Here is a 138,783-nt window from a genome sequence, read left to right on the forward strand (position 1 = left end):
TGGTATACAGAAGTACGACGTCATATTTAGCCGAAGTAAATAAATGCCTTCACGCCACGCCAAGGAGTGTCGCAGAAAGGTCGGAATTAACGATATTCTGCGATCAGTAAAATATGTGTGTACACACAAGCGACGCCAGCTGGAAATATTTTGCTACACGCCTACGCGTGGCTATGCAGGCCGTACGAGAAAGTGCGTTAATGAAGAAATACATGTAGGGCCGAACTACACGTACACGTTACGGCGCGCGATAGCGCGCGCCCACGCGCCTCACGCATGCCAAGATGGTGCAGCACAGATCGCACGCGTCCTAGCACGACGAGAGCACGGATATTTTCTCCAGAGAAATATTGGCGCTATGGCTGCCCCACAACAATTACGAAACGGTGTCTACCAAGACGAAAACAGTGAGCCACTTGACTCGTATACGTTCAAATCGCGTCTTGTAGGTTCAAACCACCATTACTCGCGAGGCGCGGCAAACGGAATGCGCGCAGGCGAGAGCTTTCGCGCGTAGCAAGCGTACGCGTAGTTTGGCCTTAACGCATTACACATGAGACCAGCTCAACATATTACACAATTTTGACACGACCTTCGGTTTCAGCGTATCGCAGGCGCCCCGAAAAAAGATGTGAACCACAGCTCTTGAATATATATATGTATGCATGCATTACGAGATAGTGTAAGAGCCAATTAGTTCGTGGGACAAATTTTGCGAAGATTGCGAAGAGTCTGACTCTGTATACCGGACGCAGAGTGCAACGAAATAAGGACCGAGTCAGCGTAGTCCGTGCGAGTTGTAAAGGTGACATGCATACGTCACGGCCCACTGGGCTCTAAGTTAGGAGACGCGTATTCGCAGGAGACCTACCCTGAAGATCGACGCTTCGCCACGGGCAGTCATCCTATGGCGTGCTACAGACAATTCATTTCAGACAATACTACAGACAATAACAGACTCCATAGTGCACTATGGTTCGCGCTACTTCCGACTGCATACAGCGCTTACTGACCCGCCAAAACATTCCACCCTCGTGAGGCGTTTAGCGCAATCCATGGTGGTTCTGAATAATCATCCTCCGGTCATACCCCTACATTTGCCAAGTATAGCGGACCTGCCCGATACCTCAGTCATAAAACATAGGAAGGACAGAATGGGAGTGAGGACGGGGCAATCGTGCATCTACGTCGTTCGACCACCGCACCACACCCCTTTTCAACGGCGGCCCTCACTTTGACAGCCTCCGCAGAACGAGGCGTGCGCGCGCGGCGTATCGGCTGGCGCGCACGTCTATACCGTGACAAGGCCAGGGATGAGCGACGCGCTCGAAACAAAGGCTGTATAGTACGCCGCTGTATAGGACGCCGAGGAACGAGGTCCGCGTAGCTGCGCAGCACACGCGTATGCGCGTGGGCCTGCACCCGTGTGCCACACTGCATAAGTATACTATAAGGCCGGGCCTCGCAAATCTCGCTCGAAACTGCTATTTCGACTCCGGATGTATACCGGGACATTTCTAGTATAGGAGTGATCAAGAAAGGTCGAACAGGCAACGTCTTCGTGCTGGAGCCAACATTTCGACGAGCTCCAGTCTGAAACCCTTCGTTCGACCGCCGTCAAACACTGCCAAGTATTCGTCTTCTGACAGGGCGTGTATACGAACAAGACCGGTCGGCGCGGTGGCGACGGAGCTCCGCTGCTGGAAATGAAGTCGCGGGTTCGATCGCAGACTACGGAGGCGTCCCTCGCCGCAATAACGCACTATTACGCGCCGCAAGACTCGCACTGTTTTCACGCAGTTCGCAAATATTCACGAAACTGCCGTGTAGTATAGTACAATTTGCTATCTCAATTTGAGGTTTCGTACTCACTATATAGGGCGTTGGCCCTCGACATAAGTTAATGACTACAGAAATGAAGTTTCACTAGGAATTATAGGCGTTCTGTGGTGGGACTGTGGGCTTTTTGCTTCATTACACATGTTATCTTACTTCTTATATACCACGACAGCTCCACGCACTGATCAAATTAAAAGGTATATCAACGCTACTATTGGTTAAAGAAACCATGGCTATTAACATGCTATCCATGGAAATACCATGGCAAAATGTGTGAGTGTATTCTGCCAACAGTCGTTTATGGGGCCAGGACTCTGAGATAGCAAGGAAAGTTGGAAAAATTCTGAGCTTTTACGTACCAAAACCACGATACCATTATGACGCAACGCCGCAGCGGGGGACTCCGGATTGATTCTGACCTGTTGGTGCTCTTAAACGTGCACCCAATGCACGGTACACGGAAGTTTTTTGCACTCTAGTGCTCCGAGTGCTCTTAACTGTTACGATTGTTGCGACTTTTTACTTCCTCTAAACGATCGAGTTCGGTCATACTTCCAACGGACCGGCGCAACCGAGAGGCCGCACCGGATATCGGTCCCAAGGCCTCCCTAATTCATTCAATCTGTAGTGCCATGACCACGGGTGGTGTGTTCGAAGGGCAGGGTCGCAATCAGCGCGAGCTCGTGACTCGCGCTTACTGGGAATCCCTCGTTCAAGGCGAACAATGGCAAGCCCCTATCCCAACCAAGAAAGAAGTTCCACGGTTTACCCAGTCTTTTCAGACAGGGATAAAAGACACGCTGCTTCCTTCAGTATAGTGCGCGTGCGGCCACAGACATCTAAGGGCATCGCATACATGTTGTTGCACCGAATCAACAAAGAGCTCTCAATCTGCCAATCATCTCATTGTCCGGGCCACCAGGGGCTTCAGCCCCCCCCCCCCGAAATTTTTTCGTGCTGTCCATGCGCCGCCGGCCAAAACAACCCCCGGCGCCGGAAATCATGCTCGATTTTGTCAAGAATGTCCTTTTCACACTCGAAAAAACGTTTTAGCGCGAACATTGCGAAGTCGGGCTGGATTTCGCGGCAACGCCCGTGCGCCGGGAGTCACATATCGTAACGCAAGGAGCTCCATCCGAGCACAAAGTTCCAAAGGCGTGGCGGCGGGCTTGTCGCGGCATCTCGCTGAGGCCGCGGAATCGGGAGCGCTTGGATTTCAATTCTGACACTTTATGGGTATAAAGTACTAATAAACTTTTGATGCGAAAGGTGCATTGACTTAGATCGGAACATACAGAACATACGGAACATAAGTCTTAGATCGGAACATACAATGAGACAAGCGAAATCAACACACTATCAGATAAGTTGACAAAACGCGCAGCGAGACACGATGAGACGAAGCGTTGTGGTGGTTCATTTGTGCGGTCATGTCGCATAAACAAATATCAACATTTTTTTTTTCACCTACGCCAAAGCATCCATATAAAGACACTAAAGCCAGCCAGGGTTAACTACGTTCTTATTTATTTTTTTTCTACTTTGACTGTTATTCGTGAGAACACATTGAGCCTCTTAAATATTTTTTATTCTCGCTACCCTACCCGCGGGCTGCCAGAGCCAGCCAGAGCGCATGCGTTTTTCTTGTGTCGCCCCGAAACCACCACGCGGCGTACTTCGGTGCACGTGTGTTTTTTTCTGGCCGAGTGAATTTTTGCCTGGCAGAGTTTTGGACGCTTTCTGGATAGCAGACGAGAAAAAGAAACAATGGTTGCTCACCGCCATCACTGTGAAGACTTGACGGATTACACCGTGTTCGCTTGAGCGCAACCTCTCTGGAAAGTCTTCTCTCGCCGGTGTAGGATACCTAGCACTACGCGTATGGTTCTCGGTGAACCAAGCGTCTCACGTTTTCTTCCGATATTCATTCGGTAGCCACATTAGGTGCCCAAAGTAGGCATTGGATTGTGGCCAACATACTCTCATTTGCGCTTATTTTTTTTCACTTCGGTACATGCCCCCGTCCCACAAAAGAAAAAAAAAAGATACATTGTTGCGGCACATCGAATTGTCGCATGGTGACAGTTTGTTACTTCTTTTGCGGAAAGTAATCGGCCACGGTTGCCGAATACTATTATCATATTATTGTGATAGCAATTATATGATGACTCCAGGCGCATTCCTGCTGTCGCCGTCGCCGTCATGTTTCGTATGAAGTCTCAGGGCAATAACGTCGTGACCGCGCGCCGCATGCTGTATGTGCGAGTGAAAGAGTAGTGGGGTGGGGGTGGGGGGTGGAATAGGTGAGCCGACGATTGTGGCTCAGTCTTGCGCGCGCATAGGAGAAAAGCAGGGAGCAAGCGCGCCGCCTTCCGTCGCACGCGATACATCGGATGGAGTGGATGGAATGGGAGCGGGATCTAGGATTCTGTGAATCTGTGATTGCGCTACATGTTGTTTGACGCATACTATACAGTCACTTTTTCTTAGATACGTAGATTTATTGGAGACTTATACGTATATTTAAATATCTTGTTGCGAGGTTTTGTGTATACGTGCAGTGAACTTACTTTTCCAGTGACACTTTTTTGCCCTTTATCAAGCTTTTGTACATTCCATTATATTTTCACATTTCTAATGAACGAGGGCGAGTTGAATGAAAGTGAGCCCCACCCCGCGCAATAATGGTTCGGTTCATTGTCTGCGAGGCATGCGCGTAGCACACAGGCATCTTTCATTTACAAAAGTGACACGCAGATGTGAGGGTAAATGTTCTTTAATGCTCTCATACGCTGGATTGAACATGGTTGCGTGACGTAATGGACACTTCAGAAGTTGAGCAGCGGGGTGCCGTGAATGTTTTGACAGCTGAAGGCGTTTCCCAAAAGGAAATTATTCGCCGTATGGCTGCCGTGTACGTTGAACATTGCATTTCATTGGCCACGGTGAAGCATTGGAGCAAACGGTTGAAAAAGGACATGAAAGTTGCAGAGACGATCCAAGACCGGGCCAAAGCCATCGTGCAATCACCCCCAACACAAGTGCAAAAGTTGATGCGCTGATGAGACAGAACGGAGGATAAATATCAATGAACTTGCAGAGCGTGTGAACACCAGTCGCGGTTCGGTCCACACCATAATTCATGAACATCTCGGTCATCGGCTCTTGCGTGCGCAATGGATGCCCAAGATTTTGAACCACCGCCAGAAGAAGGTTCTGCGCTGCCTTGACTCATCTGATCCCGTATCACAATGAGGGTGACGACTTCTTGTCTGCAATTGTGATCGGGGACGAACCATGGTGCCACTACTACGAGCCTGAAACACGACGGCAAAGCTTACAGTGGAAACATTCGAATTCACCGCCCCCAAAGAAAGCAAAGGCCGTCATTTCCGCCGGAAAGGTGTTTACTATTTTTTACTATCTTTAGCTCGGGCCCAACTCCGACGCGGCCTATTCAAATAAATGTAAAACGCAGAAACGGTTTTCTGAGATAACCCCTGGGTCACTTTTAATGGAATTTGTTGAATTTGAGAAAGTTAGCTTCTAGTATCTGTTGGAAGCGGACGTTCGATATAGGGCCTGAATTCTGTTGAAAATATTTTGAAAAATTTGAAAGTGCGAAAAAAATAGAAGCACGACGTTTGCAAACTCAAAGCTCTTCATAAAAACAGATATCCCGGTTCTTCAAATGGCATCTATTATAAGCGTCAAAGCGGACAAATTCGGTATGTCAAGTTGTATATTAAGTGAATTAGTTACGTGGTGCACAAGGGTTCTGCAAAAGCCTTATTTCGATAATGCTAAATTGTTTGAGATTCATTTGTAACATATCAATTTTGTCCGCTGTAGATGTACTATTAGATGCGATTCACAGAATTGTGATATTTTTCATTGTTGAGTTACAGTCTTAAACGTGATAGTTTCGTTTTCTGAAAATTTGAGATTTGTGCCAATTTTTAATAACAAATTGACAACCTAAATGAAAAATTCGAAAACAGAAGACAGTAGAATTTAAGTTTTTCTTTTAAACGCAACAAACCTCATCAAATTTTGTGCAGTGGTTGCCGAGAAAAACTAATTCACCTTCTACAAGTATTTAGATGGGAGCATCCGAGATAAAGCTTCCTCTTAAGAGGAAGCTTTAACTTTTGTAAAACCGTTGTAACCAACGTAACAAATTCATGTAAGATGTAAAATGACATATTGAATTTGTCCGCTTTGAATGATCTAATGGATGCCGTTTACAGAACCGCGATATCAGTTCTTGATGCATAGCTATCAATTTGTAAACTTCGTGCTTCTATTTTTTTCAAACGGTCAAATATTTGAAAATCGTTTTAGGAAAATTCAAGCCCTAAATCGAAATTCCGCTTCCAACAGTCACTAGAATTTAACTTTGTCTTTCAAATGCAACAAATTTCATCAAAATCGGTGCAGGGGTTACTCATAAAAACGTTTTTGCGTTTTACATGTATTTGAATAGGCCGCGTCGGAGTTGGGCCCGAGCTAAAGCTTCCTCTTAAGGAGGAGGCCAAGCTGCAACGTGAGCCCCCCCCCCCCCCCCCCGAACGAAATTTCTGGCTACGCCACTGCGGGCCACGTAAGACCACCCCCTCCTCCCCCCTTACCTAACACCGCACTCTTTCTCGATAATGTAGCAGAACGCCAAGCTCTCGCTGTGTCACTAAAACGTCGAAACGACAGCCAACACATATATGTAACCATAGAGTGATGACCACTTTTGAGCAGCGAGTGATGGTGCTAAGGCATTACGCATTGCGCTCTCGAAGCCAAGGCTGCGCTATCTAGCGTGTACAGAGCATGTGCGATCGCCGACCAAGCGCTGTGAACCATCACGCCGTGAACTGCCGACTGTTACGTTACCCGCTTCGTCTTCGCAGCTACATAGCCGGGCGCTCCGTATACAGGAGTACTGTGTACACGCACGCCGGTTTCCCGCATGCGTGTACACCCACGGCCGAGGCAAGAGGAAGCGGGCGCGGAAACATCCGCGGCAATGCGCGCAAGAGGAGGTGCGGACGCTCGCGTTGACTCAGACGCGCACTGCGCGGACGGAAGTGGAATCCATCCACACCCCCCCCCCCCCCCCCCGGGGGTGGGGTGGGCGGCAGGCTACTTCGCAGTCCCGCTCGCGCACGAGAAGGGTCCTGGAATCCTGATGCTATATAACTGGCGAGACTCATGCGGTCGCATTAACGTAAGGGGAAAAGAAGAAGCTTAAAGGAACGCTGCGCGTATAGTGACACTTCTGTAACAGTGACGGCGTTCAAAAAAAAGATCTGGAACGTACATAAAAACATTCCTCCATTCGTGTGTTGTCAGAGCATGGCGAAAAAGACGACCAAACGGTTTTGAAGTATATAGTCCCAGTGCGGTCCCAGTATTGCGCGGAGTGCATTTGACACATGTCCATAGCTGCAAATACGACCGTCACTCAAGGATTATGTTAAAATCTTTCCGGTACGGTTTTCTCCCTCTCTCTCTCTTTTCTTTCTTTTTTTGGAACCACGATTTGAAACGAACCATTTTTCAACAGAAATAACCCAGGACCCTGTCCGTGTGCACAAGGACAAAATGCTGTGACTCGGCAGCACCTCTCGTCGCCTAAAACATATACAACATTCCTAAAAAAATAAATTATGGGGTTTTACTTGCCAAAACCACTTTCTGATTATGAGGCACGCCGTAGTAGAGGACTCCGGAAATTTCGACCACCTGGGATTCCTTAACGTGCACCTAAATCTAAGTACACCGGTGTTTTCGCATTTCGCCATACAACATTCCTATTTGCAGCAGTAGAATCTTTATTTGTTAATACCTCCAGGGTCTCATCAAAGGTCCATTCTGGCAAGGCGGACATGGCAAGAGAGATAGAGAGAGAGGCGTGCAGGCCATAAAGTGCGTGCAGGCCATAAAGTGACGTCTATTTTACAATTCTGGACAGCCCACCACTCCAGACTGTGCGGACAACGAACGGAGCCACATTCGTCGGACGTGGCATGAATACAAAATGTTCGCGCACACGTAAATGTATATTTGGACAAGCTGAAAACCTATCAATAATCACACACACGTCATATCACAATGTTGAAGTCGTAACGCATAGTAATGCCAGAATTATTTGCTAATTGGATAACAGTATTGAAGGACTCTGGTAATGAGTTTGCTAACACTAACCATGTTAGTGATCAGTCAGGCCTACAGAAAGCATTGTCGCATGCAACCCGTTTCGGATGATTATATATATATATATATATATATATATATATATATATATATATATATAAATCACGAAAACATAAAGCCAACGGGTAATGAAGGCAAGCGGGTAATTAGCTTTGGTTGAATTTTGAAGATGGAGAAAATGATTCAGAAAGGAGACACGGAATTGATGGCCGTCACTGTAGCACAATTGGTAGTGCATTGCACACGTACTGCTAAGGTTGTCTGTGCTGTCCCCACGGACGAGAAGTTATCTTTTTCATCCACATTTATTTCTCTTAATTATCTTCTACATTTTCGAGTACAGCCAATTACCGCTATGCTTTGCTTGGCTCCATTGCCTGTTGGCTTTATATGGTCGTGATTTCAAATATGTACTAGCAATTAGGATTTTAGCGAGCTGTAGCTTTACAAATTTCCGTGCATAGCAGCGTTCCTCCTCAATACGCGTGTCCGCCGTGTTCACGGTGGTATCTGGTCTTTCCACACACTTGCCTGGTTGACGTCTCTGAATTGATTTAAATCGGTAGATTTAACGTCCTCAAATTGCCCGGTAGGTTATAAGCGACGCCATATTTAATGGTGGGCTGCAGATGAATTTTGACCACCCAGGTATTTCAAACGTGCACCTAATGCACGGTACACCAGCATTTCTTTATAGGGGAAGGGGGGGGGGGGGGGCATTGTGACCCCATATAGCAATGCGCCCGGCGCGGCTAGGAATGGAACCCGCGACCTCATGATCACGCGAGCAACGCCATAGTTACTGAACTACCTCCTGACGTTTTTAGCTCTCTCACCAAAAAAGAAAGAAAGAAAGGGGGGGGGGGGGTCTTACGAACCAAAACCACGATCTGCTTACGAGGCGCGCCGTAGTGGAGGACTTCGGAAATTTGGACCATCTGGGGTTCCTTAACGTGCACCTAAATCTAAGTACACGGGTGTTTTCGCATTTCGCCCCCATCGAAATGCGGCCGCCGTGACCGGGTTTTCATCACGCCAGCTCCTGCTTAGCAGTCCAACACAATAGCTCTCAAACACACGCACTAGCCCACACGAAACGGCCGAGACATTTCACCTAACTGCACAGTAGTTATGTACTATTAGAGAGCCGAAAAGGACCTTTTTCACCCTTATCTTCCCTTGGAGAGTAGCATGTAGGGGAACACGTCTACTCCGGCAAACCTCTGCATTCCAAAAAATATTTCTCTCTCTTTGTGTCTCTCTCTACAGAGTGAAAACAAAAGAGATTTCTTTTTTAAGCGCTTCGAGAACTACCCGTAGACGCCACTGCCAACCGCTGAAACGACTTGTCACGCCTCAAGTGCGACGCACTAGTGCAGCAACGAAGTGCGCGACCTCAGCGCGGTGAGCGAATGACGGCATAACTGACGTCACTTACCGCCTGGATAAGCAAGTATGTGCCAGGTCGAAGTGCAACTTCGGCTCGGTCTCACATAGCGAACCATGTCGCATTCAGGGACACATTCTTACGGCATGTAATCGCGTTCAGTATATTAACTCCGGTCTGCCTCGATCACCAGAGACAGGCGCGGCGGTGTCTATATATGGCGTGTGTGTACTGCTGCTGAGCACGAGGTCAAGGGTTCGATTCGATGCCGCATTCTGATGTAGGACTGAATGAGAAAAAGAAAAAAGAATGTTCGTGCGGCGTGTTTTGGCTACGTTATAGAACCCCGGATGACACAAAAAATAAGAAATCCCCGAACCTCCAATACGGCGAGCTTACTGCAAAGAAACTTCAGAACTGCTCCATACTGCTACTTATAGGCAAAAAATAAAAATAACTAGCAACTCGGACACGTATTACATAGAAGTTATCTCTCTCTCTCCCTCCCTCCCTCCCTCCCTCCCTCCCTCCCTCCCTCCCTCTCTCTCTCTCTCTGTTTAAATATATATAGGGGGTTTATTCAAAGTTCAGCACGCAGTAGCTGACGTACTGCGTGCCTTCGTCAGAGTACAGTACTCTGACGAAGGCTGGTCCACCAGCCGAAAACGCTCAGTATAAACACGACTTCCAAAAGGTTCGTCGTGTCTTTCTTGCACACATATATACATATATAAACGAGAAAAGGGGCGATCCAGGGGCTCGATTTTGTTAATCATCACCATACAAAGCCAACAATTAGGCCAATATATATATATATATCATCATCAGCCTGGCTACACCCACTGTAGGGCAAAGGCCTCTCCCATACTTCAACTACTCCGGTCATGTACTAATTGTGGCCATGCTGTCCCTGCAAACTTCTTAATCTCATCCGCCCACCTAACTTTCTGCCGTCCCCTGCTACGCTTCCATTCCCTTGGAATCCAGTCCGTAACCCTCAATGACCATCGGTTATCTTCTCTCCTCATTACATGTCCTGGCCATGCACCCCCCCCCCCATTTCTTTTTCTTGATTTCAACTAAGATGTCATTAACTCGCGTTTGTTCCCTCACCCAGTCTGCTCTTTTATCCCTTAACGTTACACCTATCATTCTTCTTTCCATAGCTCGTTGCGTCGTCCTCAATTTAAGTAGAACCCTTTTCGTAGGCCTCCAGATTTCTGCCCCATAGGTTAGTACCGGTAAGACACAGCTGTTATACACTTTTCTCTTGAGGGATAATGGCAACCTGCTGTTCATGATCTGAGAATGCCTGCCAAACGCACACCAGCCCATTCTTATTCTGATTATTTCATTCTCATGATCCGGATCTGTGGTCGCTACTTGTCCTAAGTAGATGTATTCCCTTACCACTTCCAGTGCCTCGCTACATATCGTAAACTGCCACTCTCTTCCGAGACTGTTAAATATGACTTTAGTTTTCTGCAGATTAATTTTTAGACCTACCCTTCTGTTTTGCCTCTCCAGGTCAGTGAGCATGCATTGCAATTGGTCCCCTGAGTTACTAAGTAAGGCTATATCATCAGCGAATCGCAAGTTACTAAGGTATTCTCCATTAACTTTTATCCCCAATTCTTCCCAATCCAGGTCTCTGAATACCTCCTGTAAACACGCAGTGAATAGCATTGTAGAGATCACATCTCCCTGCCTGACGCATTTCTTTATTGGGATTTTGTTGGTTTCTTTATGGAGGACTACGGTGGCTGTGGAGCCGCTATATATATCCTTCAGTATTTTTACATACGGCTCGTCTACACCCTGATTCCATAATGTCTCCATGACTGCTGAGGTTTCGACTGAATCAAACGATTTCTCGTAATCAATGAAAGCTATATATAAGGGTTGGTTATATTCCGCACATTTCTCTATCACCTGAATGATAGTGTGAATATGGTCTATTGTTGAGTAGCCTTTACGGAATCCTGCCTGGTCCTTTGGTTGACAGGAGTCTAAGGTGTTCCGGATTCTATTTGCGATTACCTTAGTAAATACTTTGTAGGCAACGGACAGTAGGCTGATCGGTCTATAATTATTCAAGTCTTTGGCGTCCCCTTTCTTATTGATTAGGATTACGTTCGCGTTCTTCCAAGATGCCGGTAAGCTCGAAGTCATGAGGCATTCCGTATAGAGGGCGGCCAGTTTTTGTATAACAATCTGCCCACCATCCTTCAACAAATCTGCTGTTACCTGATCCTCCCCAGCTGCCTTCCGCCTTTGCATAGCTCCCAAGGCTTTCTTTACTTCTTCCGGCGTTACTTGTGGGAGTTAAAATTCCTCTACACTATTCTCTCTTCCATTATCGTCGTGGGTGCCACTGATACTGTACAAATATCTAGAGAACTCCTGAGCCACTTGAACTATCTCATCCATATTAGTAATGATATTGCCGGCTTTGTCTCTTAACGCATACATCTGATTCTTGCCTATTCCTAGTTTCTTCTTCACTGCTTTTAGGCTCCTCCGTTCCTGAGAGCATGTTAAATTCTATCCATATTATACTTCCTTATGTCAGCTGTCTTACGCTTGTTGATTAACTTCGAAAGTTCTGCGAGTTCTATTCTAGCTGTAGGGTTACAGGCTTTCATACATTAGCATTTCTTGATCAGATCTTTCGTTTCCTGCGATAGCTTACTAGCTCCTGTCTAACGAAGTTACCACCGACTTCTATTGCACACTCCTTAATGATGCCCACAAGATTGTCGTTCATTGCTTCAACACTAAGGTCCTCTTCCTGAGTTAAGGCCGAATACCTGCTCTGTAGCTTGATCTGGAATTCCTCTATTTTCCCTCTTACCGCTAACTCATTGATCGGCTTCTGATGTGCCAGTTTCTTCCGTTCCTTCCTCAAGTCCAGGCTAATTCGAGTTCTTAGCATCCAATAGTCACTGCAGCGCACTTTGCCGAGCACGTCCACATCTTGTGTGATGCCAGGGTTAGCGCAGAGTATAAAGTCTATTTCATTTCTAGTCTCGCCATTCGGGCTCCTCCGCGTCCAGTTTCGGCTATCCCGCTTGCGGAAGAAGGTATTCATCATCCGCATATTATTTTGTTCTGCAAGCTCTACTAATAACTCTTCCCTGCTATGCCTATGCCATGTTCCCCCACTGACTTGTCTTCAGCCTGCTTCTTGCCTACCTTGGCACTGAAGTGGCCCATCAGTGTAGTGTATTTTGTTTTGACTTTACCCATCGCCAATTCCACGTCTTCATAGAAGCTTTCGACTTCCTGGTTATCACGACTGGATGTAGGGGCGTAGACCTGTACGATCTTCAATTTGTACCTCTTATTAAGTTTTACAACAAGACCTGCCACCTTCTCGTTAATGCTATAGAGTTCCTGTGTGTTACCAGCTATATCCTTATTGATCAGGAATCCGACTCCTATAGTTCTCGTCTCTCCGCTAAGCCCCGGTAGCACAAGACGTGCACGGTTTATAGCACTGTATATGCTTCACTTGTCCTCCTAACTTCAATAAGCCCTGTTATATCCCATTTACTGCCCTCTAATTCCTCCCTTAGCACTGCTAGACTCGCCTCACTAGATTACGTTCTAGCGTTAAACGTTGCCAGGTTCAGATTCCAATGGCGGCCTGTCCGGAGCCAGGTATTCTTAGCACCCTCTGCTGCTTCGCAGGTCTGACCGCCGCCGTGGTCAGTTGCTTCGCAGCTGCTGGGGACTGAGGGCCGGGGTTTGATTGTTGTATTCATATAGGAGGTTGTGGCCAAGTGCTGCACCAGGGTGGCCCATCCTGCTCTGGTGAGGGAGTGTGTTACCGGTTCTGGTCACCGGGATCAGGCCGCACTCCAGGCCTGTTTATGCAATTTTGTCAACATGGGGATTTCTTTGTTTTTTTAATCCTGCGGAAAATTGCGCGGCACCGGGATTCTAACCACGGTCCTCCTCTTGCACGCGAGGCGGATGTTCTAACTCTACACCACCGCTGCATATATATATATATATATATATATATATATATATAAATTTTTCAGGTAGTTCTCTCAATGGTTCACCCCATTGATATTTGTAAGCTCTGCTTCGTATATGAAATCGCATTTTGTCAAGTTCTGCGTTCAACAGCGTGCAAACAATGACACAACAGTCGCGCTCACGTGCTATGATTGACCGACACAGCTCACACTTATGTTACGCTATTTGGAAGCTCCTCTTATGAACATTTAACGTCGTACGTACATGGCATATGCCCGTTATTAAAACTTAACACACCCGTCAGAGCAATTTCGAGAGAGCCGCCCGACCACATTATTATAGTTGCCTCAGCGGCAAATCTGGAAGCGCCTTTAAGCAGACGACACGGCGTGCCTCCTCTTCGGTGCGTTGACCCCGTTTCAGCCCACAGCTGGCGAGCGCCGGAGCGCGAGCCGCGCGTCAGCACTGAAATCGTTTTCTTCTTTTTTTTTTTTTTTTTTTTTTTGTGGGAGGTGGTGCCCCTTGCAGAGGCAGGTGGAAAACAATGCCACGTGGGTTCACCGCAATGGCACTGCACCAAACGGACGCAACAACTGCAACAAACTTTTGGACTACGTAGGAACCTGATTCAAATGGGGCAGAATATAGAGCTGCCGGCTCCGCACGAAATGTTTACGATTAGCGCACGAGCGAATGCGTTATTACGAGAGACAAACGAAACTAGACGTAGAAGGCGCCGTCGTTGCCGCTCACCGGAAGTGACGCACGACTCGGAACGCGCGGCTCCTCGGCATGCATAACCTCTGAGATACGGGGCTGCCTGCAGCCAACCCCCGGCGCGTGCTGAAAGAATTTCAAAGGCGACGAGCAGGGCCTCGAAAGCCATGCCCGCTAACCATCAGGTGTACGCGTAGTGTACTTAGGTGCTGCTAATGCGACGACTATACAGTCACTGCAGCCCCGCAGCTTTGCCACGTTTGCTTCAATAGTTCAGACTATAGACTATAACTCATTTATAACCAATCTAGCCAAAGTGAACTTCCGTCTAGACGTGCTCTACTTGGGCACACTAACCTGGTAATGTGTCATCGTATGAACACTGAATTTCACTAAGTTCACAGCCAGTTCCCTACCCCGCTGTCTTTCTCGGGGAGAGAAGGTCTCCGGAGACCTTCCATCACCTGGAGATAGAGCCAACCCTTGAAGCCCCCTTGAGCTGACCAAAGCGTTCCGCTCCAGCATCCACAGCGGACATTGACCACCCGTTGTGGCTACGCCTATAGGAATGAGGGCTATAGAGGCGAAGGAATTGCAAGAGATGCGATAAAGCTACGAACTTCATCGGAGAGAAAGTTACACGCGTTGGCTAATGCACGCACAGCAACCTTTCTAAGCCACTGTGATTTCTACGCGAGAACGGCCTGCGCAGCCTTCATAAATAAACCCACATACGGCACAGGACAGGATCTTCGAGCTAAAGAGGGAAAAAAAAAATACAAAACAAACAAGAAAGCTCTAACGAGGAAAAACTGCAACCCGCGATTACGACAGTTGCAGCACGCTCATCATTCTCGAACGTAGCACGAATACGTGACTCTTCAACGCCGCCGGTACGCTGCGAAGCGGCCGACTCGAAAATGCCATCGATCGAGGTGTTGCTTAATAACCAGAGCAAGCCTCTGTTCGTTACACGCGCGAACAGAGAAAGCGAAGCTATAGGCCCTATATATATATATATATATATATATATATATATATATATATATATATATATATATATACGGACATCGTTCTCAAAGGCGCTCCAAAGTGGTGCGTGTGTATATACTTGGTCCAGCCGGCGCATAGCAACTGGAAAGCAGCAGCGCTGTCGTCGAAACGACAGTACCGACGCACTTGTTATGCTCCCCCACTTCGGCTCGAAGCGACAGTCCTGACCTGCTTGCCATGTCCCCGCCCGTTTCAGCGCACGTCGTGTTTTAAATCGCTTCCAGCCATATATAGCCTGTAGAGGAGTCAGCTATGCATATACGCTCGCACTGGAAAAAATCGTACGCAATGCGCACGAACTCGCATAGCGATAGATGATCACGTGTTGCTTAAATGCATAAGTGTATATGTTCGGCCACCATTACATTACGCTACCCGACATCACTTTATACGGGGCGCAGCCATAGACTGAAAGCGCCGATGACCGCAGCATTGCTAAGGAAGGCCCACGAATATTATATATATATATATATATATATATATATATATATATATATAACCACTTTCCCGATGCCTCCGCACAGCACCTATAGACTCACCAGTCGAGAAGCCAGGTCATTACAGTAGCATAAGAACCCGCTAGGTAACTTCATGAAGAACAGCACGCTGCGCCATCAGCGTTTTAGTCTTGACAATAAGGCAGTAAGGCAAAGAAAAATTATTTTAAATTTGAGTGAAAAAAAAAAAACCATCAGCCCGGAAGACCAATATGGGCACCAACACGGGGCAAAGATGGCGAAGAAAGCCCTCTAGCTGTGCCAGAAAGGTGGCTAACTAAAGGAAGTAGGTCGAGCGATACCAATACGTAGAGCCTTGCTTCCACAAATGGAACCATGAGCTATACACATGTATAGTAAATAAGACTAACCATAAACATACGTCACAACCTTCCCTCTGCCGCAAACCTACACGCCACGCTCGAACGTAAATCAAACTACCGCTATAAAAATGTCAACGACAGAAACTGTATAGGTAAGTGTAGTAGCCTACATCGCTCTTCTATGGTCGATTGACCTTGCGGTTCGCGAATTGCCATTCCGACGGGCAGGTGCTAAATTTAGTTAAGATTTATTGCGAGCACCTGGTCACGTTTCAGACGATCGTTCTCTCGAGAAACCGTCGTTCTTCCGCATGTGCTTGCGTACTCCGGAAAGCACGACTCTGACGCCAATGTGTATGTACGTACATATACACTTCTTTTTTTCGTGCTCGCTTTCTTCAAAGGTGAGGTCAACGCCGCGACATCTCAGAGGCACGCGCAAGGGCATCTCGTGTATACGTTTGCAATGTGGCGCATTCTTCTATCTATATCCCGATATTCTAAGTGCACAGATCTTTTGCGGTAATGTACAATACAAACACGAAGGTTTCCTCCACGACAAGTCGGATATTTATAGACCAACCTGTATAACAGCGATAACCATCCAGGCCATATAAGAAGACAACTACAGAAAGAATTACTTGAAGAACTTTGGCTCGCGAAATAACCCCCGAGACTCGATTCAGATACTTCCGCACTAGCACACGCTAGAGTGGAAGACACCCCCCGCAGTTACGTCGTATAGAAAACCGACAGACTGAGGTCACATGACGTGAAATTGGAGGGGTGTTTCAGGAGCCATTTGCGATGAAGTGTGGCGGTCGCAGTTTGCACCGTGTACGGTGGCACACGAGCAGCAGGCGCTTGGGAGTGTAACCATATTCCAGCGAAGTCCAAAAACAAGAAAGGGGCTGACAGATGGAATAGCACACTGTGGTATAAAGTTTGTAAACAGGGATGAAGCCTGTCTGAGGCACTTCATCCCTGTTTACAAACTTTATACCACATATTCCAGCGAAGTAAGCTAACATACGGAAATTCGAATCGGCTGAAACGAAGATGCCGAGACGCGAAGGTGACAAAGAAAGATAACAGCGCTTGGGCGTAACCGGCAGATCCATCTTACATCTGAAAGACTGCGGTCGAATTCGCGGACACAGGACCCAATGTTATAGACGCCGAATCACAGAAGACATGGTTACGTGAGGGGGCGATGTGAAGGAAGTTCATTAAGAAAAGTGACGTCATGGATTCGACAGCACCGACACTCGAGTTTATTTTTTATCGGTTAACATGGACTACGTGGATTACAGTGCACTCTAGAGAAGCCGAAGACTCAATTTTGAGAGTTTCAAAAACATTTACTCAGCCAGCACGGCCGAAATACTAAATATACATAATATACAGCTCGAAAATTTTCGCTTTGACGTTTGTTTTCTCTTCAAATAATCAAGCTATTACTGCGAAATTAATTAAAGTAAAACTTTTAAGAGCTTGCTTGGTCGGTCTAAACTAATTTACTGCTTATTTTTAGTGTCACTTCAACAGTCATTTTCGTTAGGCGGCTACCGTTTCAGTGAAATCTCGACCATCCGAGTTGCGGTGTATAAGGGATGTCTATAACGACCTGTTGAGAAACGAGGCGGAAGTGACGCACTGCACGACTGCTTTTTCACACGCCCGATTTTCCCGACTACGGGCGACGCAACCACCTCCACGCGTGGGGAAAGCTATCGGAAAGTGCGGTGTCGGCGACATTCGCCTCTCAAACGACACGACACGACCGCGTGCCATGGAGCGTGCATGCAAGCGTGAACGCGCGCACGGTCGCTTAAACATGCGACGGTCGTGTCTGCTCGAATCCCTTCCGAAAAGCAAAACGTTTCATACAGTGCGCGGCACTAAAGAACGATTACGAATAGTTAAACTATATAAGTAAATTACGTTTCTGCAAGAGCAAAACGGGCATTCTTACTGCGTCTCATCTGCCTGGTAAGCCAGATGAGACGGGGGGCGCCGCTGCATTTAAGTTAACGCACTATGCCGCTGTGACGTCACGGATTTTGACGGAGTCCATCTACTCCGGTCTAGCCAAGTTCTTGGCGGTAGGAAGGACTACATCGCGTTCTAAAGGAACCAATAAGATGAGATCTAGCAAGTTTCGAAAACTTTTCTTGCACAAGAATGGTGCACACGTGTGAAAACAAATGAAATCCGTGACGTCACACTGCACCTTTTGCGCGAAATTGAAGAAAACGGGTACTTTGGTCTTCACTTCGTTTTAGTAACTATAAATCTACCGCCAAATGAATTAAAATGGAGTTCTGAAATTACACTTTACCAGTCTAAGACTATTTAGCGAGATTATGAACTCAAGTGTTTTTTTTTTTTTTTATGCGTACGCATTTCTATGCCTACCCAACGAGAAATTTGCCCGTCAAGTAAGACAATGAATGGCTCATATACCCGCAAGCAAGAAAGGCAATGGCTCATACCCACGTCAGGCAGAGGCTACAAATGCTCAGCAAAGTAAAGCGAATTGTGCATACATTCATTGAAATCACCTGTACGACACACAGAACAGCATACGTTTCAATAAAGAACAAGCTCAGAACAAGCATCCAAACCATTAATAAAGCATTGCAAACCCCCCTCAGCAAATGTAGTGGCGATTTTGCAACAGCTTCGATTAATTGACCTTAATTAACACCAAAGATCGTGGGTTCGACTCCCACCAAAGGTCGAGGGTTTAAGTTCATTAATTAACTATATCTTAATTGTGGCTAATTAATTTCACCTTTACAACAATTGCCGTGGGTTCGAGTGCCGTAATCAACTCTTAATTGAGCTTTTAATTAAACCTGCCTTATCATGTTCGCTATCGAACGTAAGCGAACGTTCGATAAGGTTGATAACGACCGATGAGGGATGATAAAGGTTTATACTTGTCGGATCACGTTCCATAACGGTCGATAACACCGGGCCGCGTGGATATGAGCAACTGGCACAATGCTTGCACATACTTATGCAACTACCAAAGGAGTTTCTGCTTGAATTTTTTTCTCTGCTAACAATATCTTCTCATTACAGCCGCTGGCCTTCAACGATGTTATTATAATTATTGTTGTTATTATTATTATTATTCTGCAGCAGGCATGACCATCGCGGAGTGACGAGCGCTAGAAACACACGGCTGGTCCGTATCACGTTCGTAAAAACAACGGGTCGCGGTCACCGACCAAACGACAGGTAAACTGACATTTGACACACCGTAGGTAAAGGGGAAAGTGTGTTGTCGACTTGTTACACGTTAAACAAGAACTGTGTATTGAAAAAGAAACCTATCAGCGGTATTCGATGGGCAGAATAACGCGATGCTTACTTCCACACTTGATCATACTGAACTACTGAGGAATGCGACTTGATCGAACTTCTCGTTGAAGGAATAGTTGCAAAATCCCCACGCCGATAGCAAGCCCCTGTACGCTGTATGTTTCGCTTGAGCGTACAGTTTCTTGAGATTCATTTAAGGTTCAAGGGTCGTATTGTGACTATTCTAGACGTGTTTTCTTCACGACCCAGCCATAATGGAAATAATCTGTTTACAGCTTTCAAACGACTACAGGCCTTTAGAAACGGGAAGGACGCACGGAACCGAGGGCACAAATTACTTCTCGTCCTGAAGAAAAAAAGAAAGAAAGGAAAATTTAAAAATGCAGCAGCTTATAAACACGTCTCGTAACGAAGAACAAACACTACCTTCGAAGCATTCGCTATAAGTGTTTTTTTTTTTTTTTCTCTGTCAACATCCTGCTTCTGCGGATAAAAGTCAGCGCCAAACCGTTGAACGCAGCACCCCAAAGCCTAAACATACAAGCAAAACCACACAGCTTCCGCAGAAATGCTTCCGCTGCCCGGTTGTTTACGGGGGCAACAGCCCTTCAGGTGTAAATTCAAATCTTCGCATTTCAATGCACACAGGCGGCGCGCGCTTCAACTGCCCTAGAAACCAATTCCTGTCTTGCAAACGCTTCTTTCTTTTTTTCCCCTACAGTAGTTCAACGCACACAAAAGAGCAGTGGGCACCAGGAGAGCTGCTTTTTAGTCGCACTAAAGTGATTTCTTGTATGTCACTTTCACCAACTAGATTGCTAGGGCGTGCGGGCGATCGTACGAGCGAGCAATACACTACTTGTAAGAGCCGTGAAACTTACCGCTACAGACGACTGCATGAAACAGTAGAACCACGGACACAGTGTTCCGAGTGTATCATATCAACAAAGGAGCGGGTCATGTTGCTTTCTTCGCAGATATTCGCGAGCGGCGTTCTAGGCACAGCGATGACTAATACGCTGCCATGTTATGATAGCGTGCTCAAGGCGAGCAAGAACTCCGGTCGACACACACAAGGAAAGATGAGGAGTCATTGCGCGATAAGCGCTTAACCTCTTCCACACATTTTTTTTTTCTTTCGTTAACAACACATGTGTAGCAAACCGAAGTTCATCACACGACAAGAGAGCCCAAAACGCCAAACTGAGGCAAGCGATAAAAACTTCGAAACACGATAGTGTCGGAACTTGCTGGGCCACTGGGTCAGTGTAACCAGCGGTCCGCGTTACGTCGCCTCCAGTTACAAACGATCCAACGAGTTTCGGCAGAGACATCGGGTCTCTCCAGCCCCTTCAAAGCGGCCTCCGACGAAGCACTGCACCGACCAGGGGACACGCTATGCCGAGTGGAGGGGGCAGGATGCAGTTCTGCCCCTTATCGACGTCGAGGTCAGACGCAGCGTGCTCTCACGACAACTCGGTCCCCGCGTCCGCCTTACCTGCTCGCGACATCAGCGTCACGCACGCGCGCTCCACTTCACAGTTGCTTCAGGGTATACGTTTTTTCCGAGGTTATGAACAGCGGCGGTGCGACTGCCAGTCCCTTTCGCAAGGTCCCTGAACACGGGCACCGTGACGGCATACCGCATCAAACGTGAACCGCAATTCGTTGCATGCACCTTCGGCGGCGATGATGCCATATTTTTCTATGGAACACAAGGCAAAGCCGAGTTTCTACGCTTATCCCAACGCACGTTTGCCAACCGAAGTTGTGGGACGCTAACCGTTGCCGGCAGCGCGAGGAAAACAAGGCAATGAATGGGGCTTACCCTGGTTTAGGCGCGGTCCGTCGGTGTACGATTTCCTATAAGAAGACGCCGAACGGCACCGAGTCACTTATTTCCATATCGGGCATGGCGCCGGCGGGGGGTGCACCGGGTTTCTTCCAAACCTAGCAGACAAACCTACCCGGGCTTCGTGACAGACAGACCTATCTCGAAGCCCGCAAGTTCGCGCACACACGCACAATGTCCGGCCGCGTGGGCAACTGCTGTCGCGGAATGAATTAAACAGTCGTCACGAACGGTTTGCGGTTACATCCACCCCCAACATAGCTCGCTTCGAGCAGCGCTTCCCTCCTGCCGTTTGCCTGTCCGTGCGTTCCGTACCTGCTGCTGCTGCTCTCGCAGCAAACGTTACGTGCAAAAGCGGAACACAAATGGCGTCCTAGCGGAAATGACGAAACCAAATGAGAAGCTAAATGTCACAATGCAGCGCTACACCTCTACTATTCACATATAAATGATTTAACAGTGATAAAAATGCACGTTTTTTTCGCCAGTTTGCTGAATAATAATAATCAAAGTATGTTGAAACGCGTGTTTTTGCCGCTAGGTGGACTGCGCTTGCTGCTACCATCTTTCAACTTTACTGGAATGCTACAACAGCTCTAGAGAAGCTTGCACTTGCGAGGGTTCATTTTTGAAATATGGCGGGAAACCAGCTAACCGAGAAATCGCTACAACGGTTGGAAATGGTGAAGCGATATCCATATACATCCGTGCATTAGTCAGCGTCATAAGCCGTAACCATAATTATCAGTCCTCTTTTCAGCTACACGTCAACACATCCTTCCCCTCCGAAGTCTCCGAATGTTTGCGCCACCTTTTTTAAATATTTAAACTTAAATTCACTTACCTCAAGCCACTTTGTGTTTCTTTATTTCCCACCTCACTTTGTTGTGCGTTTTCGTAGTTTCTGTAGCCAAACCCACCAAACTGGAGTCCAGTCATGGAGGTCGTATTTGGAAGTGTGAAGCCTAGTGCCTGGAAAATCATCTAGATTGGCACAAAATCAATGTTCATGATTTATTGGCTGTTACAAGTGGACGTTTTTAACAAAATTAAGATAACAATTACAAGCCCATTTGTCTAATTCTATAGTGTGTTGTACACATACGTATGCATACATGTACTCGATCCCGACTTCATATATCTTATATATGCATTTACTCACTACGACAAACACGTGCTTGCCCTATAAATAATCATCTCTCAAAAAATTAGCCCCACTCATTGGAAATTCAAACTTGCTCGTAGCCATGTACCTAGGTTCTCTATTGAATGCACAGCATTTCAATGTTGTCAAAGCTGCAGAACTACAGAATATACAGCGCGCGGAAATCGTGATCATTCCCAAACCCGACCAGAAGCCCGCGATCGACGCCCTGCGCCCCATATCTCGCTGACTTCGTGCCTCGGCAAGCTGTACAAGAGGGTCATCGAAACCCGCCTCCAACATTACATAGCGGACGGATGACCGCTTCCCGCACACCATGCTTGGCTTCAGGCAGGGACTTTCTCCGCAAGATGGATTTCCTAATCCTAAGGGAAGAAGTTCTCAAGGGCATCCCGAATGGAGGAGAACACCACCTGCTCGCACTCGACCTGAAAGGGGCCTTCGATAACATCTCTCACGAGGCCATGCTCAAGGGACTGAACGACATCAGCTGCAGGGAGCGCATCTTTAATTACGCCAAATCGTTCCTAACGGGCCGGACGGCAACCATCGGAATACGTCAGACTCGATCGGATACGATCGACATGCCGAACAATGGAACGCCGCAAGGGGCGATAGTCTCCCCGATTCTCTTCAACGTCGCGATGCTAGCGCTGACCAGAGAGCTGCGGAAGATGCCGCACTAGGTTACGCCCTGTACGCAGACATCACGCTCTCAATTGGCCACCAAGGGCTCCCTCGCGCGAATAGAGACGACCCTTTAGGAGGCCGCAACGGCCGCGGAGAGATTTGCGGCAGCGAGCGGGATGCGTTGCGCGCCCGAAAAGTCTGTGGTGGTCCAGGTGCACGGAAGAAGAATCTACAAGTCCCCCGGTCCTATCGACCTCTGTCTAGAGGGCCACAAGATCACGGAAAGCAATAAGACTAGGATTCTGGGTTTCTGGATCCTGAGCAACCTGAAAGCCTCCCACACCATCCAAACCCTAAGGTCTGCCACCAACCAGATCTCGCGGATTATCGAACGAATAACAAGAAGCCGCAAGGGCACGCGAGAAAAGGACACACTTCACCTCATCCAGGCGCTGGTGATCAGCAGAGTAATGTATAGCACGCTGTATCACTACCACTTGCTAAACAAACGTGACCAAGAAGAAGTCGATGCCATCATCAGAGGTGCGTACAAAACGGCCCTGGGTCTTCCTGTCACCACCTAAAACGAGAAGTTAGTGGCCCTCGGGATCCATAACACCTTCGCTGAGCTGTCCGACGCAGTTATGGCTTTGCAAAAAGCCAGACTACAGAACATGGCGGTGGGCAGAGCCATCCTCCACCGGACCAGAATGGCAACGAAGCGCCATGCCCGCAATGGGCAACGGTCACTCCTGCCCGAGGTCAGAGGCAAGATCAAGACAAACCCCATACCGAAGCACACGAGTCATGAACTCCATGAAGGACGACGCAAAGCTTGCATCGTTAGACAGCGCCGACAATTCAAGGGTGACCCGTATGTAACGTACATAGACATGGCGGCGTACCCTGTAGGGTGCCTCTTCGCAGTAGCCGCCGTGAACGGGAGAGACAACTCCTTGACCCTCGCGGCCTCAGTCAGGGCAGCGACTTCAGCTGCGGCTGAGACCATACCCGCGGCGTTGGTGGTAAAACAACAAGACAGGGTAGGCAGGGAAGTTCATGTTGCTACCGACTTGCAACAGGCCTGTCGTAACTTTACCAACGGATGAACACCACTGCTGGCGGCTCAGATTCTAGGCCCGAGGCTTCAAGAATCCCATCAAATCACATGGACGCCGGGCCACGCGGGACTGGAGGGGAACGAAATGGCGAACGCCTTAGTTCGAGCGCTAATCAACCGAGCGGGGCAAAACCAATCGTCTCATCAATCCCCACCCTTTACCTTTGTGCCCCTGCCATCCAATTACTGCGACCGACTCGAGATCCGGTGACTCAACAGCAGGATTTATCCTCCCCCTCATGGAAAGCTCAGCACTGAAGAGGCAGTAGCTCTCAGACTTATTCAGACTAACACATCCCCAAACTACACAGATACAGCAAAATGTACCCACATACATATCGTGGCATCTGCCTCTGGTGCGGCGACACACGCATCACATATGTGGGGGTGCGAAGGCAAACCAACACTTAAAGACGCCTAGCACGTCATTTGGGCGTTGGGAGGTACAGCTGACCGGCGAAACGCTGGCGGGACAAGAAGCTCTTGTCCAACAAGTACGTTGAGCAGCCATGGCCAGTGGAGTCCTGGAATGAGGACACCACCCACTCGACTTCAAGAGCAACGACCTCGATGGTCCAAATAAATGTTTTCTCTCTCTCTTCACTTAGCGTGTTCGAAAAAAGATTTTGCGCTTGCCACTGCACTGTTCTTGCTGAAATTTTGCAGGAGGATCACATTTCGGAGTCCATGCCATTCAGTGTAATACTTGCGACAGAAAAAAGTACAAATTTGCCTTCGCTTATGGGAATGCAAGCTGCTGCCGCGATGGCAAAAGCATAAACTTGTGTCGCCGCCTGCCAGCAGCTGCAGGAAGTAGCATTTCAGGAAGAAGAGCAGATATCCAGGAACTTAAGAAAATGTAAATTGCACAAACCTTCTGTGTTTAGCTTTTTTTTTTTTTTCAGATATGAAAAAGAAGAAGACTGACGCATCACACTCAAACAGGCTTGCAAAATGTTTATTGTTCAGGCTTCTCATCTGTATCCAAAAAGGTTATGTACACCACACACGTGCATGCTCTAAAATTGAGTGCAGCATGTGTAATATAGCCACGAAATATTTTTGCTTCCTTTCAAGGCACTTTCTCAAAGAATGGTTTGTATGGAGGCCAGGAGACAGTTTAGCAGGTGGTGGATTGCCTGTCTACCTGCAGCAGCTCCTCAGTGGTGGAACAGACGCAGACCACTGTGTACCAAAGTGATTCCGTACTCATCACATGCCTCCACAACTCCCTGGTCATTGGTGGATCCTCCAGGGCTGACAATGTACTGCACACCGCTCTGCAAACATCCATGCACACAGACAGTGAGCCATTGCTCTTCTATTGTGCCTAAATTGTTAAGCATCCCCAAAAAATGCAGAACATACATGCTTTAAAAAGCATCACATCAACAAACTAGAAGCCAACTTGAAGCATAAATAGCAATTCACCAGTGTGTATAACCTTGCTGACAACTTTTGATGGCGATGAAGGGAAAGTTACAGGAGTGGAACACCTATACATGTGCTGCTGCGTGAAGTAGTCCGTCGGATTTTGACAGCGATTTCAGTTGTTTTATATAGATACTGAATAAGACTAGCTTCATTGAGACATTTTTGCACTTGCTCATTTGCGAAAGAGAAAAGCAACAAAGAAATGTTAAATTTAACATTCAATAATGCAGTTTGTCTTGTTTCCTTACAGTAAATCAGATGCATATGTCTTCTTTTCCCTGGCTTAAACTAACACAAATGAAAATGAGACACTTTTTTTTCAGAAGCGCTCATGCTTGTGCATGCTTTGTTTGCCTTTGTAGCTTCACCTTCGTTGTCACAGAAAGTTGTCCGTTAGTATATTAAAGGTGGGGTACCCATTTAACATCTATCTAAACTTAGTTTCACACCTAGCTTTCTGCAAATGGGAATCGTGAATGCACAATTTCAGCTTGTGCATTGAAGTATAGAACACATACTGTACTGACTCGTTTAACGCCATCCTTTCTTTTCTTTCTTGTTTTTTTTTTTTTACACGATGCAGGCCATACACGAGGCAGGCCTATGGCAACTCACTGAAACCTTAAACTGCACTTTGTCTGACATACAGAACAATGCAGAGCACTGCAGGCGGCTGACTATGTGCACTTTTAATCAATTGTCCTCATAGCTTTCACTGCGTGCCCTCATGGTTTGACAAGCTTGCTTCATCGGTGGCCTCTCAAATCTGGCCGTTCTTTGTGCCATCCATACGGTTTGAAATTCCTGCAACCTTGAAGCTCTTTAGGATGGTCCTGAACAAAACCGCATGCTATGTGCTCAATGTTCACGCACACACGTTTTGCAGCAATGCCCTCTTTATGCACCTGAAAGCGCAATGAAGCTAAACAACAAGCCATGGCACAGCTATAGTGCCTATTGTTGAAGCATGCTGAATCTAAGTTGCATGATCTGATCCAGCACGCTTCACCTATAGAGGGACTATGGCTGTGCTATGGCTCGTTCTTTAGCTTCACTGCACTGTGATGATGACGATGATGTCATCCTTGCCACCTAGTAGTGGCTAGCAGAAATTAACTAGCATGCAAGTAGACATACAGTGCTGCTTGGCTAAGTTTTAAAGTGAACCTTTCTTTGCCTCTTCTCCACCACATTGTGAGTGCTGGTTGCTGCTCTCCTGCCAATCACACAAGCTGAGTGAACCACCAATCGACATCCAGGTAAGATCTGTTTGTCCACTTCTTGACATAACATCCAAAGGGTGTCCCACTAACATGCTTTTGCAAATATCAAGTAGCTGATGTCTTACTGACATTCATTCTACTTTAGAATTACTCTTTATGGACATTACAAGGTAACATGTATGCATTACATCATATGGTTTGGTTGCATTTTAAGTTTTCTTGGAAGACTTACTTAATGATGCCATATTAATTGGGGGCTGTAATTAATGCTTTGTAGTTAAATGTCTATGTCTAAGTCTTTTTATAACGCAGAATTTCCCTGAGCTTTATTACACACGAGATGCAATTCACATTGAATGTGGCACTTAAATTTTGGAGAAGTAAAAGGTGGAACCATAGGCACAGGCTTGACAGTGAACACTTGTCGAAACTTTTCAGAGAACTTTTGTTCCGAAATTCGGTAGCCCCTGGCTATGGCATTGCACTGCTGATCATGTGATGTCTAATGTATGTTGTAACAACATGACAAAAATAATTATTTCAGACCACGCATGAAAAGTGATGAGTATTAAGCTACAAAGCAGTGAAGTTGGCAACATAAGCAGTCGAGTGTGAAATAAGATGTAACAAAATGAAACTGGAGCATTCAGTGACAGAAAAGCGTTCAGTTACATAGAAGAGAAAAAGTATAAGTGAAGTGAAGACATTTCAGTAAACATGCAAGAAAGTTTTGCTTATGATTGATTGCCACATTTGCATGGGATGTGCTGTTCTTTTCTTTTTTTCAAAATTGTCGCACTCCAAAGTTGGGGCTCAGGCCTTCCATGAGGGAGTGTCTTACACAAGTAAAAACATCACAGTTTCACCCGAAAGGCGAATCGTCGATTGCGATAACATATTAGTAGACAGCTATACGCAGTAAGGATAGTAGTTTTATCGGCCATATAAACTTGTCAACGTTAGCTTACTAACTAAATTAACAAGCACACGCTATTGCCAAATCAATCAGCGGTGTGTTTTTTCTGCCTCTAGTTTAATTTTTCCAATTACCTCAGTCCCATCAGGGTTGAAATAGCGGACATCGACAGTATCTGCTAGTCATGTGAATGTTTTGCTGGCTTACTTTAAGTGTCATTGCTTTTATTTGTTGTTACCTTATCAAACGTGTTTCGTATTTCCTTCTTGACATGAAACTAAACATTCTGTGCTTTCTTGAAAAAGCTTTCCATTGAAATTTGGCACCTGTGTCTGACGTTTTTTCATGCTAAAAATGTCACTGTACCAACTCACCTGACTGTTCATGTTATTCGTAGCTTGGTGAAAACAAGGAAAAAAACAAATTACCTGACGCGCCCTGTCAATGTTGTCTCTGAACGGGAAGAAAGCATCCGAGCTGAGGGCAACACCGGACAACTGGGAAATCCAGGCCTTCTTTTCCTCCTGCCGTTAAAAAAAAAGACATGAAAAGCCTCTGTTACTTCCCGCATCAACATCCAATGCGTTTAATTTTAAACACTTCATGACTGAGAAAGAGAAAAATAATATACATAGGTGATTATGTTTACATTCGACCTGTATGAAATTAAATTTCAATCATTTACACCACTCTGTAAGAAAAAAAAAAGCTCTGTAAAGTCACAGGCCTGCGCAGCACAGTCACAGTGTAAGCTGGAGGAGCGGCTCCACAGGAGCTCCATTTTCGGCACTGCTAACTACAGGGTCTTCGCGGCAAAGTCTCTTCGCATTGTTTTCGTGAGAACGACATAACTGTCCACCCTGCATTGACAGCGAGCTGTGGCTTGTCCTGCTCCCTGCATGGCAGTCTGCCGAGACTGATGTTGCCTTGTTGCAGCCGCGTGCATAGCTGTACGATTCGCTTCAGCAGCGGTTAGTACCTTGAGAGGAGGTGCCATAACGTGCACCAAAGAGTAACCACAGGTATGCAGACTACGTGGCACACATGTCGCATCCCTTGACACAGTACGACGCTGTTGATTGTTGACGATGGTTTATTGGCATCCCCTTCGAAATGGGCTGGTGAAAAATAGTCACCTAGCCTGCTTGTGCTAATCAGGTCCAAACTACATGCTGCATGCAACTGCTATACATGCAACTGCTGCATGTCGGGACACCTGGTGGAACATAATGGAACTGCGATGCAAAGTTTATACGTATCGACACTATGTGGCATGCATGTCACATTGGGTGTCAAATGGCACGATATGATGCTAATGATGATGGTTTAATGGCATTCCCTTCTAAATGGGACAGTGACAAACAGTCATCTAGCCTGCTTAATTTAATCAGGTATGCCACACGTGGTTTTCATTACATCAATATTTATACATCACCATAATCTTCTTTTTCTCCTTCAAGACTTCTCTATCTACCTCGTACCACTACCTATGCAGCTACTACATGGTGTGCCACCTGGTGTAATATGCAACTGCAATGCAAAGGGACACGTATAGAGGCTACATGGCGTGCATTTCACATCGCAAGGCAAGTGGCACAATATGATGCTAATGATGATGATGACTTATTGGCATCCCCTTTGAAACTCTGCGGTCACATAGTCATTAGTCAGCTTGACTTGACAGCGGCACGACATTATGCTAATGATGATGATGATGATTTATTGGCATCCTCTATGAAACATGACAGTGGCATATAGTCACCCAGCCAGCTTTATTTAATCAGGTACACAATATATATTTTTCCAGTATTCTTGTATACATCTCCTTAAACTTCGTTTTTTCGTCCTCAAATCTACTTTAACTGCCTCGTACCGCTACATGTGAATCTGCTACATGGTATTCTACCTGGTGTAATAATATGCAACTGCAATGCAAAATGTGCACACATCGACACTACACCGCGCACGTGTCACATTGCAAGTCTCCTCAGGCGCTAGGATGAGTTTATAAGCATTTTTTTTGCTGCATGCTAGCAAGCGCTGGTGTGGCTCAGTGGTATAGAAGTTGACCCCCATGCAGTGGACCCTGGTTTGATCTCGGCAGGAACTCTGCATTCTTTATTTCTCATTCCCGGCAATAGCTGCTACTGACACCACCGTCGGCGGACACCATCACCGAAACGTCTACTGGAATGAGCTCATAGTAATACCATCAACAGTGATACTGATGGGTCTCCAACAACTAAGCAAGATGCATCATTTTCAACTGCCATACTGAAGTAATTTGCATATTGATTGATTGATGCCACAGTGCTCTAGGTTAACTCTAGTTACCTGGTGTCCTTTAATGTCACCTATGTCTAGGAACATGGGGCGTTTTGCATTAACTTTCTGTCAAAAGACAGCCACTGCACTCAGGAATTGAGAATAGAATGTCAGAGACACTGAGTAACTGCTGTTTAAAAAACTCTTTACATCATTAGAACCCCAAGCTGCAAGAAGTACAGTAGAAACTTGCTATAATGCAACCAGACATAATGAAATACAAGATATTACAAAGTAAATCTGAAATGTATCTCGACAATATCAGCATGTAACGAACATACACTCAAAAGAATATAGGATATAACGAAGCTACTATATTCATGTCGGATGTCAGTCATTTATAACATGAATTGACTGTATTGTGATGGCAAGGTCCATTTCCGAGACCAGAAGACATACCTCAGTTAGCTGAGGCACTGGGTTCTCCACGGAATTTTTGTACTGCTCCAGAGGCATGTCCTGCAAGAGGAAAACAAAAAGCATCGCACCATAAGACGCTTCTGCACACACTACAGGTAAGAATATTCCATAAGAACAAATTAAGAAGATAAATGAAGACACGTGCCTGTCCAAAGACCCCACCAACATAGACATCAATGATGTTGGAGATCTCTGCACGCTTGACACCCTTCTTGAAGGCCATGCTCTTAATGTTGGGGTGCTGCCTCAGCCACCTGTTCATAACAAGAATTTTGCTTTATGTGACAGTATTTACCAAACCAGAACAGGTGAAAAAAAGGACACAGACACAGCAGCCCCGAGTCAATTAGTGCACCAAACTGCTCCACTGCAATGTGCCTCTTCGAATGACTTTGCAACCTCAGTTTTGCAACTGAATGAATGTTTACATATGCGATCACCAAAATTGGCTTTTACAGTGAAACGTCGTTAAACCGTAGTTGGCCGGAGCTCGGAAAAGTATGTACTAAACAGTAGTACTGCTTAACCGAAATAGCATGAGATCGCCCACTTATCTGTCAAAAATGGAACTCAGGGAGAGTGCGATGGAAGGGGAAAAACACATGCAGTATTTATTCACTTTGCGCTATTTTTGTTTGATGCCGCAGTGGCCTGGCAGCGACGACAGCAGCCTCAAACTTACTGAAGCTGCGAGCCAGCTTTTCAGCCAGCCCCTTCTCTGCAAACACTCGCATGGCAGATTCCTCGTTGGCATTGCATGTTCTACATGCATGCGGGCGATAGCGCTGCAGAAGTCGCAGGGTGCACTTTTCGTTGCGGGGCGCTGTTGTCATTGCGACCATTGCATTCATGAGGCTGACGTTACGTACAGCTTCTGCCACTGCCAAGCATGAATCGCCCATGCTGTCGCTTTCCGTGTCGGCCTCATTACTGTTGCTAGGCGACACTTTGGCAACAACAGAGGCAACGATGGCAAAAAGTCGAATATCGTAGCCGACATCTCTTCGCGGTCGCAGCAGCGCTGCCGTGGAACTGCTTCGCATTCCAAATGCCACACACCGTGGTCAACAGTAGAACCCTGTCGTGTGCCAGTGCCAACTTCTTCGTGTCACGTTTGATAGCCCAAATGATGTCCAACTTTTCTTCTATGCTGAGCACTCGGCGTCTTTTTTTTATCCGCTTCTGCACGACGCGAGTTCTTGCTTGCACGAGGCCACAAAGCTGTTGATGCTGCTTCACGGGCAAACGCACAGGGTGCTTGGAGGCCGTTGTTCTGATCTCTGAGGCTTGTTGTTCTGCCGGGCCACACAATGGAGACGACACGCCGCCATGTTTGCGCGACAAAAAGTAGAAACATTATGTGTTAACCGATACGTACACAATAAGCTGGTACGGTTTATGCGGATACAAAACACATGTTCTTTGGCCGCTGAGTCGGGGATTTGACTTTACTACTTTTAAAATGAAACTACTGTTTAAGCGGGCACGGTTTAACGAGGTTTTACATTATTTGGTATATTAGGCTAAACACTCGGGGTGGTCGATGCCTTGAAACGTGCAGTGTTCCCACGGCCACAGACGAAAGCTAAGAAGCAAAACTTTCAAAGCAATAGAAGATTGTCATATTATGCACAGTATGGCCAACTATAGAACTGAAAACCTCATTTGTATTCAAAACAACATAACTTTTTTTTTTCAGCTTCAGAGGGAGAAGTAGCACTTGACTCAATTGAACAGGCATTATGTCAATAAAATGTATTGTTCAGACTTTCATATACAAACTGAGTTGTTATCAGTGCTGGCATACTAATCTGGTGCTCCCTTTAATAACGGTACACCACACTATACACCTTGATTCCTAGGTACTGAAGTTACTGATAGCTAGCATCATTCTTGTTAACTATGTTAGTAGACTCCCGAGTACCGTATAGTGTGGAATATAGGTCGATATTTTTTCCAGAAAATATTACTAAAAGGTCACCCCTTGACTTATATACTGGCCCTTGGCACAACATGAATAGTCGTCTGGCAACATGTAGGAGCGCAGACCTTTCGGCGTCTGCATCGTTATCGCCCCCTTGGTGTCCGACAGCGAAAGTGGCTTTCCCGCGGGATGTTGTCGTTCGCGTGAATGAAAAGGGCTATATGGACGAGGCCCTCATGCTCAGTTGGATTAAGACCATCTATAATCGGCGACCCGGCGCACTCCTGTGGTGTCCAAGCATGCTAGTCTTAGATGCCTTTCGCGGGCACTTGACCGCAGGTGTGAAGCAGGCACTCCGCGACGGGAGGACGGAACTTGCCGTCATTCCGGGAGGCATGACCTCAACACTTCAGCCACTGGACGTCGTGCTCAACAAGCCCTTTAAAGACCGTGTCCGTGAACACCATAATCAGTGGCCGGCGACAACCCTACGACCCCAACCGGCCGGCTGCGCAGGCCGCCTCTCGCCACCGTGGCCACATGGGTGTCGCAGGCTTGGCGCTCGCTGCCCGACGATATGGTGGTGCGGGCATTCAACAAGTGTTGCATCAGCAACTCCTTGGACGGCACCGGGGATGACATGTGGGACGCAGTCAGCGAAAAGCAGTCGTCTTTGGACGAGAGTTCAGACAGCTCAGACGAATGAGTAGGTGACGAGTCTGGCGGCACCACTAAGTACAACAAAGTTTTGTGCCTTATAATTTTTATGTTGACTTCTTTGCTTCAATATAAGAGAGTCGACCTATATTCCGCATTATACGGTATGTGCAGCACTCTTTTTCTTTTTTGCAGAAAATTTGTAAACATAAAGCTTAGTGTTTAATTTTCTGATATTTGATTTGATATCCAGCTTCTTTTTTTTCCCCATGATTCGGTTAGATAATCGATTCAAAATCTGCTATTTAGTGTTTGCGCACCTCTAGTTGTCACTTTGTGCCCCTGCAAGCAGTCAATTCATCCTAAGTGCTAATTCTGGTTGCCAGTGACATGACCAAGCTTGTAGTACACTACGGCTTGTCAGGCACACGAGTCTAGAACAACTTACCCAAACATGTACACTTCAACAAACAAACAAAGGCAGCAGCTCTAAAAGTGAGCCAGGCGTATAATAAATTTTCCTCCTGTGCCTGTAATGCGCGACTAGCTGTGCCACGCACCATCTGGAGTATGTGGCATGCTCCTTGCCAGCATACACCAACTGTCATTTTTGTAAACGAAAGACAATGTCCAGTGTACCACCGAGCTCCCTTGCATTGTATGGTACAGCTAATCATTTATAAACATTTTCATGAAAGGCTGCTGCTGCATAAAAAAGATGTACCATATTTTCCAGACTATAAGTCGCATTTTCTCCCCGAAATTTTTCTCTGTGCATCTTATGCAGCGGTGTGACTTATGAATAAATCCATGCAGGCTCGCAAGACCTATATGAACATTCTTTTTTTCCTGAGCATGCTACACCAAGAAGCAATACAAGTGACATGCCTACAACGTCTTTAAAAGTTACTCAAAGGCCAACAACAGTCACCCAGTGATGACACCGGCTGAAATACGTGGAATTCTGACTGTGTCAGAGCTTGAGGTCTTTCAATAGATTTGAGTGAAATGAGATAAATGTTGCTTTTTCGCACCTGAGAGGAGTGTTAGATGAAGTATTTTTTTGCGCTAGAAGTTGTAGTTTGTAAAAGTTTTGTTTACAGAAATTTAGTGCCCTGAAATGGGTACCATAAGCACGTCATTTTGCCACGAGTATAAAGCATGCATAATCACATTTCATCGTGCCAACGGAGTTAAAATAGGCACATGTTATACACCAATGCAGCTTACATAGCAACATTTTCTTCCAAGCTTGCGGTAAGTGGGGGGTGCGACTTATACAAAGATGTGAGTTATGGCTGGAAAAATACAGTAGGTTCAGCAATGGTGTCAGGTGGGCACAGACGTGCAGGATAAAAGTACATACTTTTTCAACAGCGTTACTTTGCTTGTACTGGTTTAGTTGCAGTTAGGACAGAAGTTCACGAGAAGATGGATGTTGAAATTAACAAGCAGAGGTCACTGGAGCCAATGTTTTGACAAGGGGTCTTGTCTATTCCACTCCTGTTCATTTACTAACAGTTAATCATAGTACTATAGCAGTTGCCAGAGCAAGCATTAATATTATTTTATTAAGTTTCGCACACACAGGGTTTCACTACCAATCAAGATGCTGTTGGCTGCAGCCAACAGATATGTTAGTTAGCCAGGAAAATTCAGTTCCAAGCTAAGGCCCAACCCTAATTTTATAAATGCGACTAAGCTGATTTTACCCAAGCACCAGAGCAATGTTGCACTCACCAGTTGTTGGCCTTGTCACCTGCTAGTCGTGTGCAGTGAATACGAGACTGCTGGCCGGCTCCGATGCCAATCACCTGCAAAAGTGGAATGCACACAACACTGCACGCTTTTTTGGGATGATGCACTGTTGGAGGGAGATCAGAGAGCTAAATGCATAGCATGAGAGTAAAATTCAGATTTACCAGTTCACTGCATGGTTTCAAAGTTCTATAACCCAACATATATATTTCAGCTCAGCTACATTGTATTCATGTCAAGGCAGAAAACTATAGCCCAAAGATGAAAGCGAGGCAAGTATAACTGATAATTGGGCAAATTGTTTGACGTACATCATGGAAAATGTGGCATAGCAAAATGCACAGGACAGGACAACCCAGTGATAATCCCATGTGCTTCCTGTAGTCCTGTGTGTTTCATTGCACTTGAAGGGAAACAACTTTTATTTTTTAATATATAAAAACTTATATATTCTGGTTAATTTTACGAATGGATATTTGCTGAGCAGATACATTTTGTATACTGTAGGTTGCTTAAGCATTTGAAGACAACAGAGAAGAGTGGAGCACCTCAGATTACTATATGTTGTCACGTGGGACATTGGACAGCTCAGCTACTGAAACAATTTGAGAAAATCATGGAAATTCCAACAATCATGTCAATACTGAAGACAGCCACTGAACTTTTATGAAAAGTAAGTAAAATTACAGTTGACCACTGAATAAGAAATAAGTTTTTCTTTTCATTCCTTGTGCATGTGCATGTGTACATGTGTAGGTGCATGAATCTCATGCACCATGCCAACTCAGCCCTTGCAAGATACCTAGTTTCATGTTGCTGTTGGGCACAAAACAGAATGGCTCATACATTTGGTTACCATATAGGTCAACTTAGTATAGCAAGTGTACTGCAACAATAGCAGCAGCTTTCACAATTCACAAGGCAAAAACGTTTATTATGCAATGAGCGAGTGGACTATATGTACAAGTATAGTTGGCTGCTTTCCTTACAAATGCAAAATACCACGCTGACGAACATTTGCAATACCTATTAAATGGCCCCATTGCAAAGCACCTACCTGTCCGTCCTTTGCATAGCAGACAGAGTTGGACTGGGTGTACTTGAGGGCTATTGTAGCCACAATCAGATCACGTATGGCAGCCTCTGGCAGCTGGGTATAAGGGCGCAAATATACAGTCAAACTACAGCACCACATCCAGTTGATCTCTAGCCATGTCTGCTTTCATTCAAAAGTCCCCACACGCACCGGCCGCCCCACAGATGACAAAATTGACAAAACACTTTTTGACCACATAACAAACTTGCTTCTGGTAGACCTCACATTACTCAGTTCTCCGACCTCCCAACTTTTTATACTGCCTTTCCTTTTACAATTACACAAATGGACAGGCCAAGGATGTGGCAGCAACTGTACCTCAAAAGGAATGAGTATAAATGTGCGAACAAATCTATTCATCCTCTCATAGGATGTGCATCAGTCAGCTTCTCACGTGCCAGACAATCATTGCCACTCATTTGGCACCTCCTAGCATGTGCATGCATGCAATGGCATTCTTCCATCACTAAACTGCCTTGTTGACCTTTCTTTCTGCAGGAAGAGAGAACTCCGTACTATGCTTACAAGCACATCACCCCACACAGCCAAAGTTTACCAGTGCCGGCCTATGCAAGTAGAACGTTCTGGCATGTATTACTTTTTCCAACTCTAACTTTCCACTTCAATGCTTCCCCATGCTTTGTGTGCACGTGTACACATGTGTTCAGAGAGTTTTCTAATTATTGACGCTACCTGTTTACTGCCAAGGCACACAGAAGCACTCTCCATGCCTGTGAGGGACAAATAGAACTCCTTTCCAGGTGTGGATAGATGAAGAGTTGGTGCAGCAAAGTTCTCTTACATTTTTTTCTGGTCACTAAATAAAGTTTACCGTGTAGGCAACCATAGACCCACCAGGCAAAATGCGCAAAGCATGCAGCTAGCTCCATCTGTTGACTGCACTTCTGTATTTGGAGTTGTCTCTACATTTGCCCTATCACCTGAAAGGCACCTCAAAGCCTTAAACACAAGCATTCAAAACTACAAAACAGACTAACACTCACACTTTTGTTCTTTGACACAATGTTGGAGAAGAGAGCACGATCGATCTTGGCGTCGTTGCGGCGTTGTTCAAGTGTCAGGCCAAACAACGTGCGGGATTCCATGGCAGTTGGCTCGTAGCTTGCATCAATCTAGCAGAAAAGCAGAAAATTTTTTTTACAGCAAAGCTGTTAGCCTCTCGGTGGTTGGCATTTTTCGTGTCATCTGTGGGCAAAAATGTGGGCCAATCCCAGAGGTAGTGCAATACCGGGCCAACCCCGGGTGTAGGTGAAGCAAGCTTCAAGCACTGAAGCAAAGCAAAGCGAAAAGTGCATACATTCTTTGGAATCACGCAAACAACATACAGAACAGCCTTCGTTGAAATAAAGAACAAAGCACGAAACAAGCATGTGAACCACATATTTGATGATAAGGCACTCCTTGTAACAATATAAAGCATATAGCACTCCCCGTACATGTTTGCTGGTAAAGATTACTGGTAAAGATGATGGCGGCTTGCAACATAGGGTGTGATTTCACCAGCCTTTCGTACATAAAAGAACCAGCCTACCAACTGATTTCATTGCTGTTGCAGCACCAATATGCATAGGCAACGCATACTTAGGATTCCCGAGGAGCGGCTTGAATACGAGAAGCAGCAAAGGAAAATACAACCAGCGGCGAGATGCTGTCAGAAGTACCATTACTTCCATTACTCTAAGTTGCCATTATACTACCGTTACTCTAAAGCAATAAAGCATTGCATATTCCCCTCAGCAGTTGCAGTAGTGGTTGTCAACAGCTTTGCTGGACATCCACTATAGCAGGGCCAGGATGGCGAGTCAATTTTTTTGCATGGAGGAATGTTCATCAGGCATGAAGTTCATTGTCTCGGAGTTACAGTGCTTCAATGTTTCCACAGTATGGCCAATACTGAACTGGTTAGTACTATACATTTCATAAAGATGAAAGTGGCAAGTGACAGCTGTGCATGGCAAGTGCCTTTGACTAGTGTTTCATAGCTAGACAGCCAAGCCAGAGCACATTGTCAGAAAGTATGGACAAGGGTCTCAAACAGAGACATTGTTTAATTTCTATCTTTTATGCTTGCTCTAAAATGCCAATCTGAGTGTTGAAAAATCAAATTAGGCTTGTTCTTAAACTCTTCAGGAAATAGAAAAAAAAATGGTAGGGACAAGAACAACAAAAAAGGGCACAAAACACTGACACCCAAACTGAAGATAGCTCCAATCCTGAAGAAACTGGTCTATGATCACAAGATGGGACAGTGCAGGTGATTACCAATTTATGCCGAGAAGCTTCTACATAGTTCTCTTAATGCTCCACATACGCATGTTATGCAGTCTAAATGGTTGAAAAATCAATTTAGGTGTGACCTGTGCTATGGTATGCTTACCGCTGTCACACACAGCCAGAAGTTATATAGAACAAGCATTTCAGTTCAATAAAGCACTGTAAATCTTTGTAACACCCTACAGAAAACTACAGTCGACTTCTGTTATTTTGACGTTGACGAGACTGACGAAATTATCAAATTATTGGGTGGGTTGAATTAAGCAAGATGCAGAAATAATGTCAAAACATACTGCTGATTCATTTGGCAGTATTTGACCGATTATAAGATGTCCCAGAGTCAAACGCACCCCCGCTTTCTATGCGTCCAAAGTAGAAAATTAACATAGAGAGAGCATTAAAGCCCTTAAAGCAGAAATCTATCGTGCACCAGATTTTTTAGCAAAAAAAGAAAAAGAAAAAAAGTAATCAAGAGTCTAACATGCATTGCAGTGGCGGTCGGTTTTCTAGTCAGCTTCAGCCTCGGTTTTTTAGTCAATTTCGCCGCAATGCAGCTGTGTTATGCGGCAAAGCAAACGAATGTCGCGAATGTGGTTTTAGATTCAACTTTCTTGGAAAAAAGAAAAGGCGCGCGTAATAATCGGGCAAATACCATAATCAGACATTGTGAGCTACCATTACTACTGGAAAATTTTGCTAGGGCAGGTCGAAAATAAGCATTTTCGATGGGATATAACATGTCCTCAATGCATTCACTGTCCCCTAAGCTCTGCTGAGACAGACGCTGCCAGTAAAGGTGTCGCTACTGGGGTCACCATAGGGGTCAGGAGCATGCATGCGGACTGGCCAAGTTCGAATTATTCGGTGAAGGTAAATTTTATGGTCGAAATAGCGAAATTTGAGCCCACATAAATGCATGGGTGCCGGCTGGGACCTTTGTTCTTGATCAAATTAACCAAAGCTGAATTGATAGAAGTCTACTTTATCGCAAGTGGAACAGATTTGCACAGCCCCCTTGTCCACTGCGCACTATTGTTGGCACAATTCGATGTATTGCACAATGCTGGGTTTCTCACGGCTTGTGAGAAATGGAACACACTGCACACCAACATCCACCCACTACAAAGCCTGAATTTGTCCCCCTACGTCAGATTTTACCATCAGAGTAGTGGCTTGGCAAGAGCACACTTCAAAACATGCTTTCACACTAGCTTACAAAAGTGTGCAATTACCCACCTGAAATGCTCATGAGCAAATATCAGTGACAATATGCATGCACATCCACCTATGAAACAGATGTCATCAACACACAGCAGCTGGCCACTTGCTTCACTTGCTGGTGTGTTTGAAATAACATGTTTTCTTGGGCATCGAAACATGCATAACGGGAATTCTCACCTTGAGCACGCAGTAGTTGCCACCCTTCTTCTTGGCCAAAATTGCCAGAGCTTCATCCGAGTAACTAGGTGCAATGACACCATCAGACACCTGTAGGAAACACCAGCAAGCCACGAAAGGAATAAGTTGGAACTGCACAATGAACGACATTACAGCAGATGCAGTGACTGCACGTCTATGCCTGCTGGAGAAAGCAATCACGCAAGGACACTGTACACTCCAAATTGTATTCCTGCGTTCTGCGTAGGTTTGCCTTGCAGTGGGTAAAATCTTTCTGGGAGATCTTCAAGTGCATGAATAGGCCAAGAAGGGAGAGACGGGAGGGGGAGAGCAAAGGGACTTATGATATAGTATTTGCCTGCTGAAGAGGCTGCGAATTTGCCTTGCAACATTTAATCTCCTGTAACATTCTGAGACAACTATGAAAGACAGCTATAATTCTAACAGGCTGAGCACACTGATAAAGGTAGAATATAATGACTGCCCAGGTTTCTAGTTCACTTATGTTGAAACACTTTCGAATGACTCCGCTTAAGACATATGCCAACTTTACAGCTAGCTAGCACGAAAGGCATTGAAGGGTGAAGCTGAGTGCCATTGCAAGAAATGGATATTTTAGAGGCTGGACACCTGCACACACCTCACGCGACACAATTCTGGCTGTTGCCACATCACACTCATCTGACAGGGCCAGGAAGTCACCAAAGGAGGACATGCGATCCGCACCTGCGAACATTGATCAATGCCAGAAATGAATTAAGACTTTATTCCATCTGATCTCAGTGGCAATATTTAGAAATTGCTAAAGAACACAGTCTTGTAAAAAGTGAAGGGCTATAAATCTTGCAGTTATTTACTTTATGAAGTGATGACTTGAGTGGATAATTACTAACCACTCAAATGTTTGTTTTTCTGCTTCCATATCTTCTAAAGCTTTCTTGAAATTGTCATGCAGATAGCCAAATGCACAGAAGATAAAATCTGTGAATAATGCACAGCATACAAGATTGCATAGTCAAAAAGAAGCTGGTGGTAGATGGAAAAAAAAATAAAGAAGAAAATTCTGCATGATATACCCATGCGATGGTAAGCTTTTCAGCACAAACATGACGTTTTTCACTGATTTATTCGCTGATGTGTTTATCCTCCTAAGATGCCTTGCACAATATATTGCACACTGCCTTCAATTCTTTTTTCAAAGTTAAATTGGCAGCGATTACTCAACATATTCATTGTGGATAAGAATCTAGGTTAATGTGGAACTGTATAGAAATGGCTTACTCATATACTTGCCATCCGCTTTTGAGAAATTTCACACCAAATTGATTTCGATGTCTGCATTGTCACAGACGGTGGAAAGCAACCTTGAAGTATGTTTAAAATTCTTTGAGATTGCGTGAAAATCCAGGATGCAGCAGCAACATTGCAATGTAAAGCACATAGAATAATGTTCACCAATACATTTAGGCAATGAAATGCAATTTTTACCATAACAAACATGAGCAGAGGGTTACTTCTGCCACATATGTGGACATACCTTAATAACTACCTTAGTACATTAGCAACTTGCGATTCGCTGATGATATTGCCTTGCTTAGTAACTCAGGGGACCAATTGCAATGCATGCTCACTGACCTGGTGAGGCAAGATAGAAGGGTAGGTCTAAAAATTAATCTGCAGAAAACTAAAGTAATGTTTAACAGTCTCGGAAGAGAACACCAGTTTACGATAGGTAGCAAGGCACTGGAAGTGGTAAAGGAATACATCTACTAAGGACAGGTAGTGACCGCAGATCCAGATCATGAGACTGAAATAATCAGAATAAGAATGGGCTGGGGTGCATTTGGCAGGCATTCTCAGATCATGAACAGCAGGTTGCCATTATCCCTCAAGAGAAAAGTGTATAACCAGCTGTGTCTTACCAGTACTCACATACGGGGCAGAAACTTGGAGGCTTACGAAAAGGGTTCTACTTAAATTGAGGACGACGGAATGAGCTATGGAAAGAAGAATGATAGGTGTAACGTTAAGGGATAAAAAAGGAGCAAGATTGGGTGAGGGAACAAACGCGAGTTAATGACATCTTAGTTGAAATCAAGAAAAATAAATGGGCATGGGCAGGACATGTAATGAGGAGGGAAGATAACCGATGGTCATTAAGGGTTGCAGAATGGATTCCAAGGGAAGGGAAGCGAAGCAGGGGATGGCAGAAAGTTAGGTGGGCAGATGAGATTAAGAAGTTTGCAGGGACAACATGGCCACAATTAGTACATGACCAGGGTGGTTGGAGAAGTATGGGAGAGGCCTTTGCCCTGCAGTGGGCGTAATCAGGCTGATGATACTGATGATGATACATGGACATGCAACTTTTGGCATCTAACCACGATATTTAAATTTCCAAATATGCCTTTGACGTTCATAACATACCAATACACAATAAAAACGAGCTTGAAAAGCGATTTTGTCCCATAGCTGCATTCAGATTTCTGGAGGTTATGACACGTTCTCACTGATGCGCTTTATGTTGCGACCAGTATGTTGCTTGGGAATGTTTGCACAGCACTCACCTCGGGCTCTGGCATAAGCGGTGGCAATTGGGGTCAGCTCATCAAAGAGGTCGTCCACCATGCAAAGCTTGGCCTCATCTCGTGACAGCGGCACACCCACAGCCGCACCTGTGCAGGGGGGCATCTTGAAGTTGGTGCAGCTTGATATATTGCATGCGAGAGGTGCATTACAAGCAACTCTGGCCAAGATTTACTCTTCCCAAGTTTCAGGAAGAGTTGCACGACAGTCAGCATGATCTCATCTGACTTCTTCTTCAACGATTCACAAGTTCATCAATAATTTCGTTGCTCAGCCTGCTCAAATGGCTAGGTCCATCCCGCAAAGCAGAAATGTATTACTACTACTATTCTGTAGGTCCATTCACAGATCAAGATGACTGACGGGTTGGAAATTATGCTTCTGCCATTACTGCTGCTTGATAAATTCACAAAGCACAACAGAGACTGTTACTAATCCTACCATGCAAAATTATGCATGATCTATACTCTACAGCTAGGCTATGTATCTGAAAACAAGGAAAGTACAGGCAAAAAGGGCAGGGAAATATACATTTACTCTCCAGTCCTGTACTATCCGCTTACTTGATATAGTATAATATTCAGCAGAAGATTTCTGTAACTTTGCTCCCAGTTATTAATGCTGCCTTCTAGGACAACTCACACTGTAAGTTCATTGTAATTGCACTTAGTTCACTCACAAGCTTCACTCACAAGCACACATGATACATAGTATTCTACTGGTATAGGCACTCACTTTGCTTACACCAAACTGACAGCAACCCTCCCACATTTTCGTGATTTCACGTATTGCACTGAATATATTCTTGCACGGACACTGAAACAGTCAAAAAGAAAGGCTTGCAAATTACAGTTCCCTTTATTTGCTAACACTGCAGCACCTGAATCACCATGTGAATGACGAGTACAGGACACAGGCTGGCATACGCTAACTCTCATGCCGCGACCCAGATGCAGACTTCCTGTTCTGCTAGCTCACTCCAAATTTTCTTATAGTTTAGCAGTTTTCCACCACTGTCGCGAAATTGCAGAAAATTTTACGTGTGCTACAGTCTTGTACACTTTCAAGCAACAATTCCACACACGCCTGAAAGCACTGCCATTGGTTACGAGCTTTATTGAGAAAGCAGACAATCGGCATTAGAAAAAAAAAAATGCTACCTTGCACCTCCATGATGGTTTCCACCGTGTACAGCATTTCTAGCGACAAATTTTGTACAGAAAGTATGATATAGATATGTTTTAGTTATGCGCAGTAGTATGCTCTTGCTGGCAAAAGTGTTCATTTACACAGCCAATGTTAGATGTAACGATGAGCCATCAGCTAAAACAAGCTGATACGTTGGGCAGCTCACCATTCTCATGCTGCTTAAATTACATCGCTCAAGAAACATGCACACCCCCTTCAGGTGCCAGTGAATTACACTTTCACCACACTTCTAACATAATTTGAATCGTGAAAAGCACACAGATGCGAAAGGGATTCACAATTTTCATTTCTTTAGAGAGTTTTGTCGTACTTACAGAATGTACCTCACACGAGAACTGTCCACAGGAACACCAGGTATGAGAACACCAACCACTATTTCATGTCTAGCGTACTTAGAGAGAACCTAACCAGCCACTCGAAAAATGTGCCTGGCGTAAGACACTGACATACAGTGGAAGAAGTGAACCAGCTACATGAAAGCGTTACAACACCGAGAGTAAACACCCAACCATCTTCTTTTCAACTAGTTTCCCTAGTAGACTTTATACATATTCGAACTTTCAACACATTTAAAATATCATTATTTGTCGACAATACTTATACAATTAAAGCACCTTTTTCGCATGCACAATCGTGCTCGCTCACACTGCTTGAAGGGATAGACACTATTGCCACATTTCTCTCCAAGCCATTGGGAAGTTCTTAGAAAACTATGACACAGAAAGCCGAAGGCTCTCAACAAGGACTCACCTGCAGGGCTGACGTGCTTGAATGAGGTTGCTGCAGGAATTCCCAGGGCAGCCTTGAGCTCCTTGACCAGCTGCCAAGCGTTGAGAGCGTCGCAGAGGTTGATGAAGCCCGGGGAGCCGTTGAGCACTGCACGTACCCCACAAAGTGCCCCAGCGTCACGAAAAAGCAGGATTCTGCTCCAGGAAGCGAGCACAACTGACCTTCAAACCTCATCGACACTCGCATGTTTGCTCAACAAGCCGAAGCAACAGCTACAGAAAATGCCATGCCTCAATACTGCGAGTTGCAACTCTACAACTACAGCAACTCCCTCTATGCTGTAGCACAGCACCTGAGCACTATCCTAGAGAATCTTAGGGCTAGTCAAAATACTAAAAGTGTTCAGAACGCATTAGGTGTGTAGTAATGTTTGAGATTTTGTACATGGACAGATTTTTTTTTTTTAAGCAGAATGGCAAGTTGGGCAAGTTGGTACGTGTTTATTGTGGATGTGATACTCAACATGACAGGGTTAAATATTGAAAGAGAAAGAAGACAAATCCTGTCATGCGGAGTATTACTACCACTGCATTTTTTTTCTTTAAGATTGTGTAAACAGTTAATTTCTTGCACAAGTCTTTAATACATGGCACAGTAAATATGAAAATTCCGTACATAATTGGCCAGAAGCAAGCACTGCAATACCAAATAGATTTCACAGTCCAAATATTTTGTGGTGAAGATGCGTGTTTCCGGCTACCATAATGTTATGCCTTTTCTGTTTTGGGGTGTCATTTTTTGTTCAAAAGTGTTCACTAGTCTTTACAAGCATGAAGTTTCTGAATCACGAAATTCTCCAAAATTAAGCAGCTGTAAATAAGGGTGTTTCACAATATTTGAAAGCATTATCAAATTGCTGAAAAGAATACAAGTTGAATTTTTTTACATTTTCCAGTTACTGCCAGTTTCAGCAGAGACCTTAGGCAGGAGTGGGGAATACACTGCATTCGAAAGGTACACATTATACAAGTACTCTTATCAACGATTTAAAGTATTGATGCAACTTCAATATTTTATGTTCAGCTTGAGGTTATAGTAGGCATAACTTTAGAACAGTGGTTTAAGTCTTGTTACAGTCTTGTTAGGATTACTAAAGTATGCACAGGGAAAGATCCGAGTGAGCAGGAAGCTTTTGTATTGTTAAAAAAAGGAAAATGGGAATTAAAGCGGAAGAAAATACAAAAATGCTACCAACAGCTGCTGAATGCACAACCCTCCTACATGTTCATAAATACATGTACATAAATATCCAAGAAAGTGAACGGAGATACAGTCATTGCCAGAATTTCATTCAGGTAATGTCACACACACACACACACACACACACACACACACACACACACACACACACACACACACACACACACACACACACACACACACACACACACACACACACACACACACACACACACACACACACACACACACACACACACACACACACACACACACACACAGAGAGAGAGAGACAGACAGACGTGGTTTCAGCTCCCAATGACAGCCGGTTGTCTTCCACTTTTATGCCCCTTTTCTTTCATTAAGAATGTGGGGAGCATCACAAATTTGTCCCCCAGCGTAATTCAACAGCAACTTTATTTCTTTAATAGCTCAGGTCTAGCTCGTACTGGAACCGGGTTGTGCAAAGCACTTGCCATCGTGTTTCTGTGCCACGATGTGCTCTCAAACCACACCCGTGCCATCAAACCCCACCTATGCATACACCTTACTTTCTCAGTGCACCATTTCTGCATCTCCTTCTCAGCAGCACTAAGTTCTCACCTCATGGAGGAAGCTCGTCTGCGCACGGAGCCGCTCACTTTCATAAGCAAATTGTTGCTAGGCAATGCCACATGCATGTTAACTCAGTTTCTTTGCATGCATACCAGTGAGTGGCAGCTTCGGCAGGTTAGTGCAGAGCTGGGCGGGAACCTGGTGTGGATTGGTGCCGTAGCGCAGGGGCAGGCAGGCCACGCCAGTCAGGTACTGCTTCCTGAAGTAGTCCGAGATTGCCGCATCATACTGGGCCGTGTGGAGGAATGCCTGCGCACATCACAGGAAGCACAGAGACAAATTATGGAGACCTACATACCAAGGCAACAATCTGGCTTTGCAAAATGACACAATGCCACCTACCGACTATCTGCTTTTTTATTCTTTCTTTATTTAAAGAGAACGTGACACAAGGCACCTACAGTTACTACAGTTACTGCTTAGAGGTGGACCTCAGTACTGTGACGAAGCCATGTTTATTTCTCTACACAGCACAGTTTTTTTGCTGATACAGCAAAAGCTCGTTATAACGACAGCACATCCGACACAAAAGTACCTTCACTATGTGCATATCCTATATGCATTAGTTGCAACGTACGTGCCCAACAGAAAAGTTTATCAGTTCTAGCAGAAAACGGAAATAATTTATGCTTGTCGTAAAGATATAATGCTGTGCTACTGTTTCCTGCCAAGTATTCTGATTAATTCCAAAACAGTACAAAGCATGACGGTGTTTCAATGTTCAGCAAAAAGTTCTGAAAAGTTTCACAAAGAGTTGTATCGTCCTTTTATGTGGTCCTTATGACAAAGAAACACAATTTTATGAGGAGACAGGATTGAGATGCTCTGCTGATTATGTTTCTATGACTCATGTCATCTTTGACTGACATTTCATGTCATATAATGACTTGGCTAAGCCAAGTAAAACAAAGCATGATGTTATTGACTGGATTCAGAAAATAGTGCTGAAAAATTCATTAAGATCAAAGCTGTTCAGTTGTTATATATAGTCTTTATAAGAGACAAACTTTGACAAGAAGACAGGTTAATATGCCTGCTGATGTTTAATACTCTATCCTATTTTATCTAATCCTATTCCTATTTCTATAAACTATTCCTATAAACTAATCCTATTTTCTACCAAGTATAAGTTCTATTACTTCAACTAGCGCAGATCTTAAAATGAATGAAAAGGCTGGATTGCTGTCCCCCACCTCCAACTCTCTTCAGTCAAATGGCTCAAACATCACAAAAGAACAATGTGCAAACCTTCACAGCCAGCCGTTTTCTTGTTTCCAGACTTGTTTGACGGGTCGGCGACGACAGCAACTCCTGGGCAACCCTAGGAACCAACAAAAGCTATACTCAGCATGCTAGTGTGTTAAATTTCCGTGTGCCTAACGTAAAAACTTCGCAGACTCTACTGTGGTTGACATCTACATAATGCGAAGCATTAAATACATCTCAGCAGGTTGAAATTATTGGCTACCTTTACCAAATAATTAATCACGTAGGAAATTATTTAGGGTGATCTATTCTGCGTGTTAAGGTCAAATCCAAATGCGCAAGCATCGAAGCGCTCTGGCTCGTAAGTGAGAAATTCATAAGGGTGTTCTATTTCACCTGTTGACACAGGTGTTCATGGCATATTTACAACACACGCACACACGCACACACACACGCACACACGCACACACACACACACACACACACACACACACACACACACACACACACACACACACACACACACACACACACACACACACACACACACACACACACACACACACACACACACATTGTTCAGAGCATCATGGCTACCAGGAGCACAAACCCAGTGGCCCCACTGACACATAATTTTCGCCTTCATTATCTCCAGGATCGACCATTCACGAAAATGATACATTTGCAAAAATAGGCTTAAGTTGCTGAATAATGTTTCACATTAAAAAAAAAAAATCAAACTGCGGGGTTTAACAGCCCAACGCTGTACAGTCACACTGTAGTAGGGGGCTCCAGGTTAATTTGGCTGGCTGGGGGTCTTTAACGTACACCTAAATTTAAGTGCACAAGCATTTTTTTCATGTTGGCCCCAACAATTATACGCAGCTGTGGTAGCCCACGACCTTGTGCTCGGCAGCAGAACACCAATGCCACTACGGCGAGTCGCCGTCTGATCTGCTGTTTGATTTGCATGGACAAGCATCTTGGTGAACAAAGTTTTAAGGTATGACAAAAAAGGAGCCCACTAGAGGAGACCCAAGTGAAATTCTGTATTACTAAAAATTTGCTTGTACAATTTTTGTCAGTGAACGAGGGAAACTATGACTTGCACCCTCTCTGCATATCGTGCTGTGGAAATATCGTTTTTATCAGTCACTTTTATTGGAACAAGAACAATATCATGGTTTGTGAGAAGATATTTACACGTGCCTACTTAGCACAAGACCGTGCTTGATACATAAATTATAGTCAGTAAAGGAGTGCGAGTTCTATATGACAAAGCACACATGTTATTAAGTATTGCCCCTGCCCCATACCTTAAATTTTCTAGATTGTAAGATGCTTTGCAGAGAACATTCCTTTTTCTCTTTTGGGCTCCTATAACAAAGTATAGTCCTTGCTCAAACAGGCAACATAGCTAATTACTTACCCCTATATTTAGGGTTCTGTGAAATGGAGGAAACATTAACTTCAATTTGTGGTACGCTCATCATTTCACACAGAGAGGAGTGATATGCAGTCAGTGAAAATAACTTACACATCATAGTCAGCAGGGTCACAGATGATTGTAACACGCTCATGGTTTTTCGCAGCGGCCCTCAGAAGAGTGACGCCACCTAGGAAAAAAATTGGTGCAGAATTATGTACGTTTTCTTTCTAGATTCTATCATATTTGAGTGAAGCTTTAGCATTAGCAAACCGTACATATCTCAGCTCACTTGAAGCACACCTATTCTAAAGCCATTGTGCCACTTTGACTTCCTTGTATCATGCCTGCCTAATTTTACAGGTTGCTTTTTTGTAGTCTTAAGGACAAGTCAATCATTTCATTTACAGCAACCCAGGACAACAAACTATAAAATGACAACACTATTAAGTTCCATCACCTCACAAATCTTTTGCCGCAATAATTTTTCAAATCCTTCAAGCACAAGTGAAGTTAGATGTAATTATCGGACCGATCAGCGACTTTGTCTCCTTTCATTTCCACTAGTGTGCTGGGAGCTATGCAGGGGACACGGCAAGGGGGCACAATGGAGTGAGGCTCCACCCAAAGGCAGAATAAGAGGTGGCTTGTGGTGGCGCCCCATGGCAACCGCAGTATCTACGCTACTTTTTTCATCCTGGAGGCTATGCATAGCAGACACAGCAGCGCACAAATGTGTTTAGATTGCAGTGCAATTGTGAAACGGGTTTTTCTGTCTTTGAGATAGCAGACATATATATATATTTTCATTTATTTAACTCAAATTAGCAATAACTGTATTACTGAGAATGTTCTTGCGATCATGAAATCAGCCAATAGATGTTGTGGGTCCATCTGTTGGCAATGACGCTGCACGACGACATTGTGGAAGCGAGAGCAAGTGATTTTTCACTGCTTTTGACAAGAGATTGTGAATTCCATGCTGCGTGCAGTACAATAATATTCGGCTCACATGTTCACAGGAGCCTCGTTAACAGATCGGCAATATTTTATTAAATTACTCGAAAAGTGTTTCAGGGCCCCTTTAAGAGCTTTGCCGTTTTTGGCTGGAAATATTGAAAACAGGCCTTTCAGCTCTGCGCTACACAATAAAAGCTGCCTTCCAGGTCACCAGTCACCTGTAGTAATTCCTTAAGTCTCGTGGGCTCTGAAGTGCTCTTCAGTGTCCCCACAACCTGTAATCCAGCGTGAAAAGTAAAACTGCAGCATGCTATAGACGAACCTCCTAGGAACAGCAACCAACTGAGCACTTTCCTCTTTTTCTTGCCGGTCAGTTTTATTCGTTATTCATCAAGCTAAATGTAATACTGCCTATGCTGTGTATGCTGTCAAAGAGTTAGGCAAACAGCAAGAACAAGCATCTGTCCCCGCTTTATCCAATTGGCTCTGCTTTTTACAAAAGCAAGCTTGGAGGATCTTGCATCAAAGAAGCAAGGGATTCATCAACATATGGACATTGAACCACGCTTGCCTCCTCTCACCCCTCTGCCCTCCTCTTGTTCTTCTGCAAAGTTTAATCGCATGCTCATGTCATTTCCCATTGTGGTGCAGCATTTAGCTATGAAGAGGCTAATGGTTCACACATAAATAAAACTTAGCTGACTAATGCTTATTTATCACACACTTTTGCTCCTGCTGTCTACACACACAAAGAAAAAGAAAAAAAAAATATCAGGAAATTTTGACCCCAATGAAAGTGTCAGTTACACACGCTGTGTGCTTCGCAGAAACTAGCAGTGAAAGCCGTGAAAGCAGTGAAAGCAGCAGTGACTGAACTTGCAAAAGCAAGACTGTTTCTGTAACTCTGTGTTCTGCCAACAATTCTGTTAGGTTGCCTTCAAAAAAGAGTAGCAACAGTATTGTACACATACATGCAAGTTATAGGCCCTCATTTATTTTTGCCTTGTTTTCCCACTTTTGTCATTCCAGGTGCAGGTATATTGTATTTATTCAATTCTAGGCCAATGCTTTATTTTAAAAAGGGGGGACAAAAAGATCATGCGTCGGCTTAGATTCGAGGATTTGGCCCATGTGGCTGTTTGGTCGCATCGACCGTGCGTCAGGGCAGGTGGCAAGCTGGATTGCGACTACATGAGAGGACACCCTGGCTGCCGTCATCATGCACATGTTTAGGAAGTGTTGTATTTCCAATGGGCTGGATGGCACAGAAGACAAAGCATCATCGGAGGAGCAGAGCTACAACGAATTCAGTGATCTCGATGTGGATGATCACGATGAATGAGCAGTTGCATGCAGTAAGCTGTAGCAGATTCGACATGTGTCGCGTGTACAACATAAACCTTGTTTGAGACTTCAAAAGGTTTGGTCTTTTGGTCAGCTTGCATTAGAGGACATCTTCTTTTTCTTTCGGTTTTTCAGTTTTCATATGTCAGCCTAGAATCGGGGTCGGCTTAGACCTGAGTAAATATGGTACTATGTGGGATGTTGCGAAAAGCAGCTTGCATGAGCCTGCTAATTCCCTTTGTGTACGCACCAATATCCACTTGCTCCACAGCTTCAGCCACAGTGGTGTTTGGCTTCGAGATGGCCTCCACAAAGGGGTACAGGTTGCACACGACCACGCTGCATGCATCACACAGGTGAATCATTGAGAACAGCAATAGATTTTTTTAATGACGGTGCCAAAGCGTCACTGCAAGTGATATGTACCTTTTAGAGCTTAAAGCAAGTTGTAAAAAAATTTTAACGGTAAGTAATATAGAATCACCTAAATCTGTACACCCTTCTGTCATTCAACCACAAAGCCACTCAGTTCCTTCAAAACAACGGTTCTCAAAAGAAAAAAAAGTGAATATACTAAAGCTGTAGGCCCCTTGATTATGATACTTACTTTAAGTGCATTAAGTGAATTAATTAGGGGTGCGCAAATACCGCATAGTACATTTCGAATCAACTATCAAATCGAATCAAGAATGAAGTCAAATATCGAGTCAAACATCAAACATCAGGAAGTTTACCACAAAATTTAATGCCTACAATTTAAAAAGAAACACACACGATGCTGCATATGCTTGGGAGTCATGCACATGCTTAAAATTGCATAAGGATGTTACAATCTATTAGTAACTTAGGTACCGAGGAATCAAGATGTACAGTATGGTATATTTTATTAAAGGGGACAGCAAATTAATATACCTGCACTGATAACTCGGTTCATATAAGAAGGTCTGGAAAGTACTTTCTTATCAATAGGATGCCTGCCAAATAAAATAAAGTGCCTTTTTCTCTCTAAACCTGAAGAAGTAGTGAAGTTGTACTGTGCTGAATATCTTTGAGATTTTCTGGTTAACAGTGTGTACATGTTCTATCGCAATCTTTTATATCATAGAAATTTTGTTTTTCCAGTTTCCAGTTTTCCTCCAAAATTCAAAAGGGTTTTCTTAGCTTCATGGAGAGGTAGGTATTGCGGGTTATCATCAGCTCGTGAAGATTGATCTGAGCGACAGACAAAATCGCAGACTGCGTATCACATGAATTGACGATCACTTTGCCTGAATTAAGCCATCGTTGGCACTGCGCAGATCGACTTCAGTCACGCCAATGGTAAAGAGCACAGGCCTTCTCATTGTTGGTTTCAAGATCATTTGCCACCTGTCAAAGGTTCTAAGATCAGGAGGTCCACGGCAAGTTTGCATGAGGCTAGAGAAACTTACGCCAAAATGCAGGAGCGATGCTAAGAAATCTTTGCTTTAAAATGTAACACTTGAGCTAGGATAAGCAATAAGAGACCCAGTCAAGGATATGCTATACTAGTTGCACTCGTTCTACGCAGAAACATTTGTTCAGAAAATTCCCTGCAAAAGTGAAAATGCCACCCGTGCACCTCACCTAACATATTCGAAACTCTGCTTCTTCATGTCAGCTAGGTCGCTGTCGATCTTCCGTGCCAAGATACCTAATCGGAAGACAAGAAAAATTAAAGGCACAAAATGAAACAAAGAACTGCACACCCTAGCTCGTTGCCACTGATTACCAGAACATGCTGGAACGGCTGGAAAACATGTGGATTAATTGCCAGTGGCTCAGCTTGAACTGCTGCTTAAGACAGACGACAGTCAACTAAAAGCAATTAGGGAATTTCGATTGGAACTAGTGTGCCACTAAAGTTCCAGACTGATGTAGCCCAAGAAAAGATGGTGCAAAATGTGGAGTGCACTAACTGTTGTGCATGAAAGCTGCAAATATTAGACTGCACTCACCTCCATGAACAGCTGGGTGCAGTGTCTTGACTCGACCCCCCAGCATTTCAGGGGCCCCTGTCACTTCAGATACATCCCTGTAAACATGAAAAAAAAAAAAAAAAAAAAAGAGAAGAGGTGTGGTTACCTCGCTATTCAAAAACTAATGATGTGGCAGTCAGGAAGCAGTGTAGACAGAATATCATAAACAATATTTATTTTACACCGATAGCTCTCTCTATAGTTGCATCGGCGAGTAAAGGCATGGTAGAGGGCTAAGTGCCAAGAGCTAAACCTTTAATTTCTGTGAGATCAATTGATTGATTGATTAACTGACGGGTTAACATCCCAAAGTGACAGACACGTAGGCTATGATAGATGCCATAGTGGAGGGCCTGGGATGAATATGGACCGATCATTGAACCAGTACCACGGCAGGCCAACTTACGTGATCAAACGTAATTTATAATAGTATAATCTTTATAAGCAAGGTACTACAAATCTAGCAGTGCTATAAATCCTAGCGCCCAAAATAAAAAAAAATGAAAATAAACATTTTCCAAGTACTACTAGTTCCAGCTTTACTACTCAGAAAGAGATGTCGCTGAAACACCCCATGTAATGGCTATTTTCATTACAGCAAAACAAGTTGCGTTTCTGCTCGTGAACAACAAATGAAGGGGGTAGTGCTTCTTAAGTAACACAGCTCAAACAAAGATGCTGACTAGAGCAAAAGAAGCAACGGGACAGACGCTGCTTACCTGACAGGCAGGCCAATGTCACGAATGGCCTTCGCTGTGCCCCCTGATGCCACCAAGCGCAAACCCGCCTGCTGCAGCTTGCGGGCCAGGTCCAGAAGACCCGTCTTGTTTGACACACTTAGAATGGCTGCACGATGTCACAAGATAGAGAAGTGGTGATGAATGCCATGCCCAAGAGACAGATGTGTTTAATTACCCTGACACTTAACGCACCTTGTTACAGATTAACACCAGCCAAGCCAATATGAATGAGATTGCAGTTTTGTGTTCCACTGTTTATGTGCATATGAAATCACCACAACTCAGGCTTGAAATGAAATATTTACTCATTTAAAGAAAGAAAAAGAATAAGCTCTTAATAGGGTCTGGGTCTTATGTGTGCCCAAGCACAATTCAAATCAACAGGGGTTCTAGATCATGAGGGTGCAGTAGAGGTGCATACCCGTACCAGTTTCATAACAGGTGGGGGTGGAATAAGGCCCCTAGGCCTGAGGGCTGATCTCTGTCTAATATAGTAGCTCCACAAGGCCTGTGCACCATTACACATCAAGACAAATAAAAACAACTGTTCACCTCTACGTAGAAAAAAAAAGCAATGAAATGTTACATCAGCAAAGTAATCAGTGCAATACTATATTTAGTGATTGGTTTGCTGCACTATCCACAACTCAAAACAGAAGATCAGCTTGCTTGTCACATCTCAAAGATACTGAAAGAGAACTCCTCACACCCTCTCATATTCTTTGTAAAAGCAAACGCACCAATGTGGGAAGTGTTTTGCAGATACAAAGATTACAGGGAAGGAATGGAGAGGGTATGTTAAGCTGATTACTTGGCTGTGCTAATGAATTTAGAGCACAGCTCAGAGGAGATTGACAACAAACTTAAGTGCTACTGCATGAAAGTGTTGCCTCTTGAAATAGAACAATATTTCCAAGGTGCCAAGACTGATAGCAATGTCACACATGTCACTCGAAAATGAAAATTCAACAAACAAAGCCAGGTGATTTGCTTTCTCCTTTCCACTTCTGGTTCTTTCCACAATACACATCCACGCCATTTATCTGTTGTTGTAATAAGTTGCAAAAAAAATGGGCTAATCAAGGCATGGTCACTTTCGGTGCCCATGGGCAGCGCAGATATTACAAATAGCTTATAGGAAGTTGGACAAAAATATAAGCTATTGTTAACAATAGCAACTGCTGCCATACTTAATGGGTTTTTTCAATTACTATTGTTTTAATAGCTTGTCATGATTGCACCAAGGCAGGAAACCAGCTCCCACTGTAAGCGAGTAATACCAAGGTTTTCCTTTGGTGGCATTTTAGATTTTTTTTTTTCCATGCTGGCTTTCAACATTGCATGTGCATGGCATAGCTAGTATGACCTTTTACTTGGCTAAACTGTAATCACTGTTTCCATGACACACACGCCCATTTGTTTCTGCAGAAATTAAGTGTGTGTCCCATTACCTAGAGGTTGCCCACTGGTGCACTTTGTTATAACATTCAAAAGACAGTGCTGTTTGCATGTTGGACACAGAACATAGATTTGATCTAATTGCCATACTTCAATAAAATAAATGCACTAGGATTCTTCATCACTACTGCTAGTGCTTTACAAGTGTTAGGAGTTGAATAAACATTTAGACAACCTCCATGCAAGTACCCTATGTAGCTGTGGAGGTTATGCAAGGTGCTATAGTTTGAGGAGTAGCCTATGGATGGATGGACAGATGGAAACATTGAGAGCGCAAACAACCATTACAGTCTACCACTTCAAAAAGAACTACAGAGACAATAGTATCTTGAATTTCATTGTACTCTTGAGTGCTGGCAAGGGGAATGCTTCAAAAGCACTTTACGAGATGTCATGAAGCAAAATGTAGAGTGACGTGTGAAAACAGCTCAGGTAGAAACAGAGATAGTGGAGATAAGTAAAACAGCAGGTACATTGACCTTCTAGAAAGTAATTTTCCAAATAAAAAGAATTTGTGAGAAAATTGTTTTGCAACAAAGCAAAAAAATATATTTAAGTGCAATAAAGCCTTCCGCATTCAAAATGAAAGAGAAATTAGCAGCAGGACCTGTGCAAGACTGAAATAATTGGTTGGATGTTACAGTGATTCAGCGCAACCAGAAGTAAACTGAAGGAGAGATCTGGACAAAACCAGTAGACAAGCACTGCTGTATAGAATCTAAGTGCTTTAAATCAGACTTGTAGGGTAACGAGTCACATGTAATTGATTACTTGTAATCAGTTAAGTTTTTGATAATCTTGTAATATATCAGTTACTCTGTTTACTCAGAAGCCCTCTCTGTAATTCATTTACTTTTTTTAGTAACCAATTACATGTAACCAGGTACATTTTTGATGAAACAGTCTATAACAGGCATTGCAGCCTTCTGCACATTAAATTTGGTGGGAATTACATTGTCCAAAAGAATGGACATATACTTGTACACGGGCTACATCCTTCCCACATTCAGCATACTGCAGCTAGGTCTCGATCACCCGAATAAGGCAGGCTTGCAGATATGCGCACCTGTCTTTGAAGTGCGACCTCCGAGCTTTTCTCTTACATTCAGTTTCTCTCTCTCTCTCTCTCTTGGAAGCAACTTTAAGCAGTCTTCATAAGCGCTAAGAGATGCTGCTTAATTCTTCTTCACTTAGTGCATTCTACGACCTCTCTGATATTAACAAAAGATTTTGGCCGTTAAATGTACGTTTTTTACTTATTTTTGTGTGTAACACATGAACAGTAATATTAGGGCTGAATAATATGCAGCTTTATAATAAATTGGCAGAACAGATTTGCCCACCTTTTCAAGGAATGCAAAGGTTTGCTGGTGTCCATTACAATTAGTCTGTACGGCTAACAAGTGAAGGGAACCGGGTGGAAGTCCACCACATATTAGGCAACAAATTGAAATGGTGCCTCTGACTCGATGGCGATGGTGGTCTCTTAACGCCTCTCGTGGATGTTTAAAAATTCCTTTTTCACTGGCCTTATTGGGAATGTCTTCCCCTCACCCCAGCGACAATGAAGTGCTGTGCTTCATAAAGAAACTAGACATGAACCGCCGTGGCATTAAGTAAACACTGACAATCTTGTGGCCAAGGTGTTTATAGGTTACAACACAGTCCTTCGCTCCAGTGCGCACATAAAGTGAGCTTTCAGCATCGCAGCAAGTGTATTCACAAGAAAATGAGGAAAGATACAAAGCAAATTTTTACAAGCAATCCATAGTGAAGATAAACAATGTGTGAAATACTGTGGAGAGAGCATTGAAAGAGCCAGGCCAGCTTGCTCTGTTTATTGTGCACCTATGCAATGTTAATAACCGTACCAAGGAAAGTGATTTTAGTAATTGGCGATGATAATCAAGTACATTTTTTGAAGAAGTAATTGTAACGTAATCGCTTACTTTTTTCTGTAACATGTACAAGTCTGCTTTAGATAAGGACATCCAGGGTTCAGAAGATGCAAGTGGCTGACGTGAGCCTGCTGAAATTGCTATGCGAGATTCTACACGACTATGTGCAGGGAAAAGTCAAGGTTGCGGGTATCCCAGCAGGAATTCAGAGGGAAGACATCCAGTCAGTCCAGTAATGAAGAGACAGAAAATAACTTATACCAAAATAAAAAATTTAATGACAGTCAATTTTCAACAGGATACTGGCATAAGAAGAGATGTAACATTCAAGCGCAATAAGTGACACAGACAAGGAAAAAGAAAACAGACATGCACAGAAGCAATGTGTGTGTCCACTTGTGTCTCCAAGGCCTAGCCTTATTGCGCGTGTATGTTCTTCAGTATTTCCTACTCACAAGGCCAAACCTATAAGCTTGCTTAAGATATGAAAAAAAAAAATATGGAGGATGGTCTCAAAACCACCACAAAGCTGTGAAAGACTATAGGGAAGGGACTCATAAAAAAAAAGCAACTACACGTACACATAAAGATTGAGTATATATTGTAGTATAAGAATAATAAGCTGAAGACTTGAAGACTATAAGTTGAATATGTATACAAAGTGGTCATTTTGCGTAATTTCACAACTGTACTGTCATTTCCAATACTTTCACCGTTACATTCTAAATTGACTTTATTATGTACTGTACAATATGAAAGTAACGGTAGAGCTGTAGGCGCATTCTTCGAGAGGCAAGAGTGGGACTTTTCAACCACATAAGAAGACATTAGAACTATGTTGGGACGAAGCCGGAGTCAGCGATGAATGAAGGGTAGACAAGGCCAGCGTTATTATTCATCGCAACATAATGACAAAATCATCAAGCCAAGATGCTCTGGAGTTAAATGAGAAGGCAAAGCAAAAGAAGCTGGCATGTGAATGTTAGACGATTGGTATTATTTATGGTATTGTGAGTGAAGTTTTAGGAGGTGAGATGTCCGGCAGAAAATAATGGCCATGAGAGCACACGGTACATGTGATGACTTAATGGCCATGAAAACACACAGTATACATGATTATGTGATGGTAATTACTTTTACCATTCCCAGCTAGGTTTATGTATGCACTTGATGATATGTAATTGAAAGAACTTTCAGAACGAGGTAGTTCTTACAAAAAAAAATTGTAAATTAAGCCGAACATCTTGACTAAAAAATTAATGTCTGCAGCGATTACATCGTTTTGCAATATGATATAACGCACCTGGAGAAAATACTTCAAGGCATATATGCTTAAAAGACATAGTAGTTAATTTCTCTCCCCCTTTTCCGAGTGATATGAGCCAAGGAAGAACAACTCGATCTGCGCCACCCCCTCTTTCTACTACGCACGACGAGAAAATTAATTCGCTCGGCGAATGAAGCTGGAATTCTCGCCCAGAGGCAGCACAAGAACGAAGCGGTCACCGAGCGATCGAGAACGTACTCAAGGTCAGTCTCGCGGCTTCCCGCGCGCGCGCGGGGCGATAACTTGCTACGATTGGCGCTATCTCATTTTGCCGCAGCCGTTAACCGAGCGTAACGCTTTCTGCCCTATTGCAAATTACTGCAGCGTTCTCAGTCCAAATGCAAGAATGATATAGTGCACACACGTTAATTCACTCGCCTCCGACCGCGGGAACAAATAAAAACCAAGCGCAAACAGTCCACGCGCTCAACGCGCGCCTGAGAGCTGGCGCTCCGGCACCACTTGTTTTCACTTTCGCGTTTGCAAACAGGAAAACAACAATCAGGCAGAATCCGCGCCTTCACGCCCACGCTAAAGGATCCGCTCAAACAAACTACAGCAACACCGCGGGAAAATTTAGGCAACAAACGTATGCATGCGTGCTTTTATATTCAGTACGTCGCAGACATGCACCGAAGTTGAACATGTGACGCTTTTGAAGTGCAAAATAAAATTCAGCTCTTTTTTTTTGCTTTCGTTTGAAGCGTATATTGGTGACGGTGCTCCAGTAAATTGCTCCGTCAAGAACTAATACCCGTTGCCACAATTAGCAGTTACAGGCACGTGCATTTGCTACGACATGTGATCTGCGCGCGACAAGCTAATTACCACGCCCACCTGCGTAATGACAGAATGAGAATGTCCGTACCGAGCTCCCCAGTCGATGCCATCGTGCTCGCTCGTCTTCCTGGAGGAAAAGTGATCCCGCCGAGCCGGTGACACAAGGATCTGCGGCCAGCGAAAACTCTGCGAGAGCGAGCGGCGAGGAGGATACACATGGGACGAGCCTTTTGCAAGATAATCAGCAGATAGCCGGCCTCCCGAGAGTGGTATTGGACTGATCCGAAGGAGTGTAGTGCGTAATTTCACGAATGCCATGCAGTTTAACGTTCTAGAAAAGCGCAAGCAGCTTAAATGCCGCGCCTCTTACCGTTTATTTCTGCTTAGTCAACCCTCAATAAACAAGAAACGCAAACCAAAAAATAAGAACTGAGCAGCATTCAGAAAAGCATTATTTTATATAGTGCAAAATATAACCTTCGACAGCGCGGCGCCGTGGCTTAGTTGGTTAAAGCGCCTGTCTAGTAAACAGGAGATCGTGGGTTCGAATCCCACCGGTGCCTCGTGTCGGTTACCTTTTTTTTTTTTTTTTTCACCTTTCTATTTAATAGAAAGGGATATACAATTATTACACGTTTATATTTCATAGGAAGGAATACGCAACGTAAACATGAATCGAAGCATGCAAATGAAAACGGACGCGCCCACGTTGCACCTGCAAAGGTCTGCGCACCATGTTGAAGGACGCTAAATATGCACGTTGCTTCCTAGGTAACGTCACTATACATTGTCATCTGCAAAAAAAAAATAAAGAGAAATACCCAAAACGTAAAAGGTCCACGTCTGCCCCAACACCACCAAATTGACCTTCGATGAATCGGATGCTGCTTTTATTCCACATTTACTGTATACGTACACTCTTTTCATACTAAACGGTGCTCAACGAGCCTAATAATACGCTATGCATTTTACTTTGATACACGATGTTCTCTCACAAGTGGCCTCAACCGCAAAAGTCTGCATTCACGGATGCTCGCGATCCGTGAGAATCATAACACCGGCCAACACCAAAGTGTTACAATGGTGCAAATTACTGCACCGTGAATCGCAACATCGTAACACCAAAGTGTTACGATGTATACGGCGAAAGGTTAATTGAATTCAGTGGCACAAAAATCTGGAATATTTTACCCCTAGAAGTTAAAACCGCACGTACTTTCAAGCAGTGCAGCAAATTCTTTTTTCTTGATAACCAGAATCTCTAACTTACTTGAATTCATTATGTACGAGTATTTTCAGAATGTTTCTTGTCTGCATAAACTCATGACGTGTTCCGGAATACTGTGCTGTTAAAATCTGCGCCTGACCCGTATGTTATAATTTATAGTCTTCCCAGTCTATCGGTCCAGATATCCGTATAACCATCATTATGTGAAGAAAAATAAAGCACTTGCACTTGCTAAAAACTAAAAACAATATTACTGCGCAGTCCCCCTCGAACCTAAAGGTCACCTCTCTCCTCATCCAAGTCATTGTCATTGTGGCGAGGTCGCGAGTACAATTTACGTTTTTTTTTTTCCCCCGGAATTTCCGTGCTTCGCAAACTTTGTTGCGGTGTTGGCTACGTACGTAGACTGGCGGCAAAATCAGGGGTCCACGCGCATAGTGCAGGGAAGGAGGCGTGCAAGCGTGAAATGCAGAATGAAAGCGTCAAGCAACAAACGGAACAAAACTACGTAACCTATACAGACAGCGCTAGGCGTCGCAAGGTCGCTGTGTGCGAGTGCAGTCTGTTCACGTATGTATCTTATCAGGGGAGACAGCAGACCATCCAACTGGCGTGACACCGTGGAGAAGGGTCTTTCCTGATTCTTGAAACGTTATCTTTACGACACGCTCCCTCGAGTCGGGTCAACAGCCGCTCGCAAAGAGCTGTTTCGTCGGGCGGCAGGGCTTGGCTGATAAGGGACCGCTAGAGGAGAGAGAATTGGATATCACACATGCTCTACAGCGCCAGACGCGAAAAGACTACGTATTCCGCAGAATCTGCATTACTGGCCGCATTAACAGCTTACCCCTGCTACGTTGATTGCGGTTACAGGCAGGAGGCTCGAATTAACTTATACAGGAAGTTTCCATCCGCGACCTCTACTTCAACTGATTTCTCTCTCTCTCTCTCTCTCTCTCTCTCTCTCTCTCTCTCTCTCTCTCTCTCTCTCTCTCCTTTTTTTTTTTTTCGTCAATCCGCCTTCAACTTCCTCCTTATACATATATGTGAACTTCTAGTTCAACTCGGCTAGATAATTTCACTCGTGTCTGGTCTCTAATCGACTTTCTTTGTCCACGTTAAGCCTGTCACATTTTAATTAAACATTCGGCACTTGTTTTAAGGTACATATGTTGCAGTTGCTGTGATTTCTCGATAAGGAATACGCATGTGGTTGAAATCTCGAGTCGACCACGCAGTGTCGAAGTGTGCGAGTACGGTCGAACGTACCACATGGATCATATATGACACGGTTGATCGGAGGTTCTGTGGGATACGATCTTCGAAACAAGTACGTGTCCTGTTTCGGGACGACTCGGACGCTGTCTCGAGCCGCGGTGACAAAATGAGATAAATTTCTGAGCCACCCATGGGGCGGCCGCGTAAATTTAGATCTCACATGTTCCCGGCAAGCTTTTTTCTTTTTTAATTTCTTTATTTATTGCGACAGCGTGTCTTCTGGCACAAAGAATTATTTACACGTGTAGATACACGCCGGATTCTCGGAAGAAGTCCAGCAGTGTCCGATGGTGGGGCCCCAAGATCCAACTGTCTACATCTGGTGCAGGCACGTACGCAGGATTTTTTCTTCGTGGGGGGGGGGGGGGGGGGGGCAACCCAAGGTAACTTCCTGCAAATGAGTGGGGCGTACTTTACTAGCACAAATGTGAACGTGCACCACTCGCCATAAAAACGCGTAAACCCACAAAAGATAAATGAAATAAGGTGTATTTTCAGGTACGCCCTGTGCGATACACCTCTCCTTTACTTGGCAAACAAGGAACTACGTCAAACGGACTTGCGCAGGAAAGAAGCGCAGGAAGAACACTGCCAAGGACAAGTAAAGAAGCCAAAGTGTAAAATAAAGATTACTTTAGTAGAATACAACTAAAAAAAAAAAACAGCAGTTGGGGACTAAGGCACACAAACCGCGCGGGATTGTGTTACTTCACCAGCCAATCACAGAAGCAAACAAAATCGTCGTCATGCGGCCTTTTCAAAATGGCGTCGTACTTGATACCTCCGGAGCGTCTGCTGTTCTTCAGTAGTCTTTTCATCGGCGGAAGCAATGAGGTGTGCAACAGACATGGACAAAACGTATGGAGTCTGAGCATTTCCCTCTTCAAAAATCTGCGGTGCAGTTCATTTCACTGCTGAACCCGTTTTACTCATGAAACTTCACTGCCAGCTGAAGTGAAAGTTCACAACAAATAGTTGTAGTGAAGCAAGCACGTTATTTCAGTTCAATAAAGAATTAGGCATTCGCCATTCCAGTATAATAGGTGAGGGAAAAGGTATAAAATTACGCCCTAATAATTTTATTTTTGTGGTTACCGCCTTATTTGCGTAACAGAAAACGTTTGAAGTACGAGTTATTTGCAGCCTCCCGGAGGAACAGTGGCTGGCGGTTATGAGGGCGTGGGCGGGGCTTCACTGCAGACTTAGTTTCGCATCCGACTGTAGTAGCGTTTCTTGAATTAGCTCTGGAAGGACTATAGAGAAATATATATTAACGGAACCGTCACAGTTCTTTTGGATCCCTCGTTTATGCTCTACCAAGTTAAGTGCCGCAAACGACTCGTATTGTTATTTGGGAAGTTACGTAACGATGCGTGGCTGCCAGTCCAGTACAATCTCTTAGGGCGCAGGACGCTGCGATTCTAGACGTACTACGCCCACCGCGGAAGCTTAGAAAGACACATAAGCACAGCAGAGAAGTGGCTATACGTCAGGCGGCTCGACTGATAGCTGTAGAAGCGTCATTCAAAACACACGGAATTGTTCTCCACTTCCGGCGGCGTTTTCTCTACTTCCTCTTTAAATGAAAATATGTTTATCTACAAATATTTTCATAAACAAAAGTTACATTTCTTAACTTTCGCTTTTTCTTCCTGTTTGGCTGTTGCCTCGGTAGCCGACAATGGATTCCTTAGTAGATCGCTTAATTTCTCAACGCCTTGCGACTCTTGTTACCAGTTAGCAATTTTGCACGAAAAGTGCTCAACAATTGGGCAAAAACCAGACGAGGTAACGGATGACATTCATGTTGCTTATGGATTTAACTGTTATTGCAGGGTTTGATGACGGACGCTGTTTCGCATTATTTTATTCTTGACCTTATCTAACCCATATCGCGGGTTATGGTGGCGAGGAGTTACGGAGTCGCCATCTGTCGGAAGCGCCTCACTTTCGTAGTATGAGGGATCACGCAGCGCGCTCCTCATAGATTTCGCTTACGGTGCTCAATAATAACACCACGTGGCAGCCCTCCTGGACATTTATATAGGTGCTCTCAAAACGAGGGAAGTTTTTGACTGTCAATATAACAATCTTGGGCAAACTGAAAGCACAGGATCGTTTACAGACGCTATCTCTTTACGGAATACGTACAGTACGCCACTGCGCGCGGTCGCCGCGATGGAGTCTCCCGTAAAGACCTTCCATCCACGCGCCACCGCCGCCGGTCGGCGGAAACGTGTATAGAGGAGGCTTTAGTCTCCCGAACCGGCTTCTTGCCTGAAAGGTATGCAAACACTGAGAGTAAACTACGTGAAATATGTTCTCATAGTGGGCTGTCTGTATAACCAAATGGGGCATAACAGAATGGAGCCTCAATCCAGCGATCGCGCGGGTTCGCAGCGACCGACTGCGCGTCTGCATGCATGTCTGCGCACAATGTTATGCTTTCGCTGTGAGCGCGTTTTCGCACCATGCCGTGAGCTATAGGCCGCAGCAAATGAGCATTTGACAGTACATTAGCAACCATTGTGGCGTGGACCCTATCAGAACTGTTCAAAAATAATTCCATTATAGAGACTTCGACGCCAAGCTACGGCGACTGTGATGTGCCGTCGCGACGATTCAATCTTTTTTTGTCTTCTAAATCCTTGGACATTTCAATATTATTTCTCAAGTTGCGTCGCACTGTGTGTTTATTGGTCTTCTCAGCGTGCGATATTACTCTGGTTGATTTTCGTAATCCAGTGCATTAATTCATAACACAAACATAACCATATGCTGTGCATCTTTTAATGTGTGTCTTACCGCTCCCTTTCCGTTCCAGTGAACTTGCCAGTAGCTAGCATCAACAAGTTCATAGACCAAACCGTCATGACATTAGCCAGGCAGTGGGCGCGGGCGAGCGTCTCAGTGCGCGTTTTCTGCTACTCGCCGAACATCGCGCAGTCTCGGCGCCGTAGCAGAAATCTTCCTCGCGTCTGTGCTTGCTGCATACCCGAGTTGTAGCCGATGGCTGCCTGCCGGTTCTAAGCTTCGCCAGCCAAGCTTCACGCAGCCCCTTCCCTTTGGCTACGTGTAGTGGCGTAGCAACAGGAGGGGCCGGGGGGCCGTGGGCCCCGGGTGCAAGAGGCCAGCGGGCGGAAGGGGGGGGGGGTCGTATACGTCTGAAGACACCCCTCTTTCCGCCGGCTACACACACGGGGGGGGGGGTGACAGAAGATCTATGGGCCCCGGGTGTCAGACGACCTAGCTACGCCACTGGCTACGTGTGAATAAGGCTGACACCGGGCTCCGTTGCGTGAGTCCGGCACTGCGGCACCGAGCGTCTGTAAGTAGTCTGCGTCTGTAAGTAGTCTACTGTGCTGCACGCCTCCAAAGCCAGCCACTACCTATTACAGTACTTTCAAATGTTGTCAAGCAGACACCCAAGGCGGTAAAGCCTCACAATTTAATCAGAACCGCTGCGCAGGTAGGGCTTTAAACTTTCGTTTTCATTCGCTTCGGCACTTCAGAAGCAGCCGACGCGGCCGCTGTGTCCACGTGATCCCTCATGTCACGTCACGCCGACGGTGGCGCTAGCTTTTCCAGTGGTCGAGCTCGCCGCCAATATGGTTCCAAGAATCTGTCAGCGTCGCGACGAGCCGTTACACGAGGAAATAATGAAGCAAAAGGAAAAGTTAAACCCAATTGGCGTTTTCTCTGGCCGCAACTCGTTCCACGTGCATACAGACCCGCTGACCACGAACCGAATCCCTTACTTGGTCCCTAGATCAGCCTAAACGAAGAAGGTTGCACTAACGAAGCAACAGCGATGCGCGTGACCGTCGTAAAGGTGGTGACAACTGAATGCATCTGGAGTTAATCGCGTGGGCACCGAACCGATGAGGAAACTGGCCTTCACACCCCAAAAGATGCTGATAACTACCGCCATCCAAAAGGAGTGAAAAAGGCAGCAAAATGTTGACCGCCGAATAGCTGTCAAGTTTCAACATTGATTTGGCGGCGCTATAGGAATGTGTGTGAGAAGTGGTGTCGTGGGCGGGGATGTCCTTCGAGGTACAGGAAACCCCGGAAGGACGTATCTATAATTGTACGGATAATTCAATGTCACACATGCGAATATCCGCTTCATAAATAAAATAGTACTTTCTTTACAGCTAGGCCCACACTTGTTGGCGAAGACAATCAAGGCGATTAAATGGCCTCGGCTACGTTAGATACAGCTTTGACTGATTGCAAGTCAGGTATATGGCGCCAGCGCTCGAGGGACAGGGGGTGGTGGCCGCCATTCCTTCAGGCGTTGCGCCCGAATCGGCTCAAAGTGGCATCGCACTGGCCGTCGCAGGCACTGAACGCGAGCACGCCAGCTGTGATTATGTGTGCTGTAGTGTCGAATAAAAACGAATAAAAGCAAAATCAAGTATCGGATGGCTCTTCAGTCACTGACTGATGTGGTTACGGGCTCTCTCTCTCTCTCTCTCTCTCTCTCTCACACACACACACACACCCCATCCCCCCCCCACACACACCTATATATATATATATATATATATATATATATATATATATATATATATATATGAGACGCAATTACAGATTACAGGAGATTACAAGATTACTAATAAATATCGGGCCCCCCGGTTAACTCCCTTCCTGCTTCTTCGTTACATAACGAGGGTCTCGAATCCGGCAACATTGATGTATTCAGGTAGATCTTAAAACTTTTTGTGCGCAAACAAACAGGGACGAAGAATAGGGGCAACACAAGGACAAGCGCTTGTCCTTGTGTTGCCCCTATTCTTCGTCCCTGTTTGTTTGCGCACAAAAAGTTTTAAGATGAATCTGTTCCAACTAGACCGACTCGCAGTTATACATTCAGGTAGCATGTGTGGGTCTGTAATTGCGTCTCCTGTAATTTTTATATATATATATATATATATATATATATATATATATATATATATATATATATATATATATATATATATATATATATATATATATATATATATATACGGGGTGCGCAAGGTGGTCGAAACAAAGACTCGAACTACCACAGTCACGTCCGAAATAGCTCTGGAGGTCTTTCAGTACGCTTATTAGGCGTCTCGGGTGCTCTGTGACAGGCGATGGCGTGTATAATTAAGGAACACACACTATGTCCGGCTTCGTTTTTTACACTCTTGCTATGCTTCACCAAAATACATTGCGTATGCTTGACCACGTAACACAACTGTATTGCCACAAAGCTGACTTCAGAAAACCGGTATATGCTAAGATTTTTATCTTAGCCAAATTTACATTCCCGCCAAACTTATTCGCTCAAACATCTGCAGCAATAAAATTGGCGGGATTGTGAATTTAAGTACGCTGCCATGTACGCTGCAACAGTTTTTGAGATTCAAGAGAGATGAAATGGCTAGCCGTGTCGCCGGCCGGGACACCAGGGTTTGGACTCGGGCCGGGTACGCGCCAGGATTGAAACCACTGGGTCGGGCTCGGGTGGGCCAGTGCATTGCACTTTCGGGTTCGGGCCGTGCTCGGGCCAGAAGAAAAAAACAGCGCATGCAGCAGTGCTAGACAGTATCGAGGATGCATCGTGAGGATGCTCGACTCTCACGCGTCCCCTCATGTTGTTTTCCCCGCATGGCTCTCGCATCTCCTGTAATCTGGCTTCTCCCCATAGCGTAGCTAAGCGCCGGCTGCGGTCAGCGAGGTAGCAGCGCATTACGAGAGATGGCGCAGTTGTTGCGCTGCTAATGCCACCTAACGGCGGGGTTAGGCGGGCGCGCAAGTGAGTAGGCTATTCCTCTTTGGCTTGGGGTCAGCAAGCAACGCGCAGTCTCCGCGCGTGAACCGATCCACGCTTCGTGGGATTGTCTCGAGAAAGGATTTAGAGCGGGACACCGGGATGGACGAACACGAACGTTTGAATGAACCACCGTTCGCGTGACCGCGTGACCGTACACGCGAACGACTAGGCGTTGGTGTCAGTTCAACGTGGGAGCGAACATATTCGCTCGCTATCCGGTCGCGGTGAGTCGGACTTCCTCAATTGGAAGTCCGATTCACCACGCCCACATTCGGCTAGCAGGCAATAGTGTGTGAAAGGTTCAATAACTGCCCTTGTGATCGTTGGCACTACTGCGTTGTCGTTCCTTTGTCCCAAGGGCACGTGTGAGACCCCACAACGTGCATCTTAGCTACTTCATCACGGTTCCACCGGTAGTATTTATTCGTATCGTGATACACCCGATAAGATGTGCATTTGCGATACATTGATTAAGTGAGCATTGTGTATCTTTAGATACCAGATACACCTATAGCTAAATACTCGAAAACGCCCACAGTCACTGCAGGCTAGCACGGGGTAGCCTAGCGGCTATGGCATTGCGCTGCTAAGCACGAGGTCGCGGGATCGAATCCCGACGGCGGCGGCCACATGGGGACGAAATGCAAAAACACCCGTGTCGCTTGCATTGGGGGCATGTTAAAGATCCTCCGGAGGTGAAAATTATTCCGGAGTTTCCGACTACGGCTTGCCTCGTGATCAAATCATGGTTTTGGTACGTAAAATCCCAGAATTCAATTATTTTAAGAGACGACATATTTATGTTCGTTCACGTTTATAATCAATAAACACGACCATAAGCATAAACAACGCATAAACACTATTTCAATGAAGAGATTCTGCATTTTTTTTACTTTAATAAATGGCGGCACCCACCTTCCTCTATATATTTTAGGAGAATAGGATGCTGTGCGGCTCTATTATGCCCGAAACGTAGTTAACCGAAACTATGTGCTACCGTCATTATTCATTAGAGGAGTATTCAACCAGTTAACTTAAGTTTTGGAATATACAATTAATGCGGATGATTAACAATATTCACTAATTAACTTGTAAAGTACGTGCATGACTTTAAAGGACATGTTATAATTGCAAAATTCAAGTCAGCGAATACTCCGATCATACTACATAGCCTTTTACTAGGAAATGTGTGCCTAGGACGAGTTTCGCGAAAGAGGCATTGAAAATTTGTCCTGAAATAATTGCAGTTCAGGCGACAGCTTTCCATTTTGTACGGTGTGGTAACATTATTTAAATGAGCAAATGTATTGATCAGTGTTGGTAACTGTTATTGTCGGTATTAGTTAAGGCTAGTCACTGCTAAATGCCCGCACAGATGCTACAAAATAGCACATGTCCAGGAATTCAGGACATTGCCCCTTCGGCTATCTGTCGAACTTCGCCACAGTGCACCAGCGTAACTTCATTGGTAGCATTTAAAAAAAAGAAAGTATACTTCAGGTGGCCGCCCGAATTTTAATACTTTCAGTTAGCGACATCGAGAGTACGTTACGCGGTTTTATTAACGTGCATATTTACGGCACTTAGTCGTATCGTCTTTGATACGTTAGAGCAGTGCTTGTTCAGGGTTAAAGTGTGGGCACAGAACGTAGGAAGAGGTCGAGGAAATCGGCAACCAACTGCAGAGTAAATAAAAGTGTAAGTAGACAACCCGGAGTCAACAAAAAGAAAGTTAGAGAAACAGAGATGGTAAATTGGATGCAAATAATGTAAACAAACAAGAACAAACAAAAAAAGGACCATGGAGATTTGTAAATATGGTGAGAAAGAAATCAGGAGAGAGGATCTGTATGGATGGATAACACAAAAGGCAGTGCCTTGCTATTTCAGGCCCGGTCGATCTGGCTAACTGAGGACGAAAACACACGGAGCAAATATCTGAAACAAGATGAGGCATGTGACTGCCGCAGCAAGATTCCGTAAAGGTCCCAGCACATCATAGTGGAATGTCAAGGCATTCCCCCAGCAAGACCAGTAGGAAACGTCCACCTCTCGAAAGCGCTGGGATTCAACATGGATGGCAGCATCAACTAGTCAGCAGCCGAGATAAGCAAGAGACGCTTAGAAAATTGATGAAAAAAAAGAAAGCAGGGAAGAAATTGACAGAACTGGAGCCGTTACTGGCATAGGTAACTAACTGTACAATACAGAGACAGATGTTTCAATGTTGAAAGAAAAAAGCAAGGAGGCATAGACAGAATGCTAGACAGCGATAGATGCAGCTAAAGTTAATTAGAACACGCAGGCTAGGCGATTAGTTGTCACGGCGCTGTCTCAAATGGGGATGTCAATAAGAAGCATCATCATCACCACTCAGAAAGCTGAATGTGGTGTGCGGGCCTGCATGATTCTTCTTCGGAAATTTGCCTCCGCCACCGTTATCAAGCCGAAAACTTCGATGACTGACGCTGCATGATCACTAATTATTTGTATACGTCCGTCAACAAACACTACGCGCATAGTCGGGAACACCACTTGCTTCCCGCGTCGCTTGCGCAGCGTCGTCTGCTCTGTTCTCTTGAGAGAGAAAGCGGCGCAAGTACGCATTCCTCCCCCCCCCCATATGTCGCATACAGACACCATCTTCCCGCTGGCTCCTCTGATTGGTTCGTGGGCACTGTAGCTTTCTCTGCGCTGCAAGCAGATAGACGCTGTCGAATTTCACGACACCACGACCAGTTTGGGCGTAAACATTAGGGCGGTGTCGCCACCCGTTTTGAGAAAAAGGTGTTTTTTTTAGTGCTGACTTCACACAGGTTTGGTGTATCTGGAATCTGGGTATCTTGTAACCCTTTCCACCAAGAAAGCGGCCCTCTCACTCATCCGTAGCATCGCAGCAAGTAGCAAACGTTAGCAAAATGTTAACATGTTGGTTGGACGTCGCATGCACAAATGACTATTCGTATAGGATTGACCAAGCCTGCGGAGTGCAATTTGTGCGTGCACGATGAGACACTAGCGCACCTGCCGTGCCACTACCCATCCTTTGACACCCAATGTGTGCTCTGCAAGTTAGGCTCAGCCGATTGAACAATAGGACACTCTCTGAGGAAAAGATCATGGTACCGTGGCCTATGCATTCTTGTAAGCAAAAGGTCACAAAAGCCCTTCTGCACTTCTTGAACGCGACTGGATTGTGCGAGCGCTTGTGAATGCGGACATTCCTTTGCGAGCGTGTTCACAATGGCTGAATCTTTATTATTTTTCTCTTTCCTTCTTACCTATTCCTCCACCTTTCCCGCTTAGCCAACCGGGCACGTTCTAGGTGATTCTCCCTATCTTTCCCCCTTCGCCTCTCTCTCTTTTCTAGCAAAATATAGGTCTCAACGAGACAAAAACCAAAAATTAGTCGCAGAGCAGTGTAAAAATAACGTTACGGGCGTGATTAGCACCAAGAGAGTCGAAAATTAACCCCTTTGTACTATATTCCTGTACAGGGTGTGTTGTCACATATATATATATATATATATATATATATATATATATATATATATATATATATATATATAGGGACAAAGCCGCCGGTACGGCACACTTTTGGGAAGTGGAGCACGTTCTCTTTGACCAAGGAGGCTTAAAAAGATTTTTAAAACCCCCTTGGTATTGACTATGGTTTCTGGAAGGCGGCGTGGCCGGTGCTCACAGGAAGTGAGAATTAATCGCAGAGTCAGTAACATTAGCGTTACGTGCGCATTAGCGCCAATCCATATAGTCGAAAATTGTCCACATTGCACCATAAGCTGCAATATCTCCGGTATCGGCTCCACTGCCCTTTTGGTGGAAGAAGAAAGGGTCAGCTGAGTGTCGACGCGCGCTACCATAGAGTTTCATACAATAATTACCAGAGGGAACTCTGGCGCTAGTGTCTACGGGAGCTGCAATGGAAGCATGGGAATTATGGGAAGTACATAGATTCGCCTAAACTTCGTCCCTCTGGCTTCAAACGGCTTAATGACTTCGTAAACTCATTTTCAACAAACCAATGCGTAATAAATAATTAAATAAACGTTATTAAAATTGTCCGACAGCACGATTCTAGCACAGTGCTTCTGGCACAGATACCGATATCGAAAACATTCCGCCATGGGCGCATGCATTGACAGGCGACATAAAATGGCCTCACAAATTTATTGCGGGAAAGCCATTGCCTTGAGACGCTTGGCGCGTTTCGATGATTTGGCCACCTCGACAAGCTGAACCGTTGCAATTTGTAGCGATTGCCTTCTGCACTTCGAAAAGCAGTCTGAAATTCAGATTAGACTGAAATTCCCGAGAATGAAGGCATATAAAGCGTATTAAACAAAACTACGAGAACGTTTGAATCCACAAGCACGATGACAAGACAAATCCATGAACGAATCCCATCATTCCCACGGTGGCTGAACGATTGCAGCGCCAGAGCTCCCTCATGTAATTATTGTACGAAACTATACGTACTCACTGCGATCACCACGCGGTCATCGCGTCAGCGTCCCGTGAAAGAAACAGAAGAAGAAGACGGAGCTAACGTGCGCGCGCACGAGATCCGCGCTGTGGCCGTTCCCGTCTCGTTCATAATTCGTGGGTTACGTGCTGCAGTGCTGGTTACGTTCCGTCAACGACCACTCCTCTCACCCTGGTTCCCTATACACCACTGTGCGTTTTGGGCGTCCCCCGTTGCTTCGGGACGGGTCCAACCCTCACCGATCGCTATAAGTGCGTATAAATTCGCATCACATTTCGTTCTCGCACGTTTTTGCGCCTGAATCACACCCTTGATTGTCTGGCATTCTTCTTCTCTTTTTTTTTTTCCTCGTTGAACTTTTGCGTTTCAGAACCAGCGACGCCGCGCTCCTTGTTTCAGACACCGCAAAGCAACGATGGACCTGACGACGGATGCCAATTACTTCGTGGATAACCACCACCGCACCTACTACCTGGCGCTCTTCGCCTTCTTCACCATGAGCAGTAAGCCGGCGCATACCAAAACCTTCCTGGAGTATAGATGGCAGCTGAATTTTATTTATCACTCTAGTCAGCGATAAATAGAATTCACCCAGAACAGCGCTATAGAGTTTAGCACGAGAGCATATATCTTAGCGGCTATCTAATTTTGCCTAATTACGATTTTGTTTCGACTTGTTGCCGATGCCCCAGTTCTTAATTGTCAGCAATAATATCGCAATGATAACGCCGAGGTAAAGCTTGCGCGCGCATATATATATATATATATATATATATATATATATATATATATATATATATATATATATATATATATATATATATATATATATATATATATATATATATATTGTTACGTAGGAAGACGCAGACGAGAAGCTATGTACAAGTATATTTACAAGAAAATACGCTGCGCTTGGCCAAGAGGCAACAGCCCGCGCTAGCTTCTAATCGTCGTCGTCGTCTTCACACTGTGTTCGCCTTTCGTGATCGCACAAATTGTGCCGTAGCAATATATATATATATATATATATATATATATATATATATATATATATATATATATATATATATATATATATATATATATATATATATATATATATATATATATATATATATATATAGCCATCTTGTAAGGTAACGCGGTGCCACCTAGCGAGCGCAGCGCGCCTCGCAAGCTCAGATAATAGGTACCCAAAATTTTCTGACGTGGAGCAACGATGGTGGTCTTTGAAGCGTTTAGAAAAGTGAAACGATTTGAATTCTTTTTTTCTTATGCTCCGAGCATTAAAATACACTTTTGTGAGCAAACAGTGAAAATGTATCGTTCCATCGGCTGTTCTAATGATATGGCAAAATTTGAGACGCTTTGTGGACGCCAATTTCTCCCAAACCAAGCGCACGACCGAGCCATATCACTTGTGTTGCAGGCTTCCATCTACTGCCCGACTGTTGAGACGAACTCAGAATTTTTTTTCTTCATGTTTAGGGCATCTGCCAAAAGCTTCTTTTCGCGAATTTGGTCGTTGTCGACGTGAACTGCCCGGTAGTATAGTCGACGGATCAACATGCTAGCATTCTTCTTGTTTCTTTTAAAAGCGTGCCTTATTTTATTTTCTGACTTTTTCTGTGAAAGTCGTTTCGCATATCTTTCGTGAGACAAACCGCAAACGCAAATTCATTTCCCCGGTACTATGGACAGAAGACACCACGGTGGCGAGCATTCGATGTCCCTTAATTGAGTCAAGGGACCATCAAATATTTACGTTTACGCTTCTCAGCGAGCTCCCTAACCTGTACACGAAGAAGCAGACGACAGGAAACTGAACAAGCGTTTCTTGTTTTTTTTTTTTTCGTCTGTGTCTCTAACAACCGTTTCGGCGCTGTTACTGTCATAACGACAAGTACGCCAACATGTTTGACACAACGTGGCAGCATTCGTGCACTTGTGAGTGCAAGTAAACACCGGCGTGTAGCTAACGCCTCGATACGTCGGCCGAAGAAATTGGTCAGAGCGCGAGAAAGCATTTACAGCGTGCAACTTCCGCTGTCTCCGTGGTCACGTTGCAGCGATGCTGAAGACCATCCAGCGACACATCCGTGTCCCGTACACGCTGGTGGTGTTCGTGGTGGCGGCCGGCTGCACCACGCTGTACGCGATGACCAGCAAGCGGATAGACTTCTACTACGGCTCTATCGGCGTGCAAGCCATAACGGTCTTCATGCCGGCCTTCGTCGTGCACACCACGCAGGGCATCAACAACTACATCTTTCGCCGCTGCCACATCGAGATCACCATCTTCTCTCTGGGAACATTCGGTGCGTTACGTTTCCCTCGACCTGCGTTGAATGCGTCCACCTATTCGTGGCACGGAGAGGCGATTTTGCATGAAACCGCAAATAAGGGCGCCGCTCTTCCGTCATCACGGAAAGAGTGGTGCTTCGGGTGAGACGTGCGATCGAGCGAGCTTAACATTTTTCACACCTTCGGCACTGATGAATAAAACAGATACGAAACGCGGGCATGAGTTTACTTTAAGAAGTAAAATGAAGACATTTTACGGTATAGCTGCCGTTGAGCAAACGAAGTTTAGTCCAACTTTGTTGATTTTGATAAAGAAATTTGCGAAACAATAATGTTTTCGTGCCTATAACAAGGGGCTGTTTAACACGGCAAACTGGGGAAGGAACACACAACAGAATGTCAGCGGTATTTGAACCGAACGCGAGGAAACTGGACGTGTACCTTAAATGGCAAAAATATAATCGCTTTCGTTAAGGGTGTAGGTTTAAATTCAAGGAAAGTAGACAAGTTAAAAAAAACAAGCATTATGAAATGACCGAACACACAATTTCTTAATGTGGACCACCGGATCCTGCCATCTGACCCCTGTGGTGTATAATTCTGCAAGCTTGTGGTGTTCGCAGCGTAATGGCGCGGCCATCTACGCGTTTAGTCACATCTGCACGATGTGTCCGGTCAATATGAAATGGAGCAATTAAGTCGCTTTCAAAAGCCCGCAGCGCGTAAACACACATTTCCCGCTCAAAAATGTACCAGTATTCCGGCCCTTTCGCATTGCTCATGACTGACGTGCGCGCTGAATTTCAGCTGTCATGGCCCTCGTTCTGGCCACACTGTTGCAGTACTCTTTTCAAAACTAAATTTGAAATTTGTTGGAGGAAAACGGTTTGCTGCATATTAGCAGAGAAAATTAGGTTGCCCCTGGACACCGTTAGGATACACCCGCAGTTATAGCATTCAGCAGTGTACGTTAACGTTATAAATTGCATGTTACGTCTTACTTTGTGTAGTTTGCTTTTTCGCCAGTGCAATTCTTATGCCGTGTGTGGCGTAACAGTAATTTTCGTAGCAGCTTTTGTGTCATCTTGGGGTGGTGTTTGGCACTGTAAATTCCGCCATATTGTATAATTCCGCTATCTTGTTTGCGCTGATTGGCCCACGAGGCTGCTATGACGTCTCTGGCTGGCTCAAAGCGCCAATAGGGCGGAATTTGACACTGTACAGCATAGCACCTTCGGTTGGCTTAGCTCTGACAAGCGCTATGTATAACAGATCTCTCAGCGCTTGTCGTTCGCCAGTTACACTACCGTAAGCACATGAATAGTTTTCTTTCATCCTAGCGCCCTCATTTTTTAAATAATAGCTGTCAGCCTCTGTCCGAAGGCAGCAATGTGCTGTCGAAAAAGGTTTAACAGTACAGCTGCCTTAGGGCAAACTGACGAATAATATTGATCTCACGTGTGCAGTTGAGAAGATGCAAGCACGTTCAATGAACATCGTAAGCGGTTATGATGGTCTCTGTGAGGTCGCAGTGTCATCAATGACATTATACGTTTCGTCCAACTGCCCGTCTGTTTTCTAACGGTCTCTCGTCGGTATCTTAAAGACTATCAATTGCGCCTGTCGTAAGCTATTCCAATCGGGACATTCTGTGGGATGAGCTCGCGGAGTAGAACACAAGTAAATGAGCGGAAAAGGGTAGCGCTTTGCCGCAGGCCACCGCTTTGCGCAGGCATTACGCTCGCCCTGGCCACCGTGTTTGTGACGCACAGGATCGCGGACAGCACGTGGCCATTCCGCGAGTGCCTGCTCTTCGGCGTGTACATGTGCCTCATCGAGCGCCTGCCCATGAGCGACGCGCTCTTCGAAGAAGGTACGCGCTGTCATCCATCCGCAAAGTGCGTTGAATGGCTCGTTCACGCTTGCTATTTACGACCACTTTAGCTGCACAAACACGGCGTATTCACCATCTGGCTACCTGCGTTTTCTGTCTGGCCGTTGTAACGTTTGCATTAAAAAAAGAAAGCACCTGTCTGATTTTAACTTGAAGCAAGGAAATCCCTCGTAATGCAGTCATTTCTACTTGAGGCGGTACGTAACGTGAACCAGTACTGTTACTCGTTAAAGTACAGGTTCACCTGGCGAAGCATACCACACGAAGCGAACCATCCGATTTTAGAGTCAGATTAAAATTTTCACGTTAGGTCACCCCCCCCCCCCCCTGCACAATACCTAATGCAGCTAGTTCTTTTTGTATTCACTATTTTACACACTCGAACTGGCTCTACCAGTTTAGTGGGTTGATATAATGACATCATGGCCGATCACGTTCGCAGGTCGATACCCCGTAATGACCACAATGATGCAGTCCGAGGCACTCTTTAACGCTGTCATGACGTGGTGTATCTTCGGCTACTACCGATTTCACGAAGGTGAGCTGTTTTCCTTTGATATGCTGCCCGTCCTAAGCAACGTTGGACGTATTTTGCGGGCCGTCCTAACTTCCTCGCGATGATGGTCGTTACACAACCATACGGCGAGTACAAGTACCTGACGGATGCATCCAGCTCTGTAACCAGAGAAGTTGCGGAACATACAGTACTATGTTCATTAAGATCAATGGCATGGCCACCTTCATTGTATAGGCAAGTTCGAAGCGAATGAAGGGACCATGTGAATCGTACCCTCTATGCTTGCATTAATACGTAACTAAGCCCGTTGATACAGGTGGATAGGGTTTGGGACAATAGAAGCCTCTCATTCGAGTAGAATCCGTAGAATCAACCCACCGCTTAACCAAAGGAGTTTAACGAAATGTAAAGTATCTTCTCCTAATTTTTTTTTAACCCTGTGGCAAAGACACTGCTTTTTCTAAAAAAATAGTCTATGTCCAAAGTTGTGCCGGTGTATACGCCTTCCCCGGTAAAATGTCGCCCCGTGCGTCCCGCCCCCACGCAGGTGGCGGCTTGGACCTGATGTTCCCGCTGCAGAACCAGGGCGTGGCGATGTTCGTGGGCCTCCTGATGGGCACGGCCACCGTCTGCCTGCTCGACGCCACGTCAGCGTTCAGCGGAGACTCGGCCATCACCGTGATCGTGTGCGGCACCTACTTCACCTACTTCTTCCTGGAGAACGTGCACAGCTCCGGCGTCACCGGCGTCGTCGTCTACACCATGGTCGTCAACTCGCACCGGTTCGTCGCCTGCACCGACCTGAGCCGCGCCCTCGAAGAGTGAGCAGCCCGTGCTTCTCATGGCAATGACTGTTCTATAGGGATCACGAATGGGTCTTGGCGGGGGGGGGGGGGGGGAGAGGGGTTACGTTAGCCTGTCATCAAAAAACCCATCCGTCTTTTTTTTTTCCTTGAACATTTGGCCTCGGTGGGGGTTCAAGCTGAACACTGCACGCGGTTGCAAGCCAGGTGTTTCCGCCACTAGACCAGGGCAGTTCAGATGAAGCGAAGGAATAGTACGGGCATGTTGTGCAGCTCGACCTATTCACGGCGAGGCTATATGAGATTGGTCACTCTGTACACGCGTGTTTCGCGTAGAACTAATCTGGCGCCGCTGGCGCTGAAACGGTGCGCGTGACAGTGCAAAGGCAGACTTCTTTGTGTGCAGCCAGTTTTCACCGTGTGATGAATAACAAATCTGAAACACTAGAAATGTCGGCAAATTCGTGGTCTCTACACATCGCAATATCGTGCTAGCACGTTGTAAGTGGCGTAAAAGCGTTGTACAGTGCTTGCATAAACGCATTTCTCGGTGGAAATGAAGGTTTCCCATAAGCATCGTCATTGCATCTCGGTCTGCTTCAATATATTATCTTGGCAAAGTTTCCCCGCATAGTATCAATTAATTGAAGTGAGCGCTGTTGGAATGATCTTGTATCGTCGATGAGAGGACTTTCTCTCGTATCCACAAACGCACCTCGACCTGACACTCCTTCCTGACTTCGACGGAATGCATTTTCTGTGCGTATCGTTAGGAAAACGGGCTGGTAGCTGACATAAAGCTAGTTGGTTTTACCTTTCTTCTGTGTCTTCGCTCGGTCCTAAAGATCGCGGTAACAAAGCGCTCGAGTGGACGACGTCGCCGCCATTTTGTCTGGAGTACTCGCTGCATTCGTGGTAAACTTACTCCGCGGTTCCTTCGATGAGGAGCGGTTTGCGAAGCACCCCTTTAGTTCATTGTGTCCGGGCAGACGATGCGCGCGTTTTGTTGCGAAATCGTACTTTTGGAATCGTTATGAACCGTTGTTCTTTAGTGCAGTGTCTACTAATGACGATGAGAGGCGCTTTTGACGACTTAGCGGTCGACAGCGACGAAAAGCGTGGGCACAGAATAAAGAGGTGAAGAAAGTTGCCAACGAAGTACAGAGTACTTGAAAGTGCAAACAGACAACCCAAGTCATAAAAAAAATGAGATAGATAGATAGATAGATAGATAGATAGATAGATAGATAGATAGATAGATAGATAGATAGATAGATAGATAGATAGATAGATAGATAGATAGATAGATAGATAGATAGAAAGATAGATAGATAGATAGATAGATAGATAGATAGATAGATAGATAGATAGATAGATAGATAGATAGATAGATAGATAGATAGATAGAGAGAGAGAGAGAGAGAGAGGTGGTAAATTGGATGCGAATGATGGCAACAAAAAAGACCACCGTGAAGATTTACAAATACAGAGAGTATAAAGCCAGGACGGAAATATCTTTACAGTAACACAAACGGCAGTGCCTTGTTATTTGAGGCTCGACCCGACTGCCTGAAGGCCAGAAACATACCGGAGCAAATATTCGCAACACGATGATGAATGCGTCTGCTGCAGCAAGAGTATACGAAAGCGACAGAGCGCATCGTAGTGGAATGTCGAGATATTCACCCAGCGAGGCCCGTAGTGAACGTCCACCTTCCAGAAGCGCTGGGATTCAAACTGGATGAAAGCAGTAACAGGTCAGCGGTCGAGATAATCAAGAGACATCTAGAGCATCGGCGTAAAAAAAAAAGAAATACAAAGAAAGCTGGCAAGAAAGTGATAGAACCGAAGTCGTTACAGGCATGGGTAACTACCTACAGTACAGATATAGAGGTCTTAAAGAAACTGGTATGTTGATTGGAGATCGTGTTGTCTTGTTTCACGTGGCAAAACCACGATATGATAATGAGACACCCAAAGAAAAGATCAAGGAGAGATAAAGAAAACGCTAGGTTGTTATGCGAATATAGGGTATAACACCTGTTTAGCTCAAGCAAGCTAGGTCCGCCCCGTTTCGAAGGGGATTCCAATGGAAATCGACATCCTCGTCATATAGTAATAATAATAATGATTAACTGCACTAAAGCCCCTTGGTTTTGAAAGGGGCTTCACTTCTTGGCAGAAGTAGGGAGCGTCAAGTCGTATCAACGTTTTGAATGCGACGGTAGCAGTGGCATAGCAACTATTTGTCGGGTGCGGGATGGGGGCGGGGACAAACGGCGCACCATCCGACCCTTCTCTTTTTCTATTTGCAAGTTACCATCGCATTAAGAGAGAGAGCCTGGTCATGCATCTGTCAGCCATTTTTATAATTAAGAGACATAGGCTTCGTTATCAGCCACACATGGTGAGCCATGGGGAAACAAAATATTACATGAATTCGAATTTATTCCCTGAAGTTATATAAAATCTTAAGATCATGCAAGCACAAAAGGCATTCAGGGCCTTACAGAGGTCCCTGGCCACGCACAGTAGAAGCAGTACAGCGTACATAAAAAAATGCGCATTTGCTACTAAAAATTTTAGTCATGAAAGAAAGAATTGTGCTTAGGGTTTACGTACAGCACAAGCTTATCTCTAGTCAATGCAATAGTACTGTCGTGGCTATACGCAACAGAATACGCTCAACATAAAGAACTTGTAATTTTCACGAGAGAAAAATACTGCACGTGTGCGCGACCTTGCAGAATTACAACCCGATTTCCAGAAAGGCTTTTTCTTTCGACCAGTTGCAATAATAGTTTGTTTCCTGTAACTATATCGTAAGCTTTAAAATGCTGCCCGCATATGGCTGCCCTGTTTGAAACATTGCCCGTATGTAAAGCTTTCGAGCACTTCTTGTTGGGAATCCTTAAAAAATCCGAAATTCATCAACACACATGTTACTTCGACAAAACAATAACCATGGTGCGCCACCCTTTTCTACCCAGCTTTTGCTAGATTTGATCTCGGTTGCGTTCACAGTTCTCCCAAGGTAACGGGATAAACTTTGCTTTGTTCAAGAACACTTTCAAGAAGCTCCTGATAGCTTTCATGCATAATTTACCAAAAATGTCATAGTTAGACTCCTCACTCTCAACTTTATATGTATACCTACAAATTATCCACAACACGCCCTTCATTTTCTCCAAATCTTTCTCCAAATATAAGCAAAAGTGCGATCTTTAGTTTATCGACGACATCGGAGAAGCCGGTTACGAAGGTGTTTTGATGATCAAATAGGAAGAAAAAGGAAATAAAAAACGAGGGCTCAGTAATTATTTGCAACACTTCTAACAGGACGCAAGGCCGTAAAAATTTCGTCACACATTGCACAAACCATCACCCCCCTTTCCACCTTCCACATTCCATGAAATATAAGCCTGTTGTAAAGATATGTCGAGACACCCGGATTCCTTGTGTAGCTGATGACAGCGTATCACACGTTCTCACGCATGACTGAGAACTTTTGTTTTACCAAGGCTGCGCTTGATCATATCACATTTGATTGGCACAGATATTTTCCATAGCGTTGCACCCATCTTCGCTAAATTTGGCCTCTCTGGCGCACGTAGTTCTGCCATGGCAGCACGCTAAATTCTGCCCCGCTCGTTAGACACGCTGATAACTCTTTAGAGCACTTCTATTCGTAATTTGTTGCCAAAGGCCCAATTAGCCATGCGTCTTGACCGTTGCCCGCACATCAGCCACTATTTGCTCCTTGCTGCCTCGTTTAGTTCAGTGAGGCCACCAGGTTAACCTAATATATCATGCACGAAAAAAATTAAAACAAAAACAAGGATTCAATAAGTACTCTTAAAGCTTCCAAATAAGCCAGAAAGGTTAAGCCTTCGCTACACATGGCACTTAAAACACACCCTACTTTTTCTAGGTATAAAATTTTTGAAACACAGAGTTCGCTTGGGATATTGCGTTGCTAATAGCAGCAGCGTTGACACCTGCGAACACTTGCTGAAGCATATTTTTAAAAGTTGTATTTGAGCAACACTCATTTGTCATCGCACTCAAGCTTGGCGTAGCGTTTCCCCTAGTTCTCACAAAATTTTACCTCAGCTGTATTTGTAATTAGGCCAGGGCAGTACTCCAAGTTTTACGTTACTCGTAAAATACACTAATAACGCCCTGGACCACTTGCATACGTATTCTACTGTCAAAGGCACATTTAATCCAACCATTTGGAACGTTGCCTTCACATTGCCAATATCGGGCCCCTAAGTTTCCCCAAATATAAAAAATTATTGATTGATTAGTTAAACAAGGGCACCGGAGAAACAAACTAGGAACCTGGTATGAAATACTAAAATATAGGGAAAAGACGAGTGTTTAGTAATTATTTGCAATATTTTCATTTAAAGCAGGAACGTGAAAGTTTGTCAACGCATTAGGTTCAATATTATGCTAATTTTCACAGAATTTCAAGTTCGTGGCTCCTGCAGTTGTTTTAGGAGTGTGGGAAAAGTTTTCATTAACGGCTGTATGATATTCTGGAATGCTTAAATGAGTAACTTTCTACGAAGGATGTAATGAACCTACACAAATTAAATATTTATCGCTTGTCACTCAGAACATTATTCCTATACTTCAACGAAATATAAACACCATGCCTCACCTAGTTAACCGAGGATACCGGGGTTGTAAAACAGCTAAATGCGATGTATAACGCATAAAAATGGGGGTAGGCGTGTGGGGGAGAGTATTCAGCAACCATTTTCAAAGCGCATAAGTATAACCAACACAGAACTTTCGGCACACGTCACCAAAAAATCGCCCTCATTTCCTCAAAATGTGAAATCTCTGCTTTTCTTGATCCTGCCAGGAAACAAGTTATAGCGTAACTATTGTGTAGAAACAGCCTAGAAATGAAATGGACGTCAGCAGTTACACATGCAATTAGAAAAAAATTTAAAGTGGATGTTATATTTATATTGAAGTGACTCTTCACTTTCGACAAGGTCGTTTTCACCAACATATCTTAGGATTAGTCGTGAGAACACAATGGAATTCGGCAGTCCGACCTGCTAGAGGCCTCACCATTTTTTCCTCTATGTGGTGATACATGATTGAGACTGGAACGCCACGTACACTATCTCTAGACGGACGTCCAATAGCTCCGGTATATGATAATCCAACGATTTCATGCAGCAAGGCACCTAGTCGTTGGGTGTGGCTGATTGTGATACTTAATCCAGACCACACCCCTCGCCTTTATTTTGAAAATAGGCAGCTAATCTTGTTTCCAAATATGATCAGGGCAATTCCAAAAAAAAATCTGGGCTTGATGCAAGCAGCCCAGGCTAACACTTGTTATGGCGGGAGCTGCCCAGTGCCAGCCTACTCCACATTGCGAGCGTGTATGGCGCATCTCGCGCGTCAGCCACTACAGTACGTCGTGACGAGGAGAGAAAGACAGTCTTCGTTGCCCAAGTTAAGAGGAAGCTGTAGCTCGGGCCCAACTCCTACGCGGCCTATTCAAATACATGTAAAACCGCAAAGACGCTTTTCTGATGTGACCACTGAACCGATTTTAATGAACTTTGTTGCATTTTAGAGAGAAAGTTAAATTCTAGTGACTGCTGGAAGCAGAATTTTGATTTAGGGTCTGGATTTTGTTAAAAAGATTTTCAAAGATGCGGAAGCTTGAAGAAAAAAAATAGAAGCATAAAGTTTACAAATTAGTAGCTCTGAATCAATAACTGATATCGCGGTTCTGTAAACGGCATCCATTAGCTCATTCAAAGCGGACAAGTTCGATATGCCAATTTGTATCTTACGTGAATTTGTTACGTTATTTACAAGGGTTATGCAAAAGCTGTATTTCCATATTGTTAACTTTTCTTAGATTCGTGTGTTACATATCGTACTATTATGTTACATATTGTACTATTATGTGTTTATATGTACTATTAGATGCAATTCACGGAATTGTGATGTCATTTTTCCTTGCTAAGTTAGAGAGTTGTCAACTGATAGTTTCGTTTTCAGAAAATTTGCGATCTTTGCCAATTTTTAATAAAATATTTGCAACCTAAATCGAAAATTCAAAACGAACAGTCACTAGATTCTAAGCTTTTCTTTTAAATGCAACAAACCTCGTCAAATTTGGTGCAGTGGTCGCCGAGAAAAACGAATGCTCCTTCTACATGTATTCAGATAAGAGCACTGGAGCTAAAGCTTCCTTTTAAGGAATAGATCGCGAAATGCATTACTTCGGTGGCCACTCTATTTATAAAGACAATTTGGCTCCAGCTGTAGCTTTGTCGAATTTTCCTCCGTTCAGTCAAAAGTGCCCGCTTTCAAAAGGGAGAGGGGGATCAGGTGGCGTACTTCACCCCCTCCCCCAACTTTCGACAGTGTGGGGGATGCAAGAGCCGCCCCCACCCCACCCCCGAGTATATACGCCCACCGATGGTATATAGTAACAAGATTATGTTGTATACGAGCTCCGGCAAGTGATTGGAAGAGCCGGTGGAACATCGAAACGCGTCGTATTTCTGTTTTTTACTCGGCCTGCTTGCGCCGGGCTCGATCCTGTCGACCTACCTAGTCCGGGTGGCTTGATGGGACATAAAGTGAGGGAGGCATAAAGTAGAGATGCATCAACCTGCACCAAGGCTTCAGGGGAGAGGAGGTGTTGCAGAAGGGACAAAAAATTCTAACATTTCGAACTTGAGTAAGTTGATCCACAGTATGCATGAACAGCGCATCAATCGCACCCGCCGTTTTCGTTATAACACCGCACATCTTTTTTGCCTAATAAAGGTTGCGTATATCCCGCCCACCCCCCGCCACTCCCATAGCCATTGCTTTATGACGACGTCATCAGTGCCGTTCCTGTGAACCTATCATTATCGTTTTCGTCTCCTTCCATTGACAGCTATTGGGATATACTGTATGATGTCACCGGCACGCTGGCTTCCTGCGTGTCGGCTTCGTACACCGCTGTGCTGCTGATCCAGTACGCACCCACGCTTGATTGGGTAGCCTTGTGGACCTGTTACGTCGTCAAGGCAGCGTTAAGGTAATTGCGTTTTTTATTTGTGGAGCGCTTTGAATTGCGTAGTCGGCAAATGTTTCATGTTTTGCGGCACTACTTCGCTTATAACAGTTGAAAGCTTACCTGATCTCTCACAACCTTAATGTCTATAAAGTCGGGGATTAAGTTCCTCTGAAATGATCAAACATATCGGTGGCTGTGTCGTGAAGTCAGAGCGGAGAATGTGGTTCATGGTTAACCAGGAGCTCGGGCTACTTGGTTTCGCATTAAGGGGACAGGGTAGGTCCTATTCTAGCCATGCATTTTAGGCTATGTTCGTGACCCTTTTTCTCGTGATCTGCTGGGGTTAGAACATTAATCTTGGTGGCACTGTAATCAGCAATGTTAGGTAGTGTTACTGAACCAGGATTATTTCTTTTTAGAGATTACATTTTTTGTTTTCATTTTTTTACTGGACCCACCAAATTTTAGAGCCAAAATCTGCAGTAAATAGCCTGTAAACAACAATCCCCTACAAGAATATTTAAAGTCCTGGTTCAGTAGACTTCCTGTAATGTTTGCTCAATATCTGGAAAATGTTATCGCCCTAGCGCTTGTAGTTTCTGAAAAAAAGGGTCAAATGCAGCACAATTTGGTGTTTTAAGATAATTGGCTTTGAAGTGGAAGAAAGAGCTTTATTGCAATATAGGACTATAGAAACAAATTGTGGCGCAATTTTTCAATAGCCACCAGCCTGGTAGTCCCCTCCATCGTCAACACTTCTTTTCTGTGCTAGCTGCCTGGTTTTCCGGGCCCCCTTAGTTACCAGTCGTGTAGCCCTATCTGCAAAGTACAGTCGCCGCCGGTCAACTTCGCGCAACCACTGGACTAGGAACCGTCCTGGAGAAACTCCGAATGACCTCAAAATGTCGGCTCGAGCAATTCTGCGGTCATTAAAAGTTAGCACAGCACCCATTGTCGCTATTTTCAGCGTCTTGAGGCCAAGAAAGACATTCTTCGGAGCGCGCTCCCATACAACCTTGTTGAACGCCTCATTCGCGTTCTGAGTTTTTCCATGGAGACTTTTCTGGAGAAGCTCAGGCTTTGAGAGCTTCTGAAACACCGGCGTTCTGCTTCGAGCGTTCCGCCGAGCGCGAAAGCTTCGATGCAGACGCTCGCGTGGTGGCCGCGGCGCCCACTCCTGGATTGTGTTGCGGAGAATTGGCGTCATTGCAGGTCGACTTATGCCGGTTTCCGTGGAAGAGACGTTTCTTAAAGCACTTCTTTCGCTTCGCCATTGCATTACCGCTAAATAACCAGCACCAAAGTATAAATAAATTAGATTATCCGCGAAAACACGCCAAAGCACGAGAAAAGCGCCCCGCGTTGCGAGTAATCCAGCTGCGTCTTAGGATTCGTTTGGCTAAGTGAAATATGCTAGCTAGGTTTTCATTCTTGCCAGATGAGTGACAGCCATTCCACTAAACGTGACAAAAAATAGGCGGTGAAAAAAAATTTTTTTTTTTTTCAGTTTAGGAGAGGCAAAGATCGCGAGCATGTGTCAAAGGGGACGTGGCTGGATGCGGCCTAGGTTCCGAAAAATGTTGATGTTGAGGTAAATATTTCGTGTACGCGCAAATGAAACCCTGGGCCATGTTAAGGAAAGAATAGAGATTTTAAATTACACAAAAACAAAAAATCGATTTTTTTCGGAAAATTTGCCTACCCTGTTCCCTTAAGAAGGGTTTAGCAGCGCGAAAGATACGAACAGAAGACGAGACGCGTGCACACGTATACACACAGTCGCTGACTAGCCATATCATTTTATTTACTTAACACGTGCGTATATACGTATCTGCCAGTACGCAAAAAGTAAAGGTAGAGGGAACAATGCAGCGACAATATCGAATGACATCGCTCAAGCTGTCACGAAAGAACCAAATTATCGCGCTCTCTAAAACAAGACTAATTTCGTGTCGGAGGGAGGGAACTTGGCATCTGACGCAGTCGTTATAGAAGCCATTAGAATGTTAATTAATATACTCTATAGCACCAGCAAATCGTTTCATTTGTCCCGTTCACCTTTGCCCGTATTCACAAGAAGCTTCTACGCTAGAAATGTTCGTAAGAGGAAATTTCAAGTCATTCCTGATGCTAGACACACGATTATACAAGGTGCGCACAATTACGTACAATTACGTACGAAAGGTACAATTACGTACGTAAGAGCACAATTACGTACGAAAGGTTTAGCAGTTTATCACACGATTTGACGCAGTCATGGCTTCAGTAGCCCTTGTGCCTTTGTCGTCTTCGTCGCGATAGGTGCCTGGCGGTGGTGGTGTTGTACCCCGTGATCGGGCACTTCGGCTACCAGGTGACCGTCCGCCAGGCCATGGTGCTCGCCTGGATGAGCGTCAAGGGAACGTTCCTGGCCTCCATTGCCACGGTGCAACATCTGCGGCGCGAGAACGTCTACACGGAGAGCATCACCAAGGTACACGTCCTAATCATGCTGCACGTTGAGCAGGGAACAATCCTGGGCGGCGTCACCCTTCACGTGTTTCAATAGCAGTGTCATCTCCGTTGGGCTTTCGGTTCATCGAACCTAGCCGATACATACGCCGATTAACCGACCCTTCTTCTCTTTTATTCCTGTTGCAGTCGTACCTGTACGCTATTGGTGACATGTCGCTCACGCAGCTCATCAATGTCACCTTCCTCCCTGTGGTCCTCGGCGCATTGGGTGCGTAATCTAGAGGACGCTGCCTCCCTAACCTAGCTCTGCGAGGTGGAGCTGGGCAGGGCGTGTAATGTGCAGACATTATAACACCGGTGGTCCAGCGCAGTGATAGAATTGGGGCCAAGGGAAGCAAAGCGTAGTCGCTGACGGCAAAGAATTAGCGGCAGATCAACAATACAACGGCACGCGCCCTTTCAAATGAAAGATGTTTATGTGCGACAGCGGATCACCTCATTGGATTGGATTGGATTCGGTTTTCTTCTGCGATGGCGCATGCCACGGCGGGAGATTGACCAAGATTTGCATGGCATGAGGAAGATGCTGTTTATACTGAAATTGGTAAAATTGTCAGGAAGAAATGTTGAGAATCGCCCTGAAACAACTAATGAATTCCTCCACGGCTGAGCAAACATCCCTGCGATTGTTTCGAAGAAAGGAGGCTCCCTGAGAAAGAAAATTCGGAATGAAAAAGTTTAAACCTCGTCTATGCTCGTTCTCTTCTTCCTCATGCTTTGCAACATGTCCTCCTCTTCGCGTTGCCCACGCACTTCATCGACCTAAATCTGCTCCCACTATACTAGCTTTTTGTTCGTGAGGAGCACGTGATACATACGCAAGTTGTGGGATACGCCTTCTTCGTCGTGGTTGCGTCAGCAAGGGAACTGAGCCCATATTCAGGAAAAGCTCTTTGGCTAAAATTCATCGCAGAAGCAAATTCAAGCCAATCCTGACGCTGGACATACGTATTAACGAAGGCAGCTGATCTGAGGCACTCACTTTCGAACAAAAACTTTTGTGAATTCGACCCCTGTGTGTGAGTTGTTGTTGTTGTTGTTGTTGTTACAGAGGGATGAAAGGGGGAGAATCACGCTTGTTTTGGAAGAGTCCGCCCGATATAGCTGCATTCTTGAGTTGTCACTAACCATATAGTTGCGATGGGATTAGGATGTTTGTAGGCAAACGTTGTAGTCGCCTGACGCGACGCAAGGGGAAATTGGAAATTCGAGGAAGAGGCCTTTGTCCGGGAGTGGTTGATTTCTTGTGCTGGGCTCCGACAAAAAAAAAGAAAGAAATGCTCGCGTGCGTTTTTGCGCGTGCTCGCACGCAGGCGTGCTGGAGGTGTCGGACGTCGAGCTGCGCACCATGCGCGACGCGGTGCAGTATCTGAAGGAGGCGGCCGACTCCGCGCGCGCGCTCTACTTGAAGGACGACTCGTTCCTGCTGGCCGACTGGCGCTGGGTGACGCGCAGCACGCTCTTGCGGAACCCGCTGGAGGCCACGTTCCGCTTCCAGTCCGCCATGGTGAGACGCTGTCCTCTGTCGGCCCTGACGAAGCCACAGTGTCCAACAATCCGAGGCCACCGAGACACTTCTCATGAGTTGCGAATGCGAAAGCATTAATGTCCAACTGAACGCCGCTTTGTGGTCCTTCAAGTTACGAACTCCCCCAAAATTAGAGACCACCCAAGCACTTCTTATGAGTTGTGAATGTCGCTAAGTGATCCTTCGATTCATGAACTCCTCAAGGGCAACCGTACGCGTTGAGACGCTTGGCGTGTTTTAATTTGGCATTTTCCGGGTTGCGCGGACAAGGAACGCGTGGATGACACAGGCTTGCGAGAGAGCCAGGGTGACGTGGCGTCGCGGCAATGCCCTCTCACCCCCCTCAACACATGGCGCCCTACCGTTGCAGCGGGCGTTCGCTTTCACCCGCTCTGCTCCGTCGAGGCGCGTTCGTGACGTGGCGTCGCACCCAACGAGAGTTTACTTAGCCACTTCGCTGCTACAGACGACAGACTGCGGCTTTTTCGGTCAGTGTGCCATTTGACACTTTCGTGTCAAAACGGTGCGGTCAATTGGTTATACATCTCTAAGCCGTAACTGCATGGTTGCGTAGTAACCCAGATGTAGTACGAAATTCTCGGCCCTTTTCGACCATCTGCCTTTCTTTAACGTGCCGCTGAAACATCTATACACGAGCGTTTTTCGCGATCGATTCCCACGAGAACGCCGCCGCAGCCGCCCGGAACTCGGACCCTCAACTTCGTGCTGAGCAGCAGAGCGCTAGTCACTATAGGGCACCGTTGCGGGCGGTGGCCACATTTGCTGTCTGCGTATCGTACTCGTTTCTCAAAGCTGCCGATTCTGCTCCTCGCTGGTCTCTCTTAGCTCGTCGTCGTTTCTCGAACCTATTGATTACCTTGTTTAGAAATTTTTAGATAAATGTGACCGTCTGCTTGTGCTTCGAACATAGCATTCCAAAATGTACAGTGTGCTTGTTCACAACCGAGAAAATCAAACGGCGTCCTTACAGGCACCAGCGAACTACCAAACTTTTATTACCACGTCACGTTTCTTCGACACAAAGCTAAACATATAGTACTGCTCGGCTGACACATCCTAACGCTATCGCTTTTGTTTGCACAACGCTGCGGCAGCGTACAGCAGTGCCGTGGCTGACAACACACTTCTAACGCAGAGAACTGGGTGCGTCGTGCGGCTTCGAAAGGTTCCCAGACACATCGATACCTTGGCTGTCGAAAATGTTCTCAGGATCGAGCAGGTGAGCGAGCAGCCTCGCGCTATGCCGGCAACTGCCATTTCACGTCGACCTGCGCTGTCAAACAACTGCAGTACGGCACAAATTTCTGGAATTGAAAACATTATCCGCAGATTAACACTTCCTAGTTTACTATAAAGCACGTAGGAATCAACTGAAGGTGCTCACCGCGCTCAACACAAATCCGTCCACAGGATCCGCACAACGATCCACACAAATCGGGACAAACTTGGGTCACTGGGCATGCGACACCGGGTATACAGGGTGTTTCAGGGCGTTTCAGCGAACAATTTTTTTTAAAGTACTCGCTAAAACACCCGGTATGTTTGTTTTTTAAAGGCTACCTGTGGCAGATCGCTGAATTCTAGTTTATAAGCCGGTCTACTCGAAGCGGCGAACAGTACTTGCAAAAAGAATAAAAAATGCGAGATCGACTAATTAACAAGAATTCACTAATTAACTTTTTAGGTAAGTATCTTACGACCCATACTGCAATTTACAAATTCTAGCAGTGTACTTCGCAAGGCGGATCCACTTGGAACGAATTCTCAGGACGACACCAGTTTCGATATATACACTCCCGAACTTCGCGGAGAAATGCATTGGCGTTCCAGTTACTTGTGTGCTTCAGTGCATGAAACGACGTTTTGCAAACAAATTAACTGGAACACCAATGCATTTCTCCGCAAAGTTCGGGAAATTATATGTCGAAACTGGTGTCACCTTGAAAATTCGTTCCAAGTGGAACCACCTTGCGAACTCCACGGCTATAATTTGTAAATTGCAATATGGGCCATAATGTAATTCGCTAAAACTCAATTAGTAATTTTTATTAATCAGTAGATTTGCATCTCAATTTTTTTGCAAGTATTGTCCGCCGCTTCGAGTAGACCAGCTCATGAACTAGGATTGTGATATTTGCCACAGGCAACCTTTAAAAATTTAAAAAGTGTTCGCTGAAACACCCTTTATATCACACCGCATATCATACATCTTAACATATAATGCAAACAGTACGATCAGGTTATGGTAATTCTAAATGGCGGTCTTGAAGGCAGCGTTGTTGCTTTCTGAAGCGACGGAGGCTGGAAGGCGGCTTCACTCCACGCTAGTTTTCGAGACAAAAGAGTACGAATGCAGATAAGTACGACTGTGTGGCGCGTCTTCTTTATGCTGGCGGCCATTGCGAAAGGAAATGTGACTGCTGGGCGAAAGAATGATGCGGTTTCTTCGTACATGGAGGTATCATTATACACCTGACATCTTCGACGGTGATTAGCTGGAGCAATGATAAACAGAACCCACGTGTAAAGGTTAAAGCGCCTAGTTCTCTCTGCAGGTCAGTTACGCTCGACAATACCGGCAAGGGATCATTCAGCGAAGGACCAAGTTGACCCTAATCGCCGCACTTCAGTACCCATTCGATAAGAAAGTGTAAGTGTTGAATTTACATAACAATTTTAGACGTTTTGTATTTCAATACTGTAAAAGAAAACTCGGCTAACAAGCGTAAGAAAGCTGACACAAGGAAGTATAATATGGATAGAATTGAACATGCTCTCATGAACGGAGGAAGCCTAAAAGCAGTGAAGAAGAAACTAGGAATTGGCAAGAATCAGATGTATGCGTTAAGAAACAAAGCCGGCAATATCATTACAAATATGGATGAGATAGTTCAAGTGGCTGAGGAGTTCTATAGAGATTTATACAGTACCAGTGGCACCCACGACGATAATGGAAGACAGAGTAGTCTAGAGGAATTTGAAATCCCCCAATTAACGCCGGAAGAAGTAAAGAAAGCCTTGGGAGCTATGCAAAGGGGGAAGGCAGCTGGGGAGGATCAGGTAACAGCAGATTTGTTGAAGGATGGTATTCAGATTGTTCTAGAAAAAATTGGAGGACGCTTAAGCTTCGCCTTCAAGAGTGGAACGCGACAGCGTTCCCGTAGACCCGCCAAGGGGTGTAAGACATTGGGCTACGGCGCAGCGACTACGCGCCCCGCATCGGACGCGGTGAGCGTCGAGCAACGCAGCGTTCGGCGCGACAACGAAATGTGCGCCTGAGCAAGCGACGCACGCCTGAGCCTGAGAAACAGCTCGTTTCTAAGGCAACACCGCGTTCACTAGAGGCGCTTTTGTACCGCTTTGAAGCATCGAACTCGTGGCTCAGTGGTAATGTCTCCGTCTCACACTCCGGAGACCCTGGTTCGATTCCCACCCAGCCCATCTTGGAAGTTGCTTTTTATTTATGAAGTGCCTGCCGTGATTTATCGCTCACGGCCAACGCCGCGGACGCCGACGCCGACACCGACACCGACGCCGACGACACCGGCTTTTCTGCGACACGAGCTCCTTAACGCTATCGCGTTAAAACTGGCCACCCTGTATACGCAATGCCTCATGACCTCGAGCGTACCGGAATATTGGAAGGAATCTAACATAATCTATGAGAAAGGGGACGCCAAAAACTTGAAATATTATAGACCGATCAGCTTACTGTCCGTTGCCTACAAAGTATTTACTAAGGCAATCGCAAATAGAATCAGGAACACCTTAGACTTCTGTCAATAAAAGGAACAGGCAGGATTCCGTAAAGGCTACACAACAATAGACATATTCCCACTATCAATCAGGTGATAGAAAAATGTGCGGAATATAACCAACCATTATATATAGCTTTCATTGATTACAAGAAAGCGTTTGATTCAGTCGAAAGCTCAGCCGTCATGCAGACGTTACGGAATCAGGGTGTAGACGAGCCGTATGCAAAAATACTGAAAGATATCTATAGTGGCTCCACAGCCACCGTAGTCCTCCATAAAGAAAGCAACAATATCCCAATAAAGAAAGGCGTCAGGCAGGGAGATACGATCTCTCCAATGCTATTCACAGCGTGTTTACAGGAGGTACTCAGAGAGCTGGATTGGGAAGAATTGGGGATAAAAGTTGATGGAGAATACCTTAGTAACTTGCGATTCGCTGATGATATTGCTTTGCTTAGTAACTCAGGGGACCAATTGCAATGCATGCTCACTGACCTGGACAGGCAAAGCAGAAGGGTGGGTCTAAAAATTAATCTGCAGAAAACGAAAGTAATGTTTAACAGAAATCAAAAATAACGTACAGCGCAAAGGACAAGGACAGCGATAGACGACATACACAGCGCTGTGTATGTTGTCTATCGCTGTCCTTGTCCTTTGCGCCGTACGTTGTTTTCGATCATGAATTACCAACTAGCCCAAGCAACCACCCTAATGTGTAACAGTCTCGGAAGAGAGCAGCAGTTTACGATAGGTAGCGAGGCACTGGAAGTGGTAAGGGAATACATCTACTTAGGGCAGGTAATGACAGCGGATCCGGATCACGAGACTGAAATAATCAGAGTAAGAATGGGCTGGGGTGCGTTTGGCAGGTATTCTTGGATCACGAACAGCAGGTTGCCATTATCCCTCAAGAGAAAAGTGTATAACAGCTGTGTCTTACCAGTACTCACGTACGGGGCAGAAACCTGGAGGCTTACGGAAAGGGTTCTACTTAAATTGAGGACAACGCAACGAGCTATAGAAAGAAGAATGATGGGTGTAATGTTAAGGGATAAGAAAAGAGCAGATTGGGTGAAGGAACAAACGCGAGTTAATGACATCTTAGTTGAAATCAAGAAAAAGAAATGGGGGGCATGGGCAGGACATGTAATGAGGAGGGAAGATAACCGATGGTCAATAAGGGTTACGGACTGGATTCCAAGGGAAGGGAAGCGTAGCAGGGGGCGGCAGAAAGTTAGGTGGGCGGATGAGATTAAGAAGCTTGCAGGGATGACATGGTCACAATTAGTACATGACCAGGGTAGTTGGAGAAGTATGGGAGAGGCCTTTGCCCTGCAGTGGGCGTAACCAGGCTGATGATGATGATGATGATGATGATTATGATGATGATTATGATGATGATAGAAATGAAGGGCCTGCAAAACATACACAAAAAAATTACGACACCAATAATTGCAACAAAAGAAGTGAGAAAGCAGAAATGGGAAGAAAAGCACACAGAATAAACCACTAAAAGTGAGAAACAGGCAAGCAAAACAAATTACAGCTAAATAAGTGTGTAACGCTTTCGTGAAGTAATTAGATTAAATTAGAACAAGGTTCACAAGCGTCACGTGTATAACAAAAATTGCGAAGCACTGAATGATTGCCTATATAATACAGTCATACAATTGACGCAGGAACCGACTGTTGCTATACACAGATGCATATAGTAAGAAAACCCAATAAACGTATCACTTACTGCATTGACGCGGTATTACGTGGTGTTATCGTAGTCTTCTATACTAGTCTGGAATTCGTTTCACGTCGTTTCAGGTACTTGGACATGGACATCATTGGTTCGATCCTGGCGGTTCCAAAGTGGGTCATCTGGCTGGTAATCTATCAATCCATGCATTAACCCCTTCTCCGCACCACGCAACGAGTACCGTAATGAACCTCACGTACTCTACTCTAACGCTCACTCTCTTTTTCTCTTGGAAATTTCACTAAAGTATTACAGGCGCGTTAGAAATCGAGTACGACATCGAAACCGCAAATCTCGAATCCCGTCTCGAAATCGGCAAATCTCGAAATCCCGCCTTCCAAACTCGAAGTCCCTACATTTTGTCGTATTACGGCTGCACAAAGCTCCCGCGAGCGCTGCATGTCTGACATCAATAGATGCCACCTAGTAGCCAGCGTCCAACTTGAACCACCAGCGACCTCGAAGATAAAATTTTCCAACTGAGTACAACTCTCTCTCTCTCTCTCTCTCTGTTTCTCTCTTATTCACGCGAAAATCTGTTGAGAGGGCAACCAAGGCAGGAACGTACCTAAGGGGGAGCCCGAGCCCCCCTCCCCCCCTCCTCGCCCACGGCACCACTTCTCACACACATTCCTAAAGCGCCGCCAAATCAATGTTGAGGCTTCAAGGTTATTCGGCGGTCAACATTTTGTTGCCTTTTTCACTCCTTTTGGATGGCGGTAGTTATCGGCGTCTCCTGGGATGTGAAGGCCAGTTTCCTCATCAATTCGGTGCCCGCGCGATTAACTCCAGATGCGTTCAGTTGTCACCATCTTTACGACGGTAGCGCTCATTGATGTTGCTTCATTAGTTCAACCTTCTTTGTTTAGACTTAGCCAGGGACCAGGGAAGGGATTCAGTTCGTGGTCAGCTGGTCTGTATGCACGTGGAACGAGTTGCGGCCGGAGAAAATGCCAATTGCGTTTAACTTTCCATTTTGTTCCATTATTTCCTCGAGTGACGGCTCGCCGCGACGCTGACAGATCCTCGGAACCATATACCCGTGATATAGGTTAGATAAAGGGGAAAATAAAATAATGCGAGACAGCGTTCATCATGAAACCCTGCAATAACCCTTAAACTCATAGGCAATATGACTGTCCCCCGTTAAGTCGTCTCGTTTTTCCCTAATTGTACAGCACTTTTCGTGCAAAATTGGCAACTGGAAACAAGATTCGCAAAGATTTGAGAAATTAGGCGATCTACTAAGGGAGAGAGCCCAGGCAAAATCCAAACAGGAAGGAAAAGCGAAAATTAACAAATTTAATCGTTGTTTATGAACATATTTATGCATCAACATATTTTTATTTAAGAAGGAAGCAGAGAAAACGCCGCGGACAATTTCGTGTGTTTTGAATGACGCTCCTACAGTTTAATACTGAGAAGTATGAAAGTTGTCTACGGGTGTGGAGAGTGGGTCTGGAGAGGGAATAACGAGGACGTTAAAAGTTTGTTACAGCACTATTGTAGGGCTTTGTAAAGTGGATAAATGAAATAAAACAAAACTACTTTGCCTGTCATTTGGAATTCCATTGCACTTCTTTTGTGGAATACTAAGCACTGATACATGGGGTATAAAACGCCTGTGAAAAGCATAGTATTTGAGCCACCTAACGTAGCCGCTTCTCTGCTGCGTTTATGTAGATGTTTTCCTAAGCTTCCGCGGTGGGCGCAGTACGTGTAGAATTGCAGCTTCTTGCGCCATACGCGGTTGTACGCGACTGGCGGCCACGCATCGGTACACAATTTCCCAAACAACAATACGAGTCGGTTGTGGCACTTGTTAGAGCAGTAAACGAGGGATCCAAAAGAACTGTGATTGTTCCGCAAATATATATGTCTGTATAATTCTTCCAGAGCTAATTCAAACAACGCTACTATAGTCGGATACAACTTAAGTCTGCAATGAAGCCACGCCCACGCCCTCATAACCGCCATCCACTGTTCCTCCGCGAGGTTGCAAATAATTCGTACTTCAAACTTTTTCTGTTACCCAAATAAGGCGGTAACTACAACATATTATTAGCGCTTAATTTTATACCTTTTCCCTCGCCTATTATAGTGGAATGGCGAATGCCTAATTCTTTATTGAACTGAAATAACATGCGGCTTCGCTACAACTATTTGTTGTGAACTGTCACTTCAGCTGGCAGTGAAGTTTCATGAGTAAAACGGGTTCAGCAGGGAAATGAACTGCACCGCAGATTTTTGAAGAGGGAAATGCTGAGACTCCATACGTTCTGTCCGTGTCTGTTGCACGCCTGATTGCTTCCGCCGATGAAAAGACTATTCAAGAACAGCAGACGCTCCGGAGGTATCAAGTACGACGCCATTTTGAAAAGGCCGCATGACGACGATTTTGTTTGCTTCTGTGATTGGCTGGTGAAGTAACACAATCCCGCGCGGTTTGTGTGCCTTAGTCCCCAACTGCTGTTTTTTTAGTTGTATTCTACTAAAGTAATCTTTATTTTACACTCTGGCTTCTTTACTTGTCCTTGGCAGTGTTCTTCCTGCGCAAGTCCATTTGACGTAGTTTTTTGTTTGCCAAGTAAAGGAAAGGTGTATCGCAAAGGCGTACCTGTAAAGTACACCTTATTTCATTTCTCTTGTGTGGGTTTTACGCGTTTTTGCGGCAAACGGTGGGCGTTATTTACATTTGTACTAGTAAACGTACCCCCCCCCCTCATTTGCATGAAAATGTTACCCCCCGCCCCCCGAAAAAAAATCCTGGGTTCGTGCCTGAACCAAGGGTATGGCATTTTGCATTTCTGAGGCATGCAAAACATTGACGTTCGCGTTATATGATCGAATACTTACGGTGACTGTACGTTTTGCCGATGCATTTCGCAGAAAGAGAGCTTGAACACGATTCACGAGAAAGGGCTCATGGAGGACACGTTCAGCGGGTCCGAGGTCATGCCACGGCCACTGCGCGAGCGCGTGGTCGAGCTGTTCGAGCACGCGTACTACGAGGTGGTCATCACCAGCTCGACGCTGGCGGTCGTCTTTGTGCTGTGCGGCCTCGTGCGCATCGTGATGGTGACTCCCCGGGGCAACGCCTTCATCGGCGCCATCGCCGTGGAGGCCCTGTACCTCACCATGTTCACCACCGAGGTCACCATCATGGTCAGTCGCGTGGGCCCCCACCTTATCCGCAAGTCACGTGTATATAGTTGTAGGAGCTTTCAATGGATTAAGCAACGACAGCAATGTGGACGAGTTGGCCAAAGTTAATCGTTAAGATGCAAGTTAGTACGATAAGCAACAAAGAAAGAAATGTAAAAGCGAGATGAAAGGGTAAGCACACACGTAACCCCTCAAGGGAATATTATTGGACGATATTTCGACAACGCGCGGACCTAGCTTTTTATCCAAAAATTCTGTTCTTTGTGCAGTAATATTCCAATGGATAGTCAGCGGTTCTTGGTTTCAAATGTTGCGTATCACTTTCTACACTACCTCATTTGCAGTTCCCGTTTTCACATTACGTATAAACCGAAGGGATTAACACAGATCGGCAAGTACAATCAACCACAACATGTTACTGAACACGAAATCCGAGAAAAAGCTGAATGCAAGAGCAGCCTGACAACGCAGCCTAGTATTGTCATTTGCAGCCTGCATCAGTGTATGTTAACGACATTGTGATGTTCGGGTTTACTGACTACTGTTACGGGCTGCTCGGAAATTGAACGTTTTCTGAGATCCCCTGGTCCGGAAACTTTCGGGTCTACGGCCCTAAATTCCTTTCGAACTCAATTCCGGAAAGTGGAAATCCCCGCCATTCCCCTCCTTTCAACTCCTCGGAACGGTGAGAGTTGCACCATTCCCGCTCCTGGAGTGCCCCGGACCTGTACGAAAGCTAATTGGACGAAACGAGAACCCCGGCGGAAAGTTTCGTCAGAGCTGCTTCTCAGCAGCAATGTGGAGGGTAGTAGGGAGGGGTGGGGCCACAAAGCTCGCGTTTCTATACGTGAGGATTCTCCCTTGTTTTCGAGCACAACCTATAGACATGTACTTCCTACGCACACGCAGACGCATGGCGTGTGTTCTCAGTAGCCATATTTAATTCCGCGAGTGGAAAAATCTGCCACCGAAAGAAGCCGGCGTCGTGGCGGTCGTTTCGTACATCACGGCACTCGCTAACATGGGTGGCGGGCACCCGAACGCCGACCAATGAGGAAACGTTCTTTCCTTTATAAATTTTGCCGACACTAGCCCAGCTCATCTTTTTGAGAACAGGGGAAACAAAACTGAGCCAACATAATGTAACGATTCTAATCTGGTACTACTCCTTTTCGGGCTTCGTCAGTGGCCCGAATAGGTGTGCCTCGATGTCTCCCTCACCCGCCGCTCCGGGGCAGGAGGTGCGCATTTGCGGGGGCGGAGAGAGAGAGAGAGAGAGAGAGAGAGAGAGAGAGAGAGAGAGAGAGAGAGAGGAAAGGGGAAAGGCAGGGAGGTTAACCAGAGGGGAAGACCTGGTTTGCTACCCTACGCTCGGGAGAGAGGGGAGGAGGAGGTAAAGTGATAACAAAGTAGAGATAAAGAAAGAAAAGAGCGTAGAGATGCAATCGCAGTCGGTCACTGTCGCCGCATACTGCCACCGCACAACACAGTAGCACTTGCAGCACTATAAACATCTGTTCAGGCTACAGCGGCTTGTCCAATTCTGCCGCCCTCAAAAACCGCAACCGTGCCCTCGTCGCCCTCTGCTGCGATACGCGTTGAGGCGCCCTATAGGCCCGAAAGGGGCTAATCTCACGTTTCTTTTTTCACCAGAGTAGGCTGGCTATCAAAGGTGGATGATAAAAATAGATTCGTTGAGAAAAAAAAAAACTTATATTGTAGGGGTCCTTACTCTACAACCGCAATTACTTTTACTGCTTGAACAACTTGAGCTTTTTATTTAATTTTATTCAGAAATGTATACAGTAGAGTTGCAGGGTGGGGCCCCAAATTCCTTTCCACCTCAACTCCGGAAAGTGAAAATCCCCGTAATTCCCTTCAATTCCTCGGAACGGTGAGAGTTGCACCATTCCTCCTTCTGGAGTGCCTGACCTGATTCATTCAATTCTTCCAATTATAGTAAACGCCTTTTCTACACGTCTTTCATTTTTCTGTAATTGCTTACTACTTGCGCTAGCGGGCCTAGTCTTAACAACATTATAAATATTTGCTACGAATTATTCTTCCACAGAAGTACATGTGTGCTTTGGGGCCTCTTATCTCTGCAGCACGTATTTGTCTGTAACCTAACATCTACTGTTTTAACAATAGATACGTACATTAGCGGCGCGGGTTAGTAGTCACGAATATATGTATGACGTGATTGCAAAATAAATCGGATACTGCGATCAAAATACAAGTATCTCCAAACATGTTTACATGTTACAAGAGAGGGCCGCATATAGGCCTGTCGTACAGTCGATCCCATCTTTGGAATCCCTCCTCAGTCTCAACATAAAACACAAAAACCAAGAGACAGCAAAAGCTCAGTCAGTTTCAATGCTGCTTCAAACCGATTTCGAAACGACTTTCGCTTCATCTTGTTTACCTAGTTTTTCTTCGATGTGGGATTGAGCCTGTTTTTTTTTTTTCACGGTCAAACATGGCAATAATTCAGGAGAGCATGAGTCGCCGCTTTTGTAAATACCATAACCTTCAGTTGCCCGTTCTTAATCGCTAAGATTAGCTTTACTTTAGCTGTGCGCGTGTTAGGCGGTTCACAACTACATCGCACACTGCGATACAAGCAAGACTTGCCTTCTGAATAAAGCCTGCCAGTTGCGAAAAAAAAAAATCGTTATTTCTTCTGAAACTATTTTTCATTCGAGTAAAGCAGAGTACAAAATAATCTTACGCGCGCCGTGCATTTAGCAAGGTTATTCTGCCTATTTGATGACGAATGGAAATCGAAACGCATTTTTCAGGACTCTTTTCTGCATCTACTGGCATTTTCAAACCTACGGAATGGAATGGAAGTAGAATGATGACACCAGTCGGACAAGTGGAATCAGATCAAGACTGATATAGAAGCGAACTGGTTAAATATCTTTTTTCAGCCATATATAAAGATATTGATGGATAACTGACGCACATACTTCCTTTCTTTCCGATAAAGAAAGCTTCAATTACTTTCCGAGCTTTCAGCGGTCCATCAAAATATATCTGTCAGCGATCCATCAATATCTTTATATATGGCTGAAAATAAATATTTAACCAGTTCGCTTCTATATCAATCTCGATCTGATTGTGTTCCTTGCGTCTAAGACGGGTATATAAGTGTGTGGTGTGCCTCCGAATAAAGCAGGTGTAAGTGGCGCTCTGTCCCGTCTCCTTCCTTGTGTCTTGTGTGTGTTCGCGCCTATAGTACCCAAGATGAATTGTGACCAACTCGCCCAACGAGACGTACTTTTAAGTGGAGATGGGAATGGAATCGGAGTACAGAGATTCCGGAATGGAGTCGAAACTGAAAAATGTGGCATTACCGAGCCACATCTTTTCCAGCACATCTCTCTGTTATTGCACCATATGGACCCTTGACAGTGTGCGAAAAAACAGCGCCCCTTCCAAATCACCGTGGAGTCGCGCAGAGCACAACCGTTTGCGAAGTTGTTTTTGGCCTCGTAGGTTAAGCTGGCTCTTGCTCAATCAAAGCATTCTTGAGAACTAAGTGGCACTTCAACCTCGTAACTCAGAAAAAAGTTTCCCATTCTTCAGAGGTGTACAGTGTGGATAATAGGTTGTTCATAATTATCATGGAAAAGGTGTAATCAGCTATCGGTGGATACTGAGATAGCTGGTATCGAGCAAATATTTAGAAATACAATAAATTGGCGAAGTCTAATATAGTTGAAATGACAAATTTAACGATCTTGCGGTCTCACTGAAAACCAACAATTATCGCTCCAGGACTATGTGCCCATTCCGTTTCGACTCCATTCCGGAATCTCTGTGCTCCGATTCCATTCCCATCTCCACATGTCCGACTGGTGTTATCATGCTACTTCCATTCCATTCCAGGAGTTTGAAAATGTGTAATAATTCCGGAATCATTTCGCGCCCGGAGTTGCCACTCCGCAACTCTGGTATACAATGGAGTGCAACATGCCAACGAGGCGTGAAAACAAAAGCAAAGCATTCCTCTTGACGAGGCCTACACCCCCGGACATGAACCGGACGGCATGTGGGTGGGCATGACCACAACGGAACAACCGAAATAATCTTGAATATTAAAACCACGAGCCGACAGCGATAGCTGAAGCATCGCTGCACGTGTATCGGACGCGCAGATATCGGCGTACGGGCAGCGCATCATGAACATGGACAACTACAACCGGCTGGACCTGGTGCTGGTCGCCGTGTGCATGTTCATCTTCACGCTCCAATGCGGCCTCTTCATCGTGAACCAGAACGACCTGGCCAACAACGCGCTCATCGTCTGCTTCACCATAGCCATCTCGCTGCGCTTCCTCCATGCCATCAAGTACGCGGAGGTGAGCAGACGATTCATCCGCGCGACGTGATTAGCAAATTTGCAGGCACGTGTGGAGCGGACAGATGCGCGCGCGCGTGCGTGTGTGCGTGCGTGTGTGTATGTAACGCCACCCACGAGCCTACATCACGTAAATGTTTATTGCGTGGCTCTTCAGATTCTGCTAACGAAGGTTACCACCCACCCACCACCCTCTCCAATTTTCCTATCGCCAAAAGCATTCATTGGTCCGTGAAACGCGCACTCGAGATGCTCTTGTTACCGGACTTGGTTACCGGACTTGGTGTTACCGGACTTGGATGCTCTTGTTACCGGACTTGGTAGCAAGAGGATCACGATCAGCTGTAATCACCGTCACCTCTTACGTTAGCTGAACTTATGCGCCACGACAGATCCGTCTCTTAATGCGCGCACAAGTGGTCGGCTGAATGTTTCCCCTCCTCCCCCTCCTTTCTTGTTTTTTTTTGTTTCTTTCATTTCTCGGACACAGCTTTCGTTGGAGCGCATGGCCGAGATCGTGCACCGCTACCTGGACGCGAGGATCTACGACGCGTACGAGATCGGCCACGCCATCGTCACCGGCGAGGAAGAGGTGCAGCAGAGCGTGTGGAAGTTTGTCAACAACGACAACATCACGGCCGACATCCGCGGACGCGCCACGCTGAACCGCCTGCTCGTGCTGCGAAGGCTCGTCGAGATTCAGGTGGGCGCACGTGACCGCGCACGTGACCGCGCACGCGGGTTCTGGAATCAAGCTGACGTCGCGCCTTGACGCTGGCGCCAAGCGCGCCGCACGTAGAACATTCCAACGCACTGTAGTAAACGACTCCGATAACGAGACGCGAAAGTCAACTTCTCGCTAGACCGGATTAGTTTGCAGCAGCAAAGATGACTGTATATTTATTATTTTGCGGTAAGTGCACGTTCAGGACAAATAAACAAAGACGTTTAGCTCTATTTGATTTCTGAACCGAACTACAGTTATGTAACTTTTATTTTATAACCAATGATCATTACGTTTCAAAGCAAAGTCGGAGCTAAGTTACAGGCTGCGTTAAAGGCTATTCTTTGACTGACATTTGATACCAACCACGCAGGCCTTCAACGCCGGCCGTCGAAAACTGTTGGGGAACGGCGCTTGACAGCTTAATACAGAGCATGCTATGTGCCTCTTTTCGATGGGTTGTTGGTAGGCAAAATGGTTTTCGGCCAAAGCTCTTGAACGACAGCCTGTAAAGATCGCGTGAAAGAGTGGCGTGAAACGTTGCTTTTCGTGACCTTCCTGTTGTTGATTGACGCAAATTGCTGTTTTATCATTCGTCGGAAGACTATCTGCCATACAGTTTTCTGTAATAATAATTAGTATCGGATCTGGCACGTATCTAGCACTTTAATCAGCGAGAGCGATCAAGTTGTGGCATTTGTCGAAAAAAGAAGAAAAAAAAATTGGAGGACGCTTAAGCTTCGCTTTCAAGAGTGGAACGCGACAGCGTTGCCGTCGACCCGCCAAGGGGTGTAAGACAATGGGCTACGGCGCAGGGACTACGCGCCCCGCATCGGACGCGGTGAGCGTCGAGCAACGCAGCGTTCGGCGCGACAACGAAATGTGCGCCTGAGCAAGCGACGCACGCCTGAGCCTTAGAAACAGCTCGTTTCTAAGGCAACACCGCGTTCACTAGAGGCGCTTTTGTACCGCTTTGAAGCATCGAACTCGTGGCTCAGTGGTAACGTCTCCGTCTCACACTCCGGAGACCCTGGTTCGATTCCCACCCAGCCCAACTTGGAAGTTGCTTTTTATTTATGAAGTGCCTGCCGTGATTTATCGCTCACGGCCAACGCCGCGGACGCCGACGCCGACACCGACACCGACGCCGACGACACCGGCTTTTCTGCGACACGAGCTCCTTAACGCTATCGCGTTAAAAAGAGTCATTCCACTCTGTGAAGGCGGATGACCAGCCAAGCTGTATAGCGCATCGCACAGGGTTAGACAAGGGTCCTTGCATTTATTTTCATCATAGGGTAATGGTAGTGACGACAGCTTTGTAATTGATTTACGCTGATTGGTTCTATTACAACCTTAGACAGAATCTTGGCCAAAGTTGCATCTATTCCCGGCCGTTGCTGACTAGTTGAGTGACTTGGATTGGTGTGGTACTTCAAACCTAGCTCTCTTAGCACAAACTATGCGAACCATTTCGTGTAGGGTCTCGAAATGTCCACAGTGAAGTCTCCAACGATGATCACAGGGATTGTATCATCACGGCTAGCCCATGCAGAGTGCGTAGTCATGAACTTCTCGATACCGCGCTTACCGAAGATACCGCGATACCTGAGATACACACACAGTGGATATCACAATTTCCTCTTTCGTCTGTACGGCACAGGCATCCCCACAGCCGGTGGCATTGTCCTCTTGCGAGACAAGGGTGTATCGTTGTACATATATTTTATGCTTTGCGTATATGGCAATGTCTCCTGTTCATGAGTTCATGTGCTGTTCACAAACGATTCCAGTATACCCATCGACTTGAAACAATGCATCTTGATTTTTTTATTTCATTTATTATTATTTATTTTTATTACCATTAGGGGTGGTGTGCTTGAAGACTGCTTCACCTCCACCGCGAGTCGACCCAGTATTGCACTACCTCCGGGATCGGTCCACATTTTTTTTGCCCATGGGCACGACAGATGCATTGGGGGTAGAGGTACACAGCTTCGCTGCAAGAATGGCAGCTTCAGCCAAAGGGCAAAGCATTGTCGGCGATGGCAAGGTTTGGCGTTGCCCTTGGACTCCTTGGACGGTGTTCTAAGTACACACGCGGGTGCGAGAGGTTGACTCTTCGCAGTACTCAACTCCTGCTTGGTAGAGGGGAACAGCGCCCAGCAGCTACCAAGCGTATCACAGCGCTGGCGTCGTACGAGCTCCGCCGATGGCGTTACACGTCGCTCGTACTCGAGATAAGACCGACGGTCAACCATCAGCGTTAGTAAGCGCCCAGCAAAATATTCGACAACGTTACGACGTTACGCTGACGTTTATTGCCCATTTCGCGCAGGTCACATACAACAGCTCAGCAGCAACGCTAGGGTACTTGTATTAGTGTGTGCTCAACATGTCTTCCGGAGTTTATTGTATTGTTTGCGACGCTGCATCATACCAGACGACGGCTACCGCCTATGGAGCCGAATGTACTAAGCGACTACTCATATACGCTATTATGAAAAGCCGCCGTACCTGCTCTAGTTAGTCTGAAAATATTGTGAGTATGTCTATTTAGTATCGGGGACGCCTTAAACAAGGAGAACCAGAGATATAACTCTTGAGAGTTTCTTCATATCTTTTAATCAATCATCCCCACATGGAGGGTAATATATGCCTGAAATTGTCCTGTTTAATGATGTGTAGTAATGGATACAACAAATGGTAGTCAACGCAAAAAATTCGCAGTTCCGCCGGAAAGGCGAAGCACCGATTGTGATGGCAAATTAGTAGACAGCTGTACGAAGTAAGGATATAGTTTTATCGGCCGTATAAACTTGTAGACATTCGCCTACTAACTAAATCAACAATGATAGAATGCGTAATCGTGACTCAACGAGGACGTAGAAAAAAACAGACACATGGAGACAGCGCTGTCTTTGTGTGTCTGCTTTCTTCTGCGTCCTTGTTCAGTCGCGCTTACACATTCTATCATGGATTCAAACCAACTAGCCTGTCAACGCGATTTAACCAAATTAACCAGCACGGTGTAACGCGCGCACAGGTAAACATGAACGCACATCGCTCGATGACAGCGGAAACCGTCTGTGAAAACTGTGGAGTTAGGAATCGTGGCAGAAGCCGCGAGCCAATTGACCTCTGCGCATATGTCGCTTCAACGCGTACGAAGCTTCAAAAGCAATGCGCATACGAAGCTACCGACACTACGCGCACTCTGCAAACATCGCAGATCGCTTTGAAGGTGAGGCCCGCGCGGGAGGGCACTTCATTCAGCCACGTAGAAGACCGCTTTCAAGACACACGAGCGCCGACAACGCGTCCCTACGGCGTCCGCCAAAGGCGCCTACTACGGCGTCCGCGATTCGCGTGGCGAACGCCATAGTAGACACCGCGGTTGTGTCCACTCTGTACGGAGTGGCGGACGAGGAGGACAGCGAGGCACCATAGCAGCCGCCGGAGAAGACTGCCCCTCCTCCCTCGCGCACCACAGGAGAGGGCACGCATCCGGGCCGCGTTCGTCGCTCGCGCACGCGCGCGCGCGAGAGAGAATAAACTTTTATTTAACCGGATAGTTATGTATGGCCGGGGTACATTGCCCTACTAGATGGCCAGCAGGTCAAGCCTACTGGCGACCTCATAGGCGCGCTTGAGGATCTGGTCTTGGATGCCCGGGTCCGAGCTGCGCAGCAGGGTCTCCCAGTCATCTGGAAGTAGGATTTTTGCTAATTCTGGAGGTGGGGGATCTTCCTTGCATTCCCAGAGTAGATGGTTAAGGGTAGCTCTTTCATCGCACAGTAAGCAACCAGGAATAAATTGTGATGGAAATATATGGGAGAGAACTACCGGGTTAGGGAAGGAGTTTGTTTGGAGTCTCCTCCAGGTGATTTCCTGCTCTTTATTGAGCTTATTATGTGGGGCCGGAAACCTCCTTCGGCCAAGGCGGAAATGGTGGATTAGAGATCGTGAAATGAGATCAGGCTATCCTTGGCTGTCCCCAGAGCGGAGGTGCCCACCGCCCGGCCGACTATACCTCGGGCTGTCCGATGAGCGGCCTCGTTTCCAGAGTTTACGTGGGACCGAGCAAGCTACACAAAAGCCTTGCCGCAACCCGCCGTGGTTGCTCAGTGGCTATGGTGTTGGGCTGCTGAGCACGAAGTCGCGTGATCGAATCCCGGCCGCGGCGGCCGCATTTCGATGGGGGCGAAATGCGAGAACACCAGTGCACTTAGATTTAGGTGCATGTTAAAGAACCCCAGGCGGTCGAAATTTCTGGAGTCCTCCACTACGGCGTGCCTCATAAGCAGAAAGTGGTTTTGCCACGTAAAACCCCATAATTTTTAAGCCTTGCCACGTTGGTCAAACAGCCAGATGCGTCAACGGTAGTTTGAGAGAGCACAATGCATCGGTACAAGACTTCTGCTGCAGGTGGATATCTATAACTGATCAGGGCAAGAGGTGAGTTTGTTCTTCAGCATCGAAACACGTACACTTGTTAAGACGCAGACTGAAAGAGGGGATTGTGCGAGGCCTATTGCATCATGGAAGAAGGCGGTTTTCGCATCTGTACTGCGTCTGATTGTTCTCACCTTTCGTTCCTGCGACGTTTGTCTTTCAGTCTCGCTTCCCTGGCATCATGGTGGCCTTTCGCAGTCGCCAGGCGAGCACCGCCATCTTGGACGACGTGACGAAGAACGTGCAGGAACACCAGGCCGAGGGGCTGCTGGACAGTGAAGCTGGCCAAGAACTGCTCGCGGTTAGCCTACCATTATACTCGGCTGGCGCGCATACGACAGGCGTTACCAAGTCACAACCGACACCGCTATCTTTGAAAAAATAAAAATAAACAACAACTTTGCTCCACCTGTGCTAACAGAGGGGACCGAAAATTTGAGTTCAACAAAGAACCTTGAGAAGCTAAGGAGCACGCAACGAGCGACGTATTGTAACACGGATAGTTAACTCTGCACAATTGACTAATTACCATATTTTCACTAATTAACACATACTATTCAGTTTAGGGTACCTGATAAAATTTACGAAATATGGGGGTGGCGAGTTCACAAAGCCCATCAACATGCGTGGCCCTCTGGGACTGGAACACCGAGGTTGGGAGTAATCTATGCCACGGGGAGCATCGTGCTACCTGCCACACCGTCGTATTTCCGTCCGCGCAGATGCTGAAGGCGCGGCGTATGCACGTCATCGCCGGTCCCTGCAGCCTGCCGACCAGCTACAAGCCCATCGCCATGCTTCGCGTGATTCCCTGGATCGACTCGGACAGCGTGCGACAGTTCCTCGCGGTGCGCGGTCATACGTGCACTAAGCCTAGCTTGCCATCGCTTGTTTCGGGCAGGGCTGGTCTTGGGAATGAATCTGAACTCTTCCGCTTTAGCCCGGACGGGAAACGTATGCTTGCGGATGGAGGACCGCCTGTCTTTGCGCATGCGCGAGTCGTCGAATTTAAGGAGAGCATGTAGCGCTGCGGCTTTTCTTTGATCACCCACACTGCTTTAAGGGCCATATTCATCTACTACCTATTCTAACTATTCTTCACAAAACTATCTGAGGTGTTTGTGTGACGGTGGTCGCGGGCGCATCCAGGGGTGAAGATAACACCCCCCCGTAAACATAATGGAACGCTGTTTGGCTGTCATGGAAAGTTGTTTTCAACCAAAACCATCCTTGTTTTTAGAGTACTCTTGCACTCGAGGTAGGGTGCGCTTGCTGGAAAGCATGAAAGGTGAGTAAAATCAATGTAGCCGCATTTTTTTTTTCGAGAACAGAGTGGCCATAGCTTTCTGTGGGTGCTTCTCTGGTGAGAACTAGGTAGATCGATTCCCAACACTTTCCTGACTAGCACTAACCAGCTTTTACTCTTTTTATCTTCTTAAATCTTTCAGTTTACAATGCCAGCACTGTTTCTGTTTCTAACACATAACTTCGCCTTACCATTAATAATACACGCACATAAAAAAAAACGAGTATGCTAGGTTCTTTGAGAGTAGAGCATCGAATAATCCCTAAAGAACTTTAGTGGCGCCCTGTCGTTTCCGAAAACAGAAGCTCGTGACCATCAATGAAACTGTTGTACCCCCGGTTCTAAGTATTGTTTCGCGTGCATTTTACTGAAATCGCAATTTCTTATCCGAGGCCCTTCCCCGATACCTATGCGCACGCGTCGTCATTCATCGCAGATCCAAATCCGCCCGGTCTCCTTTGCGCCCGGAGAAGTGATCGTCGAGCGTGGGGAGGAGAACCCGATCTTGCTCACCTACTCCGGGATCCTCAAGGTACTCGCTCGTCGTGGCCGTACAGTGGAAGCTACCTACACGTCTCTGTACAACGAGGCTTAAAGGGTCACTTAAAGAGGAAAGCAACTTGAGCTGTATTAGTATATTACTATTCCAAAATATACAAAACAAAAACTCTTAAAGCGGTTAGAGGAGGCTCGGAAAAGCCAGGGATGATTCAAGAACGAAAGATAGGTAGCCAGTTGCTTGGAAGCAGCGGCAGCAGGTCGCCAGACGTCACATATTTTTACGACGTCTGCTCGGGCTCAGGTAATTTTTTTTTCCTCAATAAAGATAGACTGTGTCGTATTCTAGATGAATCCAAAGACTAAACTTAGCAAGTTCTCCGCCACAATGACCAAAGTATGCGAGGAAATTCGTCGACAAGCTGATGTAACGTAGCTAGGATTTCGGCGCGAAATTTAGGGGACGATAAACGGGGGGGGGGGGGGGGGGGAGAAGTGTTTGGCCTTGATGATGCTCTCTTTAGTACCCAGCTTCCAGCAAAGTTAACGAAGATCGACTTCTGAAGCAAGTCATGCCAAACCGAATGAGAACACGTGTCTGGCGCAAGTGTGAAGGAATGCTGTTCCGAAGTGAATCTGGCGTGCTCTCGTGCAGATCGAAGGCGAGTTCGAGAACCCTCGGAACGGCTCGCTCCCGAACTCGGTGTCACAGCTGTTCTTCTACAACGAGGGCTACTTCCTGGACTACGTCAGCGCGCCCGCCTGTCTCGGTGTGCTGGGACTGGTCACCGACGAGCCCTCCATCACGCGCGTGGTCGCCGAGACGCAGATCAACGTGAGCAACAATGCGAACGGCATTTTCCTTCTGTTTTAATGGCACTTCAAAGCCTGGTTCTGCAGTTTGTTAATTTAGGAAGAGCATACGCTCAGGAATGTGTTTGTGCCGCCTACAGGGCTAGGATGAAAGAGTTCGCTTTTGTTCGCTATTCGCGCATTTGGCAGATTAGCCTGCCGAATGCCTCCGATTGATTGATCGGTTCACTCTTTCAAATGTAGATTAATCTTAAGATGGAGTTTTTTTTTTTTTTTTTGCTCTGGAGGTTTCTACCTAAAAATATCGAAACAAAAAAAAACCGTTTTTCTCGGCAACCACTACAATGAATTTGATAACGTTTGTGCGCTTAAAGGGACAGACAATCGCTCAGAACATGAATCGAGATAACCCCACTGATGGAATGATTCCCTATCGCAGTGGCTCAAACGAGCCATGTTTTTCTCATTACACGTGGATCGACATTTTTTATTCATCTCTAAAAGTCGCAACAAATGACATTTGACGCCCCGCGCGGCAAAAACATGAAGCTGCATAGGGGGTCCACCACGTGACCTTCTACTAGTGTACGCGGTTCCCCGTCCTTTCATAAGTATTGAAATGCAATATAATATTCATTGTGATAAGTTTTTCCTGACTTACAATGTGCAAATAAGCCTTCGCTTGTATATAGTGAGCAGAAGAGTGGCGCTGCCTTCGCCTTCGTTTTCGACGATTTGGCTTGGCTTGTCTATCGACAGAGCAACGACGACGGGGGCCAGCCAGCTATGACGTAGGCGTGTACTTGGGGTAAAACGCGGTACTAACATAAATGTTTGTACAACAGCGCGAACTTATTGCACCAGCTTTTTATTTTCCAAAGTGGCTGAAAAGGTCAAAATGTAGGTGCTCAACCACAGTTACACTCACACCTGTGAAAGCAGAACAATGGGTGGCTTTCACAATTTGCGAGGCGAGCTATCGACATCGCTCTCACTTCTCAGCGTTGCTGGAGGAAGGACTCTTACTTTTTTAGAGGCTGCTCAGATAGAAAAATTTTGCTTACTAAATATCTATGCGCTTTTGGAAGTAACCGCTGCAGGTGTAAACACTACCGAAGGTGAGATTTGCGTTACGCCATGAAAAACAAAGGCCTTATAATTCAGTTGTCAGTCCCTTTAAAGAATAATACTAAAATATAGAACTGGTAAGAAGCGTTTTTTCTTTAGTCTGCCATAGATGTTCTTACAAACAACAATTCTTCAACAATCAAGAAACAGACAATTTTCAAGAAACGGACAATTATCAGATTTACACTCCTCTGATTCAGCAATATTTTGCAATTCTGTAACCTGGGCCCATTGAAATTTGAGAATAAATATTTAGCAAAACTCTCGTAAAACACATTTCCACGTAAGCTTTAAACTCGTATATCAAATTCATCTGTTTTCGATATAACAGATTCAGTATACGGAACTTCGACATCAGTTATTTGTGCAAATTACGGATCTGTAAATTACGCGCTTGAATGCCATTAATCTTACCCGATTTTACGTCATTTCTTTTTTGTAAAATCCAGCGGCTGTCTGCGCCCTGAAATGTTCTTGAATAGGAAAATTGGAGTTGGCACCGAGCTAGATCTTCCTCTTATATGGCCTTACTCCCAATTGAGGGTAGCCAACTGGAAGGTCGTCTGGTTGATCTCCCTGCCTTTTCTCTCCCTACCTGCTCTCTCTCTCTCAACGCTTAGCTGTCGTAGATGTTCTGTGCCGGCATCAGGAACACTGCAATTGCTTTGTCTGAATACGTACATACATGCGCTCTACCTTGCCGCCGTCATTCTGCAGGCGTACGTGGTACCGAGGGAGCGAGTCGTGGAGGCAATACAGATCTTCACCCGGCCTCCGAGCTTCCTGTACCAGATTTGGTCTTACATCGCCAGGATAATCGCCTTCATGGTGCTACAGACGCACCCCAAATACCAGGTCAGTAACCTAGGTTATCTCACTTTCCGCGACGAAGGGCACCTTTTCAAGTTCCTGAATTGGTATTACAAGTGTTTTCTTTTTTTTTTCACAATGTAGTTATAAATATGCAAAATATCATCATCGCTAGGGCATAAAGAGCCCCGCTTGAGTCGCACGCTCAGCTATTTGTTGTAGCTACACTGCCATATAAATAAATAAATAAATAAATAAATAAATAAATAAATAAATAAATAAATAAATAAATAAATAAATAAGCATGCTATGTCATTGGGAGAGTTTATAAATCGTGCTGTTGCCTGCGAGGTTCATGAACTCGAGTCGTCAGCAGAAACGAACCTGTATCCTTAGTTTGGTTTAGCATTCGTGCTGAAATGTCAACGCACTGAAAATTGGACGACGAGAAGGAGACCGCCTATCATGCTGTCGTCGAATTTTTACGCAGAAATTCCGACACGAATAAGCACCGCATCACTCGGTTTAACCTTCTTCTAAATGAAGCGGCGTAGTGTTGGTAAAATTTCTACGCGTTAGAATCTACAGCGACAACCACCGTTCTTCCACACTGCGCAAAGCAACGACCACGCAGTCATTTTTGCTTACGCCAGGAACTGTAACAATACATAACGGTGCGCCTCTAAAGCGGTGTACGCCAAAGGCAACAAGCCTAAGGTAATCTAATCCAAGCTGACCTGACAATATATCCACGGCGATAACTGATCGCCTTGCCGTTTGCCTACTCCCAACCCAGACGTGGCCCCTGGACAAGATCAGCCGGAGGCTGGAATCGTTCCTCCTGCCCGACCTGGAACGCTGCTCGAAATTCACTCTGACTGCGGAAATAGAGGACGCCATTTTGATACAAGGAACCGCCCTCGATCCCGAAACGCAAGATTATTTTGTCGCACCAATCTACCTGCCATCACAAGCTATGAAGATTACATTCCCGGTGAGGTCATTGCACTTATGATAGGTTCGTTGATCTTTTACATACGAAGAATAAAAAATTCGCGGTTTGGTCCGAAATTCGAAGTAGTGACGCCGATATCTAGCGCAGGCATCAGAACCTATGTTTATGGTCCCACTTCCGTTATCAAATTTTCTGCGCCTCGGAGAAATTAATGAATCAATAATTGAAGAATGAGTTAATTACCTAATAATTAATGACTTAATTAAATGTCCTCTTCCTAAAGCAACACAGCGGCTATGAAAGACGCCATACTGACGAGGCACTCAGCGGGTCAAGAGGAGAAAGCGTGCCCCCGCGTCTGTAAAAAAAAATAATAAAGCCACAATTGGATGGACCATTTTGGCAGCTTTCAACGACAGGATCACTGCATGGCCTTCAGCTACCGCCACCGGGATGACTGCATGCTTCTACGCTAATGTGATAAGTCTTCTTTTCGCGTCCGTAACGCGCTGCTTTTGACGCACGTTTTGAACCGATCGTTACACAAGGCGCTGAACTTTATTTGCGAAGCTCTCGAGTAATTGAGGATCAGTAGCGTGATTATGGTGCGGACAGCTCCCTAAAAAAGCAGAAAGAAAAATACAGGAAGCAGTGTTTTTTTTGTGTGTGTGTGTGTGTGTGTGTGTCAGTACTAGCCTGCACACGATGCTTTTTGTGCATCAATAATGTGCCTGGACCCTTTACAGAATTTGCTTCAAGGAAGTTAACTTATAAGCCTGAAGAACGTTCGAACCCCAAATTAAAGAAATCTGTGTAATGTACATCATTTTTACGCTGGCCTAACAGCCATCACACTATAGAGTTACAAAAACATTCGATCAGGAACCAGGTTTTGATGCAGTAATCTTGTATACCTGACCGATTGCTCAGGCAGCACTTCAATAGCCACGCAAAGCAGAAACTATATAAGCATTGTTACTGGACTATAGGTTGTTTTAATACGAACAATGATGCGAATTTTCGCCGTTAGAGCCCACTTATTTTACGACACGGTGGCGTCATCGGAGTGCTCTGAAACGACCATTCGAAGGCGCCAGTATACTATGAAACCGTATATATAGGCCGCGGCTGTGATATCACCTGAACTCGCCTGCGATTGCGATCTCATGCGGCCAATAAGTGCAGGACGGAACCAAACAAGAAAGACTGTAGATTTATGTCGGGCACTCTTTTGTGTCCAGGCGCCGATGGCGGCTGCACATTTATACCGGACTGAGGGCGCGTTTCCTCCAGTAACTCTTCGTCGTAAGACTATCACCGAGGAGGGTTTTTTGCATATGGCCTCCAAGATCCGACTGCAACACCACGCACTGCCCGATCTTGGAGGCCACGACTTTTGAAGCGAGATGTAATCTTCAGCTGAGCGGTGGCACTGTGTCCCCTCACTCAGTATAAAGCTATATGTGAAGATTTAAATGCGCCTGAATTTGGTAAAGAACAAGCTCGGTGTCATGTGCCGGAGCCAAGTTTCTTATGGAATGCTGATATCAACCTATATCGAATTAAGGTGGAGTCGAGGAGGAGCTTCATGACAAGATTTAATTTGATAACACTCCCTGATTATTGTGGGGTTCAACGTCCCCAAGCTTCGCAGTGGGTTACAAGGGACGGGAGTGCTCCTAATTAATGCTGACCATCTAGGTCTTTTTTCTAACGTGCACTCGAACCTGTGTGTAGACTTAGGTTCGGGTGCGTTTTTGCATTTTGTCCCCGTCGAAACGCGGCCGGGATTCGGTCCCGCGACCTCGTCCGCAGCAGCAGAAATGACATTCATTGTCACTGGCCCACTGCGACGTGTAACACGTCTTGCGCCCACGTATGGTACATGAACTTAACGAAGGAGAGCAGGTGAACGTTCAGACAGCCAAGTAATTCGACAAGCAGGCAGTTACTTCCCGAGTACGAGCTGACAGAACTCGTTTCATTGTTAGAGCGCAGCCAATCAGTCAATTCTGCTGTGCTGTTCCGTACGCAATGCAAACTGCTTTACCACAGGACGTGACCAAATCTATAAGTGGTGTCTTCTTGGAGATTCGAGGATTAGTGAGGTATCTGCAAATTAACCGCACACAAACACACACACGCCAACAATGGCGTTCTTTTTTCTCGTTTCGTTTTGTTAGCTGTGTACATTCAAAGTTTGTGCTTTAGCTACCGGGGCTCTTAGCCGCTTCAATGGAGTCCAGCGGGCTCAAATGATTTCGCTAACATTCGCAAAACGTTTCGAAAACAAGATGCGATAATTAATTACCGTGTACAAAATAACTGGGCCTTAGTTGTGCTAACGATTCGTTCCGTTTCATCCACCAGTTTTACCAAGAACGACTGCGCCCGGTGATGTTGATAATCGCCAGCAAGGGGTACAAGCTTCCGCCGGAAGTGGACTGGCTCCAGACCAAGGTGGACGAGGAGAAGCAGAACGAATACGAGGAAAACTTCAAGGTGGCAAACACAACAGCGGTAAGGCTGCGCACTGGCTCTTTTCGATGGCCCGATCGCAACGACAGCACCACTAATTGTGCAACTCTCACCGTTTCGTTTGTCTCCTATACTTCCAGGAAAGGGGCGACGATTTAACGGAGAAGGCGATGTCGCACCGTCAAAGTATGGACTTATATTGACAGATGGCGCCAGCACCCGTGAAAGGACGATGACTTTGTCTTATAACTGCGTATAAACCTGCGAAAGGACGATGCCCTTGTCATATAGTTGTGTATAATGCGAATTGTTTTTCAATGATGACTGACGAAGGTCGACATGTCATATAGTTGTGTATAATGCAAACCGTCTTTCAATGATGACTGACGAACGTCAACTTCTCTATATTCGACAACGAGTGCATAGATGTGCGTGGCTGAAAAGAAGCAAAAGAGAATACTATAATTCGAATAAACACTATTCACAGCGAACATATTGGTTGAGCTCTTAATTCTTATTACGCCTGCTTCATCCTAGGCTGATGTCCAAAAACTCCCTCAGCAAGGGTTTTTCCTCTTGGACGGCACCTATTCCGACATATGAATTACCTCTAGATATGTTCATCCATAGTGATGCGGGCCTCCCGACAGCTCTGGTTCCTTCTAATGGAGGCTATGTACGGCTGACCAACACTCAGGCTATCCAGAAAGTTCTACAGGCTGCGACCTCTTCATACCAGACCATCACGGAAGTGGGACAGTTCGGCCGCGGAGGTATCATGTGTAGATCACCAAACCAGACCTGTGTCGCGAATTTGCTCAAGTGTTCATTATTCGCGTCATTGCTGGTGAGTGCCTTCATCCTTTCTCGCCTCGCTTGCACTAAGAGGTGAGAACGCATCAGCTTCAGAGGTGCTGATGCTGATGACACACACACACTATATATATATATATATATATATATATATATATATATATATATATATATATATATATATATATATATATATATATATATATATATATATATATATATATATATATAGGGAGGGAGAGAGAGTGAGAGAGAGAGGCAGCTGCGGACAAGGCAGTTACAAAGGCTAGGGAAAGACTGGCAATGAGCCTTGGTGAATGTACATCACCGACCATCTCTTCTCACTTATCTCATTTGATGCAAGCTACGTGCTTAAGCCCCGTAACAACCTAAATAATTGGTTTTAAGCAAAAAAATAGCTATAGAAGTCCAGGTACCCATCCGTCTAATGATGGTATCGAACCTTCGACTGCCTCTTCCGTTGGCCCTACTACTGGCATTCTGGTCAACACATATTTGGAAATGGCAGATGTGGAACAAAATGCTCGAGCGTATAAAAGAACGATGTCTTCAATCAATGAAGATTCCTCCTCCAGTCCTCACTTAAAAGCTAAGTCCCCCCCAGCCCATTACTATACCAAAAGAAAGCATTCTACAGCAGGCAGTTTCGGCTGCGGCACTTTCTCGTCTTAGCAGCTCGAGTCGAGATGCTCTCACGCATCATTCAATCCACTGGTTTCCAGCTCACGTAGGGTCGGTCGAGGGTGCTCCCCCGAACCTCAATGAGTCTGCTCACGAGGCTGCGCGTGACCTCACCGACCGCGCTTCCTCTACAAGAAGCACCGACTCCCCTCCTCCCTACGGCCACAGGGACGCTCCCGCTACTCACAACGAGCTAATTAAGTTCTTCTACATGTCTAGAAGGGTCTTTCCACCCCCTCACCCCAAGTTGAATAGGGCGAAAGCCGTTTCGCTTAGGCTTCTGCAGACCAGTACGTATCCGTGTCTGTCCGTTCTCCACGAGGCTTACCCGGACGTGTATCGCGACGACGCCTGCCCCTCCTGCGGCCAGACCTCCACTCTAGCGCACATGCTGTGGGAGTGTGGGTCGACATACCCCAAGTTCATCAAGGAGGAGTGGGACTCGCTTTTGCGTAGCCCCGCTCTAGAAAAGCAAATCCTGGCCGTCCAGCGTGCCCGCGACCGGGCCGGTGGGCTAGACCTGCCGGTCCCGACGTGGGACTAGCCGGGTGCGCGACGAGTTCGCGTCCTCGCCGGACCTACAATAAAGTTTATTCACTCACTCACTCGCTCACTCACTCACTCACTCACTCACTCACTCACTCACTCACTCACTCACTCACTCACTCACTCACTCACTCACTCACTCACTCACTCACTCACTCACTCACTCACTCACTCACTCACTCACTCACTCACTCACTCACTCACTCACTCACTCACTCACTCACTCACTCACTCACTCACTCACTCACTCACTCACTCACTCACTCACTCTATACCATAGGGTCGCTGAAACTACTTCAGTGGAACTGTTGCTCTTTATAGTCTGCTTTAGTAGATTTATCTTGTCTAACTACTCAACTTAATCCTGAATTAATTATTTTAGAATAAACGTGGTTAAATTATACCAAAAATTGAAATAAAATTCTACAGATCATCTCGTCTAGACCATCCTACTAGAGGTGGCGGATTAATTACTTCTGTTTCATGTAAAATTCGCCATCAGGCCAAACTTTCTTTGCAACTTCGTACTCCTGCGTGTGAAATCCTAGTTATAGAGCTGAATCTCCCTGAATGTTGCCGCTTCACAATTGGAAATGCATATTTTACTTATGACATACAGGACACCGCTCACTGGATAGTGTTCTTGATTATTGTGGACGTGACATTCTACTGACAGGTGATTTCAATTCTCCTCTTATTTGACGAGGATTAAGAACAGATTTGTGCAGCACTCGATGTCGTTGGACAATGGGCTAACGAGTGCGAATTCCGGATCTATTACGTTTATGTAGAATCGACCTTACTACGCAATAAATCTTATATTCTGTGGCCCGAGTCTCTCCGTATATTCCTGGTCGACTGTTCAGTATGTGACAAGCAGTGATCACCTTCCAATAATTTTTGAAGTAGCACGCCTTCTAACGTCTATGAGTGATCAGGCGTGAACTTTCGTTAATTACAACATTTAGAAAGATGCTTACGAAATGTTCTTTCATCTCTTTCTGATGCGTGCACTAAGCAAAAAAAAAAAAAAGCGATTACCTGTTCCACTTTGGAAAGTTCTCGCAAAAAGCCTGAATTTTAGATTCGCCTAAATCCCAGAAATTCATGCAGCCCTTCCTGGAATGAGGAATGGACTCATGATTACAGAAAAAAAGTCGCTTTGAAAAAATTATTACATTACCAGAGTCTCAAAAATTAGAGCGATAATAATTTTTAACCCCTTTTAAAGATAAGATTTCAATAGCCGAAGACTAATGCGACTGCAAGCATTTTGATTTCCTATCTAAAAACAAAAATATGCATGCATTGTTCAGTTTTCTCCGCAGTAGGAAAAGTTCTTCCACGTCCAATAAATATTGACTCTATAGTCATGAGTAGTCATGAAATGAACCAATCACTAGAATAACTCGCGAATAGATTAAAAATTAGATTTTCTTCCGTCTTGCCAAATTGTTCTAGCTTACGAAGGGCATCGTACTCCTGCGTGTGAAATCCTAGTTATAGAGCTGAATCTCCCTGAATGTTGCCGCTTCACAATTGGAAATGCATATTTTACTTATGACATACAGGACACCGCTCACTGGATAGTGTTCTTGATTATTGTGGACGTGACATTCTACTGACAGGTGATTTCAATTCTCCTCTTATTTGACGAGGATTAAGAACAGATTTGTGCAGCACTCGATGTCGTTGGACATCGAGTGCTGCACAAATCTGTTCTTAATCCGTTGGACATTTTACGGAAGTTACTATGTTAAAATTGGCTGAAATTGTGGAGCGACTTCCAGATTCAGCTCCCGGCGCAGATGGGGTAACCTCTGCTATGGTCAAAATTTTATTTAAGGAAGCTCCTGATGACCTTTTAGCATTTATAAATCACTCGGTTAGATCTTCATGGATTCCGCCTGCATGGCGAATTGTTAAAATAATCCAATTAAATATAATGTGGAAGGATATACAATAGATAACATTAGACCAATCGCGCTAACCTCAAATACTTATTTATTATTTGAAATTTTTGAAATTATTTGAAAGAATCCCATATGCCAGTATGATTAAATTTTTACCGGACAATAACTTGCTTAGCACTTTCCAAATTGTATTCCGACCGTCATGCTCAATCTGGCATGCTTACATGAACTTGGAAAGCCTAAGAAAATTAGTACGGCGACAGAGATAGATGTAGCTGCTATCGTGACACTAGACATTTCTAAAGCCTACGATATTCTAGAATACGTAATTTTATTTGACATATTACGAAATCTAGAGTTTCCACTTAATCTTGTAAACGGGATGTGTGAGTTTTAAATAAAAGGAGACCTTACTGCTCTCTAAGAGTCTTTCCTTCGAGCATACATAATCAATCACGTGGTGTCCCTCAAGGAGCTGTCACTTCGCCATTATTAAGGCGAAAGCCTAAGACGATTCATGGGAGAAAAAATCCGATGTCCGGTGTTACGCCGTCGGGCATTATGGCAGCAAAATTCATAGGGAGTCAAACCCTCGATTTTTGGTGGGAGTCGAACATCACGGCCTTTGGTGTTAATTAGGGCGTATTAAGCCATAAATTTCTTCATAAGAAAGCATGGAACCGAGGTGAGGAAGCGTCAGCACAACCTGTGATGTTAATTAGCGCAAAATTAGTTAGGGTACAGTTAATTAAGATATGTTTAAGTAAGGCACTAATACCCGAGACCTTTGGTGGGAGTCTAACCCACTTGGAGATATGGGCGAACCGGCAATATCTCCAAGTTGGATACCAATTGACATCGTGAACGTCGAGAGTCTAACCCATTACCTTTGGTGTTAATTAAGGTAGAGTTAATTAAGGCACTCGAACCCATAATCTTCGGTGCGCGTCAAACCTTCGACCTTTGGTGGGGAGGCAAACCCGCTTGGAGATTTGGGCGAACCGACGATATATCTAAGTTGAATTTCAATGGTCATCGTGAAAGTCGAGAGTTGAACGCACGACCTTTGGTGGTCGTGGAACCTACGACCTTTGGTGTTAGTAAAGGCGAAGTTGATTAAGGCACTCGAACCCACAACCCAACATAGAGATATTGGCGAACCGGCCATATCTCCAAGTTGTATTCCAATTGACATCCTGAAGGACGAGAGTATAACACGTATTACATAAAGAAGTCAGGTTGCCCTCAATATTATGCAGATTTCGTTTACTGACTTTACAAACGTTCCTGAACATGTATGAATCTCCTATTAGAAGAGTGGAAAATATTAATTTCCCAGCCTGCATTATTGTTCAGAGTACACTGGCCTCAGTTTTATACGCCACAGGTGGTCGTCGTACAAACATTGATTGATCCTTTAAATGTATGTATATGGGAGGTGCCATCTATTTGTGATGTTCGAGAGAGTCTGCAAATCATCTATGACGACATCTACCCAAGCAACGCAAAACGTCTTTTATAATATATTAAATGGTTTCTTACATGACACTCTATTCAGTTTATCTATAAATACGGTCATTGCGACAGACGCCTCACAGTGTGAAGAAAGATCTGGAATTGAAATTTCCATTCCCACTCTAGGCTGGTTATTCTCAATCAGTATTCCGGACTTCTTATCCGTATTTCTCTAATTTCATCAATATCAACTGTAGTGATAACAACAGATTATTTATCTTTATGTTTATCGCTCACAGTAAATAGTGGAACTTACCTTTTACATAAATTTTACTGTGTAGTGCCTGCCCACAAATATTTAGTTAGATTGCTTTGGGCGCCTGGACATAAGGGATTATTCATGAACAAAATGGCCGACAGTGTCGCGAGAGCGGCCCTCAATGGTCCTGTACTGTCATTACTTCTTACATCAGCTTACGTAACTTCTGCTAGATTCAGGAGATATGGCATTATTCAAGACTTTCTGAACCCAGCTATAGGTAATCTCTCAGAAAATCGACACCTCCTATATTCGTTGGCAGAAAAATAATTTTTCACGCCAGAAAAAGCTAAGTCATTTTTACCTGATTACATTGTCGAATACCAATATTAAACTTCTATCCTCAAAGGGCTGCTCTGGCGCCCTCCCCTCTGTGCCAAATCTGTGGAGAAGATGAGACTATGGATCATTTTTTTTTTCTTATCCTGCCCCCATTTTTCTTTAAGGTAAAAAAAAATTTAGAATAAAGGAATAGCCAACTTGGTTTCAATTGTCCCATTATCAATATTCTTTCTCTAGGACCTTCCTCTCTTGGAAACTACCACAGGGATATTTGCTCAGCCGTGGAGGAATTTATACTTGTTTCAGGGATGTTTCCTTAAGTTCTTCGTGTGTTACGTTTTATTCATTTGCTCCCGACAATTTAACCAATTTCTGTATTAATAGCTATTTCCTAATACCATCCAACTCTTGGCCAATCCCACGCAGCGGGTATGAGCCACCATGGAAGGCAAACAAAACTTCGGTGGCGTTTGACGACGGTGAGCAGTTAAAGAAAAACTGGAGTTTTACGTGCCAGAACCACGATCTGATTATGAGGCCATTAGTTGGGGAGTCCGTAATAATGTTGACCACCTGGGGTTATTTAACGTGCACCCAATTCACTGTTCAAGGGCGTTTTTGCATTCCGCCCCCATCTAAATGCGGCCACCGCGGCCGGGAATCGATTCCGGATTTCGGGCTTAGCAGGGCAACGCCGTAGCCCCTAAGCCACCGCGGCGGGTGACACTACACAGCGGCGCAGAGATCTCGCATATGCGAGCGATCTTAAGAGCACTCTGCAGACAGCCACCGGCGTTATCAGCGAGCTCATAAGAGTAGCAGGCGCGACTGCATGACGCGTCTTATCTGCGCAAGCAGCTGCATGGTTCACGAATCGTATGACAACAGGGGCCCGGCTCAAGAATCACGACAGCGTCGTGATCGCTGCCGCCCTGCAGCATCCCGTTTCATCTTGCCGCAGATGCAACATGATCGGAAGAGGGGGCACGTAGTCACTGTTGGTGACTATCGGTGCGGCATGTCCGCTGAGTTAGAGTAGGGTACACACTCCCGTACTGTTAATGAATCCTAGGTATGTACCAGTCTGCACGAGCTGTGCACGCACCAGGCGTTGATGACTTCCTTACATAAACGTGCGTTCTCACTGCTATCGCGTGAAGCCTCTCACCAGCGTAAATGCTTTTGTGAATGTGCAGCTCGCAAGTGTAGATGATTCCTGCTCAATCAAATTTTTGCCATCAATTTGCTTATATTCAACACGATGTTTCAACATAACGAATGATTTTCGTTGGTCCTGTGAGCTTCGTTATAAGGAGATTTGACTAACGCCGTGTCACCCAACTTCCGGGGCAATACTCCTAAAAGGATTTCATAAAATGTTGCGCCTCCGGACAGTTTCCTGAGAGCTGTGAAATAGTACTAATGTTTACCATTCATAAACAAGGTGTAAACTAAACCTGCCATCTAGCCGCCAACGAGTAGCCCGAACAAGCTATATCTGCGAACTCTTGAAATGGAGCTTCAGGAAACGACCGAAATCATTTGTTAGGGAAGTCAAAAGCAATAGATCATTCAAATTACATTCAACAGTAGATCACTTTGTGAGCCTGAAAACACAAATGTGTATATAAACAGTGATGTCTCTTAGGCGTCAACCCACAGAAAGCCTGTTGTACCATGTAGCAGCATGGCATTAAAGAAAATTCCTTGATCTTTGAAGGTTGTACAACTAAACCCAAACCGATATTCTTGGAACGCATCTGAACCTTAGCCGACAAAAATAATAATCGCTATTTTCGAACGAAACGGTTCAAGCATACAGGGCAACATCGGGCGCTGAATGCGTTCACGATTTCTAGAGTAGCTAGTTCTTCAGTAGGTGAACTCGACTAACAGATTGTTACAACTAACGAGTTATGTGCAAGAACAGAGATAGTTGTAACTATGGGCCGGCAATTACTACCACCTTGACAAAAACGCCCGCATTTCTGTACTACACCCTGCCAGTTGTGTTCCAAGGCGAAAGAAATGTTTCAGGTGCTGTGCTGAATCGCCATTTCTGCTGAAATTCCCAATACAACCATTAAGTCCACTCGTTATCATACATAGATAAACTGTAAAACGTGCACACCATGGTAAACCATTAAGTCTATTAATTAAGTCATACCTATAATACGGATACTTCATTATGTATCGCTACAACTGTGCGCACTTTGATATGATTTGGTATGTACAGTATTTGTCAAACAGAATGATGCTATTAGGGTGATGAGTGTTATTGAGTTCTAAAGTATCTTAGATTGACTGGGGGGTAGGGTTTAATGGCACAAAGGCCAGGTCTGACCAAAGAGCGTCAAGCAAGTGATCATGAATATTGAATGGAGAAATTAATTATAGCTGCTGGAAAGCTGTTAAGAGTAAGGCTGGGCGCTTCTATTCCTCTCAGGTGCCTTGAGTGACGACAGTGCAGCAAAATGCCAACATCTCACATTAAGCTGTCATCACTCACACAATGACGTTGTTTCTTAAGCAAGTCCCATGCAGGTAGTGTGTTGTGATGTGATGCTGGCTCCTGCAGCTTACATTTGACAACGCTTTTGTTCTCCTCCTGATGTACCTAGATTATGCCGCTTGTAGATAGGGAATGTTGTATTTGCAGCCACAATGTCTGTCATGGTTAGAATTTATGATGTTGCTCTTTGTTAGTGACTGTACCTTTGTCAGTTTTCCTGCATCTATTTCAATGGTACCTTCAGTAGTGCTGTTTGGGGCACTATAAGATGCGATCGCTTTCTGTTAGGCTCATATTTCTATTTTGTCGAGGTTCTAGTGCATGTACTGTTTACGTTGCTTTTTTTTTCGTTATTATGATGTTTCAGCTTTTTTATTGTCCTTTTTGTGTATGAGTACTTATCAGAAATGAGGCGTTTAACCATTTATTACAAAATTAGTTTTTTAAGTCCGTTTCAGTTCGCTAAATGAATGACTGTGTTTTGTGAATGTGTATTATTCTTGTTGATATTTCAATGCCAGCACTAACAGCGTGGAATCTTTCAAATATATCATTATATCATTAGCATTTTATTGTGTTGAATGTTCCAAGAGGAGCTGGGAGATGGCACTTATAAGTTCATTTACTATTGCCATTTTACGTAGTTTTTATGCCTGCTTTTTATGAGCAACATAAAATATGCAAAGGCAGCAATCTATGTGCCTCATTCTTCTCACCCCGGTTCGACTATGGTAGCGGTGGTACTGCAGTCGCTTATAGTGCATTTCTTTATTTCTAGTACAAAGCCCATGCAGACTTTACAGAACCTTGAAAACTTTTTATTTGGAAACCAAGCTCTTAAGGATTCAAGTGGTTAGAATTTATAGGCCTCTTTAAAGATTTCAGGTAAGACTAATGGGGATGTTTATAGTCATTAATGGGATTAGCATTGAAGTGGTGGTGTACATGCATAGTTAGGTGGTGGAAGATCACAGATGGGCGATTTGCTAAAAGCCTGGCAAAACGCTTCATGTATGGGCCTTGTACTGTGGCTGGGCTCCTCTCTTGTGCTTTGATGAATATGATGGCGATATCGACATCCACTTTGAAACGAGGTGGTGACAAATAATCATCTAGCCTGCGTGAGCTAATCAGGTAATCTATACATGCCTATCAGTCTAGCGTTTTGCCTACAGCTCCTTCATCTTTTTTCTCTTCCATAAAACCTCCATATCTACCTTGTACATTTAGCAATACTTAAGAGCGGGTTAACTGGCAATCCATGAGCATGATTGAAGGCGAAATTAGCGCAGGGGACAGAGAAAATGACATAGACAAGCGCTTGTTTCTGGTTCCCTGTACCCTGTGTCAATTTAACGCTTCAGCTCTACTGTTGTACTGCTACCTATTTCTGTAAAGGATACGGTGTCATCAATCTTTTCCCTGTTTTTTTTTCTACCGATACTCTAAACGTCTTTTGCTATCTCGACTGCTGATCGGTTCATTCTTCCACCAGCTTTGAATCGCAGCCTACGGACGTTAACTACTAGGTGAATATCTCCGCATTTCATTAGGATGTGCTGGGTTGCCTCCGGATTCTTGCTGCAGCAGACGCATGTATCATTCTGTTGCAAATTTTTTGCCGGTATGTTTTGTCCTGAGGGGACCAGCTCGGGTCTCAAATAGTATCCATAAAAAAAGTGGATGGCAGCGCCGCCTGTCAACTGAAGTGCTCACTGAACTTCGGCCGTGAAACTCCTAGGCGATTCTCGTGCGAAAACTTAGTGTGCAGGCACTGATGGCGGCAAGACGAATGTACCAGATCGAGGCATTACTGAGGGCTTGTTTCTGCAGCGACTTCTTGTCGTGGAGCACTTAATTGAGCGTATTGTGCAGATTTCCAGGGTGCATCTGCGGCTAATGAGTGACACCGCTCCTTCGGCGCTACCCGATGCTCCAGCTGAAGAAAGCTCCCGCAAAAGGAACAAGCAGAACTTAGATGGGAAGCCAGGCGCTAAAATAATCCCGAAGCGACAGTGAGTCAAACTTGCACACGCACTTCAAGCAAATAGGATGCGAATCAAAATGACGCGTGTTGAACAAGTGAAGAATGAGTATTTGTAGACAAGTGAGGAAGTGAACCTGTTGAAAGACGGTCGACAAAGTGATCCTGTGTGAGAAGCTTGAAGACGTTTTGGCACGTGCGATGACAAATTCAACAGCCACATAGCAGAATGAAATTCATCTTCAAGTGCAGCGGCCGCAGTTCACAAGAAAATGACTGCTGTATGCACTGCTGCTGGCAGATTTTCCTTCCTTTTTCCAACTGAAGCATTCTGGACTGGTCGATTATGAGCAGGACAAATTTCAACTTACGAACAGCACCATCAAGCTACTTCATCGGTCGCCTGTACTTCCTTGTGACGAACAAGAACCTGGATCCTGAGCGTACCCCAGAAAAGAAAATAGCCTTAGGCTATATACGCTACATATGTTGTGAGGGGTGCGATGCAGTGCCGTATTCAATTTAAGGCTATAGTTTGCTCTGAAAGCTTGGCGTTACTGGTTTACACGCACCGACCTCATAATTACACTACCACATTCAAATATACGTGAAGGACAATGAAAAGTAAAAACTATTATTATGCATGCTATAAGCTACTACTCTCCTCATAGATCATAATGTTACTCGGAGGTCACCGCACAGGGTAAAATATTGTTTTTTTTTTAAAAGAAACAGTTTTATTTCTTTTGGAAAAACAGGTTGATTTATATTGCAAACGCGCACGCACAGCTCGACAGAAATCGATATGCATGTCTTTTATTACAGTACCCACGCGGGCAACGAAATAAAGCCAGGGAGTTTTAGCTATGCGAATATCAATATTTATTCTATTGTATCTCACATTCCTTCAGACCAAGTAAATTTCATTATACATTTCTTGGTATAAGGATACTCCCTAGGTAAATTACGTTCGCATACAGCACCTACATGCTGACTCTTAAAACAAATTTCGACTATAGCTCTCCCTTTACAAGTGATCAAGGGCTATATGGTGCGCTCAGAATTTGTGCTCCTCCTCGTAGACTCAATTATAACGCGTTTACTGAACTAAGTAGCGTGAAGAGAGAGAGAGAGAGAAAGAGAGAGAGAGAGAACTTTATTGAGAACCAGCAGCCTCAAACGAGGCAACAAAGAGCTGACGGACACGACAAGTGGATTGCCTTCGCAAGTGGCACAGCTCTGCTGCATATGGAAATCAGTAACTGTCTATGCCACGATGTCACTGTGAATACGATTTCCAGTTTAAACACGATGTTAAATGTGCCGCATTTCCACAGCATCGGCAGCACGCGACACGCACCGCTTGTGACAAGCATCTGACCGCAGCGCCATGTTTGTCGTCATGAAGCGGAAAAGCGCTGAACTACGCCTCACGCCCGGCAGGCGGTATACAGTATACCCATCTAGCCGTAGAGTTACTACAGGCTCCCTTTAGGGAGCTTCCTTAAGGCAGCCCATACGGTAATTCTATCTAGCCGCCGTACTAAGGAGGTTATATATCGCACCGCGCGCCACCCGATCTCAAAGCACTATAGTTGCTCTAGTTGTCTAAACACAGCAAGGCAAACAGTCTGTGACCACTCGCGTAATCACAGAAGTTGTCGCATCTATGGACGTTTTGCAGCGAGCTGTCTGTGCACGGCACACCAGAGGCCGCCAGAGGCCTCTGGTGTTTAGAGTTGCTGTACAGGCTCCCCTTAGGTAGCCAGAGCTTCCCCACTGTTCTCCGCTCGCCGCTTACACCGCTTTCAGTGATTCTATCGTCTCCTATGCGTACGGGAAGTGCTTTCTCGTATAACTTTGGAGCCCAAGACGGCGTACCTTGGCGTAACTCTGGGTCCCTAAAGGGAACTCATACAGTAAATCTCTGGTGTTGTCATTGGCCAGCAGACATATCGAGAATAGGCAGACACATCAAGGACAAGCAGGCATAGCTGCCGCAGCTGCAGTAACGTTTCGCCGAGAGTCGGGGAATCGCTTAATACGATCTATTTAAAATGTGGAAGAGCAGAGACGCAAGAAGCGCTTTGTCGTGAACTTGGTGTACTTTAGATCTACCTGGTGAAACCCCTCTCCTCCTTTGATCTCATGTGAGATTGGCGGTACTTCTAAATAAATAAATAACACTGCAAGAACTGCAACAGGTGCTCGAATGTATGGGATTGGACTGTATTCGAGCTTCATCCGCCTCAGCTGCACAAGGAGGTCTCGTATTTTCACAGTTCGTCATGCGCACCTTCCGCAAGGCGAGCACAACACGCTCTACCGCCAGCCCTGGAAAGCCGACGGCCGGCAATTACTTCCAGGTTAACACGATCTGCAGCAACAACACAGCGTTACCACCACCGCTGGCACAGAGTATCACGGAATAGTTGAAACTTCGATAAGCATGCTAATCAGCGCGCTACTTCCTCCCTACGCAAGCGCGACTGACATACTCGAGCAACTTCAATTTACTCAACAGAGAAGTGAAACGTGAATAATAGGTGGAAGATGTCTTTCCGCGCCGGGAATCAAAAAAGTGCAGGGGAGCGATCGCTCGGCCACTTTCTGTATTTTATTGCGAAAGCAATTATAGGGACAGGAGCATTTTTTCCGCCGGCGTCGGCATCGCCGTGATGTTCAGTTTAACGTCCAAGGACGATAACACCGTCGCCGCGCGTGCAATGCTGTATATGCGAGTGAAAGCGCGCAAGGAATGCCGACGATCGTGGCTCAATCTGGCACGCTCAGAGGAGGAATGCGGAAAGCAAACGCGCTGTCTTCGTCTTGCGAAAGGCCGTGGGGAATGGGAAGGGGAGCGGCGTTGCGCTCCGGCGGCAACTGCGTATTTCGCAACCGGGCGCAAGGGAAACTGACGATCGCGACTCAATCTCGCGTGCGAGAGGGAGGAAAGTGGGGAGGCAACGCAGGAGGGAGAAGGGCGGCGGTTCGACTCCGCCAACCAGTGCGTACTTAGCTCGGCAGCGCGCGGTCGCACGCGCCGTATCTTGAAAGGTGTCTAGAGACGGCTCGTACCTTTGTGCAGGCTGTGTTCTCGCCGCTCCTACGTTGAAGCGACAGACAGCACGAAGGTCACTTCACTCGCTGCTGCTGCTGCTGCCGCGCTTGCTCACACCAGTGTTTTGATATCGAGGGTCCGCGCTAATCGAGTGTGCTGTGTGTTTATTTATGTTAGCGTGTGCGCGCTGACGCCGTGCTTTTTAATTCAGTTACAAAGCGAATGGTTCCACGCTTATATGGCCGATAAAAGTACTATCCTTACTATGCATAGCTTTCTACTATTTTGCTATCGCAATCAATGTTTCACCTTTCGGGCGAAACTGTGACTTTTTATTTGTCCACGCGCACGCTATTAAAAGGGTTCGCACCTTTTGGGACTTACCTTGCCCCACAACAATAATCTTCACCTGCCTTGCTTGCTTTTTTTTACTTGGAAACCCTGCGCTAGCTATTTTCCTGTCAAGAAATGCAATGTCGCGCTGATAACGCGCGTGCCTTTCGTGACATGGAAGTACCTGGCGCACAGCGTTAAAGAAAGGAAGTGCGGGAAAGATGACGCTTATTGTTGTGGGATAAGATAAACTCCAAAGAGTTTCTCAATCTCTCAATCAAAAGGGGTGCAGGAGCCTACAACCAGAAAACCATCTCCAAGTTGTCTGATGATCGCTGGCGACAAGACTTATGCGGTTGGAACCAATCCCCATGGTCGGAGCAGGTCACAAAAATGCCTTTTCTGCGACCGCACACACGCCTACTCGTGAACGAAGTTGCTCATGAACGAATTTGCTGCACATAAAGTTAACGACTATACAAAAGGTGCACGACGGTAACGGCCCTACGAATCTACTGCTATACAGACTAGAATATAAGAGGTAGAAGCAAACCTCGAGCTGCTGCATTCGTCGCCTTCAGCTGTGTCCACGCGTACGCGAGTACCATTTTAATCTGTGCTGATAGTAATAAAAAAACAACCGCAAGTTATCTGATCAGCGCTGGCGACAATATTTACGCGGTAGGAAAGTTTAGATAAACTAGATAAATGAATATACACTTAAGCTGCCTTTGCAGCTTTGGGCAATCTTGTGTCGTCTATACCCACTCACTGTGGTGACCGAAATGTAGAAGCTATCACCAGAGGGTCCCTCTAGCAATTTTCAGAGAGTAGCTCTTAGGCGCCCGTTCCTGCGCTTCGCGTCCGCGTCGTTCCTCGGTATCCTCTCTCTGCGTAATCGAGCGAACAAGCACAGCGAAAGATTAAGAAGGAGGTTTAGCTCGGGCCCAACTCCGATGCAGTCTATTCAAAAGTGGACTTTCGGGTAAGCAAGGCGGCATGCTCCGCCATTTTTTGTCTCATTTGGTTCTCCTGTAAGCGCTGTGCAAACTCGTTGAAGCGTCTAGGACACCTAGCCGCTTTCAAGGTCGCCTGCTTGCGCGCGGCTCAGTACCACAACATTAGAACCACTCGAAATTCGTTTATCCCATCTTCTTCTCTGACCTTTCATTGATATTTCTTCGCTCTTATCTCGCGCCTCTCGACAAGGCAAAAGGCAATGAAATGTACAAATAATATTGACCTACATGTGAACCCGTCTGTCAGGGATAATTCAAGTGATTTTGTAGACATGTAGGGCCCTCTGTGCATGGTCTTCTCCACCATAATATGGCCTATCTCAGTTGCATGGTTGCTATAACGCAGCACAGGGTTCTAAGAATATCTGGACCAGGACGGGCCGCCAATGAAAACTGACCCTGTCAACCTTTAATCACCAAACTCTGTTGAGTGAGGCTAGCTTAGCAGGACTCTTCGAGGAACAATCAGGCATTCTTTGGGACATCATTGGCCTTAGTGAGGTTAGAAGAACTGGTGAGGCTTATACAGCCCTGACTAACGGCCACGCCCTCTATAGAGGACTCCCGGATAAGAAGTTATACGAGGTAGGATACCTAATACATAAGGATATAGCGGGCTACATTGACGAATTCTGCAGCATTAGTGAGAGGGTAGCAGTGGACGTAAGAAAACTAAGCAGGAGGTATAGAATAAAGGTAGTACAAGCCTACGCTCCAACCTCCAGTCACTATGATGAAGAAATAGAACAGTTTTATGAAGATGTTGAATTAGCGATGAGAAGAGTGCGAACTCATTATACTGTAGTCATGGGCGACTTCAGTGCAAAAGTGGGAGAAAAGCAGGCTGGTGAACAAGGAATTGGCGACTACGGCACCGATTCTAGGAACACTAAAGGAGAGATGTCGGTAGAATTCGTTGAAAGGAATAAGCTCCGCATAACACCTTCTTCAGGAGGCGTAGCAACAGAAAATGGGCCTGGCAAAGCTCTAATGGAGAAACAAGAAATTAAATAGATTTCACATTTTCTGTCGATCCCAGCATAGTGCAGGAAGTAGGATAGTTAGATGGGGTAACGTGCAGAGATCATAGGTTAATGGGAGGTCTAGAATTCACCTTAATATGAAGAGAAAAATAGTAAAATTGGTCAAGAAGAAACAAGCCATCCTAGACGAAGTAAGGGCAAAAGCAGACAAATTCAGGCTGGTACTTGTAAACAAATATGCAGCCTTAGAACAGAAAAATGAATATGACATAGAGGTAATGAATGAAACCGTAACGAGGCTGGCTTCAGAAGTAGCAATTGAAGTGGGAGGTAAGGCAACGAGGAAACCAGTAATTAAGCTCTCGCAAGTAACGAAGTACCTAATAAAGAAACGACAAAGGATGAAAGTGTCCAACTGAAGAGATCAGATAGAATTCGCGGGACTGTCAAAGCTGATCAACAAGAAAAAAGCAAGGAAAATTCTAGATTACAGCGTGAGAAAGGTTGAGGAAGCAGTAAAAAATGAACGGAGCATGAAATCTATCAGAAGAAAACCTGGCATAGGACAAGTCAAGATGTATGCACTGAAAGATAATAGGGTAATATAATCAGCAATTTCGAAGACATAGTAAAAGCAGTGGAAGAATTCTATACTGGCCTGTACAGTACCCAGAGCAGCCACGATACCTCCATTCGAAGCAACAATAAACAGGCTACATAGGCTCTTTCTTTAACTAGCGATGAAGTTAGAAGGGCCTTGCAAGACATGAAACGGGGAAAAGCGGCAGGAGAAGATGAAACAACAGTCGATTTAATCGAAGGTGGAGGAGTATCATGCTTGAAAGGCTTCCGGCCCTTTATACGAAATGTCTCACGACTTCAAGGCTTCCAGGGAACTGGAAGAATCCAAACATTATGCTAATCCACAAATGGCAGACGTTTAATAATTGAAGAATTATACGCCCATTAGGTTATTTCCAATAGTGTAAAAAATATTAACCAAGATAACTTCCAATAGAATAAAGGCAATACTTGATTTCAGTCAACCAAGATAACAGGCTGGCTTCAGGAAGGGATACTCTACAACGGATCATATCCATGTCATCCACCAGGTAATCAAGCAATCTGCAGAGTACAATCAACCTCTCTATATTGCTTTCGTAGTTTAAAAAAAGGCATTTGAGTCAGTAGAGATACCAGCAGTCATAGCGGCATTGCGTAATCAAGGATTACAGGAGGCTTACGTGAACCTATGGAAAATATGTACAGAATCCACAGCTACCTTGATTCTCCACAAGTAGAAAGATATCTATAAAGAAAGGGTTCAGGCAAGGAGACACAACCTCTCCAGTGCTATTCACTGCATGTTTGGAATAAGTATTCAAGCTATTAGACTGGAAAGGCTTAAAAAATATGAACACGTGCAAAGAGTGGCGACGACTGGACGAATGGTATGACGACGACTGCATTACGACCACGGGATGACGGCGATGGTGTTACGACCATGGCGTGACGACTGTGGTATGACTATCATTGTGCGAGACGACTGCAAGGTGACGATGAGATGACGATGTCTGCGGCACGACAATGCGATACCGATGCTTTGACTGTTGCTCATGGGATTACAATGCTAAAATGATTACAATGATGTGGCAACGACGGCGTGTCGACGATGTCACGAGAACAAAGGGGTGACGAAGGGAAAATCACGACCACTGCGTGACGACAAGGGGTCGACGACAGGTAAATCGCTACGGTAAAATGACGATGGAATGATCACAACGGCACGACGGTAACTTCGTGATGACGACGTGATGTCGACAGTGGAACGACAATGGACTGAGGACGAGCGACGGTATTACGACGGCTCGAAGACGGCGGGATCAGGACTATACGACAACGCAGCAACAGCAACGGAGTGAAAACGGCGGAGAGATCACGACTACGGGACAACGAAAGCATCATCAGAATGCCATTAAGGCACCGGAATAACTGCGATGGAAAGATGACGACAGCGTGACAACGACGGCATGGTGGTGTTGGAGCTCACGTCTGCGCTGACGCGCATCACCTGCCGCCGTGGGATGGCTTAACTCGCACTATATCCGGTGTTCGTTTACTATGTCCGGTACCGGCCAGCTGGGCCGCCCATATTCACACTATATGTGGTGTTTAACACCATGTCTGATAATGCCCAATCCGGACACTTTAATTTCCACTACATCTGGAGTTTGCACTTTACGTCCGGTGGCTTTTCGAACTGCACTACCTCCGGGATCGGCTTACATTTCTCGGACACAAAATTGGCGCCTCCTTGTGACCTTGTACTGAGCTTGGCTTCGACTGGGAAAAGAACTATTTCGCGTTTAAAAAGACTTGTCTCTCGATCTCTATGGTCCCCTGCGTGCATTATATCCCTCCCATTTCCCCAGTGCAGCAAACATCTGGTTGCCTGGGTGATGCCCGGGCACAGCCAGGTTAAATACCCTGCGTTTCCCTTATGACTTCTCTCTAGTTCCTTGTAGGCAGCCACGCCTCTCGAGCCATGCAGCTCAGTCCCGTAATACGAAAAGTTGGGAGAGTTGGCGATTAATCATCATACCGTGTTGGTGAAGCATCGCTTTGACCAAAATAAGGTGGAGTATTCTTGTGTGTCTACACCTTCTCTTGGTAAGCGCGCTGCTTCACCAACATGGTATCACAGCTTAGTCCCGACAGGTTAGTGAGATTAAGTCTGTCTAGAACGGGCGCATTATCAAGCATCGTCATTTCCATTGAAGCACTTGTGCCTAGGAGTAAATAAATATGGTAAGAAGACTGCTCCTCTCCCCCTTCCATGGAGCTTCTTGCCTCCTAATCAAATATTCAAGCAGCGTCAAATATCGAGTGATGGAGTTCACTTGAAAACTCGTACACCACGCACTGGCTCTGAAGAATAGAGGACTGGCCATGAAACGTGTGTTTACCAAACGAAGATACAAGTGGCAAAAAAAAAAACAAATTGGATGTTTTAAAATATGCGACAAAAACTAAGAGTCTCGTGAAAATATACATTGTTGTTGCTCTTATCGTACATATATTGTTGTTGTTGTAGCCTGTGATGCGTGTGGCTCCTACCCACGATGGGGGATTGGCCAAGAAATGGGTGGATTATTCGAAATAATTATGGAGCATAAATTTCCTAATAGCTATTGAAATAGCATTGAATAGCGCAGAATCACCTGTTAAATAAAATCAGGTAGGTCATATTGAATGAGTAATAATTAATTGAAAAATAAAAACAAAAAGAAAGGAATTTAGCAGGGCATTCGTTTAGATTCCGTAAGGAATGTTCGGACAGCGAAGCATGCATCCCTGTGGCTGTACATAGTAACGGCCCACCTTTCTTCCCATTCTTCTTCTTCTTTTAGGCCTTTGGCACACGAGCGCAGAGAAGTCGTCCCAATGTCCGAATCGACGTATCGAAGAAATTCTAACTACCCCGTCATGAAACTTGCTGCAACAGCGAACATCACATAGCGTCTCTTTCTGTTTCTCATTCAAGACACGCGCTTCTCAACATACCACCCTCCCGTGCGTTCCAGAAGCCTCGGGCATTTCCACTGAAGAGACGCGGTGCCCACCACTGCCGCCTAGAGTTTGTGACGAACGCTTGAGGAGTTGTCAGATTTGCCAATTCAAAGAAAAAGCTACAAACACAATTTGATCGAAATCATGTCACGGTTATGCGTCTTATTGGTTTGTTTTATTGTTCAAACGTAGCACAAAAATTTGTAAGACATTAAATTACGGCCTTGTTATAGTTGAACGCAATGAATGTAGGAGAGCATTCCAACTGGTCATTGATCGAGGAAGTCTGCGTAAGGTCGCTAGATAAACACGTGTGTTTGTCTCGCGACATTACAACAACAACAACAACAACAACAACCTCTGCGCAGCGCAGCGCACCACGCCTCGTCTCGCGCCCCGAAACCCCAGCAGCAACGACAGCTCGTGCCTTCCGCTGTTCTTTTCCCATAAGCCTGTACGCCAGCCAGGAGTGGCGAGTGTTAGACGTTGCGCTGACGTCCCAGAAGCTAAAGCTCTTGGATCTTTTTTTACCAAACGGTATCTGCGTGACATCAGGGCTTTCCGACTGAAGGCAAGTAGCGCCCGCACCTTGCTTGTTCTCGCGATGACAGTGCGGCAGGGCCGCACGAAGGGATGTACCCGAGTCACACTGGGCAGTTTCGATCGCGATCGAGTCCGACCGGAATCGAATTTTTTGATCGCGATTGACTCCTTTGCGCAAACTGCTGAAGGGAGCAAGTCGCGACTGAGAAATTGGATCCAGATCGTGCTCACACGAGATCGAAGGTGCCTTATTAATGCGAAAGCATTATGTGCCCCATGAAGCGAAAAATCCGGCGTCCGGTGTTAACATCCGATAGTACCAAAACCCACGTGACCAAGTGATGACATGACGTTCCTGGCGCTGGACCTGCCACGGCTCGCACTGCGATATCCCTTGAGGAACAGCCACGGCGTCTCGCGCCTAAAAAGAAATGAGGGCCCAATTCGAAAATTGAGTTGACCCACGTTCGAAAGCGACCTGGCCTACTCAAAGAATTGACCTGACCCACCCCCAAAATTTGGGTGGCTCACCCCTACCCGCCTTGGTTGCTCAGTGGCTATGCTGTTAGGCTGCTGAGCACGAGGTCGCGGGATCGTATCCCGGCCACGGAGGCCGCATTTCGATGGGGGCGAAAACACCCGTGTACTTAGGTTTAGGTTGGACGTTAAAGAACCCCAGGTGGTCGAAATTTCAGGAGTCCTCCACTACGGCGTGCCTCATAATCAGAAAGTTGTTTTGGCACGTAAAAACCCATAATTTGATTTTTTGAGTGGCCCACCCCTAAAATTGACTTTGCCCAATTTAACCAAGGAAAAAGTATCGCGCGGAAGAGTCACACTGCTTTTGCATTCAATGCGCGTAAGAAGTCTTAAATGCCTCTGTATTGTGTGACTAGGATCTTAGCACTGAGCGATGGAACGCTCTCGGCAACGTTGCCGGGAAATGGTTCCAAGTAAAGATATTTGCTTGCACAAAGATGCTACACGTGCTCATGCACGGCGGTGCACCCAGAGTGTGGTTTGTTGTTCCATTTTCTTTTTTGGGATAGCAATTACACGAACGGTCGAAGTTCGAAGTGCATTCACGTCGCCGTTGCCGTGCTCCTCTCTGACGGCGCATGCGTGGCTTGCGCGCAGAAGGCTAGATGAGTGCATATGACATGGCACAAAAACGATGAAGCGAAGGAGACGCACCGTCAACGCTATGCTCAGTCAACACTTCCGCGGCACATCCAACCTATCAGAATAACTGCCTCATTCCCCCGAACCCATGCCTCTTCTCCTCGGGGACCTTGTTCATCATGTCGGTAACATGTCGGGCAAGACGTGGCAGGCAATGACAATCTGAAAACAAAAGCTCCGGACTAAGGGCTGTGTTATAATAAAATTTGTTCTCTCTCTCGTCGTCGATACGCCGTCGTCATCAAACAGTCGTCATTCTAGCGTCGTCTTCCCATTGTCGTTATACCGTCTTCATCATTCCAGCTCTGTCTTCCCTTCGTCACACCATCGTCGCCATAGCACACAGCATCGGCATCGCGTTTTCTTCACGCCAACGTCGTCATTCCTTCGTCGCCAATTCAGCGTCGTCATCCAGTGGTCATTGTGCCGTCGTCATGCCATTGGCATCATTGCATCGTCATGCAGTCCTCGTCATACCATCACGTTGGTCATGTTCATACCGTCAATGCTCGTTCCATAGTCCTCATTTTGCCGTAGTAATTCTTATTGTCCTCATGCCGATGTAGTCATGCCATTAAGATTTTAGCATCGTCATTCCAGCTCCCTAATTTCCTTCGTCACACCGTCGTCGTCATATCATCGTCGTCACTCCAGCGTCGTCATCGTCATGTAATCGTCATCACATCGCCGTCTTGCCATTGTCATCACTGCATCATCGTCATGCTGACGTCGTCATGCCATCGTGGTCGTTTCATCGTCTTCATAGTGTAGTGATTTCAGTGTAATGCCATTGTCATGCTGCGCCATGAATTCACTTGGTATGTGCCGCTCTTCAATGAACCTCTGGCTAACTTGGGTCTCTGAGTAGGTGCCACTGAGTGTGCCGTAAGCGAGGTAACAATTCTCAGTATTCACAGGCACTGGCGCACCACGCTTCTCGTCTCGGAGGCCATGAACGGACTTCTTGACAGTGCCACTAGATGGCGCCGCATGCCTAGAAAATCTTTTCGAAGCGAGATCGGGATGCCTTAGAACACGCACCTATAAAGCGAGATATAAGAAGGAAGAAGCATGTGCTTGCTGCGGTAAAGCTAGGGAAAGTATGGAGCATGTTTTATTAGAATGGGAAGACATCTACCCAGCGGTCGATTTAGGCACCACTGGCCTCCATGAAGTCCTTGGGTTCATCGGGAGCAGTGCAAAAGTAAACATGTCTGCAGTAAGGATTAGTAAGAGGCGATTGGTGGATTGGTAGAAGAAAAGTAGGGAAACGACAAAAAATGAAGAGGTACAAAAACACAGTTCGTAGTAGGCGATCAGAAAGTTTGGTGTGGGAGTTCATAGGTTTTTTTGTGTGTTGTTTAACCTAGGTAGGATATTAGGCAGTAGAATAGCAAGGGCTTGGTGGCGCAACCCACCTCCCCGTTCCAAAGGGGACGCTCATAACATCCATCCATCCATCCATCCATCCATCCATCCATCCATCCATCCATCCATCCATCCATCCATCCATCCATCCATCCATCCATTCATCCATCCAAAAGCGAGAAAGGAGCCCGGTCGCCGCATGACGCGTTTCTCAGCGTTCGCATGCACCGGTGCGCCACGCGTTTCGGAGGACACTCGCAGACTTCGCGGTGGCGGCGCTAGATGGCGCCGAGAGTTCTTAGGGAAGCGTGAAAAAATCCCGCTGCAGTACACGCCTCATGCATAACTCGTTTCGACAGTGGCAATACGTTGTGTCGTTATAGTTATTCGATGCTAAACGCACATTAACGTCGAAAGTCATAGTGAGATGAGTTCCGCCGAATTTTTCCTTGTTTATGTCATTTTGTAATGCGCGCCCTTTCTTCTAGGTGTTCCTCTCAGCCGCTCGACCAGAAAAGAGCTGCATTTAGCCTTTGTCTAAATGCAGCTCACTTTCAGAATTTTTACTGTCATACAGCCCAAATACAACCCAGATACAAGAAAGTGCTTTGAAGTTCATGATGTCACATTGGCATATCAATGCCAATGTGACATGTTTCAACAGGAAATTCGGGAAATGGAAATTTGGCCTTTAGTTACATTTTACTAGCCAACCTCTTTCCACAAAATTCAACGAATATAGAGCATTGAAAGAGTAACCGACCAGTCTCAGCTGACTGCTCTTTCTCATAAGTGTCTTTAAAGAAAATTGGCACCATTGTTTTTTAGCGTAATGTAGAGTTTCAGTTGTTGATAAGTACCGAAGCTAGTCCACATCTCTGCGGCAGCTCATTTCTGCGTAGGTTCAGTGGGCATGCAACACACTGAACTGGGCAAGGGTAGATGTCATGTTTTCTACTGAAACAAGTGGACCGAAAAGCGACATTTTTGTGAAATTTGAGGGAGATAAGCAGTGGCAAGCGCATAAGACGCTTCCCATCTCAATTTCTTTTTAGAGTTAGTCCTAAAATTTAATCTGGTAGGATTGTAGATGTAACCCTGAATAACGTCATGTGACTTATGAAGTAGAAAACAAGGAGAATAAGGCGGACCAAGAGACTTATATTTTGTTACTAACAATTATACTAAGTCAGCAGTGCATATGTAAACAGTGTTTTTATTAGAAATGTGCAAATGAAAAGAAAAATTTAACGGCAAGAAAGGACTACTTGCCGGTGGTGGAAGCCAGACCTACAACCTTTGCATGATGCACGGGATGCACTACAAATGGAGGTACGGTGGCGATTGACCCTCTATTCATTTTCTTGAGTATTAGTGTAGGTGTGATAACCTAGTTCGCTGATTATTAGCCAGTTCTTCGGCATGCATGCCATTTCATGCATTCTTTCAACCACAG

General features: G+C 45.4%; 2 protein-coding genes and 1 non-coding gene across 7 annotated transcripts; 2 read left to right on the forward strand and 1 right to left on the reverse strand.

Moving 5' to 3' along the window:
* Positions 1–25,055: 25,055 nt before the first annotated feature.
* LOC142583099 (bifunctional purine biosynthesis protein ATIC) lies at positions 25,056–59,348 on the reverse strand. Its single transcript, XM_075693403.1, has 19 exons — positions 59,162–59,348; positions 53,590–53,716; positions 52,850–52,926; positions 52,479–52,545; positions 51,124–51,212; positions 48,681–48,759; positions 47,186–47,258; positions 46,030–46,186; positions 44,105–44,230; positions 42,127–42,234; positions 40,200–40,285; positions 39,560–39,649; positions 36,871–36,999; positions 35,828–35,920; positions 34,753–34,826; positions 30,577–30,685; positions 30,411–30,470; positions 28,115–28,210; positions 25,056–25,393 (listed from the first exon to the last, which is right to left on the reverse strand). Exons 1-19 carry the CDS (start codon positions 59,289–59,291, stop codon positions 25,274–25,276), a joined length of 1,890 nt encoding a protein of 629 aa, XP_075549518.1. The 5' UTR covers positions 59,292–59,348; the 3' UTR covers positions 25,056–25,273.
* A 214-nt stretch (positions 59,349–59,562) lies between these two features.
* Positions 59,563–59,636, forward strand: TRNAT-AGU (transfer RNA threonine (anticodon AGU)). Its single transcript has one exon. It is a non-coding gene; the product is annotated as a tRNA-Thr (tRNA).
* A 12,310-nt stretch (positions 59,637–71,946) lies between these two features.
* LOC142583098 (sperm-specific sodium:proton exchanger-like) lies at positions 71,947–115,252 on the forward strand. 5 transcript variants are annotated; one of them, XM_075693398.1, is made up of 24 exons: positions 71,947–72,146; positions 72,266–72,398; positions 73,968–74,216; positions 75,935–76,075; positions 76,539–76,634; positions 77,161–77,434; positions 84,351–84,494; positions 86,775–86,946; positions 87,114–87,195; positions 88,301–88,494; positions 89,672–89,755; positions 91,092–91,186; positions 94,110–94,170; positions 96,931–97,206; positions 101,373–101,576; positions 102,066–102,278; positions 106,918–107,055; positions 107,477–107,602; positions 108,497–108,592; positions 109,214–109,393; positions 111,217–111,354; positions 112,106–112,303; positions 114,635–114,784; positions 114,883–115,252. In XM_075693398.1, exons 2-24 carry the CDS (start codon positions 72,311–72,313, stop codon positions 114,943–114,945), a joined length of 3,462 nt encoding a protein of 1,153 aa, XP_075549513.1. In that variant the 5' UTR covers positions 71,947–72,146; positions 72,266–72,310; the 3' UTR covers positions 114,946–115,252. The 5 variants fall into 5 exon arrangements, with proteins under 5 accessions (XP_075549513.1, XP_075549514.1, XP_075549515.1 ...); XM_075693399.1 differs by having other exon boundaries at positions 72,295–72,398; XM_075693400.1 differs by lacking the exon at positions 107,477–107,602.
* The last annotated feature ends 23,531 nt before the right edge of the window (positions 115,253–138,783 follow it).

The sequence above is a fragment of the Dermacentor variabilis genome, chromosome 5 (assembly GCF_050947875.1).
Source record: "Dermacentor variabilis isolate Ectoservices chromosome 5, ASM5094787v1, whole genome shotgun sequence".
Lineage (NCBI taxonomy): Eukaryota > Metazoa > Arthropoda > Arachnida > Ixodida > Ixodidae > Dermacentor > Dermacentor variabilis.

Excerpts from the sequence above, each read along its gene's own strand:
- LOC142583099 (XM_075693403.1), bottom strand. The coding sequence starts at position 59,291 with ATGTGTATCCTCCTCGCCGCTCGCTCTCGCAGAGTTTTCGCTGGCCGC. Across the intron at positions 52,927-53,589 it reads GACATTGGCCTGCCTGTCAG|GGATGTATCTGAAGTGACAG; the intron begins GTAAGCAGCGTC and ends TCATGTTTACAG. Across the intron at positions 51,213-52,478 it reads CAGAGTTTCGAATATGTTAG|CGTGGTCGTGTGCAACCTGT; the intron begins GTGAGGTGCACG and ends TGATGCATGCAG.
- LOC142583098 (XM_075693398.1), top strand. The coding sequence starts at position 72,311 with ATGGACCTGACGACGGATGCCAATTACTTCGTGGATAACCACCACCGC. Across the intron at positions 84,495-86,774 it reads GTCGTCAAGGCAGCGTTAAG|GTGCCTGGCGGTGGTGGTGT; the intron begins GTAATTGCGTTT and ends TCGTCGCGATAG. Across the intron at positions 87,196-88,300 it reads TGTGGTCCTCGGCGCATTGG|GCGTGCTGGAGGTGTCGGAC; the intron begins GTGCGTAATCTA and ends GCTCGCACGCAG.